Source organism: Dipodomys spectabilis, unplaced genomic scaffold, assembly GCF_019054845.1.
Source record: "Dipodomys spectabilis isolate Male_0828 unplaced genomic scaffold, ASM1905484v1 ptg000069l, whole genome shotgun sequence".
In the NCBI taxonomy this organism is placed as follows: Eukaryota; Metazoa; Chordata; class Mammalia; order Rodentia; family Heteromyidae; genus Dipodomys; species Dipodomys spectabilis.
This window is the reverse complement of record NW_024870746.1, coordinates 18,901,030-19,044,748: the sequence shown is the minus strand read 5'-3', so window position 1 is coordinate 19,044,748 and position 143,719 is coordinate 18,901,030. Positions and strand designations below refer to the sequence as shown.

General features: G+C 42.2%; 5 protein-coding genes and 1 pseudogene across 8 annotated transcripts in view; 3 read left to right on the top strand and 3 right to left on the bottom strand.

The window, feature by feature from the left end:
* Batf3 (basic leucine zipper ATF-like transcription factor 3) overlaps window positions 1-11,573 on the bottom strand; it is a 12,942-nt gene extending 1,369 nt beyond the window's left edge. The window contains exons 1-2 of one of the 2 annotated variants that reach the window (XM_042681995.1): window positions 11,473-11,573; window positions 8,438-8,548 (exon numbers count right to left, since the gene is read on the bottom strand). In XM_042681995.1, coding sequence (XP_042537929.1) covers window positions 8,438-8,548; window positions 11,473-11,550 — 189 coding nt within the window. In that variant the 5' untranslated portion in view covers window positions 11,551-11,573. The remainder of the gene's footprint in view (window positions 1-8,437; window positions 8,549-11,472) is intronic. The other variant, XM_042681996.1, reaches the window with a different exon arrangement.
* A 22,013-nt stretch (window positions 11,574-33,586) lies between these two features.
* Window positions 33,587-63,181, bottom strand: Nsl1 (NSL1 component of MIS12 kinetochore complex). The gene is made up of 6 exons (XM_042681857.1): window positions 62,912-63,181; window positions 51,341-51,419; window positions 49,281-49,411; window positions 46,905-46,959; window positions 36,638-36,705; window positions 33,587-34,960 (listed from the first exon to the last, which is right to left on the bottom strand). The coding sequence occupies exons 1-6, from the start codon at window positions 63,143-63,145 to the stop codon at window positions 34,682-34,684; spliced, it is 846 nt and encodes a 281-aa protein (XP_042537791.1). The 5' UTR covers window positions 63,146-63,181; the 3' UTR covers window positions 33,587-34,681.
* Window positions 53,072-53,381, top strand: LOC122109451 (annotated as a pseudogene).
* Window positions 63,182-63,285: 104 nt separating the features above from the next.
* Window positions 63,286-77,590, top strand: Tatdn3 (TatD DNase domain containing 3). Of its 3 annotated transcripts, none has more exons than XM_042681861.1 (10): window positions 63,286-63,398; window positions 65,258-65,290; window positions 66,318-66,391; window positions 67,271-67,355; window positions 68,568-68,630; window positions 69,697-69,806; window positions 70,392-70,447; window positions 72,190-72,302; window positions 74,394-74,471; window positions 76,802-77,590. In XM_042681861.1, exons 1-10 carry the CDS (start codon window positions 63,333-63,335, stop codon window positions 76,943-76,945), a joined length of 822 nt encoding a protein of 273 aa, XP_042537795.1. In that variant the 5' UTR covers window positions 63,286-63,332; the 3' UTR covers window positions 76,946-77,590. The 3 variants fall into 3 exon arrangements, with proteins under 3 accessions (XP_042537795.1, XP_042537794.1, XP_042537796.1); XM_042681860.1 differs by having other exon boundaries at window positions 74,391-74,471; XM_042681862.1 differs by lacking the exon at window positions 72,190-72,302 and having other exon boundaries at window positions 74,391-74,471; window positions 76,802-76,894.
* Window positions 77,591-81,650: 4,060 nt separating this feature from the next.
* On the bottom strand, window positions 81,651-86,557 carry Spata45 (spermatogenesis associated 45). Its single transcript, XM_042681536.1, has 2 exons — window positions 86,281-86,557; window positions 81,651-81,697 (listed from the first exon to the last, which is right to left on the bottom strand). The coding sequence occupies exons 1-2, from the start codon at window positions 86,555-86,557 to the stop codon at window positions 81,651-81,653; spliced, it is 324 nt and encodes a 107-aa protein (XP_042537470.1).
* A 13,288-nt stretch (window positions 86,558-99,845) lies between these two features.
* Window positions 99,846-125,326, top strand: Flvcr1 (FLVCR heme transporter 1). Its single transcript, XM_042682276.1, has 10 exons — window positions 99,846-100,598; window positions 105,682-105,826; window positions 112,900-113,040; window positions 117,600-117,667; window positions 118,076-118,176; window positions 119,814-119,921; window positions 120,383-120,488; window positions 120,716-120,827; window positions 124,761-124,828; window positions 125,244-125,326. The coding sequence occupies exons 1-10, from the start codon at window positions 99,846-99,848 to the stop codon at window positions 125,316-125,318; spliced, it is 1,677 nt and encodes a 558-aa protein (XP_042538210.1). The 3' UTR covers window positions 125,319-125,326.
* Window positions 125,327-143,719: the final 18,393 nt, after the last annotated feature.

Below are 143,719 nucleotides of genomic sequence, written 5' to 3'. Positions count from 1 at the left end.
CTACCAAATAAGCTGGAAGGAGAGTTTTGGTTTAAGTGGTAGAGAACTAACTTTGAGCACAAAAGCTCAGGGGCAGGACCCAGGTCCTGACTTCATGCCCCAAGACTGGCAGAAAAACAAATAAAAATGTCATACACTCTCATCAATTCCACCTATCTGGCTTGGTTCAACCTAAGGGAACTACATAGAAACTCCAATGCTTTTTCACTATTGTTCTCCACACCCCCCCACACACCCCCCCCCCCACACCCAGCTCTCAAGATTTGTATCCTTTACATTCAACTGTCTTAGGGCCTCTGAGTTCCTTGGTTAGGTCTTTCAGCCCCTCTAGCCTCCCGTTCACTGTCCCCAACATACATTTCAATGTGCCAGAGTTCTAAGAAAATGTCACTGCCAGAACACAGTGCATCGTTCTGGAGAGCACACAGAGGCCAATGTATGGCGCTGGCCTCTCTTGTGCTGGCCCTAAGGGTTTGTCCCTCCGCTTGCAGAATGCAAACTCCATCTACAGGTGCTGCTTTACCATCTCCATGTGGGTAATGATTCAAAGTTTAAGGGGAGGGCTTTAACTGAGTCCACCGAGTCTCACTCTGTTTACTATTTGAGTGTCAACCGTGTCACCTCATAGAGCAAGGCACCGATTCTGTGGCAGGATACTGAGCTTTGGCTCCAGAGCCATGAGGATCCCTGAGGCCTCCCACCTTCCCAAGGCATCACTATTTCCCCAGGCTCTGCTCGGAAAGTCTATGGCGCTATCCAGGCCCCTCATTTGCCTTCTCCACGGGGACTTTCTTTTCTGGGATTTATGTTTTACACATAACTGTGGGACTTTTACTGAGGTAATGGAATACAAGGGAATAAGAAGTGGGAAAAAGGGCTGGGAAGGTGGCTCAGTGGTAGAGCGCTTGCCTTGCATGCATGAGGCCCTGGGTTCGATTCCTCAGCACCACATAAGCAAAAAGAAAAAAGCCAGAAGTGGCGCTGTGGCTCTAGTGAGAGAGTGCTTGCCTTGAGCTGAAGAGCTGAAGGACAGCGTCCAGGCCCAGAGTTCAGGCCCCATGACCGGACCCCCAAAAAAAAAAAAAAAGTGGGAAAAAAAATCCCCAGGTGAAATGAATCCTACCAAAAGAAAAAGAGGAGCTGGGAGAAGAAGAGTCCAGAGATCACAGAATAGAACCAAGAGGGAGAGAAGGAAGTTCACCTCACACTGAGAAGGAACAGCTACATTTCGCCCAAACAGCAAAGTTAGCAGAGAACATTTAACTCAAGTGCTTTCTAAAGAGTTGATCCAACTCGTTCAAAACCTGTAGAGCTGAGGGAGGGTTTGAGGGTGCTGTGCTGTCACCCCAGAACTTTGCTAAACTGGCACAAAGTTCATAAAAATTCCTAATTTCAAATCTATAGAAATCAGAGGTGATGGAATTACTGCAAATCCCAATTGGAAATGAAGCTGCGTGGCTCTTACCTGAGGCAATTTTGGTAGTCCCTAGGTGAGAACTTGAGGCATTTGGTGGCCCCTGGACAGTTTGGGTAGTGGGGGAAGAGGGTAAGATTGCAGCCAGTGGGTGGAAGTGAGGGATCCTGTTCAAAGTCCTATAGTACATGGGACAGCCGCTGCCCCAACAAGGAATTAGCCAGCCCCTGTCAACAGTGCTGAAGTTGAGAAGCCTTGTTCTGGGCCTCTCTGAGAGGTTGCCTGGAGGAACACACAGCTGTCTGGGTCTTCCAGGGTCTAGGGTCCTCTAAGGAAGATGACAGGATTAGGGATGAGTGGAGGTGATGTGGGTATTAGAGAAAAGAAGTAAAAGCTTGGGTGCAAAGGAAAGGAGGGTTCAGAAAAAGTAGTCATGAGGCTGGGCTGGTGGCTCACACCTGTAATCCTAGCTACTCAGGACACTGGGATCTGGGGATTGCAGTTTCAAGCCAAATCAGGCAGACAAACCCTGAAGAGTCTCTTATCTTCAATAAAGCAGCAAGAAACCAGAAGTGGAGGTGTGGCTCAAGTGGTACAATACCAGTCTTGAGCAAAAAGCCAAGTGAGAGCTCAGTGCCCTGAGTTCAAAACCCAGTACTGGTTGGTGCTCTCTCTCTCTCTCTCTCTCTCTCTCTCTCACACACACACACACACACACACACACACACACACACACACGCACACACACAAGCCATGAGGACATAGCCATACACTGCCCCCATTTCATGTCATCTGGTGGAAACTCTGAGAGGTAGTGACACATCCAAGGTCACAAAGTACCAGCAATTTTGCTTTAGTTGGCAATATCTGGGCCCAAATTCCCCCACAGTGATTACCAGGAGAAACTAGAGGCCTTACCAAGCCCTAAAACATACTTAGCAGCAGAAAAATTATGTCACTAATAAGAGCTGTGCCAATTAGTGTCATACTCAGTTTCTAACCCCAGTGGGGAGAGCCTGAAGCATCTCATTAAACAGGCAGTATCTGATAAAAAAAAAAAAAACCTGACAACACATACCATAACCCTATTGCCCAAGTAATTCATCAGTTTGTGAAATTGGGGCTCTTGAAGCTGGCATTGCTGCTTTCCTTTTCTGACTCAAATTTCTTTCTCAGTCTGACATCTTTGGGTGTCTCATTGAACCAGCCTGACCCACTTCTTTTTTGCCACTTCTAGGTCTTGAATTCAGCCTTATGTTCTTGGTTGGCCTTTTGGCTCAAGGATGGCACTCTACCACTTGAGTCGTATCTCCACTCTCACCATTTTTTTGCTGGCTAATTGGAGGTAAGAGTGTATGGAAATTCCTGCCTGTGCCAGCTTCAAACCAACATCCTTACATCTCAGCCTCCTGAATAGCTAACATTATAGGTGTGAGCCACTGGTGCCTGGCTTTTGATCCACTTTGGAGCCACCTTTCTGTTTGCTTAGAGTTCCTGCTGTTCCCCTTTGGTTCCCATTTGTGAATAGAGTCCAGCATGCACCTGATGTTCCGAAGCAAATGGAGGTAGAAATCCCCATAATAGGTGTAAGTGTGTAGAAGAAATGAATTGGAAATCAAACACAAAGGGTTGCATATTACAGCTGTGCCAGCAACCATACCCCAGGGAAATTCTAACTTCCTTTGTTTGGCCCATCCCTTCTTGATAGGTAGATGGCTTGTATGATGGAGAACTGGGCCAAGAAACTCAGAAGAGATGGAGCTATCAGGGTGCTAGCAGTGACTGGAACCCAAGGACAAATGTATGTAAATGAAGGGAGCGGAAGAGAACAGTTGTGTTCCATACCCTCTGTGGCATTCAATAAATATAAGTAAAGAATCAGAGCTACTTTGATGTTAAGGACTTCTGCCTTATCAGTGTGGAATAGTCCTGGGGCTTGAACTCAGGGCCTGGGCACTGTCCCTGAGCTTCTTTTGCTCGAGGCTAGTGCTCTACTACTTGAGCTACCATGCCACCTGTGGCTTTTCCTGCTTACGTGGTATTGATGAATCGACCCCAGGGCTTCGTGCATGCTAGGCAAGCACTCTACCACTAAGCCACATTCCCAGCCCCTATGCAGGCTCTTTCAATAGGTCACTATCTCCAGTGAGTAGCAGGCAGCTGTGGCTACTAGGTGACTATCTTCCTGGTCCCTGGATTCCTCAGGCTGTAAAGTTTCCACACATGGTGTCATGTTCTCTCTTTCTCTATCCTAGATGTGATCCAGGAGCCCTCCAGGTCCCACCAGTTTTCGGTGAGAACCCACAGTGGTGTGCTAAATGCTCTACACTCAAGTCACAGAAGCAGAGTGAAAGTATTCTTTACCCCATTTCTTTGACCAGTCACTCCACTTCCAGTACAGAGTGTTAGTCATTCTGTGTCTTTCCACCACACCACTGCCCATGCAGAATAGAGATTTGCCCTAACTATAATGTCCTCCTGAACAAGGCCAGGAAGTAACAGAGAGGGGTTATTCTTGTGGTGCTTTCCGGTTCACAGATGACATTCATCCTCTTCTGCAGAAAGTATGGGATGTGAGTCCATCTTCCAAAGCCAGTTGCTCCCTCCCATCTTCCTCCACCCTTTCTAACCGGTGATGCTTGTATGCAGTGAGTGAGAGAATGGTGAGGGCTACAGCTCTGGGGTCTGGAAAGAGATGTAGCCAGGGTCCTGACTTCCTTAGAACTGTGTTTTTCAACAACGCTAGCTTTGCTGAGGTGATCTTCCAGTGGTGCATATCCTGACCCCGCTCACCAGCCCCACAGAGCAGGAGGAAGGCTTGGACTTCATATTTATCTGCCCCAGCTCTGGAATGGGCAACTGGTATAATTGTCTAGCAACCCAGCCACTGAACAGGATAGCCCAGGGGCTCTATGGTTCTAGGAGAGACTAAGCAGAAAGAGACACAACAACACTCCTCAATTCTATTGGTTATGCAATCTGCTCTACACCTGTATGTCCTTTGGGGACTCAGTAGTAAAGTTACATGGATACTTACATTATCACCTCTGAAAGGTAGAATCACAACCACTCAAAGATGCCTACACCCTGGAACCTGGGAAGGTGATGCCTATTTAGCAAGAGGGACTCTGCAGATAATATTAAGAGGCATAAAATGGGGGAGATTATCCTGGATTGCCCAGGCACAATGTCATCATGACAGTGCTTGTAAGTGAGAGAAGAATCTGGTGATGATGCAACCACTGCTAGAGTAACACAGCACGAGAAAGACTCAACTGCCCCTTGCTTCTTTAGAAGATGGAAGGGGCCACAAGCCAAGGAATATGGAGGCCTCCAGAAATGGAAAAACAACAACAAACAAACAAGGAAACAGATCTTTTACAGAGCATCCAAAAGGAATACAGCCCTGCTGGCACTTTGATTATTGCTTAGTGAGAAACATTTCAGATATCTGAATCCCCAAACCGTAAGATGGTAAATTTGTTAGTTTAAAGCATCAGATTTGTAGGAATTTGTTACAGCAGCAGTAGGAAGCTAGTATACTTTCTGTGAGAAATCCTATGCCTCCCAAGGACATGAATGAGGGTGTCTCTTCCATTTGTGACCCAACAGCAAAACTCTGCCCTTAAGCAGTCTTAATGCTCATGGAACATATCTATCATATCTTATTCTAGAAATGATCTTGTCCAACACAGTCACCTCTGTACATATAATCACTCAGCATTTATAACTCTTAATGCACCTGACCTGGACTGGAAACTCCTGAGAGGAAGAATCTGAGCAGCTAGCTACACCTGAAAACAGGGCCATGCACAAACCCCTCTGGGGGTTGCTGGGTGACATGAAGCTAGAATCGTAATTGCTTCAAGAGCAAGAGGGAAAGAACCAAAGAGGCAAAGGGCACAGCCAGAGACTTCTGTGGAAATTTTACAGAACTCATGAGGAAATTGGAAGGTTTTCCCTGACTCTAGAGACCCATCTCTTTCTAAGCCCCAGCCCTTCTACTTTCAGGAAAGAATCTGACATATAAATTAAGCCATGTTGTGAATTTATACCAGAGGTTCATCTCTTCCTGGACTATGTGAATTCTAATTTTTTTGTGTGTGTTTTTGTCGGTCATGGGGCTTGAACTCTGGGCTTAGGCACTATCCCTGCGCTCTTCAGCTCAAGGTGAGCGCTCTACCGCTTGAGCCACAGCTCCACTTCCAGTTTTCTGGTGGTTAGTTGGAGATAAGAGTCTCACCGACTTTTCTGCCCGGGCTGGCTTTGAACCGTGATCCTCAGATCTCAGCCTCCTCAGTAGCTAGGATTACAGGTGTGAGCCACCGGCGCTCAGCTTCTAAATGTGTTTTATGTTTGTTGTTAAAAGTTTTCAGAGGTGAGCTTCTTGCTTTCCAAATAACAACTATGACCTGCATCAAACTGCTGGCTAATTTTGCTGAGATCATTTATGGCAAGAAAGCATGGCAGAGTCAGGTGCCATACGCCTATAATCATAGGTGTTCAGGAGAATGAGATTTGAGGATCACAGTTCAAATCCAGCCCAGACAGGAAGGTTGGTAAGACTCTTTCTCTACAATTAACCAGCAAAAAGCCAGAAGTGGCTTTAGTAGTAGAGTGCTAGCCTTGAGCACAAAAGCCTAGGAACAGTGCCTAGGCCCTGAGTTCAAGCCCTAGGATTGTATCAAAAAAGAAAAGAAAGGAAAAGAAAGGGAAGGGAAGGGAAGGGAAGGGAAGGGAAGGGAAGGGAAGGGAAGGGAAGGGAAGGGAAGGGAAGGGAAGGGAAGGGAAGGGAAGGGAAGGGAAGGGAAGGGAAGGGAAGGGAAGGGAAGGGAAGGGAAGGGAAGGGAAGGGAAGGGAAGGGAGAAAAAAAGGCAGGAAGGCAAGCAGACAGGAAGGGATAGAGGAAGGGAGGGAGGGAAAGAAAGTATGGCAGGAAGCTTGGCATGGTAATTTATACCTGAAATTCCAGTTTCCTGAGAGGTAAAGACAGGGGGATCATGGTCCAAGGCTGGGGAGGAAGGAAGGAAGGAAGGAAGGAAGGAAGGGAGGGAGGGAGGGAGGGAGGGAGGGAGGGAGGGTTGGTTATACAGAGATGGCAACATGGAGGTATGACTAGTACCTTAGATAGAACCTTCAATGCTTTCAATGCCAGCTGCTAACATGGAGCAGTTCCCATATCCTTGGAGATTATGTGGATTAAGGAAAAGGGAATCACTGAGGATAAATCCCAGTGTGGTTTGAATATGTCCTTTAAAGGTCGATATACTGTAGACTTGGTCCCTAATGCAGCAGTGTTGGGAAGAGGTTATTAGATGATGAGGGCTCTGCCCCTATGGTAGGTATATTAGTCTATTCATGGATTACTAATTTGTCATGGGAGTGGCTTTTCTTCTCTGCTACTGGGGTTTGAATTCAGGGCCTCTCACTTGCTCAGTGGGTACTCTGCCACTTGAACCATGCCTCCAGTTGTTTTTGCTGGTTAACTGGAGATGGAATCTAAAGAACTTTTCTGCCAAGGTTGACCTTAAACTGTGATCCTCCAGCATGCATTTCAGGCATGAGCCAGGTGCCCAGCTGCAAGTGACTTTTTGTCCAAGCAAGCTTTCTGTTTGCTTTCTGCCTGTATGATGTCTTCCACTACACTACGGTCCAGAGGTAGCCCTCCTCATGCTGAGCATATGGTAGCATCATGCTCTTGGATTTTCCAGCCTCTAGAAACGTGAGCCCAATTATTCTTCATAAATGGTCCATCCTATGGTATTCAGCAGTGGAAGCAACAAACAGATCTCATATCAAGCTCCTGATCCAGCTAGGTCCATCCACTACATTGTGAATATAGGGAGAAGAGAAATCTCAGAGCAAACAGACTTCATTCTCTTATGAGCCTGCAGTAGACTCATCCGGAGATATATAAGCAGTGGGTGAAGATATAGGCCTAGGACATAGGGCCTACCTAGTAATCAATGTGGAAAGATCATGTTAGAACAGATGAATAGAAAAATCAACAAGGGGGCTAGGAAGGTGGCTCGTGGTAGAGTGCTTGCCTCACATGCATGAGGCCCTGGGTTCGATTCCTCAGCACCACATAAGCAGAAAAAAGCCAGAAGTAGTGCTATGGCTCCAGTGGTAGAGCGCTAGCCTTGAGCTGAATTGCTGAGGGACAGCACCCAGGCCCAGAGTTCAGGCCCCATGACCAACAAAAAATAAATATAAAAAGTAAGAAGAAAAAGAAAAATCTTCAAGGATAAGATTTTAAAAAAATAAGCCTGGTGCTGGTGGCTCACATCTGTAATCCTAGCTACTCAGGAGGCCAAGATCTGAGAATCTCGGTTCAAAGCCAGCCCAGGCAGGAAAGACCGTGAGACTCTTATCTCCAATAAACCACTAGAAAACCGGAAGTAGTGGTAGAGCGCTCGCCTTGAGCTGAACAACTTAGGGACAGCACCCAGGCCCAGAGTTCAAGCCCCATGACCGACAAAATAATAATAATAATAAAACAACTTCATCTGAAACCCTAGTCAAAAAAACAGCATTTAAGAAAACAGGCAGGTGCACACCTGTAATCTCAGCAGGTAAGGATTTTTCTACTCAGCTACATTCTCAAATGTAAGAAGAAAGGAACAGAGTTAGATATGTATAGAACTGCTGGGCACTGGTGGCTCACACCTATAATCCTGGCTACTCAGAAGGCTGAGATCTGAGGATCTCCCATCAAAGCCAGCCAGGGCAGGAAAGTCCATGAGACTCTTATCACCACCAGAAAACCAGAAGTGGCACTGTGGCTCAAGTGATAGAGCACTGCCCTTGAGGTGAAGAGCTTGGGGACAGCTCCCAAGCCCAGAGTTCAAGCCCCATGACCGGGATGGGGGTGGGGTGGCAGTGGGAGATATGCATAGAACTGAGAATGATACAGTGAAGTCATCACCCAGCGCCCACCCTCCCCATTTCACCCTCCTGTAAGGACAGAAGATGGCTTCTCCCCAAGGTGCTCACATGACTCAGCCCCAACCAGACACTCACCTCATGGAGTTTGTCAGCCTTCTGGGTCTGTTTCTTTCGACTTCTTTGAGCAGCAACTCGGTTTTTTTCTCTCCTTCGAACCTTCCTGTCATCATCCTCGGGGCTCTGGGGGAATATTTGAAGGGTGTGATGCTGAGGCCCTTCACCCTACCCGGCTCTGATGCTCACTGTTGCTACTCCAGCTCCATTTCACTTCATTCAATAGCACCTCTTCCTTCTACACCAGCAGAATAGCACCAGCAGACAGCTACCTTTTTATTTGTTTTTGCCAGTCCTGGGTCTTGAACTCAGAACCTGGGCACTGTCCCTGAGCTTCTTTTGCTCAAAGCTAGCACTCTACCATTTGAGCCATAGTGCTACTTCCGGCTTTTTCTGTGTATGTGGTACTAAGGAATTGAAGCACTCTACTATTAAGCTACACTCCTAGCCTGCCAGCTACCTTTTAAGGGGTGCTCACTACCTGCTGAGGAGTTAATCTTCCACCATCCTGAGGAATGTGTACTGTGACTACCATTTTAAAAATGAGAAATAAGAGTCAGGTTTGGTAGCTCAGGCCTGTAATACTATCTACTCAGGAGGCTGAAATCTGAGGGTTGCAGTTCAAAGCCAACCTCAGCAGGAAAGTCCGTGAGACTCCTCTCCAATTAAGCACCAAAAAAAGCCAGAAGTGGAAGTGTGGCTCAAGTAGTAGAGCACTAGCCTTGAGTGGAAAAAGCAGAACTCAGGGACAGAGCCCAGGCCCTGAGTTCAAGCCCCAGGACAGGCATACATACAGAGAGGAGGGGGGAGAGAAAATAAGAGGGCTTGGGACTTGCTCAGTGGTGGGGCACTTGTGTTGAGACCTAAATTTGATGATGCCTAGCACCAAAAAATTAAAAATTAAATATAAATATGAGGAATAAGAAACTCAGACAGGTTAAGGAACTGACGGTAGGTATCAAATCTATAAGGGGGTGAGTGGGAAGTGGAACTCAGGTCTGTTGGCTTCCAAACCAGTGTTTTTAAACCTCCACCCCACAGGGTGTGTGCCTGGAAGAGTTGTGGTGGCAAAGTCAGGGGCATCTGCTACCTGGAACTTGTCATGTGCCAGCAGTAAACCACCATGCCCTAGGAGATGCTTCTGATACTATGTGGAATCATGATTCTACGTTTATAACTAATTTTAACCACATAACCCTACAAGCCCATGGAATGATCTGGGACACCACTGAAGATGTGCTCGTTTGGATGTGTAGAACAACATGTCACTGACATTTTGCTTCAGAGGTCAGCATGAATCCAAAAGCAAAGTTATGATGTGTCTGGAGAGTGCTTAGTCATATGTGAGATTTAACCAAATATGTCAAATTCTTCAACAGGTGTAACAGGCAGGCAGGAAAAAAAAAATGTGTCTACCATAGTAAAAATGACTCACTATAGAAAACATGGGAAAGAATAGTAGTATTTGCTTTCCTGAACTCCAGGAGAAGATCTGGTGAGTGGGTACTTCTTAAAAGACTTTAAAAGAAGAGGTTCAGGGCTGGCAATATAGCTCAGTGGTAAAGTGCTTATCTTACATGCACAAGGCCCTGGGTTTGATTAGCACCAAACAAACAAACAAAAAAAAAAACCCAGAGGTTTGTTCAAGTGTTAACTTTAATGGAAAGCAAATCTTGATACCAGAAAAAAAAAGTGACAATTTCATTAATCATTTTAGGTGGTCTTATATTCCAAATAAAAAAGACACATCATCTTCCCAAGCTACTGCTGGTAAGAATTTCCAGCATATGCAACAACAAAACGGCATAAAAAGAGAACAAATAACAGCATAGCACATAGAAATGGAGACAACATTTGAGAAAAGAGGTAAGCCAGACTTTAGATGTTTGTGTATCATCTGTATCTCATTTAGTCCTTACAAAAATCCAGAGAGATAGGTGCTGATGGCTCACGCCTGTAATCCTAGCTACTCCGGAGGCTGAGACCTGAAGATCGCAGTTCGAAGCCAGCCTAGGCAGAAAAAGTCTGAGAGACTCTTATCTCCAACAAACTACTCAGAAAAAGCCAGAAGTGGTGCTGTGGCTCAAGTGGTAGAATTCTATCACTTTGAACACAAAGAAGCTCAAAGACAGTACTTAGGCCCTGAGTTCAAGCCCCAGGACTGGCCAAAAAGAAAAGAAAAGAAAAATCCAGAGAGGGTAATGTGTGTTCATTTCACACATACGAAAACTGAGGGTCAGAGAGTTTGAACACATTGCCCAAGGTTATTCAACCTGTGTGGTCAAGCCAAGACTCAAACTCAGACCAGCGCTCCCATTTCTAGGGTCACCATATGACATTCTGTGCTGGACACCAAATTGGGGGTGGGGATGGGAAGAAGAAGAAGAACCTAAAGATCCCCTTCTTGGTCTTAAACCAACTGGGTGAGAAGTTTCCAACAGGCCTCGTCTCTCCAGACAACCCAGTCTCAGGCTGCTGAGTATAGTAAATGCTGTTGGGGGCGGCTCAGGGGGCTGACTCGGTGGGGGTGCATTGCGGATGACTCACCCCCCCCCCCCATCCCAGACAGACGCGTCCGACCTTCCCCACTCGGTTGGCAGCAAGGGGGGGGGGGGGGGATGAAAGGAGGGACAGAAAGCCCTTCGGGCTGAATTTCTCCTCTCCTTCCTCCGGGTGCTCCAGCCTCGCTCGGGGTGGGGGTGGGGGGCCGGTAGGAAGGGCCATGCACACACAGGGCGGCCTTCCACAGCCTAGGGATGGAGCGCCCCATCCCCGCAGCTCAGGCCCACGTGCCGGGGTGCACCGCGGCGCCTGGTCCGGGTCAGCTCTGCGCGCCCCGGAGTCGGCCCCGCGGGCGCAGGGCCCACGGCGTGCCGGGGCTGCGCTGGCACCGCACGCGCGCGCTCGCGGGGCGGACCTGCCGGGACGCACGTCCAGGCCTCCGCCCCCGCCCGGCGGGTCCCCGGATCCTCCACCCCCGCACCCACCTCCGAGCGCGCCGGGGCGCCCAGCGAGCCCGCACGTCCGCTCCCCTCCCTGCACTCGGGTCCCACTACCTGCGGCGGCGGCTGGCTCCGGGGCGCCGCGGCGCCCCTCAGCAGGACGCTGCTGGCGGCGGGGAGCCCTTGCGACATGCCGGGCGCTGGTCCAGCCGCCCCGCCCCGTCGCGCAGCCTCGGGAGGAGCGTCCGCCCGCCCGCTGCGGCGCCCTGCGCGCGGGGGGGACTCGGCCTACGGCACCCGCATCGCGGCGCCCGGCACCTGCGGGCCCCGCGGCCCTGCGCCCCGCCCCTCACGCTTCCCGCACGCTCTCCAGGCTCCCGGGGTGCGGCGTGACAGCCCCGTCTCTCACCCCGGTACTCCGCCCCCTTACACACGCACACACACACGCGCACACACGCACACGCACCCCGTCCCCAGCGCGCCCTGCCCGCCCCCGAGCTCGCCCCGCCTCGTTTCCTCCTCTTCCCCGCCCTCTTGCTGCACCTCGGGGTCGCGAATCCCACCCCCGGGGCGGCTTTCCGGGGCGCTGCGTGGAAGTCACGTGGTGGCGCTGAAACCCCGGCGGGAACGTGAAGCCCACCCCCAAGAGACGACGCTGCGGGGCGCGGGAGGCGCCGCCACGCTCGCCGAGAGCTCGGCCGCTCCGGGCCGCTCCCGTCCCCCGGCTCGGAGCCGCGTCACGGGCCGTGGGCGCTTCCTCCGCGCCCTCGGTCCCCTGGGTGCCCCTCGCCCTCCTTCCGCCGCCGGGGCAGCGCGCGCGGCCTGCGCCCCCGAGGACAGCCCCGGGACTTTCTGCCCCGTCCCGCTGGGCTGTGGGAGGGCGGAGGCCGCTCCGGCCCCAAGGGTGAATTCCCTGAGTTGGAGGTGGGCAGAGGTGGTTGTCCCGGGCCGGGGAGCCGAAAGCGTGGTGCCCAGGCCTCCTTGAGAGCGAATCTGCCGCGTGGAGCTTCCTTCGGGGCGGATTCGGGGATTAGGTCCGCCCGACTAGACCAGATCCTTTGCTTTTGCCCAAGAGGAAGGTGACGGGTGTGCGTGTGGGGACCACGCTCACGCCGCAGTGTGAGGTCAAGATGATGGTGCCCAGGAAAGGAAACTCAAACGAGCGGTTAGCGGTGCGCGGGGTGCGGGCTGCGCGGGCTGCGCGGGCTGCGGGCGTGGGGAGAGAGAACCGCACCTCGGCGGGAGCGCTGGGACCCGGGACGGAGGTGCTCCGGGAGTTCCCGGGCCGCCGTGGGGACGGGGGACTGGCTCTTCCGATTCCCCGTCCCGCACCGACGACTCTAAACCAGGATTTAGGACCAACCCTTAGAACCGTTTCCAGAGGCGCTTTCCTGAACTCGGTCACCCGGCTGCCAGCTGGAAAGAGAGGCGATCCGGCACTGCTGCAGCGGAGGGAAGGGGGCTGGAGACGGCCTTGGGGCAGGTTGGATGCCGGCGGGCGTGGTCACGATGCCTCGTACCTACACCCGCCAGGCTGTCAGCAGAGCCTTCTGCAGTGGGCTTTCTGCCTACATTTCTCTTCTCATCTCCCTTGATCTCATCAGTCAGTGTAGCGCACGCTGCCCCACAGCTGCCCCACGGGCTCGAACTTTTCTAATCTCACTCAGTCAACAAAATACTCATTCTAAGTTGGGCGCCGGTGGCTCACGCCTGTAATCCTAGCTACTCAGGAGGCTGAGATCTGAGGATCGCGGTTCAAAGCCAGCCCAGGCAGGAAAGTCCATGAGATCCTTATCTTCAATTAATCACCAGAAAACCGTAAGTGGCGCTGTGGCTCTAGTGGTAGAGTTCTAGCCTTGAGCTGAAGGGCTGAGAGACAGTGCCCATGCCCAGAGTTCAAATCCCACGACGGACCAAAAAAAAAAAAGTAGATGAATGGATCAAGAAAATGTGGTATGTATATACAATGGAATTCTATGCCTCCATCAGAAAGAATGACATCGCCCCATTTGTTAGGAAATGGAAAGACAGGAAAAAATTAAGTGAAGCAAGCTAGGCCTAAAGAAACTTAGGTCCCATGGTTTCCCTTATTTGCAATAACTAGTACATGTGTAGGACAAGTAGAAAAGGTCAAAAGCTATGTACATATGAACAGATAAGATGATGTTAAGCGAAATGAACCCCAAGATAGGGACACAAATATTTTGTTCTTGCTTGCTATTGTTTCTAACGTGTATATATCATGTACCATGTGATTTTTTTTTGTTTCGTTTGTTCCTCCCCCACGGTATAACTACTGTTTTCACTGTATTTGATGTTGGTGCCCTGCATCTTGTCTATACACTTCTCTAATTTGGGGAGGGGGAGGGGAAGGGGAAAAGCAAAATGCTTAAATAGGGATAAAGGTTGACCCATTCTAACAATGAGATGTACAAAACACTATGTTGAAAACGAACTTTACAACTTTGTGGGGGGGTAGTTGTGGAGGTGGGAAGGAAGGGATGGTAGAGGGAAAACAAAGGAGGAGGCAACAATGCTGGATACCTTGCTCATGTAACTGTAACCCCTCTGTACAGTATTTTTACAATAAAAAACGTAGAAAAAAATTTAAAAAGAATAAAATCTGCATTTTTCACAAAAAATACTCAATACATTTATTGCAGGACATTAGCTGAGGATCTGCATTCTTGGAAATGTTAACAGGATTCAACAAAATAAGAAAACATCTGGAGCAAATGGTCATAATATTGAGAAGTTGTTTCCTTCCCACTGTTATTTATGAACAGAGAGGACAAGGTAAAACATCATGAGCCATTTCTCATGGGGACTCCCATGCCTCAGCCTGGGCATCACCACATTTCTGTTTTCCATGAGCCACTGGAGCTGTGCCTTCTGCGTCTTTCCCTTGCTTGCACAGAAGAACTTTTCGTTATTAGTTAAGTCTCGTTGCTATATAAGGGGTTCTTCCAATATATTTAAAGGAATCAGTTTACTAGTTAGTTCGCATTCAGGGAAGAGATCAGTTTCACAACAAAATGAATAGATGACTAAAGTCAGAAATAAAAATCAGGGAGACTGGTGGAATAAAAATCCTTATTACAGTCTTGGGGATATGACAAAAGGAGGATTGTCTAAGAATAGCTGTGATAAAATTTACTTTGGTAAGATCTGAAGTATAGGAAGGTGTTATGTTGTTTTAAATAGTAGTGTAACTAGAAATTTAAACAGATGGGGAAAACGCAGTGCATACAAGAAAGTGAATATTCCTATTATATAGATTCCACAGCAATAAATAAGAAAAATATCGAGACAGCCCTCTCTTACTACCTCCCCGGAAAGATAAATTGCATGTGACAATAAATTGTCATTTTCCAGTAGAAGAACGAATCAGGAAAAAAAGGATAGATAGGTAGATAGATAGATAGATAGAAACTTGAAAGAAAAATCCTTTTAAAATAATAGAAAAATACCTTCTGCAAATTGGTGCTCACTGGCCTGGTGTAAATTGGTACAAATCTATTGGAAAGCAATTTTATTGTGACTCTCAAAATTTGCCAGTTTTGACTCTGCTTTCCAATGCCTAGAAATTCATTCCACGAAGATAATCAAATAGATTCAGGAAGGAAAAAAAATACCATATTCACTAGAAGTGTTTAATGTTTGAAAATGAAAAAATTGAAAAAACAAACAACATAAGTATCCAATTATAGTTACTTGGCTTACCAAACTGTTATTGCTCTGGTGTAGAATATTGTATATCTTGTCACCTGGATGATTTACTTGATAAGAGGTAAAGTGAGAAAAAATGAAGATTAAAAGGTATAAATGCATATATAAAAATGTTCATATATTTTTAACAATTGGAAAAAGATACATCAAGCTGATAGGTTTTCTCTTGTATTGGAAAAATTATAGTTTCTTTGTCTTTTTAATTTTGGGAGAAGCTTTGTGTCTTCGAATGTTTCATACTTATAAGTAATACACTCACATTTATATTATCCCCTCCCTAATGGTAAGCTCCTTTGAAGCACAAGGACACAACTCCTCTGAGTAAGAGAAGCTCTCCTCCCAGCCTACTTTCTTGCCTATTGTAACATGTTTCAGCTCATTTTATCTGAAGGGAGGAAAGAAAATAATGGCACTTTAAATAAGAACAAATATTTCACATGTTTCCTTTTGCTCTGTGGCTTTTTTTAATTTGTATTTTTTCCCTTGAACTGACACGAAAAACGGCATGATTTGGCAATTTCCTATCAATACCACAATGACCCTGGATTACATGTTTGGGGACAGGAAGAGGAGGTAGAGGGGAGGTTTATGGCTCAGTCACCCAATATTCTGGTGATTTAGTTCACAAGAAGATAATGTTTTATCCAAACAAGTTGCTCTCATGCTGAAAAATATGCTGTGCCTCGTTCACTTTTGCTGTTCTCCCTTAGAGAACTTAGCCTTCCAGTAATTGCATTCTCAGGACTTTCCCAGAAGATGGTCCTGCAGGCTTCTGATTGGGTTGGGGAACAGAAAGCTGAAGGCAGAGATCACTGGGTTTACTGGAAGCTGCTACTGTTCTAGGCACTGGGATTCAACAGGACCCAGGAGCCACACCTCAGGGAGCTCACCTTCTAGAAGAGGGAGACAGCGTACAAGCAGAATGTACCATGTTAAGTGGTAGTAGGTCTTATGGGGAATATAAAGAAGGGAGGAGAAATAGGGACTAATGGGAGATAAAGCTTTAACTAGACCAAGGAAGTCCTCTCTGTGGGAGGTGAAGGAAGAGGGGCCATGTGAACAACTGGGAGAAGTGATCCAGGCTACACCAGCTGCAAATGCAAACGCTGTTGCACACTATGGAAGCAACCTGATCATTCCAGAAACTGAAGAAGGCTCATGTGACGGGAGCCAAGTGAGAAATCCAGTCCAATCGGAGTTTTCCCCTGCCAGCCATGAAATCAACAATACAGCATATACAATGACAAATATTCCGTAAGGAGATTTTTCTTGTTAGAAGAATGCCACATTTCATAAAATTTGAATATCATATATTAACTGCTACCTGGAAATTGCAGTATTTCAATGAGTAAGTCAGAAATTAAAGATTCCTAATTTGCATGTATGTAAAGGGCATCATCTTTTGTCTTCTCTAACTTTATTTATGTATTAAAGAACTGAAGGAAAAATACGTGAAATTGAGAAAATGTAGAAAGGAGTTAATAAGCAAGACAGCCATAGATCAATTATAGCAATGAAGTTGAGATGATGCTGCATGCAATAAAAGCTCATGCAGAGGAAGAAGGTAAATGTCCAATGGACAGGCTGCTAAATTGCTTGATGATTCAACAATAAGGCAGATAAACTGTAAAAGCCTAAGAAAAAGCATTTCCTACTGCTCTTACCTGCAATCCTGACATCAGGAAGGTTTATGCCAAATAAGACTCACCCATGACAAAGCCATTGATGACTTAGGTCAGTTCTGAGAATATTGAAGATGCATCACTAGGAAAGAAACCATGAAATGCCCTGAAAAGATACAACTCACATATTTTCTTTTTAAGTAAGAGAGTTTTATCTCACTTCTGAAAAGTTTTTCTTTTTTTGTCTCAGCAAGGCAAAATTTTCTTCTGTAGAAGGGTGCACCATCAGCCAAAAAAATCTGGCAAGCTGAAAACTCTTAAAAAATAACCAAAAACAGTGGCCTGCCATTCCCAATAAACATCTTGCGAGAGGAGAAATATTATCAGAATGTGTTTTAAATCAAATTCTCATCAATGACATGGGAAAGACAGTTGTTTTTAGTCTTTATAGAAAATAATGACAGTTCAGAATCATTGCGTTATAAAGAAGAGAACAAAGAGCAAATCACAAGTGCCTAGAAAGTTCCCTGGAAGCTGCCCCTTCGGGGGTTATGATGGGCAGTGAGATGGTGTCTGTCAACAGGGTCATGCAGTCAAGCCACACACTCCATTAATAAGATTTCCTACCAAAAGAGACAGTACACTGGAAGCTTTGAGGTTGGCCGGGCTCCCGCCTCACTCTTCTTTGCTTTCCCCCAGCATGCTAAGAGAAGTAAATCAACAGATCTGATGCATCAAGGCCCACCAGACACCGTAGCAATATTAAAACCACAGAAGGAAATTTAGATCTCAAGAAGATCCAACATGGAGGTCCAGAATAATCACTGAGGCTGCTGTTTATCATCAAAGAATTGTCCTTGCCGTAAAGCACTTCCACTTCCAAGATGACAAGTACAAAACTGTATATTAAACAACCTTAATCAGTATCCTGAGAAAATTAAATATAGAAAATGAAATATAGATGGATACTTGTATCTCCTAATTTACATATCTGTCAGCTTCTCCACAAGCTTACCAAATTTTTTGTGTTTTAAACTTATTAAAGTATATGTTTTTTAAATGTTAAAGAAAGTGCCTAGAAAGTATAAGGTGAAACATTTATAGAAGTATATCAGGAAGCTAAGAATAACAGTATTTTTCTTGATTTCTTCATGGTGGGGGATAGTCAGCTTTTAAGTGGATAATTTGTTGGTTTTGTTTCAAGAATAAAAAACATTACTTTTTAAATTCCAGCCTCATTCAGCTTTCAGTGATATTCTGAATCATAACTAGCAACTACCAGTCAGCTAATTTTATATCCCTTGGTGTATTTGATACTTAGTCATAGGTGAAATAACATCTACAGCCCATGGAAAAACATGCAGAAGAAAAAGATTTAACATTCAGCCACTCACACAGAGATAAGTACTGAAACTTTGGCAATTATTGACTTCCCACATTTTTTTTGATGGAAGTGTATGTGTGTTTATATTCATATAAATATACACTAACTTGCTCTTTCACTTAAGAATATTATAATTGCTGTGTGCTGGTGCCTCACACTTGTAATCCTGGTTACTCAGGAGGCTGAGATCTGAGGATCACAGTTCAAAATCAGCCTGTGCAGGAAAATCTGTGAGATTCTTTTCTCCCATTAACCATCATAAAACCAGAAGTGGTGCTGTGGCTCATAGTGGTATAGTGCTAGCTTGGAGCAAAAAGAGGTCAGGGGCAGCACCCAAGCCCTGAGTTCAAGCCCCACAGCTGAATAATAACAACAACAATAGAGGAGGAACAAGACAGTGGAGACAGTGGAGGAAAGGGACAATTGTGGGGAGTCTGGATTCATGCAGAGTTCTCCAAACGTACACACAAGGCTTGGCACGCTAGGCTCTCATCTCCTTATTTTGAACACTCTGCATTGCCAAATGACCTGAAAATGGACAGGAAATTGAATTGCATATGGAAATCTCATTAGCTAATTAGAACCAGAGTTCTAGGTCCAACTTCAAGGCCCTGCATCCCACTTCTGACCACTTTATACGCCAAATAAAGAGGTGAGTGGAGGTGATGGGCAGAGAAGGAAACTTGTCACTTAGCATGTGCACACTGTGGGCTGAGGCAGAGTAAGTACTTCATCACATTCAGGGAATCCTGAGGGCTTTAGATTGGAATAGAGGAAGAATTGAGGCAGCAAGCAAAACATCTGCATAACAAATTAACAATCCTGGTTAGCGTGATCTGGTTGATCATTGTTTTTGGGGGGTTTTTTGCTCTGTTTTTTTAAATTGTTATTATAAAGTTGATGTACAGAGGGGTAACCCTTATCTAAGTCAAATAAAGAATTTTTTTTGTCACCCTGGTTGGTTATTAATTACTTAAGAGGAGCAATTTGGAAAGGATGGAAAGGTAACACTGCGTGGCAGGTGGTATGTCCTTCAGACCGCTTCAGACTCTTCCTTTCCTTGGGACCTTTTTTTTTTTTCCTGTGTCAGTCATGAGACTTGATCTCTGGGCCTGGGCACTGTCCCTCAGCTCTTCAGCTCAAGGCTAGAGCTCTACCACTTGAGCTCCACTCCCAGTTTTCTGGTGATTTACTGGAGAGAAGAGTCTCATGGACTTTCCTGGCTGGGCTGGCTTTGAACCGTGATCCTCAGATCTCAGCCTCCTGGTAGCTAGGATTGCAGGCGTGAGCCACCAGCGCCTGCTACAATGCATCTTGATCAGTGTCACCCTTCCGTCATTCTCCTCATTCCCATTGATTCCATCTCACTCATCTCCAGCTACCTAGTTCCATTTTCATGTATGTGCACTGAGTATTGCGTTGTATTCTCCCCAATCATCTGCTCCCTCCCCTAGTTCTTCCTCAAACAAGACATGTTTCAGCTTTCTGGTAGTCACTTTGTTAAACTGTTCTAACACTCTGATTCCACCAGGAACACATGTGAGATATACAAATATTTCTCTCCCATGTCCCCTCTTTCTTTCCCTAGCAGACACCAATTTGTTCTCCACTTCAGTAATTTTGCCATCTCAGGAATAGTACATATAGACTGGATGCTAGTGGCTTACAGCTGTAATCCTAGTTGTTCAGGAGGCTGAGATCTGAGGCTCATGCTTCAAAGCTAGTCCTGGCAGACGTCTATGAGACTCCTCTTACCTCCAATTAGCCAGTCAAAAAAGCCATAACTGGAGGCATAGTTCAAGTGGTAAAGCACCAGCCTTCAACAACAAAAAAAAAAAGCCAAGGGAGAGCAGGAGTTCAAACCCCAGCATTTTCTCCCCCCAAGAATAATAAACAAAAAGGTACTCATACAGTATATATGACTGGATCATTTGCATTCGGTTAATTCAATGGAGACTCATCTAAATTGTTGCTTATATTGATAGTTTGTTCATTCGTGTCACTGAGTAGTATTTTGCAGAGTGTCTGCAGCAAAGTTTGTTTTTTGTTATGATTATTATTAGGAATATCCTGTTTGTTTTCCAATTCTCGGCTACTCCAAATAAAACTGTTACATTCTTTTTTTCTTGGTCTGATCGTGGGGCCTGAACTCTGGGCCTGGGCACTGTCCCTCAGCTCTTCAGCTCAAGGCGAGTGCTCTACCACTTGAGCAGTACCACTTCCGGCTATTTCTGCTTATGTGGTGCTGAGGAATCGAACCCAGGGCCTCATGCATACAAGGCAAGCACTCTACCACTAAGCCACCTTCTCAGCCCCCACTCTTTTTGTTTTTAACTTTGCTGCTCTAATGCACTTGAAGCGATATCTCACATAGTTTTAATTTTCCCTAATGGCTAATCGTGTTGACTAGTTTTTCATCGTTGCTATTGATACATACTCGTCTGTGATATTTCTTTTTTTTTTTTCTTTTTCTTGAAAACAAGATCTCATTATGTAGTTCAGACTGGCTTCAATGTTGAGATCTTCCTGCCTCAGCCTACCAAGTACTGAGATTATATCTATGTTCCACTTTGCCCAGCTCATAACATGTGTCTTTGTGTCTTGCACATTTTATACTGCTTTTCTTGGTTTGCTGATTTTTTAAGACTTCTCTGTATATTGTAGATACTTTGTCGTATATATGGTTTGCGATTGCTTTCTCATATCTTATAACTTGTCTTTTTACCCTTTAAATTATTTTACAAAGCAAGATTTTTAATTTTTATTAAGTCTAATTTACAATTTATCTTTTTATGAATCATAGTTTGGGCAATTTCAGCCCTTATTTATATTTAGATGTGTGACCCACGTTCAATTCACTTCACAGTAAGGTGTGATATGTGGCTTGATGTACATTTCTTTGACCTATAAATGAACAATTGCTCAAGCCACATTTTTTTGGTAGTACTTGGGTTTGAACTCAGGGCTTGGGACTTGCTGGAACTCTACCACTTGAGCCATTCTCCCAGACTGCAAGCAGTATTTTTAAAGGCTATATTTCTTTCACTGAACTGTTTTTTCTACCACTGTTAAAAATTAGGTGTTCATAGTTGTTTGTCTGTGTTTTTTGTTCCACTGATGAATGGCCTCTTAATAAGAGTCCATAAATCTAGTACTATAACCTTGATTACTGTAGCCATATCATGTATTCAAGTAAAATAGCCTGATTCCTTCCATTTTCCTGTCAAGATTGTTTTGTTTTTTTTTCTAGTTTATTCCCCATATAAATTTTAGAACAAAAAATGTGTTTACAAACAAAAACTTGCTGGGATTTTGATAGGAATTTCACTTAACATATATAATCCCAAACTGTTTAGTGATATTGTTGGTCAATAGTTGCATATGGTCTATTGGCCTATAGATAATAATGGAGCTGAAAACTTTATCACCTAGTGACACTGATCTCATAATGTAGCATATGGAAGATGAGGGATGGCGGTGCATGCCTGTAATCCTCGCATTTGAGAATGTAATGTTAGCTCTACATTTTTCTCTTTAATACATTGAGGAAGTTCTCTATCCTTACTTTTATGGGAACTTTTAATGATGAATCATTGTTAGATTTTTATGAAGTGTTTTTCCTACATCAGTTGGTATGACTGTGATTTTTTTTCTTCTTTAGTTTATTATGGTGGATTACATTGGCTGATTTTCAGATATTGAGCCAGCTTTAAATTCTTATGTTAGTCATGATGTATACTTTTAGATATATTCTGAATGCTCTTTATTGGTATTTCTTAAAGTTTTTTTTTTGTTTGTATTCGGAAAGGTTATTGGTGTATATTTCCTTTACTGTGCTAATCTGTTTTAGTTTTTTTTTTGTTGTTGTTGTTTTGTCAGTTGTGGGGCCTGGACTCTGGGTGCTGTCCCTCAGCTCTTCAGCTCAAGGCTAATGTTCTACCACTTGAGCCACAGCATCACTTCCAGCTTTTTCTGCTTATGTGGTGCTGAGGAATCAAACCCAGGGCCTTATGCATACAAGGCAAGCACTCTACCACTGAGCCACCTTCCCAGCCCCTGTTTCAGTTTCAATATTAGAATATTACTGGCTTCATAAAGTGAATTGAGAAGTGTTTCTTCTATTCTCTTGAAGAGATTAATTTTTATAGATATTTTAATTAGCTCACATTAATTAATTCTTCTTTAAGTATTTCGTAGACTTCTCCAGTGAAATGACATGGGATATTTAAAGGAATGGCTTATTTTACTTTTTTTAATTTTTTTTTTACAGTATTGAGCTTGAACCTAGGATCTCATACTTGTCAGGAGGCATTCTACCACTTGAGTCATACACCCAACATTATTCCTAGGTTCTTTTTTTGGGGGGGTCCAGTCGTGGGGCCTGAACTCTGGGCCTGGGCGCTGTCCCTCAGCTCTTCAGCTCAAGGCTAGCGCTCTACCACTTGAGCCACAGCGCCACTTCCGGCTTTTTTCTTTTTGCTTATGTGGTGCTGAGGAATCAAACCCAGGGCCTCAGGCATGCAAGGCAAGCGCTCTACCACTAAGCCACCTTCCCAGCCCCTATTCCTAGGTTCTTGAGGTGAGTGTTTAGAGACATCATAGAGCTATGAATTCTCTTGGCATTGCTTTAGCTAAATCAATCCTATTTCAATGTATTGTGTTTTCACTTCCATTCAGTACAAAATTTGCTTGACTTTTAAATTTCCCAAGGGACTTTCTCTTTGACTATAGTCTATCATGACTTCCATAGGAACTTCAAATGAGTTTGCATTCACCTATTGGGTAGAGTGTTCTATAAATACTTAATCTAGCTACTTGGGAAGTCGAGAATCTGAAGTATCACAGTTCAAAGCCAACCCAGGAAAGAAGTTAGTGAGACGTCCATCTCAACCAGTAAAAGCTGGACATGGCAGTACATGCATATCATTCCAGCTACAAGGAAAGCATATATAGGATTACCATCCCAGCCACCCAGGCATAAATAGGAGACCCTATTGGAAAAAATAACTAAAGAAGAAAAGGGCTAGTGACATGGCCAAGTGGTAGAATGCTGCCTAGCAAGTGCAAAGCCCTGAGTTCAAACCCCAGTAACACAGAAGAGAAAGGCAGTTATTATTGAAAATTAGAAGCTACAAAAATATTCATGAAAACTGTTCTTGATAATTAATAACAATCTTCAATTAATCTTCAATTAATAAATTGTTAAAGTATGCTGTTTACCATTCTTAATCTCTTTACCCAGAGACAACTATTGGTAATATGGAAAGATCTTGGAGAGATAGCTGGAGATACTGTGTTTACACAAGCCTGTCCTTTTTGTTTTGTTTTGTTTCTAAAGACTTTGAGCTGCCTTTTCCAGGACTTAATGCTGATGGTTGGCAGTTCTCCGTGTTTATTTTTGGTTCCACATGCTGTTCTTCAAACCCATTTCCTCTTATTCTCCCCTAAGAAGCAGAGGAGCAGCAGCTTCTCACCTCTGCCTAAGATCCTTCCACAGAACTGAATCACTAATCTTACCTGTTGCTTCCCTGGATGAATTAACCAAGTGTCTCTCCTTGGCATGTCAGCCTCATTATCATATTATTTTATCCCATGAGGAGAAATGACCAAGAGGGAAGCCTATGTTTTCTCTATGGTTATGGGACCCTCTGCTGCATGAAAACAGGGAGCTGGATCTGATGACTTACAGAGCTTCCTTTCTACTGGGATTCCACACATGGCAAAGACTTACTAAGCCTTACTGGTTGTGTGACTCAAGAATGTGGCTCTTAATAAAAGCCACCATCCAGACAGTTCCAGGAATTGGCTGGCTCCTCAGTGGTGGTGGATTGAATGTCTGGGGCTGTGTGGGGGTGGGAGGGAGAGAGATGCAACTTGTTTCATGGCCGTTTCTCACATTCATCTCAAATGGGTGCCAGGACTCTTGGCAAAGTGCTCCTTGGAAAAGGACGTACCCTGGGGACTTCAAAGCGCTTAAGTGCCTTAGGAGCTGCTTTAACAGAGCTTGGTAACTCTAGGGAGTTGGAGCTACTCCAGGTTGATACCTCCACATAGCCTTGATTCTTTCCAAGGAAGCCACTTTTAATGTGGTGGCAACCCAGTATCTGGGGACCTGAGATACAGCCACTTACAACCTATGTCTTCAATTCAACTCCTGTAGATGTGGAAAGCAGGGGTGGAGGGAGTTCTAGCAGTGTGACAGGGTCAGGGGCGGCCTTCTGAGCACTCAGACTCAACAGAGCCCTGGGAAACACCACAAACTTTGGCAGGAAGTGCTCAAGCCCCCATTCTTTGTAAAACAAGAGGTTTACTACCCACTCTTAGTCATTTAGATACTATATCTTTTTCTTTTTTCTTTTTACAGGATGCAAATTCTGTAATTTGTTTATTAGCTTCCTATGTGTTTGGAACAGATTCTTGAAAAGGAAACAATTACAGTTGGTAGTTGATGCCTTATAAGAAGTAGCATGATGGGCTGGGATGTAGCTCAGTGGCAAAGCACTTGCCTAGCAAGTGCAACGTCTTGGGTTCGATCCCCAGTACCAAAAAAGAAAAGACAAAAAAAATACATTTAAAAAAAATGTAGCATGATAGCTAACGAGGCGAAACCAACACATCAGAGTAGCAATTGGGGGGTTAGCAAATTGACATGAATTTGCAAGTAGTTGCTCTGATTTCTTCTTTAAAACCCGAACTTCTGCTGGGCACCAGTGGCTCAAGCCTGTAATCCTAGCTACTCAGGAGGCTAAGATCTGAGGATCACAGTTCAAAGCTAGCCCGGGCAGGAAGATCTGTGAAACTAGAAAACCAGAAGTAGCACTGTGGCTCAAATGGTAGAGCGCTTGTCTTGAGCTGAAGAGCACAGGGACAGCGCCCAAGCCCAGAGTTCAAGCCCCACTACCGAAAAAAAAAAAGGAAAGAAAAACCTGAACGTCTGCAATCCTTGTGGGGCTGTAGCTCGTAAGCACAGTCTTGGCCAGATGCTCCACCTGTATTCATTCAACAAACATTTACTGGGAGCCCAAAAGAAGCTATGCACTGTGCCAGGTGCTTTGGATGTAATCCCATCTAAAGTTTCTGGACTGAAGTGGTGCACCAAGAAGTTGGTGGCTGCAATGAACCAGTCCTCTAAGTGTTGGTGACCCACACAGCCCCCATCTTCTAACTCCTTCTTGTGTCAGAGGTGCCCGAGATCTGCCTTAATAAATAAGATAGTGGCAATGATATGCCCACCCTGATCTTAGACAGAAAGGGCTGGCAATTTTTGCTTTTGCGGTTCTGAGATCCCTGGGCTGTCATGTGTGGGTGGAATTCAGCTACTCTGCTGGAGAGGCTACATGGAAAGGGAGAGGCCGAGACTGTGGGGAAGGGAGAGATGTCCAGCCATCCCAGAACCCCACAGAACCCAGTGATTCCACACCCTTTGTTCCAGGCAGAGCCCAAGCTCTGTTTCTGAGTTACTGAAGGGCAGTACATCTTGGGTCACTCAAGGTCAAGGGGAACAAGGTTTGACGGGAAATGCGCAGAGGTTAGATTAATTTAAAATATTCTCCTAAAGAGATACTACATAAGATTGAAAATGGATACAATTTCTAGCAGTAGTCTACCAAAATATAATTTAATATCACCAAAGTGAAAGCACAGTGACTGAAACCTGTGACACATCTTTCTCCTAAGCAGTCTATGACTTGCTTGTCTGGAATTTGCTTTGACATCTTAATGGCTCCACAGGTGACTAATTCAGAATTTCTTGTAACCATTATCTTGAGCAGTGAAGGCTGCTAGTGGCTCTTAATAAAGCCCCAAGTGATAGATATTTCCTAAGCAGTAAACAACAACAACATACAACTAACATCATTAACATAAATGCCTCCAACAATTGTCAGTACTTTTATTAGGTGCAGCCATTATCCATGACTATTAGGCATGCATGCACTCCTGGGACATTCAGAAATGTTTGTCAACATATGTTGGTAAATGTCAAGAACCAACTAGGTGACCCTTATATAATGGTGAAAGGAGACCAGGCCTTTACACAAACCATGGAGACTAGCTGGAGCCCAAAGGCCTTGTTTGTCCAAGTCAATACAGTCTGCAGAATGCTAGGAAGGTGGCAAGATGCTTACTCTCTTCGTCTGCATTTCTTACTCAGAGAGATGATACTGGCCTACCTATTGGTAGTTTTGACCAGCCTGACCAATGAAATGAGACCCAATTTATAACTGCGTAAACAAATATACTAACACATGCGAAACATATATGTATGCATTTGCATGTTCTTTATATAAATATCTATTTATGTAATAAATGAATGTATGATGTATATATTGCTTTAAATAATTCTATGACTCACTCTATTAGTGGACTTTCATTCAGTTTTGCTATACTTAATAGCTATGGCTTTTAATTTCTTCCTTTCCTTTTCATAATCTCTTATCTTGAACTACATAAAATAGAATGCAGCTGGAACAAATCTAATATTGTGAGTTTATTTAAATAACCCAATCTATGAGATAGGAAATAGAGAGGGGTATTTGTTAGGGAAAACTGAGAAGTTGGGGGTGTATGAGAGAGTGAAGGGGTACCGCAGCCTCCTCTGAGTATCTATCACATATGCCATGGGCTCAGCTCTCTGGAGCTCCCTCACAGCCACATTCGGGTACCCTGGTCATGGTTCCTCTGCTGTAACTCAGCAGGTCTCTCTGGTTTACTGTCTCTAGTATAGTTAAGGGCCTGAGGGTAAAGCCTCCAGCAGGTAAAGCCCAGTGTTACACAGAGGGGTAGGGCGAGGTTAAGCCTGGTAGACAGGCTGGGTGGGTAACCGAGCACAGAGTCCATTAATCCGAGCAGAGCACTGTGTGTTGACGAGTCAGAATTTTTATTCCTTTAGAGTATGAAAGAAAAAATAAATGAGGAATATTGGGGGGGGGGGGGTCGTGAGGCTTGGAATCAGGGCCTAGGCATTGTCCCTGAGATTTCTCTCTCAGGATTAGTGCTCTACACTTGGAGCCACAGCACCATTTCTAGTTTTCTGGTGGTTTATTGGAGATGAGAGTCTCATGGGCTTTCCTGCACAGGCTGGCTTTGAACCCAGATCCTCAGATCTCAGCCTCTTGAGTAGCTAGGATTACAGGTGTAAGCTACCAGCTCCTGGCCTGGGAATAATCTTAATAGTGGGGACTGACTTGGACCTTACAGTGTAGTTCAGGCTGGCCTCACTCAGTGCTCCCTCAGATCAGCCTCCTCAGTGCTGGAATTACAGGTGTGCATCACCACACCCAAACTAATAAAGTTTAGTTCTTTAGAATCATTTGTCAGATCTGAAAGATTTACTTGTTCAAAGAATTATTGTTCTGGATTTAATCACAAAAAAAATGCAGCAAATACTAAAACTTGCCAGTAAATTACGGGAATTTCTTACTGCTCTGTCAGTTTCCAAAGCTGATAAAACTGTTTCTTGAAAGCAGTTCATTCCACAGAACTCTAAACCCCAAGTTTCATTCTCATGTTCTCTCTGGAACCAAAAGTGTAGGCTGCTCTGGCGCCTGTGTCTTCCCCAGCTCTCCAGCTCCCTGCCTGGTCCCCCCCTCCCCGCTGCTCAGGGGTCCCCAGCTGCCACTGAGGTCTCTGTGACTGAGCCAATTGCTCATGGGCAGGGTCTCTACCTCCATTTACACATGGAGAGTGTATGCATGTATTATTTGGAGTCAAATATTTGGAACAATGAGAAGTTTGGATTACAAAAAATGGCTTCTGGATATTGTTTGAATGTGGTTGGAACGATCATGACGTTCTGGGTTTGGGATAGGTGGGATCTGGAATAGAGGATGTGATGTCATTATGGTAGAAGATGCAGAGTAGGTAAGGAGTCCAATGGGTGGGTAACCGGGGAGGCCTTAAAATCTGCCCCTGGGCCTGCGCCCAGAACATGGGCGCTGTTCTGCGGCAATCTAGGTGCTAACCAGGTGCCCCATCCTTCCTGGCACAGGAATCAGCTGGAGCAGAGCACCAGTTGTTTCTTATTTGTTCTTCTTTGCCCCTTCTGTCTTCCCTTTTTCTTTCCTTACACTTTCTTCCCTCCCTCTTTTTTTTCTCTTCTTCTTTTTTAAATGAAATAGTGGCTTGCTGTAGCCCAATCTGATCTCAAAGGAGTTGGGTTTTCTACCCTAGTTGGGTTTTCATAAGGCAAGGGAAAGTAGCCACAGGAAAAGAGAACCAGAAAGATACGCCTGCGAGGAGCAGGGGATCAAGCTGAGGGTGTAAATGCAAACCCTCTGCCCTGATGTCCCACATGGACAGATATAAGGACTAGACTTAGTTCTAGCTAGGAGCCAGGAGAAATGTACGTTAGGCAATTTTCCCATATTCCTTGGTATATGTCCCTTTCCTCTAACCCTTGCAACAAACTCATCTTCTAAGTTCAATTAAAAATGAATATGAGCTGGGTGCTGGTGGCTCATGCCTATAATCCTAGCTACTCAGGAGGCTGAGATCTGAGGATCACAGTTCAATGTCAGCCCAGGCAAGAAAGTCCATGAGACTCATCTCCAATAAACCACCAGAAAAACGGGACATGGTGCTGTGACTCAGTGGTAGAGCACTAGCCTTGAGCTGAAGAGCTGAGGGACAGCACCCAGGCCCAGAGTTCAAGCCCCATGACAAAAAAAAAAAAAGAATATGAATGCCACAAGGCATAATTGCCAATATGAAATCATGCATGCATGCATTCAACATTCACTCAATATTAGTGAATACAACAGAGACAATAGTGACTAACAGCAGTTAGTCACTGAAGCTTCACATAGATATGACATTAATATCCCTAAACCCCTTCACATAATATCCCCAAGATTGCTTTAGTAGTTCTCTTGAATTTTCCCCTTCATTTTCGTACACAGAGGCTTGAAAATAAGAGTATTTGCAAAACAAATAGTCAGTAGGGAGAAATAAAAACCCTCACAGAAACTAAAACTAAAATTCTCCACAAAAATGCAGAATACAAAGCTTATCTGAAATACACTGTGACAATGTAATTGAAAGCCTGGTAGCTTCTGGAATTTATTTCTTAATGGTGAGGGGAAGACAGGCAGAAGATAATTCACATTCATTTTATGATAGTTTTAGAATCACTTAAAAGTCAAATGTAAGTGGCGCCTGCCTGTAATCCAAGCTACTCAGGAGGCTGAGATCTATCAATCACAGTTCAAAGACAGCCTGTGTAGGAAAACCTGTGAAAAACTTATCTCCAATTAACCATCAAAAAGCCAGAAGTGGAGCTGTGGAGCTATGGCTCAAGTGGTAGAGCAAAAGCTTAAACCCCGAATTCAAGCCCCAAGAGCAGCACTTAAAAAAAAAAAAGACAAATTTTAGTATAATTTTCACATAATTAAAAAATCCAATCTGTAAGACAATACCAAAAAACCCAATTAAATTCATGCAGTTAACACTTTTCACTTTTTACTTTTTTTTTTTGGCATCTGGTCATGGGGCCTGAACTCTGGGCCTGGGCGCTGTCCCTCAGCTCTTCAGCTCAAGGCTAGCACTGTACTACTTGAGCCACAGCACCACTTCCGGCTTTTTTCTTTTTTGCTTATGTGGTGCTGAGGAATTGAACCCAGGGCCTCATGCATGCAAGGCAAGCACTCTACCACTGAGCCACCTTCCCAGCCAACACTTTTCACTCTTTATTCTGGTATTTTCTGAATAATAAGCATACTTTGTGGTGTCTTGCTGGAACAATTTGAGAGTCTGTGCACTGACTCAAGCCCCATCCACAACGTTCCCATTCCAGGGCTGCTAGTTGGATGGTCACCCTGGAACAAGCATACGAACGGTTTAAATATTGAAATATTTCCATTATTCAATGAGATATTGAAATTGAAATGTACTCAGTGTCCCTATCCCTGTATTTCTCTCCCCCTCCCCCCACACCTCCTCTTTTTCCTACTGGCTGCTCCAATCTGTGTCCAGGTTAGCCCAGGACCCAGCAGCCACAGGGGGCTTCCAGTTTACTCCAGCCTGTCAACATCTGTCAGCTTGTTCCGTACCTGGGCTGTGCTATGTGCTCCTTCCTAGCCTCTCAGCCTGCCAGTCTAGCGCTCTCAATTCTCCAGTAAGACTCAGTTTTGTTCTTAGTATGTCAATATAAATATTATTCACCATGGAGCTAACTTGTAACTATGATTTATTTAAATATTCTGGTTTTGCTGAAGTGAATAATTGCCTGATTTTTTTCATTTCCTTAAGCGTGAGTAATATTCTAAAATAATTCCTTTATGCTACCTTCCTGATGGTTAGTACTATATCTCCTTATATCAGCAGCTGAATTTTTTTCCTTCTGAAAAATCTCATTTGGAATCTTACATGTTCTCCCTTTAACTTCGTCTTGCTAGGCTGCTGTCCAGCTCAGCTGAGCAGCATCCTTGTGACTTGATTGTGCTGCTCTCTCTTGGGGTGTTTCCCAGGTCTCACAGCTGGCATTTTGTTAATCCTTTGTGCCACAAAGTGGCTTTCCTCTTTTGAGACTTTGTATATCTGAAAATGGCTTTTGGCTAGCCTCACAGTTGATACATTTGATTATCAATTTGGCTAGATGAAGTAAGCTAGAATGTAACTTTTTCCTGCTGAGAATTTCAAGAACATATTGCATCTAGCTTCTAGAGTTTATTTCCATGCCATTTAAACTCTCCTCCTTTTATGAACTCTTCCCCTTGTGGAAGTTTTTGGAACTCCCCCCCCCCCCCCATTGTGGGGCTTGAACTCAGGATGCTGGCTGTCCCTGAGCTCTTTTGCTCAAGGCTAGCACTCTATCACTTTGAGCCACAGTGACACTTTTGGTTTTCTAGTAGTTAATTGGAGATAAGCATGGACTTCTCTGCCAGGGCTGACTTTGAACTGCAATCCTCACTCAGATCTCAGCCTCCTGAGTAGCTAGGACTGATCACAGGCATGAACATCAACACTTTGCCATTACATCAGTAAGCCTGGGTGGGAATTTGTTTTTCCGTTTTATGCAATCAATGTTTAGTGGGTCTTTTCTATCTGGAAACTTAAGTGCTACCATAAAATTCTGAGGCAGGGGACTTTATCATGAAGAGGCGTATTTAACTAGAGCATGGCACCGGTGTCTGCTCAACTTCTGCTAAGAACCATGTTTTAGCCATACATGGTGGAAAAGCAGAAGAGCAAATGGGTTTGTGCAAAGCGATGGCATGGCAAGAGGAAGCAAGAGTGCAAGCGTAGGAAGTTGACCTGCTCTGCTCTGCTCTGCCAAGAACTACCTTTACCCCTTTATGAAGGTGGAGCCCCATGACCCAATGACCCCTTTTTAGGTCTCACCACTTGTCAATGCTGTTATGTTAGGACCAGCACTTCCATAGGTGTTCTGGCAGGCACAGCACATTCAAACCATAGCACTGGCACCCCTCAGTTCTGGGGGTGTTTCTTGTATCATTTCTATTTCTTCATTCTCCATTTTGAGATATACTTCCTGTATCATATCACTTTTGTGTGTATGTGTGTGTACCCAATCCAGGAGCTTGAACTCAGGATCAGGACACTGTCTCTGGGTTTTCTGCTCAAAGTTAGCACTCTACCACTTCTGGCTTTTTGGTAGTTAACTGGAGGCAAGAGTCTCATTGCCGGGTGCCAGTGACTCACACCTGTAATCCTAGCTACTTAGGAGGCTGAGATCTGAGGATCAGTTTGAAGCCAGCCCAGGCAGGAAAGTCCATGAGACTTTTTTTTTTGGCGGTCGAGGGGCCTGAACTCTGGGCCTGGGCACTGTCCTTCAACTCTTCAGCTCAAGGCTAGCGCTCTACTGCTTGAGCCATATTGCCACTTCCGGCTTTAGTTCTGCTTATGTGGTGCTGAGGAATCGAACCAAGGGCCTCATGCATGCAAGGCAAACACTCTACCACTGAGCCACCTTTCCAGCCCCTATGAGACTCTTATCTCCAGTTAACTACTAGAAAAACAGAAGTGGCACTGTGGCTCAAATGATAGAGCACTTGCCTTGAGATCAGGACCAGCACCCAGGCCAAGTTCAAGACCCATTAACAACAGCAAAATAAGTCTCATGGACTTTACTGACTGGGCTGGCTTTGAATTGAATTCCAAGATCTCTTCCAAGATCTTCCAAGATCTCAAGTCTCAAGCTGGGAGTACAGGTGAAAATAGGTACCTAGCCTTGAAAGAGAATTTTTAGACTCTGTCTCATCTGGTCTTCCTTTTCCAACACAGAAATCAAGACTGTATTTTCAGTATTTCTTTCATAGTCTCAACATTTCCTAAAAATATTGTCCTTTTTGTAATCCTTAAATTTTAAACTTTTGGTCTATGAAGAAATGTAATTTCTCTTGCTGAAATGCATACGTACTGAATATTATGAATGATAGTTATGTCTCAGTTACTAATGCTAAAGTACTATCTTTCCAATAGCATTTCTACTTTAAAATCTGCTATAATTGTGGAATAAAATTTTGAGTTCTCAAGGAGTTTTCAAGATTTAGTTGTCTGTTTTAATTATAACACTTCTGGACACAAAAGTAGATATATTCATTACAGAGTCATTAAAATTCTACATTCTCTTAATCTATTCCTTTTCTTTGCTGAAATATTTTGAGGTAAATCCAAGGTATCACACTGTAAATCTCAATATCTCAATAACATCCCTTGAAAGGGGGAGAGAACATTTCTTTAGGTAATGATAATGTAATTACCTTATATAATCTAATAGCATTAGCAGTTTTGTTTTCTTTTCTTGGTCAGTGCTGGGCTTGAACTCTGGGCCTGGATGCTGTCCCTCAGCTCTTCAGCTCAAGGCTAGTGCTCTACCACTTGAGCCACAGTACCACTTCTGGTTTTCTGAGTGGTTCATTGGAGATAAGAGTCTCACGGACTTTCCTGCCCATGCTGGCTTTGAACTGTGCTCCTCAGCTGCTGGCCTCTTTAGTAGCTAGGATGACAGGTATGAGCCACCGGCGCCTGGCTAGCAGTTTTCTTGTTTGAAAACTTTCAAAGTAAAATAAGTCATACATAATTGTAAGATTATGAAAGAACACTGTAAGAATATCAACAATCTTTAACTCAAAACAACTTTAAAGCTAGGCACCAGTAGCTCATGCCTATAATCCTATCTACTCAGGAAGCTGAGATGTGAGGATCACAGTTCGAAGCCAGCCCAGGTAGAAAAGTCCCCATGAGACTCTTAGCTCAAGTTGACCACCAGAAAACCAGCAGTGGCGCTGTAGCTCAAAGTGGTAGAACATGAGCCTTGAGCACAAAAGCTCAGGAACAGCACCCAGGCCCTGATTTCAAGTCCCAGGACAAACCAAAACAAAAAAGAATGCCTACGATGATGAGGGAGAATGATGAAAAGAATGACACCAATCAAGATGCACTGTATTCAACACGCACTGTTGAATGTTAACTCCTTTATACAACTACTTAAAGGTAATAAAAGTATAATTTAAAAACATGCTTCAGACAACCATTAAAAATAGTATCATATTTCAGTCCTTACACATCATTTTAATGAAAAAAATCCACACTGATACATACAAATTTACAGATTTCAAACTGTAACATCAAACAGAATGCAAGAATGGAATAAAGTGGCTATATGATAGAATCTTGATGTGATTATGTGGATACAATGAGGAAGACATCATAGGTTTCCCAGCCATGATTAATTGAATTCCTCTAAAAATGGACGGAGGTATCAGTCACTTCAGGGGAAACAGCAAGTTAGATGCCCTGTCTACATTGTAGAATGTAAGACATAAGAAGCTTTAAGAAACTGAAATTAAATGTTAGAAGAACAGTACAAAATAACTTGCTATAATGATGGTTTATCTTTGACATACAAACCTCAAGTATGCAATACTTCAGTATAATTGAATTTGCTGAAAAATGACAATTTGCCAATGTATTGATACACACACACACACACACACACACACACACACACACACACACATTGAACTTAAAGGATCTATTTAGAAGTAAATGAGGAATTCTAAAAAGAAACCATTTGTTCCAAGTCATATTAAAATTTCCATGGACAAGTGTGGGCAAAACACATGACTACATACCAATTTTTAAAAAATAATTCTTGCACAAACAATAGTCTTCTTAACATAACAAAATTCTAAAATTAATTCCAGAAATCCAAATTAGGTGATTCTATAACAAAGAGAAAACCAATTAGGGAGTCAAACTGTACTTGTGTGGCACTGATGTTTGTTTAAAGCACTTAAGAGAACCCCCAGGCAGACCATAGCCTTAAAGAAAGATGTACATCAAGGAAGTCCACAGAACATGTAGCTCACGAAATTCCAGAATAGGGCAAGACAGCCCAGAGTGAGTGGCTGGCATTTGAGGATAGTAAGTGCATATTATATAAGTCCACTGGAGGCCTTATGGCAATACTACGAATGGAATGCTAAGATATGCATCGTGTCCAGAATAGCAGTTAATGTGACTATATAAATGAACTTGTTGTTCTTTTAAATGAATTTATTCTAGGTGAGAATGTGCGATTAAATGTCAGTAACACCTATTTTCAACTCCCACAACAAACGAATGGTCACGTATCAAGATTAATTCTCTTAGGCCTTAGGGGATACCATCTTCTCTGTGGGCAGTCTTGAGCTTGTTTTCTTTTAAGTACCACATTAGAGGTTCCCCTGGAGGCAGTCTCTGATGGTGTGGTTTCTACTTGTGAGATGAGGCTGTCAAGCTTGGCATCTGGCTTCCTGTGACAACTGGAGAAGACTTCCTGGTGGATCCTTTGGAGCTGAATAACAGGCTGCATCTTTAAGACTTGGGAAAACCCATCTGCTTGTTCAATTAATGCAGGCAAAGCCTTAAAAAAAAAAATCTAACATTTAATCTCAGGCTAACACATAAGTACAGAGATGGACATAATACTACAATTCTTAGGCCAAAGTTTTTCCTGAATCCTAGCTTTTGGAGGTCATGAATATTCAACTTTATCTTTGAAATATTAGTGCAAGCTGAGGAATTTTAACCAAAAGCTAAAACCAGAAAAACGTATTCTGTTCCCACAATAAATAGGAGTAATCTCAACTATTCAGGAGGCTAAGAACAGAAAGATCACAGTCCAAAGCCAGCCTAGACAGACAGTGAGACCCATCATAAGAAATAAGCTAGATGTGGTGGCTCATGCCTGTAATCTCAGCAATGAAGGAGGCTGAAGGTAGGAGAATCATAGTCTGAGCGTGAGTCCTCAAGTTCAAACCCTTAGCACAAAACCAACACATGCATGTCAGCTCTGCTACTTGAAAGGCTGAGGCAAGAGGACCACAAGTTTGAGGTCAGAGTGGGTAACATTGTGAGGCTTTGTCTTAAAAAACAAAAAAGGGTGGGGGGCTGGGAATGTGGCTTAGTGGTAGAGTGCTTACCTAGCATGCATGAAGCCCTGGGTTCGATTCCTCAGTACCACATAAACAGAAAAAGCTGGAAGTGGCACTGTAGCTCAAGTGGTAGAGTGCTAGCCTTGAGCAAAAGAAGCTCAAGGACAGTGCCCAGTCTCTGAGTTTAAGCCCCAGGACTGGCAGTAAATAAACAAGTAAAAAAAAAAAAAATAAGGAAGAAGAACTTAACTGTGCTGCTATAGTGTGACAGAAACAACAGATGCCAAGTGCATGAATGGACATGTTGCATTCCAGCGCAGCTTAATTTACAAAAATGGGGCTGAGAGCCTGGCTCACTGGCTTCCCAATTCTCAATCAAGAGCATGGTGAGTGGTATGACTGAGGATGATAATCAGAAAATAACCACGAAAGAATGTTACCAAAATTTAACACCAGTAGGAGTTTACAATAACTCTCATACACTAGAAACCCCCATGTTTTCCTGCTTCTGTAAACTAAATGTCAAAATATAAACAACTTGACTGCAATGATAGGAGTCTTCCCCAGCTGCAGAAATATGTCATCTAAGGGGAAGGAACATAGACGCCAGGGTCTGACACCCAGGCCTTCAAAGCTGGCTGTCACCAGCTGGACATCTAGCCTCTGGTCACCTCAGGGTCTTCATCTATAAAATGGGGCAACGGTCTCTCTCTCAGGGTTAGGGTAAGGAATAAGTTAGGTAATAAATGTGAAGTAGGGGCTGGGATGTAGCTCAGTGGCAAAGCGCTTGCCTAGCAAGTGCAACATCCTGTTCGATTCCCAGTACTAAAAAAGAAAAGACTAAATAATAAATAAATAAATAAATGTGAAGTAGTTAGATGGGGCCTGATTCACACCAAAGTTCAATATATGTCAGTGTGATTATCCAAAATTGATCAACTGCTAACACTAAGAATTCAAAATAACAACCAATCTTTTTAAGAATGCCTGGCACATAACAGGTATGTGGTAAATGGTACTCGGAATGTTGCTGTTGTTCAATAAACTCCCAAATGGTCTGCTTCAAAGACTCCTAACTTCCTATAATAGTTACAGAAACACTTGGCTATTGAAGGCAGGTACTTAACCCCAGTTTTTCATTTTATACTTTAGCACACAGCTTTTACCTTCATGACTCCACTGATGTCCTTGGCTATACTTTCTCCTCTGCATTTCAGATTTCCCATACAGGGAGCTGCAAAGAAACCAACGAACAGTATTTTAGGCTTTTTTAAAATCCAATAGCCAATTATAAAAGGCATTTGTTTACATGCTACCTAGACACAAGCAATTTTCCAGGATTATTCACTTTAGGTTTTGTTTTGTTTTGTCTTTTTGTTGGTCGTGGGGCTTGAACTCTAGGCCTGGGCACTGTCCCTCAGCACTTCAGCTCAAGGCTAGTGCTCTACCACTTGAGCCACAGCACCACTTCTGGCTTTTTCTGCTTATGTGGTGCTGAGGAATCAAACCCAGGGCCTCATGCACACACAGCAGGCACTCTACCACTGAGCCACCATCCCAGCCCTCACTTTAGTTTTATGGGGCTTGAGGTCTTGGGTTTTTTATTTTTATTTTTTTGGGGGGGGGGGTGGTTGGGTGATGGTAGGTTTGAACTTAGGCAGGTACTCTACTGATGAGCCATGCTCCTAACCCTTTTTTATTCCCTTTACATTTCCTCACCACTCCACTGAGTTTTGCTTTTTTATCCAGAGCCAGTCGCAGACTCTGATTCTTCCTATACCTCCCACATAGCTGGGTAGCCATACACCAACACATCTAGTTTCTTTACTGAGATAGTTTCACTAATGTTTTTCTTGGGTTGGTCTCAAATCATGATTCTCCTGATCTCTACCTCCCATTTACCTGGGATTACAGGCATGAGCCACCATGTCTGGCTTCATCATATTTTAAAATAAATACAAAGTACTACTTAATTTCTAAATTATTATGAATTTTATAAAAGAAAAGCATTTTTTTACTTAGAATGTACAATCACACTCTATGAAGACCGTAACTCAACATAACTTTTGAGGGAAAATTTGGACTAGGTTGCCAGTAATAATGGTAATCTATTTCTTTACTTCCTTGATGTTTTCCTTCTCTGTTGCTTCTCCAAGTTTTAGTGAACTTTATTTTCTCCTATTCTTTGTTATATATGTTCTGGGCTACTCTATAACAAAACTGTGTATTCAATGGATAATTTTCTAGAAAACTGTGGTTATGTATTTTCTAATAATTATAATTAAAATTATTTAAAACATCCCCCATCCTATCAAAAATTTTAACAATATATATTTGTATTCTGAAAACACACACACACACACACACACACACACACACACTCACACCTACACACACAGAGTCTAGGAGTATATCTCAGTGATAAAATACTTGCCATATGCACTAGGCTCAAAGTTCAATCCCCAGCATCCCAGACATAAATGAAAAGTCTAGTTTTCAATAAAGAACTATAAGTAATACAAAAACCTAAGAAAGTATGAGAGATTCACAAGGGAAAAAAGTGAAAGAAACAATCTTATCACTGAAGTCCACATTTGGGTCAAATATTGGGTTTGCCATACAAATTCAATCAACTCTTAAATGTCCTCAAATAACTAAAAGAAACCATGAACAAAAACCTAAAGGAAAATTGGGAGAATGCACTCTCACCAAATAGAGAATGTCAGTGAGATAGATATTACAGATAGGAGCCAAATAAAAATTCTAGAAGTGAAAAGTAAAGCAGCATAAGAAAATTCACTAGAGGGATTCAATAGTAGATTTGAGCAAAGAGAAGAAAAATAATCTATGAACATAAAAACAGGAAAAATGAATTATCTAATCTGAGGAACAGAAAGAAAAAGAAAGAAAAAATAAATACAGCCTATGAGAAGACACCATCAGACACACCAACTTACATATAATGGGTGTCTTAGAGGAGGAGAAGGGAACAGAATAATTTTAAAAATAGCCACTACTTCCCTAAATTTGATCAAACACATTAATCTATGCAAATTCTAGTACTGCCAAAAAAGAGAGAAATAGGTTACATCAAGACATAGTGCATAAAAATTAAGACAGTTCCAGACAGAATCTTTTTTTTTGGGGGGGGGGGGGTTTTGCCAGTCCTGGGGCTTGAACTCTGGACCTGGGTGCTGTCCCTGAGCTTCTTTTGCCGAAAACTAGCGCTCTATCATTTGAGTCACATTTCCAATTCTGACTTTTTAGTAATTTATTAGGGCTAAAAGTCTCATGAATGTTCCTGTCTGGGCTGGCTTCAAATTACAATCCTGAGTAGCTAGGATTATAGGTGTGGGCCACCAGCATTTGACCAGAATCTTGAAAGCAGTGAGAGGTGACTTTGAACATACAAGGGATTCTCAGTAAGATTAACAGCCAGCATCTGGCCAACATCTGCACAGAAGGCAGAGGGATGATAGCAGTTAAAAGTGATGAAAAATTAAAAAAAAAATGCCTACCAAGAACTGATGTCAAGCAAAAATATTCTTCAAAAAATGAAGTGGAAATTAAAACCTTCCCAGACACATAAAGTTGCGAGATTGTTAGTAGATGTTAGATCCAAAAAGGCACCAAAACTAGGTGTGGAGATGGCTAATGTTAGCACAAGTTTATTTGGGAGAAAAGCCTGCAAGGGAGGGGAGATCTCCAGCAAAGAGCTAGAGTTATAATACAAAGATACTAAAAGACTCTTCTAGAATGACATAAGATATGACATAGGTGAAGAGAATACCACGACCAGAAGTAATCACATAGAAAAATATAAAATCCAGCATACTGTAATTTCAGTTTGTAACTCCTCTTTATTATCTACATGATTTAAAAAAAAACTAATAGAGCAGTAATTATAAATCTACATTCATGTGTATGCAATGTCTCAAGACGACAACAACATTAAAGGGTAAGGAGCAGAGTGTTTCTATGCAGTATTGAAACTTAAATTGACTTCAAGCCACACTATTTTAGATTTAAGACAAAACTGCAATCTCCAGGGACCCTAACAAAACACTATAAAGAAAATGAAAACTGTGGGGCTGGGAAGGTGGCTCAGTGGTAGAGCGCTTGTCTTGCATGCTTGAGGCCCTGGGTTCGATTCCTCAGCACCACATAAGCAAAAAGAAAAAAGCCGGAAGTGGCGCTGTGGCTCAAGTGGTAGAGCGCTAGCCTTGAGCTGAAGAACTGAGGGACAGTGCCCAGGCCCAGAGTTCAGGCCCCATGACCAGACCCAAAAAAAAAAAAAGAAAGAAAAGAAAATGAAAACTGTGCTGGGTACTGGTGGCTTATGCCTATAATCCTAGCTACTCAGGAAGCTGAGATCTGAGGACTGTGGTTCGAAGCCATCCAGGGGGGCTGGGAAGGTGGCTCAGTGGTAGATCGATTGTCTTGCATGCATGAAGCCCTGGGTTCGATTCCTCAGCACCACAAAAGCAGGAAAAAAAAGTCCAGAAGTGGCGCTGTGGCTCAAGTGGCAGAACACTAGCCTTGAGGTGAAGAGTTGAGGGACAGCGCCCAGGCCCAGAGTTCAGGCACACGACTGGACCCCCCCCACACACACCAAAAAAAAAAAAAAAAAAAAGCCAGCCAGGGCAGGAAAAGTCTGTAGGACTCTTATCTCCAATGAACCACTAAAAAGCTAGACATGGAGTTGTGGTTCAAAGTGATACATGCTAGCCTTGAGTGAAAGAGATCTGGGACAGTGCCTAGGCCCTGAGTTCAAGCCCCATGACTGACCAAAAAAATTAACAAGTTAAGAAAATCAAAACTGCATATTACAAAAAGATCAATTAAAACAAGAGAGTACTGAAGGAACTGAGAAGTTTAATACAAAATGCAAAAAAGTTGTAATACATATAGAAAATTGATATCAAAATAGAACACAACCCCAAAATACATGACGCAAAAGTTGATAAGATGAAAGAAATTATTCAATAACAATTGGGAAGTGTGACAAAGGACATAAGACAACTAGATAGATCAATAAGGAAACAGAAGACATAAATAAAATCTACAAAACAACTAGTGAACATACATAGAACATTCAGCTGAAGAACAGCAGGATGTGTTAATATTAGGCAGGATGGTGCTACTGAGAAGTCGTCTCACGTTACTGGGGTGTACTCTTAAAAAGGATAGTGGAGCCCCACCCCCTTTTCCTCTCTTTTACTTCCTTTTAAGGAAAAGCCTTCTACGTGTAAGGAAAGGAGTCCAATAGTTAATCTAGAAAAAAAATTACAATAAAGATACTATTTTCCTTATGTTTCTAGATTTTTTTGGATATTCCGAATCATATTTATTGTATACACAAGAACATGTGGGCATATGCTTTGAAAATATACTTAAATAAACATACTCTAAAATATGCTTATTCTGTGCAGTTATTCCTTATCTAGAAACAGGTGGCAGTTACATACACATATATTTGTGGATAAGACCCAACAAGCTATGCTCTGTATGTTTTATAACCTAAACACAGAAACACACAAAACAATGAACAAAATCTTATATTTTCTATAGCTACTTGGGAGATTGAGATTGGGAGTATCATGTATTGAGGTCAATCCAAACCAAAAAATTCACAAGACTGCATCTCAATGAATAAAAAGCTGAGTAGAGTGATGTGCACCTGTCATTGCAGATAGCTGAGAACCATAAGTTGGAGGACTGCAGGCAGGCCTGGGGGGTGAGGGGGGGAACAAGACTATTTGATAAATAATGAAAGCAAAAAGAACTGAGGCTATGGCTTAAGTGGTAGACTGCCTGTACAGCAAATACAAAGACCTGGGATGAAACTGCAATGCCACTAACAAGAAAAAAATTACGAAAAGTTATCTTACTTTTATGTATGCAGTAAGCCATATTCTTGTTTCGTGATATACAAAATTATCTATCACCAATGGGATTTGCTTTAGTTTTATTTATTGATTTATTTTTGCAATACTGGGATTTGAACCGAGTCTCACACTTGGTAGGCTGACACTCTTCCACCTGAGACACAGCTCCATCTTTTCTGCCCAGGTTTTGAACCACGATTCTCTGGATTTCAGCCTCCTGAGTAGTTAGGGCTGCAGATGTGAGCCACGGGCATCCAGCTGTTTAATGTTTTTATTAATAGCACTGATAACTATAGTAACTGGTTTGTGAATCCTTTCACTAAGATATTAGACCAAATGCTATCAGTGACTAATATAAAATGCTTCATATTCCTTTTTTTCCTTAGGTATTTACACTCATACTGATGAATAACTGCTTCCCATCTGTTGTTCAAGTAATGATAATGTAAAAAGTGCCAAGAGTAATTTGGGCTTGATTGTAAAATGGAATCAGAGCCTAGAATTAGATAGTCAAAAAGAGATGTTTCACACCTGAATGTCTGGTGGGACATTCTAAAACTACACCAGGCATATAAGACAGGCATATAAGTTTCCCTGGCCTAAGTACCTTCCCCTACCCAAAAAATGTCCTTCAACTTTCTCAAAAGGGCCACTAGGGGGCACTACCAACTCCAGTGAGAAGCTTGGTTTGGGAACAAATACCTCATTCTCTCAGCACTGCATACAGTGTCTGACTCTAAAGGCAGGTGCTCTGAGTGTTATGATGGAACAAGGTATGATAGCGGTAACTATGAAGGCACACAAGTAAGGTGAGGGAAGTGAAGGAAAGGAAAATCATGGGCATAAGAGAATTGAAATAGGAGTCAGTGCCAAATGGGCTAGAGAAAGAGAAGGGGTTAGGAGGGTGGCAGAGGATGTGCTGTATCAAAACAAGGGAATAAATCAAGAAAACAGGAACCAGGAAACATGACCTAAACCAGGAGAGAAATAAAGGAAATTCCCAGGATAACGATGAAAGGAGCAGACAGGATGAAAGCTTTTCAGCCAGCCCAGGGAGCAGCCAGTACGGACTGAAATAGAAGACGGAAGGGTCCCCGAGGTTTATCTCCAAGAAAAAGAAAAGGGTCTAAAAATGGGTTTGATGGATAATGTGAAGTGTTTATACCACACCGAGTTCTGGTGAAGTGTTTGGGAAAGAACCAGTGACAGACTCAAAGACCACAAAGCAAACAGAAAAATAAAATAATCATCATTCCAGAAAGGGATAGGAAGCTGCTCAGGACAGAAAATAAAACCTGAGAAAAATGATGGAGAGGGTAACAAATTCAACAAGAAATTTACTCACTTCCTTACACATGTAACTGCAACCCCTTTGTACATCACCTTAACAATAAAACTAAATTAAAAAAGAAAACCTGGCTGATTGAAAAAGATTTACATGGCCATAATTATCTAAGTAGTGAACATTTGATTTTTTTTTTTACAAGAATGTCTGAGATATTAAAAGTGAGGCTGGTCGAGTATAGATGAAGTCCTTTGAAAAACTTGGCTATAAAAGGCAAGAGTCCAGCAAAGAAAAATAAGATAGCACGAGTGCTTCCTGTAGTTGTTCACTGATAACCATAACCCACTCTTACAGTACTTTGGATTATGACACCATTCCCAGTCAATCTCACACAACTTCTCAAATTATTTATTTATTTTTGCTGGTTGTGGGGCCTGAACTTTGGGCCTGGGCGCTGTCCTTGAGCTCTTCTGCTCAAGGCTAGTGCTCTACCACTTGAGCCTTAGCTCCACTTCCAGCTTTCTTTGGTCATTAATTGGAGATAAAGAGTCTCCTGAACTTTCCTGCTTAGGCTGACTTCAAACCATGATCCTTAGATCTCAGCCTCCTGAATAGCTATGATTACTGGTATGAGCCACTAGCACAAGTTCAGCTTCCTTTTATAAACAGAAGCTGAGCACTGAATCTTTAATTGACTAGAATTACAACTCATATCTGCTAGAATCCAGAGTGAACATGACATGTGATATGCTTCATATTTACATCATAAATACTGGTATCTCATTTATACTGCAGGTTAAATAGGCCTTCAGCGTAACCTGTAAGTGGGTGGCTGCCTGCAGATGATGGAGCAGTGGCTTGGACAACACAGACGTATTAGGAAAGAGGAACTGCCTGGAAGTCCTCGGCTTGTAGGTCAGCAAAGAACTAGAAATACCATTGTCTACTGCAGAAACAATACAGCGCCTTGCCATTACTACATGTTTAGTGGAGAACAAAGGGGAAAACGAATCTCCTCAGTTAATTTCAAGGACTTCTAAACAAAAGACAGTATGTAATTATTCAGCATACTAACAGGATTACAAAAGATTAAAGACAAATGAGAATTACATTTTATTGGCAGAAAGCTAATTAATAGACTGCTGTAAGGAGATTTTTAAAAAAATTGCCTATAAAAATGTGGAAGTTAGGTACTCTTGAGAACACTGCCTTCCCTAGTCACTTGCTTTCTAAAACACAGGGGAAGGAAAAAGTGGAAATGAAAACTTGAGTAATCAGCCTAGTTTTGCTTTCAGGTCATTGCAATGACTAAACCAGGCAACATGAACTTCCAAAGCCTGCACAAATTCAGAAATTCAGCAAAAATACATGAACGAAGTGCTTCCTTTCTACTTCCAATGTATTTTATGAGTGTGGACAAGCAAGCATGCACAACATGGGACATGTGGCTTCTACTGGTTCCCAAAGAGGTAACTGAAGTCATGAATAGAATCACCACTAGGAAAAAGCATTCCTGGTGAAAATGGAAACAATCCCTTTTTATTTTCCTTTTAAGGTCTACTGCAGCCACCTGCGCTGGGCCCATTCTCATAAGTGCTTCACCACCTCCTTCAGTGTCTTGTACAGGACTTTCTATCAAACTCCTTGCCTATCTCATCTTAACTGGCCTTGGCCAGAAAACTGATTTTGTCTCATAATGCTTTTTCCCTCCACTCTTTCCATCATATCTAAGTGGTCTTTGTTCCATGAACACTCAAACTCACTGCTGACTAATAGAACACTGTTCACATTCCCCCGCTGTGTAAGAGAGTTCTTCCTCTAGACTGCAGCTGGATAAATTCCTTTCTATTACTACCTCACAAAGCATTTCTAAGAGTGTTGTCCCAACACTGAAGTCACTGGTAATTTCTGTATCTATTATTTTTCTCTTCCCAGTAGAATGTAAGTTTTAGCCAAGCCTTCACTCTTCTAGCCTCCACTTTAAGATCAGTGCTAGAAGAGAGCAGACATTCATTGACATTTATTTCAGTAAATTCCCACAAAGGTTTTCTATGCAGCTTATGTAGACCTTTAAGGTCCTACAGAAATTTTTGCTATTTTAGGTCCTACAGAATTTTTTTCTGTAGGATATAAAAACTTGCATAGGCAATCTTACTACAAGTTCTTTCTTTCAGTTATTGAGAGATTAGTTAATAACAAATGTCTGTGAAAGCTGACAGTCTAGAGAGAGCTTTGGTTTTCAAAAATGCACTGCTTTCTGTAGCTCTTTATCATAATACCTGCAGATTTTTTAGTTGTACTTGTTATGATTTAATTTCAAGCATGTGCGTTTATTTCCTTGCTTATGGCCTCTTTATAGTAAAACTAACTAACTAAAATACTTGAGTATAGAGGCTGGGAAAGTGGCTCAGTGGTAGAGTACTTGCCTTGCATTAATGAGGTCCTGGGTTCGATTCCTCAGTACCACATAAGCAGAAAAAGCTGGAAGTGGTACTGTGGCTCAAGTGGTAGGGCACTAGCCTTGAACTGAAGAGCTAAGGGACAGCACCCAGGTTGAGTTCAGGCCCCATGACCAATTAAAAAAAAAACAAAAAACGGGGCTGGGATGGTGGCTCAGTGGTAGAGTGCTTGCCTTGAATCCATGAGGCCCTGGATTTGATTCCTCAGCATCACATAAGCAGGGAAAAAAAAGCCAGAAGTAGTGCTGAAGAGCTCAGGGACAGTGCCCAGGCCCAGAGTTCAGGCCCCACGACTGGCAAAAAACAAAAACTTGAACAAACTTCAATCACCATTTTTACATTGTTCAAAACCAAAACAAACATGTTAACTACTTCATTTTTGAAAACACCCTTTTTGATGGACCTTTGGTAACTGATTAATCATTAGGTCTGAGGTTAATTTTTAAAGTCAAACACAATGGAGAGTATGATTTCAACCAACTTCACTGTCAGGTGTACCTCCCTCCCCACCTCAGTTTATCCCACTGACTTAGGAGACCTGAGAGGCAAGAAGTATGTTAAAAAGCAGTTGAGGGGGGGAAAATGTCAGAATTCAACAAGGATGAGGTATTTTAAAGCCGTAAGTATAAATATTCCATGTGAATAAAAGATTTAACTGGGTACTTGCTCCACCCTCAATAGTTTAGAAATGGTATTTTTGAATGCCAAAGGCAAAAACCCAACAAGTGTTTCAATAACATTTTAGTGAGGATAGAATCATTTTAAAATATCCACAGCCAAGCCATACATTGGTGGTGGCTCATACCTGTAATCCTAGTTACTCAGGAGGCTGAGACCTAAGGATCATGGCTCAAAGTCAGCACAGGCTGGAAAGTCTGTGAGATTTTTACCTCCAATAAGTTACCAGAAAAGCCAGAAGTGGAGCTGTGGCTCTAGCAGTAGGGCATTAGCCTTAAGCAAAAGACGCTCAGTGACAGCACTGAGGCAGAAACAGAAAAGAAGAAAAACAAAAAAAGAAAAGAAAGAACCCACAGCCAGGTTCTGGTGGCACGTGCCTATAATCCTGACTACTCTGAAGGCTGTTACCTAAAAATCATGGTTTGCAGCCAGCCTGGGCTAGACAAACCTACAAAACTCCTCTCTCTAACTAACCAGCCAAGAGCCGTAAGTGAAGGTGTGACTTAAGTATAGAACACATGAATGAAAAAGCCAGCCCAGAGCTCAAGCCCCAGTATTAGCATAAAAGACAAAGAAGAAAAAAAATCCACATTTTTTGACTTTGCCAATTGTTGCGGGATTGACCTTTAAATCAGTTTTACTTGTTGAGTTTTAGAGAATGCATCTAAATGGAAACAGAACTGGATCCAAAAGTACAATTAGTATGTTTCTCTTAAGTTCAAGTTTACATTTTTTTTTAATTGTGTTTTACCTTGTGAACAGGAAAAACTGGTAAGGTAATTGATTGCATTGGGAAGAAATGTATGAGCAAATACTTTAATAGTATAACTTTTCCTGTAATGCACAGGACAGTAAAATGGCAGAGAATAAAGAAAGGAGTACTATAATAAAAGCTAGAGATGGGTGAAGTTCAGATTCCTAAGGCCAAACCCTAGAGATTCTGTCAGTAGATTTAGAACAAGTTCTCAGAATTCTAAACAAAGAGCTAACCATGAATCACCAGCAGGAAGCTGAAGCATGAAAGGAAAGATAACCCATGATGCTATTCCTTCAGAAGAATGTCAAGAACTCATAAATGTCACAAACTGGTACTTCATTTTTACTATACTAAATAATAACTTACCTGGATCAGGCTCATATTTCAGGTCCAAAGGTTGTACAACAGGTTGAAACTGCTTCTAAATATAATATAAATTAAAACAGATTTAATGTAATCATTTAGTGCTTCATAAGCTCTTCTTTTGGCTAGTGTTGGAAAACATACTCTATAACCAACAGTACTATTCTTTTTTTTTTTTTGGTCCGGTTGTGGGGCCTGAACTCTGGGCCTGGGCGCTGTCCCTCAGCTCTTCAGTTCAAGGCTAGCGCTCTACCACTTGAGCCACAGCGCCACTTCCGGCTTTTTTCTTTTTGCTTATGTGGTGCTAAGGAATCGAACCCAGGGCCTCAGGCATGCACGGCAAGCGCCCTACCACTGAGCCACCTTCCCAGCCCCTTCAACAGTACTATTCTTTGGGGAAAATTTGTTCTTAGATTCTGAAATCTGTGGGAAAGGAAAGAGGAGTTAAGACCAGAAAGTCTGAATTATAGCTTTAATAGTACTGCCACCTACTGAATACGCTAAGAAATAGCACCATAGAAATTATAGCCAGAAAAAACAGTCAAGCACATTAAAGGTAGGATGATGGAATTTTATGTTTAAAGTATAAGATAGTCCCCAAATTATGAGTGGACTGTCTCAAAAGTTCATTGAGGGCCAGGCACTATGGCCCCACCTGTAATCCTAGATACTCTGCAGCTAAAATTGTAGTTAACTGCAGGAAAGTTGCAGTTTAAGACTAGCCTATGCAAAAAGTTCATAAGATCCTCATTTCAACAAATAAAAAGTTAGAGTGGTGATGAGGGTCTGTCATCCCAAATATACAGGAAGCAAAATAGGGAGACTGTGGTCCAGTTCAGTTTAGGCATAAACATTAGATCACATTAAAAAATAACAAAGGTAAAATGGATTGGGGGCATGGTAGAGTCCCTGCCTGGCAAGAGCCAAGGCCTGAGTTCAAACCCTACTACTGCCCCACCCCACAAAAAGTTCATTTAGGACAAGTATTAGGAACTCAAAATTCATATTTCTACAGAAACTGTTCTAAAAAGTGTTGAGGCTATATATCAGCATATTAAACTCTACACATCATTTGACACATGGCAACTATGGTAGAATTGCTGGTATATTTCTCCCATTTAGGCAAAAAGAGGAAAATGTTCCTCCTTTCTCTTCCCCGAAACCAACAGGTGTCAAAAAGGTTACAGAAAGAAAAGAAAGTGCTTCAATATTCTCATTCTACCCATTTTCCCTCACTTCTTTAAACTAGCACAGTGGTAGTGTGGTTAACACAGCTAGGGCTATAGCTTTCTTTTATGTAATACTGATTTCTAGGTTTTAGAGTTTTGAGGGGATCTGGGAAGAGAGAAACAGTAGAAACAATTACACTTGGAATGTTTTCCCTGAAGAAAATTTAAGTGGTGGGAAGAGGAAGTTTTTCAAAGGATTAAATACTAATGAAAAAAAACAAACTATTCTGCTTATTAATTTTTTCATAGAATAGTAACTGTACTATCTTAGACAAAGTATAAAGTCTTGACTTTAATGTCTTAAGTTCCCAAAAAGGAAGTAACTGGAAGATTTATATGTCTGAGTATGCTAATTAAAAAACCTAAAGACAAGCAGTATAGCATAATTTAAAAGCTGCATGTAGTTCTTACTCTAGGGGCAATGCCAGTCCTAGGAAATCTTCTCCACATCATATCGAAGGAAGACTTAAGACTAATTTCCTTGTAAACTTGCTTATTTTGTGATCGACTCTAGTCCTAATAAGTCTAAAAAGACAAAAGTATGGCAGGGTTGGTTTCTGATTATCTACAATAATTGTAAGAAACAAGCCAATGACACTGTCAAAAAGCCTACCCAATGAGAAGGGGAAAAAAAGGAGGAGGTTACAATGCTTGATAAGAAATGTACTCATTATCTTGCCCATGTAATTGTAACCCCTCTGTACAGTATTTTCACAATAAAAAAAAGCCCACCCAAAGGAGCTGACTTCCTGTTGTAACTCACAGTTATGGTTTTTAAAGCCAAACAAATTATATACTATTTATAGGGCAAATTTCAGTATTATGAATGGGTAGGTAGATCAAACAAGTTTCTCCATCTATTTCACTAATGGGTCTGCCAAAACACATAAACATATACAAATAATATGTCAAACACAAATGGCAACTAGAAAGAAAGGCGTGAAAAATAAATTTCCTTTCTTTTCCTGGTTGTCATCAGCATTCCATCTTCAATTTTAATTTTACTAAAAGCTGTGTTCAGTAAAAACTATAGTTCAGAACAAGAAAAAGTCAGGAAAAGACAATATATTATCTAAATAGAAATGGCTCTTATTTTACTTCTTTACTGTGGTAAAGATAAACATAAAAACTTAAAGGTAGATTATCTTACCAAAATTTCATGCTGTGCTTTCAAGGTTTTGATGACACATTCAAGGATCTTTCTGGGATACTGCTTGCGTTTAGTTGCAATATCTACTATAATTTCATCAAATTGATCTTCAAGTATTTTGATGTCAGAATCTAGTTCAGAAAAAGAAATCTAAAATATTACTTAATATTCATTGTATTAGTATGAAATGTGACAGATATAAACTAAATATTAAAAATAAAGAAACATACATCAGATTAAGAAATGACTGAACTTTGGTTATTTACTCATTTATTCATTGATCAATCTATTCATCTATGGGAAGTCAGGCCTACATTAGACAAATATAAATGAGTATAATATGATCCTAAGAAACAGATAATGACAATTTGATTAATATAATAGAGGTATCACAACACAGAACCATGAAACATATTCCTAGGAGATTTAAGACTTTAAAAAGCAGTAAGCTAGGCACCAGTGACTCACAATTGTTAATCCTAGCTACTCCAGAAGATGAGATCTGAGGATCACAGTTCAGAGCCATCCTGGGCAGAAAAGTCCAATTAGCTATCAAAAAGCTAGAAGCTATCAAAAAGCTAGAAGTAGAGTTATGGCTTAAGTGATAGGCTGCTAGCCTTGAGCAAAACTTAGGACAGTGCACAGGCCCTGTGTTCAATAAGAAAGGAAGGGAGGGAGGGAGGAAGGGAGGGAGGGAGGGAGAAAGGAAGGAAGGAAGGAAGGAAGGGAAGGAGGGAGGGAGGGAGGGAGGAGGGAATAAAACAAGTTCCTAAGTGGTAAAAGATCTTTTCACCTATTTCCCAGCATTTGGCCTGGCATTTAACAGTTACCCATGGAAGAGGGTAAGAAATCTAGTATAGTATTCTTCATTATCTCTTCTCACAGTGGGGAAAGGACAGCCACTCCTTCCCTGGGTTACTGATCTATTAGATCTACAAAGTGATAAACCACATTCCAATAGGCAGTACAGGACCAAACAAAAAAGCAATTACAAAGTAATTACAAAGTAACTATGGAATAAGAACCAGATAATGACACAATGAAAAGCTATATAGTCTGAAAGTACTCCTAGCTGATTCTATAAACTTTTTCTCTCTTATTAATTGGCAATTATTTTGTTAATATTTAGCAATACTGACGTTATTTTTATCCTTTTAATATTTAAACCAAAAAGTCAATTTGTATGATTTGAAAAGACAAGTATCTTGATCCCAAAGACTGAACAGTAAAGTTTTCTGGGTAGAGTATTATCTTATTGTTGAGAAGGAAAAATCCTAACCACAGAGGGTTGGTTGGCAGGCTTGGAACTAATTCATGGGTAAGAAGGATAATAAAGCAGTGACAGCAAGCCATGCCAGTGCCCACTGACGCTCTTGTCAAGGTAGCCCTCTTCTGGACACTCTGGGAACTCTGCCTCTCCTCACAATGATTTACTAAACTGTCTTCTTCCTATATTGATTTACTTTCTATTCAAGCTTGATTTCTTTAGCTATGTTAACACTACTATTTAGGGTATAATCGAGTCTGCCTTAGACCAAGAATGTGTGTGTGTATATGTTGGTTCTAGGGTTTGAAATTGGGGCCTGGGTGCTATCCCTGAGCTTTTTTGGGTAAAATATTATCTTTTTAAGATGGTGTCTACAAATACATGACTTCATCCTTAGATGGTGCTTATGGTTTAATGTTACATTTCTAAAAATACTTCACTACCCATTCTAAGAATCAGTGATAGAAAATCTAACTGGCTTTATAAGGAATTACAGGAATTCTCTGGCCTGTTTCTTCATCAGGGGAGAATTCTAGAGTGTTTTCCAATAAAGTTTTAACAAAGGTAACTTTGAAGATTAATCAGATTAAAGTCTTGTTTAAAATATCAGGTATTATATTTGACAGAGCAAAATATTTACTGTGTCTTATTCACATTATAATTTCAAGTCTATTTTAGTTTCCTTTTTACTCCTCTAATATTTTCAGTCATACCAATAGATTTTAAAAGTGTATTCAAAATAAAACTAGCTGTAAGAAATAACTCAGAAGTTAATGATAGGTTAGCCACATACCTACAAGACAATGATCTGAAGCCTCCTGCCACGCTTGCCCATTAATGCTGACATTCTCTTGCACGGCTGATTCAAAAGTCTGCAATAAATTCGCAGCAGTTAAGTCACTGAAAAGAATTTTAAATATTGAACTAAGACATTTTGGCAAAATAATTTTAGTCAGACTATTGTTCTGTGTCTGAGTACTTGAGAAAACAACTTAAGGGAGGTAGAATTAATTTTGGCTCTGAGATTGCAGATCATGGGTGGCAGGTCCCATTGCTTTATTAATTTCCTCAGCATCTCTCAATCTAATTAAGCTGACAAGATAGTTGGGCAAGGTGATTTATACCTGTAAATCCCACTTACTCAGGAGGCAGACAATAAGATCAAGGTCAGCTCAGGGCAAAAAGTTAATGAAACCACCTTCATCTCAACTAATACCTGAGTGGTGTGTGTTTATCATCCCAGCCATGAGAGAAGCATATAGGAGGACAATGGTACAGAGTGATCCAGGCAAAAATGAAAGATCCTGTCTTCAAAAATACCTAAAGCAGGGGCTGGGAAGGTGGCTCAGTGGTAGAGCGCTTGCCTTGCTTGCGTGGGGCCCTCGTTCAATTCCTCAGCACCACATAAGCAGAATAAACCAGAAGTGGCGCTGTGGCTCAAGTGGTAGAGCGCTAGCCTTGAGCTGAAGAGCTGAGGGACAGCACCCAGGCCCAGAGTTCAGGCCCCACGACCAACAACAACAAAATACCTAAAGCAAAAAGGGTGGGAGGTGTGGTTGAAGTACTAAAGTGAAGTCAGTGCTTTTGACTAACAAGAGCAAGGCTTTGAGTTAACCCTCAGTACCACCAAGGGGGAAAAACAAAATTAAAAATCACAAATAATTTCAGGTATGTGACAGAGGATACAAAGTAACAGACTAGCCCAGTAGTATATTTATTCTTTTTTTGGGGGGGAGGGGGGGGGTCCGGTGGTGGGGCCTGAACTCTGGGCCTGGGCGCTGTCCCTCAGCTCTTCAGCTCAAGGCTACCGCTCTACCACTTGAGCCACAGTGCCACTTCCAGCTTTTTGCTTATGTGGCGCTAAGGAATCGAACCCAGGGCCTCAGGCATGCAAGGCAAGCGCTCTACCACTGAGCCACCTTCCCAGTCCCTAGTATATTTATTCTTTTAAGAGTCTTAAATGATTTTTCTTGTTAAGACTGCATCATTGATTTTACCTACATCTTAGCTAGGAGTTATTATACTAGCCACAACATTTATAACTTAATTTTAGAATATTCTTATGAACAATAAAAATGAACGTTAGCAAGGAAAAACTAAAAGCTAATAATGCCCAGTTCAGTTGAATCAGGGGTATAAGCAGTACAGTATATATACTGCTGAGAGTCAACAAGACATGCTTAAAAGAAAGTAAAATTATTAGCTGGGTGCCTGTGATCCCAGCACTCAAGAGACTGAGGGAGTAGGATCCTAAATTCAAAGCTAGACTGGGCCACACAGTATAGACTTTACTCAAGAAAAATATGCAGCACTGTGACTCAGTGGGAGAGTGTCAGCTGGGCAACCAAGCTGAGCAAGTTTAAAGTCCTAGGTTCAAACTCTAGTACTAGCCAAAAAACAAAACAGTAAAGCTAACTTCTTCCTTATAACTAACTTTATAAAGAACTACAGTTTTTAGAAAATGGAACGTCTGGCTTTGGGGCTATTATTCGTCTCGTGATAGTGACAAAAGAGTGGATTTAAAATGAGTGATATTGAGAAAGGCAAGAAGATTTTTGTTCAGAAGTGTGCCTAGTGCCACACCGCTGAAAAGGGAGGCAAGCAAAAGATGGCCTTATCTCCATGGTCTATTTGGTCGGAAGACAGACAGTTCAAGCAGCTGGATTCACTTACACAGATGCCAACAAGAACAAAGGCATCACCTGAGAGAGGATATACTGATGGAGTATTTGGAGAATCCCAAAAAGTACATCCCCTGGAACAAAAATGATCTTTAGGGCATTAAGAAGAAGGGAGAAAGGGCAGCTTATCTCAAAACAACAACAAATGAGTAATAGCCACTGCCTTATTTATTTATTGCAAATGTCTCATGGCTTTTTAATGTGTACTATAATTCAATTGATCTCTCATATCAGACTTCAGATCTCTCATATCAGAATGGCTGGCAGAATATTTTGGCAGTCGTGATTTAAGTAAAACTGGCTTGTGGTTGAGTATGATCATGAAAAAAATACTGTCTTTTTTTTCCCCTTTCTGTCATATGATTAGACTTACTATTTTCAATTTTTTAGCAAGATAGGGAATACCATCTCCAAATCTGTGAAAACACTGGTTTTATATTCAGATTTATATAGCTAATTATGAGAACATCTTTAAATACTGGGAAAATCTCTTCACTGTCTCAGATTCAAGCAAAATTAACCTGTTTGAATTTGTGATCATTAACCTGTTAAAGGCAATGGCTGAACTTGAGGAAGCAATGTCTACATTTTTGGTCTTGACTATGCCAATTTAATTAGAATTCACTGTCTCTGAAATCTGCCTTTTACTTATTGAAAGGCATTTTAGTGTGGTTTATGTATAAATGTCAAATAAAGAATGTTTAACACTTGTCACATTAAAAAAAAAGGGGGGGGCTGGGAAGGTGGCTCAGTGGTAGAGTGCTTGCCTTGCATGCATGAGGCCCTGGATTCGATTCCTCAGCACCACATAAGCAAAAAGAAAAAAGCCGGAAGTGGCGCTGTGGCTCAAGTGGTAGAGTGCTAGCCTTGAGCTGAAGAGCTGAGGGACAGCGCCCAGACCTAGAGTTCAGGCCCCACGACCGGACCCAAAAACAAAACAAAACAAAAAGAACTATAGTTTTTAGGGATGCATCTAAAAGTATGTAGGATATAATAAACCAACATCTGAGACTTGCTTTAAAATATCAAGAGCAGAACAACTGACGGACTGCAACAACAACTGACGACCTACAGGGTGAGTACCCATCAGGGGACAGGGAATCCATCAAGGGAGACCAGAGCTGGAGGGAATCCCCAGACCCTGACCTAGACTCCCTACCCCAACACCCGGACCACAGGACCCACTAAAACTGGGAACTGTTCGAGAGCCCCACCAGCCGGTGGAGCACACTCTGCTGGCCAGGCCAGAGCAAGAGCGCCCCGGGAAGGGAGCTTAAATGCTCAAGCCAGGAACAGTGCCCCTGGGTCAAGACTACCAACAGTAGAAGAAATTTGAACTGTGTCCTCCAGGCTGCATAACCAAGGTGGTATACACATTAGCACAGGCCTAACGAGCGCGCTCCAGGCTGGGGCCGGAACCAGGCCAGGGGACCGGCGCCTGAACAAAGCAAAAAGGGTCAGAAGTGGGGCTGTGGCTCAAATGGTAGGGTGCCAGCCCTGAGCTGAAGAGCTGAGGGACAGCACCCAAACCTAGAGTTCAAGCCCACAACCAGCCCAAAACAAACAAACAAAAACACATCAGGAGCCCATAGCAGACTCCAGTATTTGGGAGAGTGCATCCAGAGCATCTGATCTTCCCAAGAGCACCCGCAGGAGCAAACACAAGCAGTCTAGGCTGCTCAACCCTTCCAAAGGCGGGAATTGCTACAGCAGAGAGCTGAGAATCCTAAGTGAATAGCAGCTGGAAATAGGCTCCCAACAGAATCCAGATCAGACACAGACTCTCTCTACCAATACAGAATCAGCAACCAAGCAAAGACAGACACACCAAAACAAGATTGAAGAGCAGTCTCCTGAACCCCCATGCGAAAATCACAGAGAAAAATCACAAGGTTTACCACTACCCAGGACAGCAAGCTCACCTCAAAAGCCAGCAGCCACGCAGGGGAGAGCCCCAGTGGGAGCAAAGCAGGAATGGAAGACAAAAACTACATCCAAGGGTTGCTGGAGGCAATGACTCAAGAAATAAAGCGAGAAATGGATCAGAAATTGAAAGAGCACAAGGATGAACTATCAAAAGATATACAGGATATCAAACAAAAATTGGATGCAAAAATAGAAGCTGCACAAACCTCAGTAAGAAGTGAGATAAACGCCAAATTAGAGGTAATGCATACTGATATCACCTCATTGAGAGGTGAGATCAGTACTCTGAGAACCAACATTGAATCCATAAAGGGATCCATTTCCACCATGCAAACCACAATAGAAGCCACGGTCAACAGAGTGAATGAAATGGAAGGTAGAGTGTCAGATACAGAAGACAGAATACACCAACTGGACCAAAAAGTGACAGATATGGAAAAATCACTCAAATTAAACCAAAGGGAAATTCAAGAGCAAGCAGATAATGCTAAAAAATTTAACCTTCGCATAATCGGAGTGGACGAAGGTGAGGAATTCCAGAGCAAGGGAATGCAACACCTATTTAACAAGATAGTCAATGAAAATTTTCCCCACCTCAAAAACGACCATCTTAACTACATCACAAAAGCTTATCGAACACCCAACAAGCAAGATCCCAGGAGAAACACTTCTAGGCACATAATAGTAACAATGATGGATCTGAATAATAAGGAAACAATCCTGCATGCAGCAAAAATGAAGAAGGAGCTATACTACAACGGGAAAAAAATTAGAATCACTGCAGATCTCTCCACACAAACAATGAATGCAAGAAAAGCCTGGGAAAGCACCATACGAGCCCTGAGAGCCAATAACTGCCAACCCAGACTGATATACCCGGCAAAGCTAGCATTCACATTCGATGGAGAACTGAAAACTTTTAATAGCAAAGAAAAACTAAATGAATACATAAACATTAAGCCAGCATTACAAAGAATTCTAAGAGGGGGGACACAACCTGAAGAAAGCAACCAGGAACTGGGACCTGCCCCAAACAGGCATTACTCAAAGTCTAACTGAGCAAGCACAGGAGGAAAGGAAAGAAGAAAAACTTAGGAAAACGGAATGGCAGGGACAACAATGCATCTCTCTATACTTTCTCTTAATATAAATGGGCTGAATTCGCCAATTAAAAGAAAACGAACTGAGGACTGGATCAGAAAACAAGACTCATCCATCTGTTGCCTTCAGGAGACCCACCTCTCAGCCAAACATACAAACAAACTCAGAGTGAAGGGGTGGAAAAGGATCTACCAATCAAATTCCCCCAATAAGAAAGCAGGTGTAGCTATCCTGATATCTGACAAAATAAACTTTTCATTAAAATCAGTACAGAAAGACAAGGACGGACATTACATATTAATAAAGGGAACAATCCAAGAGGAGGATATAACCATCATCAACTTATATGCCCCAAATATCGGTGCACCCAGATATGTTAAACAAATGCTCTCAAACTTACAGAATAAAATAGATCCCAATACGATAATACTAGGAGACTTTAACACGCCACTCTCACCAAAGGACAGGTCTACCAACCAGAGGATTGGCAAAGAAGCTACCGAATTAAGTGAGGCCATACTTCAAGCGGAATTAACTGACATCTACCGAGTATTTCACCCTAAAACAACACAGTACACATTCTTCTCAGCAGCTCATGGAACTTTCTCCAAAATAGACCATATCATAGTTCATTCAAGGAACTTAAGCAAATACAAAGGGATCGACATAATCCCCTGTATCCTATCTGACCACAGTGGAATCAAGCTAGCTCTCAATAACAAAGCATACCGCAGAAATTTCTCTAATACATGGAAATTGAACAGCACACTCCTTAACAAGGCCTGGGTAACAGAAGAGATCAGAGAAGAAATAAAGCATTTCCTAGAACTCAATGAAAATGAAAACACCTCACAAAGAAACTTGTGGGACACAGCAAAAGCAGTCCTGAGGGGCAAATTTATTGCCCTCAGTGCCCACATCAAGAGAATGGAGACAGACCAAGTAAATAATCTCATGTTGCAACTAAAACAGCTAGAAAAACAAGAAAAAATGGGACCTAAAGCTACTAGACGAAGCCAGATAACCAAATTGAGAGCAGAGATTAATCAATTAGAAAATCAGAAAACCATAACCAAAATAAACCAAACAAAAAGCTGGTTCTTTGAAAAAATAAACAAAATTGATGGCCCGTTGGCAAGATTAATTAAAAAAAGAAGAGAGGAAACCCATATTAATAGGATTAGGGATGCCACGGGAAACATCACAACACGTACCCAAGATATCCAAACAATTCTAACAGACTACTTTCAAAAGCTATACTCTCTAAAGGAAGAAAATCTGGCGGAAATGGATGCATTTTTAGAGAAATACAAGTTACCCAAACTGAGCAAAGAAGAAGTTAACCAATTAAATAAGCCAATATCCTATAATGAGATACAGGAAGCTATCAAAAGTCTTCCAACAAAAAAAAGCCCAGGACCAGATGGATTCACAGCAGAATTCTATAAGACCTTTAAAGAAGAACTAATACCCATACTCCTCAAGCTCTTCAGAGAAACAGAGAAGGAGGGAGCTATCCCAAACTCATTCTACGAAGCCAATATCACACTCATCCCCAAACCAGGCAAAGACCCAACCAAAAAGGAGAATTACAGGCCAATCTCCTTGATGAACACAGATGCAAAGATCCTTAACAAGATTCTAGCTAACAGAATCCAGAAACACATAAAAAAAATAATACACTATGATCAGGTAGGCTTCATCCCAGAGACACAGGGATGGTTTAACATACGTAAGTCAATAAATGTAATCCAGCATATCAACAGAGCCAAGGTCAAGAATCACATGATTATCGCCACAGATGCAGAAAAGGCCTTTGATAAAATTCAACATTCATTCATGCTAAAAGCTCTGGAGAAAATAGGAATAGAAGGAACATTTCTAAAAACAATAAAAGCCATTTATGACAGACCAATAGCCAATATTATACTTAATGGGGAAAAGCTACAACCAATCCTCCTAAAAACAGGAACAAGGCAAGGATGTCCACTGTCTCCACTCCTCTTCAACATAGTCCTAGAACCCTTAGCCAGGGCAATAAGGCAAGAAAAAGACATTAAAGGGATCCGCATAGGGAAAGAAGAAGTGAAACTATCCCTTTTTGCAGACGACATGATACTATACCTCCACGATCCCAAAAACTCCATCCCCAAACTTTTAGAAATCATAAGTCACTTCGGCAAAATAGCAGGATACAAAATAAACCCACAAAAATCAGTTGCCTTCCTATACACTGATAACGCACAGGAAGAGAGGGAAATAAAGGGAGCAACCCCATTCACAATAACCTCCCAAAAAATAAAATATTTAGGAATTAACCTAACCAAAGATGTAAAAGAACTATTTAATGAGAACTATAAAAAGTTAAAGAAAGAAATTGCAGAAGACACTAGGAAATGGAAAGACCTCCCATGCTCCTGGATAGGCCGACTTAATATAGTAAAGATGGTGATACTTCCAAAATTAATATACAAATTCAATGCAATTCCTATTAAAATCCCAATGACGTACATCACTGAAATACAGAAAACAGTCCAAAAATTTATATGGAACAACAAAAGACCTAGAATAGCCAAAACAATTCTAGGGGATAAAGACAATATGGGAGGGCTATCCATGCCGAACTTCAAACTCTACTACAGAGCTATAATCACAAAGACAGCATGGTACTGGCACAAAAACAGACCCGAAGACCAATGGAACAGAATAGAAGATCCAGATATAAATCCACAGGCCTACAGCCAGCTGATATTCGACAAAGGAGCCAAAGACATACAATGGAAGAAACACAGCCTCTTCAACCGCTGGTGCTGGGAAAACTGGGCAGCCACATGCAGAAAACTAAAAGTGGACCCCAGCCTATCACCATGCACCAACATCAACTCAAAATGGATTAAAGACCTTAACATTAAACCTGAATCTCTGAAACTACTGCAGGACAGAGTAGGAGAGACACTTGAACTAATAGGCACAGGAAGGAACTTCCTGAACAGAGTCCCAGGGTCACAACAAGTTGGAGAGAGACTCGACAAATGGGACTACCTTAAAATAAAAAGCTTCTGCACAGCTAAATCTATCGCAACTAAGCTAGAAAGACAACCAACTAATTGGGAAAAAATATTTACCAGCAATATATCAGACAAGGGGTTAACATCCTGTATATACAGGGAACTCAAGAAACTAATCCCTCCCAAACCTAACAAACCAATTACTAAATGGGCAAGGGAACTAAAGAGGGACTTCTCAAATGAAGAAATAAAAATGGCAAAGAAACACATGAGGAAATGTTCATCATCCCTGGTGGTGAAGGAAATGCAAATAAAGACAACCCTGAGATACCACCTTACCCCAGTCAGAATGTCCCACATCCACAAATCAGCCAACGACAAATGCTGGAGGGGATGTGGAGAAAGAGGAACCCTATTACACTGCTGGTGGGAATGTACACTTATACAACCACTTTGGAAAGCAGTCTGGAGGGTCCTTAGAAAGCTAAAGATTGACCTCCCTTACGACCCAGTCATACCACTTCTAGGCATCTACCCTGAACAACAGGAACCAATATACAAGGACACGTGCACCTCCATGTTTATTGCAGCACTGTTCGCAATAGCTAGGATATGGAAACAACCTAGGTGCCCCACCACAGATGAATGGATCCAAAAATTGTGGTATCTATACACAATGGAATATTATGCAGCCATTAGAAATGACAAAATAATGGCATTTGCAGGGAAATGGATGGAGCTAGAAGGAATCATGTTGAGCGAGGTAAGCCAAGAACGAAGAGACAAACGGTACATGGTCTCCCTCATAAGTGGATGCTAAATCCAAAAGGTTAGTGATACGACAAAACTAACAGGACTTAAGAAACAAAGAACTCCCGCTCATCTGGTTGAACCACTACTAAATATCCTCATGCTGCTGATCACAAATATGGTATATAACATGTGAACACTGTTATATATTACAGACTGTGGTAGACAATTTGCTCCAGGGAAGTTAGAATGAACTTGTGACTTTGAAATTATGTAATCATTTAATCACAATCAAAAAAAAAAAAAAAAAAAGAACCTCGGGGAAGGGAGGGAGGGAGGGGATGGTAGGGGGAAAACAATGGAGGGGGTAACAATGTTCAAGAGGAAGTGTACTCATAACCTCACTCATGTAACTGTGACCCTCTGTATAGTAGCTTTACAATAAAAAAATAAAATAAAAAAAAAATAAAAAAATAAAAAAAAAAAAAAAAAAAAAAAAATATCAAGAGCAACAATTTTGATAATGGATGTATTTGGTAATGGACATACAGGCATTCACTACTCTATTTTATAGAGTTAAATTTTTTTCAACAAAATAACTTGAGGGATTTGGCAGTATCATTACTTTTTGTTGTTGTATTTTTTTGCTGGTGGTGGAGCTGGTGCTTTACTGCTTAAGCCATGCCTCCAGCCTTGTTAGGGTAGTTGTTTTAGAGATAAGAGTTTCAAGGATTTTTCTGCCTGGATTGGCTTTGAGCTACAATACTCAAAATTTCAGCCTTCTGAATAGTTAGGATTACAGGCTTGAACCATCACTGCCTGGCTTTGTTACATTTTTTTTTAGTGCAGTTCTCTATTTCACTTGCAGCAATGTGTGTGTGTGTGTGTGTGTGTGTGTGTGTGTGTGTGTGTGTGTGTGTGTGTGTGTGTGTGTGTGTGTGTGTGTGTGTGTGGCTTTGTTACATTTTTTTTTAGTGCAGTTCTCTATTTCACTTGCAGCAATGTGTGTGTGTGTGTGTGTGTGTGTGTGTGTGTGTGTGTGTGTGTGTGTGTGTGTGTGTGTGTGGCTTTGTTACATTTTTTTTTAGTGCAGTTCTCTATTTCACTTGCAGCAATGTGGTGTGTGTGTGTGTGTGTGTGTGTGTGTGTGTGTTCCTGAGGCTTGAACTTAGAGCTTTTTTCCTGTTGGGTTTTGTTTGTTGTGCTCAAGGCTACCATTCTACCACTTGAGGTGTGTGTGTGTGTGTGTGTGTGTGTGTGTGTGTGTGTGTGTGTGTGTGTGTGTGTGTGTGTGTGTGTGTGTGTGTGTGTCACTCAATATAAACAAGTAAGCAAACAAAAACAGGGGTAAAAGCATAAACGTCAGGTAGGCTAATTCACACCAAAGAGACCGTACTTTCCAAAGTTTCTAGGAAGGATCTACCAGTTTAGTTCTTTTAATGAGCAAGCATTTTGTACCATGTATAATTTTAAAAAACAATAAATCAAGTAAAAATTATGAGGCAGATATTCTAATTCTTTTTGGGGGGAGTTCTGATACGAAGCTTGAAATCAGGGCTTTGTCTTGCTCAGCTTTTTCACTTGTGTCTACCACTTGAGTCACCTCTCAGTCCTGCATTTTGCTGGTTAACAGGAGATAAGCATTTCACAGATTGTTCTGCCAGGGCTAGCTAGGAACCTCAATCCTCATATCTCAGCATCTTGATAACTAAGAACACAAGTATGAGCCACCAGCACCTGGCTTACAAAGTAAAATTCTTAATGTTAAGAATTCTTACAACAGTGGCTGGGAAGATGGCTCAGTGGTAGAGCGTTTGCCTTTCATGCAGGAGGCCCTGGGTTCGATTCCTCAGCACCACATAAGCAAAAAGAAAAAAAAAAAGCCCAAAGTGGTGCGGTGGCTCAAGTGGTAGAGCGCTAGCCTTGAGCTGAAGAGCTGAGAGACAATGCCCAGGCCCAGAGTTCAGGCCCCACGACTGGACCCAAAAAAAAAAAAAAAAAAAGAATTCTTACAACAATACAATGGTCTTTGTAATATTTGTTGCACAGTCCTATCAATACTATCTTTTCAGCATGTATGCTACTATATTAAGCTTCTGCCTTTTAGGTACTTATACTGTGTACTTTCTGATGATCAGGAGCAAACCTTCAATTTCTTGTGTCTTTCCCCAAAACGATCATCCTGAGGGCTTCGGAAAATGTTTTAGAAGAGGAAATGCGTTATAAGAACCAAGCTGTGATCTTGGTGAAGTTTATAACCAAAGACAACTTCATTTATTTTAGACCTATTAAACTTTTTTTTTTTTTTTTGCTCTATTCAGATGTTCAAAATACGCAAAAGTCCGATCTCAGGCTGACTTCCAGGATTACCGTTTCCTGAAAACTTCCTCAGTCTATATGCCTGCGCTCTTCACCAGCGAAGCCACTAACCACTTCGTACTTATTGAGCACTTAGAACGACAGCCAGTCTGAAAGGAGATGCGCTGTAAATAAAAGTCACCAATTAGGAAACTTACTATCAAACGCACAAGGCACAACGCCTCATTCATGTGTCCATTATCACTGTGCATGCTGGAATGAAGAACAGACTGTATTTCTGTTAATTCCGCCCATTTCCTCTAACTTTTAACATTACACCCGTGTGGCTCGCATTGTATGTCTACTGCACAGCGCGGGCCTAAGTAATTAATAACACCGGGCGACACGGCCATCCATGTCCTCCTCCCCATTCGCGATTCTCGGGCTCCAGTTTACAAGGCAGGGGGACCCCTGTAACTACCCCGACGTAGGGGTTCCCTGGCGCAGGGTCCTTCCTGGGGCCTGGGGTAGAGAGGTCAAACGAGGGTCCCGGGGTGTGGGGTGGGGAGAGATCGAGCGAGGGGCGGCCGCGGCCCGTACCCACTGCATGTCCCGCAGCGCCAGCTCCCGGATCTCCTCCGGCAGCGCGTCCCCGAGCTGCTGCACAAAGCGGCCGCACAGCTCTAGCACTTCCTCCACGGCCCGCTTCGAGGTGCAGAGCACCCGGAAGTCTTCTCGGGGACGGGCCGAGGCCGAGGCCTGACGGGCCGTCCCGGCCACGGTCTCTTCGTCCTGCGGAGTAGCGGTATCCACAACCCCGGGAAAAGCCGCCATCTTCCCCGTTTGAACTATGGGCGGGGACTCCGAAAGCGGAAGGAAGAGTTCCTGGTGGTGCCAGGAGCGTGCGTCCGGCCGGAAACACCAGCCGCTACCGCCACCACGTTCCGGTGCCGTTTCCGGTTCCAGTGCTGGGTCCAGCCGGCTCTCCGGCCCGACTCGCAGGCGTGTCTCAGGAGCTGTCATGAGGGCGGTAGGCTTGGGCCTGGTGGACTGCCACTGCCATCTCTCTGCCCCGGACTTTGACAGCGTACGTGAGAGCGGGGCGAGACTCGGGGGAGTGGGGAGGTCCCGGCCCTTAACCCAGATTATCTTCTCAGAGGCCCTGCTCTCTGCCCCTGCGACCTGACGGATTTCTTGTTGCGCTTCAATCCTAACTGATTCTTCTTTCTGAGCTCCACAGAGCTTGTGCTTGTGGTTTCTGGAGCCCTTTCCCCTGTCTCCCCTGTTTATTCCAGCCCTCCGTTTACCGGACTCCTCATCTGAGACACGTGAACTCCAGGTCTACTGGGGGAGAGAAGCAAACCAAAGAATAAAACACAGAAACACACCGTTATACACACTGAGTTAGCGAACAAAAGATAATTGAGAAGTGGGTATTTCAGGGGGGAAGTTTAGGAGGTGATATTTAAGGCTAGGGAGCCAGTTAGCCAAGCAAGGGGGTGACTACTGGGTGAGGAAAGCAGGCAGGTGGTAGCCCCCCCCAACCCCTCGCTCCCCACCCTCTGCTAGACAGGATAGAATTTGGCCTAGTTACCATAAAGCTGGATGACCCTGAAGAAGTAGAAAAATAATGGAATGAAACGACACTGGAGAACTTTGTAGGGGATGTATGACATAAATCTATAATAAATTTGGATCACATGAGAAGCACAATTCAAATCCATTAAGGTTTCTGTTGTTAACAAAAGCTGGTGGTAAAAGGTGGGGGGGGAGCTGACAAGATCTAATATCCATTTGAAGACCATTTTGCTGCCGTGTGGGAAATGGATGATAGACAATTAAGAAGTTTTGGCACCATAATGGTTAAGTACCAGGATGACAGCAGGGGAATTGGAGGGAAATAAATGTATTCAAGATACATATTCTTTTTTATTTTATTTTATTTTATTGTCCATTGTGAGGTTTGTACTCAGGGCCTGGGTGCTGTCTCTTGAGCTTTTCTGCTCAAGGCTAGCACTGTATCACTTTGAGCCAAAGCACTATTTCCAGTTTCTGATGGTTAATTGGAGGTTAGAGCCTTATGGACTTTCCTGCTGGAGCTGGTTTTGAACCGTAATCCTCATATCTTAGTCTCCTGAGTAGCTAGTATTACAGACATGAGCCATCAGCATCTGGCTTCAAGGTCTATTTTAGAAATGAAATCTGCAGTACCTGCTGAGAAATTAGATATGGAAGCAAAGATAAAGGCGGGATCTAAGATGACTCAGATGTTTAGCTTGTGCTTTTAGGGAGGACCTTGGAGCTGTTTACAGAAATGAAGACCAAGAATGAATGGAAATGGGAAGGTGGGCAAAAAGGATAGTGTGTAGGGAGAGAAGATTTATATCAGGACATATTGGAAAGCCTGATCCCACCACAGTGGAGAGATTACATAACCGTTTTTAAATGTGAATCATGATTTCGGGGGAGAATTACAAGTTACAGATAGAAGTTGGGCATTCTACATAATGATATTTAAAACCACGAGAATAGATGAAATCACTTCAGGCAAATGTAGAGAGAAGAGCAGAGGGTCCCCAAATCAGAAAGACAGAGGAGAGCCAGTCAAGGAGACTGGAAAGTAACCACCAGGGAGAGATGAAGTTGTAGAAGCCAAGAATGGGAAATAGGACAAGTAGCAAAGAGTAGATAATTGAGGGATCCAAAAGCTGCTGAAGAGTGGAGTGGAGTAAGAGAGAGACAGAGGAGTGTCCTTTATTATTAGAGGCATCTATTTAATGCATTAGGAGCAAGGGCCAGACTACTGAAAGAGTAAAGAGGAGCTAGGTCAGTGTAGTCTCTTCACTTTGATCCACTTTTATGATGTCTCAACTACATTTATATACACAGACAAAGACAGGTTGCTTATTCGCCTAAAATAATTGTGATTACTTATGATTATTTTAGGATCTGGATCATGTGTTGGAGAAAGCCAAGAAAGTAAGTCAGTATCTATAAAATTGCCCTCCTTTTTTTTTTGTTTTTGCTCTCTGCTACTTTCAAGTTATTTTAGCTTGATATTATGTGGTTACATCCCTACCATATGATAAGCAAGTAGCATTTATAAGTGGTTACTATCTGTTAGGCACTAATCTAAGACTTCTGAGAAAGCTACTATTTTACAGCTCTGTTTGATAGATGAAACTAAGGCCTAGAAATTTGTAACTAGTCTCAAGACACAAAGTAGTGAAGGGATAGAGGACAGGTTAGTATGAGTTCAAAACAAGTTCCTGGGGCTGGGGGTTTAGCCCAGCGGAAGTGCGCCCAACCGGGCAAGGCCCTGGGTTCCGTCCTCAGCCCTGGGGGGGCGGGGGGGGGGGGGGGGGGGGGGGGGGGGGGGGGGGGGCGGGGAACAAAACACATTCCTGTGGCTACCTTGCTTACATTAAAGAATGGATTGGTGCATCCATCTGTTATTTCTTAAATCCACAGCATTAGGAGATCTGGGATATATTGTAAAAACTATCTCAAACATTTTGATTTGTTAGAAAAAATGAAGCTTATTTTAGTTGTGTTCATGAAGTTAACTGCAGCTAGCAATTTGACTTTTCTCAGAAAATGACAGATCCTTGAAGGGGTTGCCAGTTTTTACATATAGCCAGGTTTTACTGTGGCGGTTCATTCATTAGGTACATGGGCTTTGTGCCCTAATTAATCACATAGGCCTAATGACTCTATCCAGAACTCTGACTTTTGATTCAATTACTTGTGACTTCTGAATTCAACTCAGATTCAATGAGATAGCATTATATTCAGGGCCTAGACATAGTAAGTACTCAGTGGTTGCCATTTTTATATTATTACTAGAGCTCTTGGGTGAACAAGAATAATAAAATATACAGAAATTCTAAATGTTTATTTAATTTATATGAAACATAAGTATTATTTGGCTCTCTTCCCCCCCGCCCCGACCCCTCTCTGTGTGTGTATGTGTGTATGTGTGTGTGTCTCCATTTCTCTTTTTCAGGCCAACATTATGGCCCTTGTGGCAGTTGCTGAACATTCAGGAGAATTTGAAAAGATTATACAACTTTCAGAAAGGTGCTACTTTTAATTAAGAATTTTGTTTTGTTTGCTGTATTGCCCAAGGTGGTCTTGAATTCACAGATTCAGGCAATTTTCACCCATTAGTCTTTCAAACACTGAAACTCTATAGATGGCTGCCATCACAAGATTTTATGATTATAAAGAGCTCCTGGGGGCCTGGGAAGGTGGCTCAGTGGTAGAGTGCTTGCCTTGCATGCATGAGGCCCTGGGTTCGATTCCTCAGCACCACATAAACAAAAAGAAAAAAAGCCGAAAGTGGTGCTGTGGCTCAAGTGGTAGAGCGCTAGCCTTGAGCTGAAGAGCTGAGGGACAGCGCCCAGGCCCAGAGTTCAGGCCCCACGACTGGACCCCCCCCCCCAAAAAAAAAAGCTCCTGATAGGTCAGGAGGCATGGCTCAAGTGATAGCACCAGGTCCTGAGTTCAAGTCCCAGTACTGCCAAAAGAGAAAGAAAAAGAACTTCTAATAAATCTACTGTTTGATTTACAATGTCAAAGATCCATTTTATTTTTGTGTCTATACTGGGGCTTGGACTCGGGGCCTTTTGTCCTCACTTGGCTTTTTTTGCTCAGAACTGGCACTCTTACCACTTGAGCCATACCCCTACTTCCTGCTTCTTTGTGGTTAATTGAAGTCTCAGAGTCTCAGAGACTTTTCCTACCTGGGCTGACTTTGAATTGCAGTAATTATATCTCAACCTTCTGAGTAGCTATGATTACAGATATGAGCTACCCAGATACGTTTTGAAAGAGAATGAGGATGGGAGAAGGGCACAACATCATAGCCCTAACAAGAGAGTTTTTTGTATTTGTTCAAGTGACATTATAGTCTCCTAGAAAACTGTTCCTGCTTCTTAATTTGTTGTACATTTTTAGGTACAAAGGGTTCATCCTGCCATGTTTGGGTGTTCACCCAGTTCAAGGACTTTCACCAGAAGACCAAAGAAGTGTCACATTAAAGGTAACCAGTCATACAAAACAAAAACCATTAAAAATAATAACTTTTGCCCTAGTAACCTTTCTATTTCTAATTTATATTCTTTTTTTGTTATTGTTGTTGGTTGTGGGGCTTGAACTCTGGGCTTGGGTGCTGTCCCTGCACTCTTCAGCTCAAGGGGAGTACTCTACCGCTTAAGCCACCGCGCCACTTCTGGCTTTCTAGTGGTTTATTGGAGATAAGAGTCTCGCTGACTTTCCTGCTTGAGCTGGTTTTGAACCATGATCCTCAGATCTCAGCCTCCTGAGTAGCTAGGATTACAGGGGTAAGCCACTGGCGCCCGGCTTTCTAATTTATATTCTAAGAAAAATAATCCAAGAGAAAAAAAACTCCACCATCTTTCATAAAGATGTTTGTTTTGATATTGTTGGTAGTAGAGAAAAACTGAAATAATCTAGAGGCTCAGGATTATATAAATTATTAGCTTATTTGTAGCCTTAAAATATAATAAACATAAGAAATGAGGGCTATCTACTATATTTTTACCTCCTTCTTAACTCTCTTTTGTTCTGATGATCCTCAGTAGAAGTACTTTGCAGTGCACATATTACAGAAATAAAAAGTTTTTTCCTTTTTGGAAAACAATTATAACCTTTTTTTTCCCCCACAAAGTAGTTTAAAAGTTACCCACAAGCCATTTTCCATATGACTGGTTTTTCCCTGCATTAGAAGTGAACTGTGACTGGGTTGATACTCTTACATGGGAGAAAGGTGGAATGAATAAAGTCCAGTGTACAAGGTTCCTTCAGTAGACCATAAAGACAAGAGAGATCAGTGAAATAAAGAACAGAGGAAGTATGAGATTATTGCTACTATAAATTCATTACCAGTAGTACTCTAAGAGAGCAGAGCACAGGGCATTCCCCAGAGCTCAAGTGCAGTGATCACCTGGTGGCTCACTTTTCTTAGCTGTTCCAAGAAATCCAAATCATACCTCCTGTCAGAGAAGCCTCCTACACAGGAGGCAATGTGTAGTGGAAATCTTCATAAAAAGTCATAGTTTTATAACCTGGATAAATGTGTGATGTGTTTTTACTTAGATTTATAAGTAGAGCTAGTCACAATGTATTAAATGTATGTGAAGCACTAGTGTAGCATAGGCACATAATAGATGCTTATTGACTATTACATCTTTTCTCTATGCATATTAACAAATACAATTTTTTTCTCTCCTAGGATTTGGATGTAGCTTTACCTATTATTGAGAATTATAAGGATCGGTTGTTGGCAATTGGAGAGGTAAAGACCCATCAGCTGACAAAATAACTTCTAATCTAGATCTGCATACGACATATGAGAGTAGCCCTTAGTTCAGTTTTAGTGACTGTCACTGACTTGGATAATTATGTTCACCTGGCTTCAGCTAACTAGTAACTTACTGGTATTTTGTCAGTAAGCAAGAATGTTTGGGGTTGAGGGCTGGGAAGGTGGCTCAGTGGTAGAGTGCTTGCCTTGCATGCATGAGGCCCTGGGTTCGATTCCTCAGCACCACATAAACAGAAAAAGCCAGAAGTCGCGCCAGAAGTGGCTCAAGTGGTAGAGTGCTAGCCTTGAGCTGAAGAGCTGAGGGACAGCGCCCAGGCCCAGAGCTCAGGCCCCATAACTGGCAAAAACAAAACAAAAAACAAGAATGTTTGGGGATGAAACTATACAAAGCCTAACATTGGCTTATCTTAGAAGGAAAAATCCAAGCTAAGAGTATTTCTTTTGTTTAAATTAAATATGGGTTATTGCTCTGGTGAGTTGAAATTTTATATATATATATCCGTTCACAAGTAATTTTAAAGCAAGTTTAAGTAGACTAGCATTTTCAACTAAGGACCATTTTGTTTAAATTATAATGGTAATTTTAATCATTTAGTAAAAATACCATTTCTTATTGAAGATAAAAGATAAGAATAATGATTAAATTTAGAACGTAGGTTATAGAATGCATCGAAAATTGTATCAAAGAAAGTAGATATCTGAACTCTACTGTCCAGTGCAGTGAACACTTGAAATATGAGTGCTCTAAATTCAGATGTGCTAAAATTAGATTTCAAACTTTTAGTTCTCCCTCCCCAAAAAGATGTAAAATAACTCAAATGTTTACATTGATTACAAATTAAGTAGTATTTTAGATCTAGTGGGTTAAAGGATATTATTTAATTTCATTTTTGTTATTTTTAATGTGACTACTAGAAAGTGTAAAGCCACATGTGGCTCCCATTTGTGGCTCATGTTATATCTTTAGTAGGTGTTAGTACCTCTTTGAGGGGTGGTCATTAAATCATAAATGTCTAATTCTCTTCTTTTTCTGTTATAGGTTGGACTAGATTTCTCCCCCAGATTTGCTGGCACTCAAGAACAGAAAGAAGAGCAAAGACAAGTCTTAATCAGACAGGTCCAGTTAGCCAAAAGACTAAACTTGCCTTTGTAGGTTAATTAATCATCTTTCTGTGCTAATAGCAAAAAAACATGGTTTTTAATTCAGAGTGAGTAACTATCCTTTAGAAACTGGAGTTAGGAGGAATGAGTTTATAGCCTAGTGGTAAAGAGCTTACCTATCATGGGCAGGTTTGTTTATGTGGTATTGAGGAGCTTGAATTGGTTTTTTGAGACCATGCTGGTAGTTCATGTCTGTATTCCTAGCTACTCAGGAGGCGGAGATCTGAGAATTGCAGTTTGAAGCCAGCCTGGGCAGGAAGGTCTCTGAAACTTTTATCTCTAATACACTACTCAGAAAAAGCCGGAAGTGGCACTGTGGCTCAAGTAGTAGAGTGCTAGCCTTGAGCACAAAGAGAGTCAGGGACAGTGCCCAAGCCCCAAAAAGTTCAGCAAAAAGTTCAAGCCCCAAGTTCAGCAAAAAATAGCAAATTAAATAATAATCACAGAGTCCTCCTGAAATGGAGCCCTATCCCTTTTTCTCTGCATTATTTTAATACATTAAAATAATATTTTTGTGATACTTCAGGTTTAAGCAGTATTTTCAAAATTAAAAAGAATGTTGTTGTTAAACAGAAATGTCCACTCACGCTCAGCTGGAAGACCTACTATCAGCCTCTTACATGAACAAGGTATTTAGAGAAAATTGTGCCTAATGTTCAAGTTTCACAATTTTAGTTCAGTGTTCCATAGAGAAAACTATATTTTAATCTTAATGGGGCAAGAGTAGAGGTAGAAATCAGCTAAGGTGATCTTGCCCATCAGACTAGTGTTTACAAAGATTTTATACATTTATCAGGCCAGGAAAGAGCAAATGAAAACTTCAATCAAGTAATTAAAAATTTTTGTGTGTGTATGTCTGCCAGTACCTGGGCTTGAACTCAGGACCTTGCATTCTCATTTGGTTTTTATACTCAAGGCTAGTGCTCTTCTACTTGAGCCATACCTCCACTTCTAGCTTTTTTACTGATTCATTGACGAATAGAATCTCATAGATTTGTCTGCCTGGGCTGGCTTCAAACCTTGACCCTCAGATCTCTATCTCTTGAGTAGGTAGACTTACAGGCATGAGTCACCTGTTCCTAGGTTAAATTCCTTAATTTAAAAATTAGCTTCTCTGATGTTTAAATCACCTTATTAATGAGAAAGCAAAAATAGGCAAGGAAGGGCACCCACCGCAGTCACCTTGGGTCACTGTTATTATATGTGTGTGTTTTCTGGCTATTGCTACAGATAACAGGTGGTACAGAATGTGGCTCTTACATATACAAGTGCAGTGGACCATCCCAAGCTGCTCCCAGTGCAAGCATACATCTCATACATCATTATTCAGACTTCAAAACAATGCCACCCATGGCATTTTAAGACTCATCTATACATGGACAAAAATTCACAGGAGTACATGTCAGTGTATAGGTTTGTGCTTACAAGAGCACACATTGGTTGCTTGTGTCCTAAACTGATTACATGACTCACTGTGGTTTCAGCTCACCATTGGAAAAACGTAATCAAATAATAATGTAATTGGCTGAGAAAGTGTTGTATTCTCAGTGATGAATACTAAACTCTTCAGAAATTACTGAAAGCATGGTTTTTAATTTAGAGTGAGTAACTATCCTTTAGAAACAAGTTGGTAGGGCTAAGAGTATAGCCCAGTGGTACAGAGCTTACTTAGGACAGGCCAGGTTTGTTGATCCCCAACATCACATAAGCAAAGGAGCTTGAATTGTTTGTTTGCTTTTTGTCGGTCATGGGGCTTGAACTCTGGGCTTGGGAGCTGTCCCTGCACTCTTCAGCTCAACGTGAGTACTCTCCCGTTTGAGCCACAGTGTCACTTCCAGTTTCCTAGTGGTTTTTTGGAGATAGGAGTGTCAAGGACTTTCTTGCCCAGGCTGGCTTTGACCCTGATCCTCAGATCTCAGCCTCCTGAGTAGCTAGGATTACAGGTGTGAGCCACTGGCACCCGCTTGAATTGGTTTTTTTGAGGCCAACTCTTGACTATTTAATTTGTGAGTCATTTGACTCTTTCTTCTACCATTTTTTTTATCGGAAAAATCAGCTTGACTGCCTAAAATTCTGTTAAAAACAATAATTTGACAATTCACAAACACAGAAAAAAATCTGATGGTATAGGAAGCTTAAATAAGAATTTAAATTTTATGATTCAATTTCAATAGTTATATTCCAAAGGTTGAGTGTATTTTTTTACTCTTTGTGCACTATATACTTACCCTTTAGAAGGCATAGAATCTCATCGTTAGTTCCTAGGGAAAAATATCCACTTAAGGTTTCAGATCTCCTTTGGGGTTTGATTAGAGACAGACCTCTTGTTAAGGAAATGAACTAGAACTCTGGTATGTCTTTCATTTGGGAGGTGCTGACAAGGTACTGCTGCATGCGTTTGATGGTCGGCCATCCATAGCCATGGAAGGAATGAGAGCTGGGTTCTTCTTCTCAATCCCGCCTTCCATCATAAGAAGCGGACAGGTAAATTCTTCCATTAAAACCTACCCAACACTTTGTAAAATGCAATTAAAAATACAAATGTTGAGCCAGGTGCCATTTTTATTATTGTCTCCAAAGACTTTACTGTAAAAAAATTTCATAGAAAGGATATGGTAAGCCAGGGCTGGTGTTGATGCCTATAATACTAGCTACTCAGGAGGCTGAGATCCTGCCAGCCCAGGCAGGAAGGTCTCTGAGACTCTTATCTCTAGTTAACCACCAGAAAACTAGAAATGGAGCTGTGGCTCCAAGTGGTAGAATGCTAGCCTTTAGTGAAAGAGCTCCAGGACAGAGCCCAAGCCCTGAATTCAAGCCCCACAACCAACCCCCAAAAAGGATATAATGTCAGGTGCTGGTGGCTCCCATCTGTAATCCTAGCTACTCAGGAGGCTGAGATTTGAGGATCATAGTTCAAAACCAGCCTGGTAAGGAAAGTCTGTGAGACCGTATTTCTAATTAGTCACCAAAAAGGCCAGAAGTGGAGCTGTGACTCAAGTGGTAGAGCCCTAGCCTTGATAAAACCAGAAAATTGTTGACAAAATTCTTGCTATACTATTCCAGTTACATTTAAAAAGTTATTCTCAAGTCTCTACCACATATGTGCATATATAAAAATTAGCTCAATGCCAGGTACTGTTATTCACGCTTGTAATCCTAGCTGCTCAGGAGGCTGAGATCTGAGGATTGTGATTTGAAGCCAGCTGTTAGAAAAGTTTGTGACACTCTTACCTCCAGTTAATCACCAGGAAGCCAGAAGTAGTGCTGTGGCTCAACATGGTAGAGTATTAGCCTTGAGCACAAGAGCTCAGGGAGAGCGCCCAGGCCCCAAGTTCAAGCCCCATGACCACCACCAACAAAAAAATCCTCAACATTGGATCAAAGACCTAAATGCTCAGAGAGCTAAATTTTAAAACTCTGAGGACAATAAAATTTTTCTGACACAAAACTTAGTTCTGAGGTCATTACAATCTTTAAAAATTCTTTTTTTTTTTTTTTGTTGGTTGTGGGGCTTGAACTCAAGGCTAGCACTCTATCACTCAAGCCACAGCGCCACTTCCAGCTTTTTCTGTTTATGTGGTGTTGAGGAATCGAACCCAGGGCCTCATGCATGCAAGGTAAGCACTCTACCACCTTCCCAGCACTCTTTAAAAATTCTTATAGGGTGGGTGCTGGTGACTGGCTCACTCTGTAATCCTAGCTGCTCAGGAAGCTGATATCTGATGATTGAGGTTCAAAGCCAGCCTAGGCAGGAAAGTCTATGAGACTCTTATCTCCAATCAACCACAGAAAATCGGAAGTAGTGCTGAGGCTCCAATGATAGAGCCTAGGTTATGAGTTTAAACACCATGACTGGAAGAAGAAAAAGAGAGAGGAGAGAAGAGAGAGGGGAGAGGGAGGGAGGGAGAGAGAGAGAGAGAGAGAGAGAGAGAGAGAGAGAAATGATAAGAAAGAAACATCAAAGCTGGGCGCACATGGCCAATAATCCTAGCTACTCAGGAGGCTGAGATCTGAGGATCACAGTCTAAGCCAGCCCTCGCAAGAAAGTCCATGAGATTCTTATTTCCAATAAACTACTCAGAAAAAGCCAGTAGTCGTGCTATGATTTAAGTGGTAAAGCACTAGCTTTTAGCAAAAGACGTTCAAGGACAGTACCCAGGTTCTGAGTTCAAGGCCCAAGACCCGCAAAAAAAGAAAAAAAAAAAACACTGAAAACAACTAGTCTTGTCCTTGGATCATGCAGTAGGCATATATGATATCAGAAGTTTGAATGTCTTGCCTGGATATGCCTTATTTATCATATGTTTATTGTCTTTAAGTAGTTGTACAGAGGAGTAACCATTTAACATGATAAATTCCTACTTTTTGTTTTGATTACTACACTTTGGTTCCCTGAAAGCTTTGGGCCATATTTTGCTATGAGTGTTTATATTAGCATAACTATTAATAGTGAAATATTGTGATCGTAGTAAGCATGTGGTAGCATTTACCAGTTGAATAATAAAACATGATTTTTAGATTCTTGCAGAAATAAGAGGCATTTCTCATGCTTTAAACTTTATTTTCTTTAAGAAGCAGAAGCTTGTGAAACAGTTGCCTTTAACTTCTATCTGCTTAGAGACAGATTCTCCTGCACTAGGACCAGAAAAACAGGTATTTTTCTAATTTCTACATTATTTAGATTGAAGCTTTCATGTGTGCTGTTTTTAGTTTGTATTTTTCATTATAGTATGAATACAATGGAATCTTACTGCTTGGTTTGAGTTCTTTTCTAAATAATTGTTGCACTCCAGAGAATAGGATTTGATAGGAGGCATAGCCTATTTATATAATAAAAATCGTAAGTGTAGTAAAAACAGTGTCTGAAATCAGAAAGATTTCAGTCCTGTTACCCACCAGCTGACTTTATACATATGACTTAATCTCTCTGAAATTTATTCATTTATAAAATAATGTCACACCATAAAGACTGTGGTATCACATGAAGTAATCTATGTAAAAGTGTCTAGCAGTAGCTGGTCTATAGTAGGTGATCAATCAGTCTTAATTTTCCTTCTTTCAATTAGCATATTGTAGTGAGGTCGTATTTCTTCCAGTACAAGTATGGTTAAAACATACATTTGTGATCTTTAATGTAGTATAACATTTTGTTATTATAGACCACAAAAAGTCAATTTTTAAGTTTGTTACTTTTTCATATCACTGTCTTAGATTATAATTTTCTAAACTGGAGCCATAGTCTCTGCTTTATTTGCTTTAGATAGTGCCTATTACACTTAATGTGCAATTTAACAAGACCTGGGACTGCCCACCAGATCTTTTCCTCCCTGTCTTCCAGAGAACTGTCACTTGAAATTCAGATTGTTTTTAGAAGCAGTAGAGATTAGATATGATTAGTAATAAATGATAATTATTTGTGATTGAAATGGATATTTGATTAAGGCCAACTAATTATACATTTTATAAGAAAGAAAAAGATACATGAATGGGAGTATATGTATAATGCCAGTTATTTCTATTTGAGTGTATGACAGGTAGTATAGAATTGCCTTCCTGTTTAATATAAAATGGAAAGAAAAGGACCTAACAGTTTTTTTACTAAACAGGAATAATATTTTTACTGTGTGTGAGCCCATCCTGGGGCTTGACCTCAGGGCCTGGGACTTGTCCCTGAGCTTTTGTGCTCAGGGCAAGGGCTTTACCACTTGAGCCACAATTCCACTCCCAGCTTTTTGGTAATCAATTGAAGAGTCTCACAGACTTTCCTGCCCAGGCTAGCGTTTCAAACTGCGATCTTCAGATCTCAGTCTCCTGAATAGCTAGGATTACAAGCATGAGTCACCGATGCCCTTCTCAGGAATAAACCTTGAATGCAATTGCAGCTCAGTTTTTTTGGGGTGCCAGTTCTTGGGCTTGAACTCAGGGCCTGGACACTTATCCACAGCTCTACTTCTGGCTTTTTAGTAGCTAATTGGAGAAAGGATTGTCATGGACTTTCCTGCCTATGCTGAGATCTGATCCTCAGATCTCAACTTCCTGAGTAGCTAAGGTTATAGGCATGACTCACTGGCACCAGGAACAAGTGAATTTTATGTTTGTATTTAGTCACTTTGATAAAAAAAAAAACCAAGTTTGTAGCAAGGTATTCAGTAAACTTTTATCATGAAACTTGTTCTGAGTGTGACAACTCATGGTTACAATTCCAGCACTTGAGGGCCTTGCTATGCTACATAGCATGAGCCTTTCTCAAAACAAAAGAAAAAGCTACATATACAAAGTTAGAAATCACAGAATAATCATAAGCATGGATATAAACTGTCACCGAAAGGTTTCCACCATAGTATAGTAGGTAGGAGCATAAACTGAAGTCTGATTGCTTGGGTCTTAACTCAGATGGACTACTTTCTAGCTGATTAGGACTCCTTCTTGCCTGTTAAAAGGAGATATTAATGCTAATGGTACTTATCTTAGAGTTATTTTTGAGGATTAAATGAAATATTCCATGAGAAACTTAGAACAAATCTTCATCAACAAAAAAAGCTACTAAATATAAGGAGCAACATAATCTTAGAATCTATAATCAACATAACAGCCATACTTGTCTCTCTCTCTCTACCTGCCCCAAGTTAAAACTGCTAATAAATATAAAAAGTAAAAGCCAGGCACTAGTAGCTCATGTCTTTAATCCTATCACGATTTGAAGCCAGCCTGGGCAGGAAAGTCTGTGAGACTCCAAAGTGCTAGCCTTGAGCAAAAAACAAAACATAAAAAAACTCAGATACAACTGCCCAGACTCCAAGTTCAAGCCCCAGGACCAACACAAAATAAAACAAAATAAAATATATATGTGTGTGTGTAAAAAAATAAAAAGGGGCTCATCAGTTGTTCTTATCAACCCATTTTTTTCTGTGTAGCCTGTCTGTAAGGATTTGCTTCCTTGAGTATGGTATTGTGATTGCAGTCTAAACTTTGCTCTGTTTCAGACAAGGAATGAGCCCTCCAACATTTCTGTTTCTGCGGAGTATATTGCCCAAGTGAAAGGGATCTCAGTGGAAGAAGTTATAGAAGTGACAACACAGAATGCATTGAAACTGTTCCCCAAACTTCGACATCTGCTCCAGAAATAGCATCAAAACCACCCATTGCAGGACAGCAATAGGGGGCAGCATTTGCATAAAAGAAACGTAGATTATGAATCTGTATTGAAGAAGCCTAAAGGGATACCAGTTATAGTTTCAGATAAATTATCTTAGAAACAGGACAACTGAAACCTTAGGTTCTGACTCTAACTTCAGCTACTTTTCACTTAGCCAAATCCTGGCAAGAGACTGGAAAAGCATTGCTTACTCTTTCTTACCCAGCCCACTAAATGGAGCCACTGTGCCCTATCTGAATCAGACAGTCAGTTCTGGAATGGGGCTTTGCCAGGTAAAACTTGGCCCTCCTGTGATAAAGGGGAGCAGGCCACACTCAGATCCTTCACTCTTGCTTGCTTTCATAGGATTTAATCAGTAAAGGAAGTGTCAGTTTCTACCAGAAATCTCTTTCCTGAGTATAAAATTGAGCCTTTAGTACTGACTTACTTCTCTTTAAAAACAAAATGTAAAAGATTTTCACATTGACCTTAGAGTTTTACTCCTGAGGCCAATGTTTTGTATAGTCATTATTAAGTAACGAAGCCTAAAAGTTTGCTTAATAAACTGATTTTATGTTCTAAATTCTGTCAAAAATGTAAAATATAAATGACACTATTAAAAATGAGTGTGACTTTCTTCGTATGTAGCAATATTTTATGTTTACATTTAAAACATCTTATGTGAAAATAGAGTTCTACAACTAGGTGCTGGTGGCTCATGCCTTAATCTTAGCTACTGAAGAAGCATAGATTTGAGGATCAAGATAGAAAACTCCATCAGATTTTTATATCCGATTAACCATCAAAAAGCTGGAAGTGGAACTGTGACTCAAGTTGTAAGAACACTAGCTTTGCTTGAAAATGCCAAGCAAGAGAAAGAAGACCTGAGTTCAAGCCCCAGTACTGGGGGAAAAAAAAATCTATCTACAGATAGATGATGATAATGGTTGCCCAACAATGTGAATGTACTTAATGCCATGCCTCCATACTAATGACTTTGGGCAGTCTAGAGAATCTAGTTTGGGAAGGCTACAATGTTGCCTGCATGGTCTATCCCCAGTGGTTAGGCTGATGGAATTTTCATGGATCTAGTTTAGTGTCAGGAATGTGTATTTTCAACCCTCCTGCAGAGGGTTCCATTTTTCCAAAAATGGAAAGTGAAACTGTCAATCTTGTTCCCTAGATTTTCTTATAACGATGACAGATTTTCAGTTAGAAGCCAGAAATGTAAAGAAAACAGCTGGGTTTTGAGCTGGTGTGTGCAGATACAGCAGCCCCCATTTCCCAAGGCAGTGAATCTCAGGGACTAGCCTTGTAGCTGAAATTATTGTTTATTGTTTATTTTTAACATTATTAGTAGTTGTACAAAGTGTTTCCAATTCCATAACTCGGGATTTATTAGTACAATGTATCTTGATCAGTGTCATCCCTTCTAACATTCTCCCTCATTTTCCCTCTCCTTACCCTCGTTACATAGTTCAAATTTCACCATGTCCAAATCTAACACACTCTCTTTCATTCCTGCTTTTCATATTTCTTTTGTGACTTCTTTCCATTTTGTGGAGTTTTTTGTCACTTAGTTTCTTGATTTTAAATGTCAGGAAGTGGGAGAAGCACATTGAATTTGTATGAATTGCTTAGCTTCAACCCTAGAGATGGTCTTCAGCCATTAGCCCTGAGGGTGATTATGTCTTACAATTCATCAGTAGCCACAATTCATTATCTACTTTATAGTCTTTTCATCTAAAAAGGTTTTTTATGGAGACTCGGGACAAAATATACCCCCTTGGAATCAGATAAATGATCAAGTATCTCCAAAAGTATTATATAAGCCGGGCGCCGGTGGCTCACGCCTGTAATCCTAACTATTCAGGAGGCTGAAAGATTGAGGTTCAAAGCCAGCCCAGGAAGGAAAGTGAGACTCTTATCTACAATTAACCACCAGAAAAATAGAAGTGGTGCTGGGGCTCAAGTGGTAGAGCATTGACCTTGCGCTGAAGAGCTCAGGGAAAGTGCCTGGGCCCAGAGTTCAAGCCCCACAACAAACCAAAACCACCACAACAAAAAGCTATTATATAAAACAAATCTCAGGGCCAGTCATGGTGATGCATACCTATAATCCTGGCTACATAGGAAACAAAGTTATGAGGCGCACAGTCTGAGGTTAGTTTTGGCAAAAGCTCTGCAGAGAAGCTTTTAATCAACTCCAGTGCCTAAGGCCCCACAGAAATTAATTCAGAATCTCTGCAATCAGGAGATTGCATGGAGGGAGATATTTCTAAAAGCTCACCAAGTATTTCTAAGGGGTAGGAAGAGTTGAAAACCATAGAGTAGAAAATGTAGGAACTCATTCAGGAAAGGTGTTTCTAAATTGTAGTGCTTTCCAAACCTTACTGTATATAAGGTCACTATGATCTTGTTAAAGACAGATTCTACTCTACTAGGCCTTGGGTGAATGCTGTGCTCTGTGTTTCCAACAATGCCCAGATGCTGCTGATACTGTTGGTCCATGGACCACACTTGGAAGTAACAAGGCAAGAACTGGGACTTCAATGGGCATGGTTTGGTTTTTTTTTTCATGCTCACTAATAAGCATTTTCATGGCAGAATTCAATCTGCTTTAGCTGTGGACAGTGTAGATTCTAAGGAGGTAAATTTTGTAGAGGCTCAGAGGGAGGGAGGGAGTCAGATCTGAGATGAATGGGAAGAAGCCTCCCAGGCAGCACAGGACCCTCCTGTCAGGTATCCATCCATCCACCTATCCATCTCACATGCCCAATGCCTTTATAGAACTAACTAGTTGTGGTTCTGTGAATTTGCCTTATTCTCTTACCTTTCTTTCACCTAACTTCAACTTATGAAAGATTTCACTTAAATACCACCTCCTGGATTCCTTCCTTTATACTACCATTATTACCTATTTCTTCCTTACCTTCCTCTACACCTCTGTATACCCTACAGTATCCCTAAGATGAGGATCCTATGCCAGGAAAGACATAATTTTTTTAGAAACAGCATTTCATGGGGCTGGAAAGGTGGCTCAGTGGTAGAAAAAGCCAGAAGTGGCACTGTGGCTCAAGTGGTAGAGTGCTAGCCTTGAGCTAAAGAGCTGAGGGACAGTGCCCAGGCCCAGAGTTCAGGCCCCACGACTGGCAAAAAAAAAAAAAGGAAGAAAAAAAAAAGAAACAACATTTCATTATGTTGTTCCAGACTTGTTTGCTAGAGCACAGGGCAGGCTTGCTTAAGTTCCTAATAATAACCGTCTCCTTTGGGCAAAGGTTGGGTTGTTTATGATTAGGGACCCTCAGTTACGAGGTGTATCCTGTATGTGTGGCTTTACCCCTCAGCTCTGCATGGCCCAAAGGGTCTTGAAGCAGTGGGAAAGGTCCTAAGAGTCAGTCCAACCATGAGGCTTGTGCTATGGTGTATGGTGCAGTTGTTTGGCTCTCTGATAGTGCCCGTGAAACTATGGCAGGCCAACACTTCATAGTCCCTGAAACTAGATATTTGCCTATTTGCCATTTGGAAAGTGAAAACTTATTTAGGTCTGGGCTGGGTATTTTTTATTTCTCATAGTCTTTTTTTTAATGCAAGCTCACTATGTAGTTCACACTGGCCTTGATCTGGTTTTGGGATCCTGGGTGCTGCTGGGATTTATAGGTGCAGTGTCCATCTGACCCTTGGAGTCTTCTCCACACTGTGCTATCCTAGCTGAGGCAAGGGTGTAAGCCAATTGACTTCTCCTGATCTGTTTCTGAATCAGAATGCTTTGACTTTCTATGCATCTGAGCTTTCTATGGAGACAGAGTAACCATGTAAAAGGTGATTAATCTTTGATTAATGTGAAGACAAATGCCAAGACACAGCTGGGTTCCAGGCCCAGCAGTGCTCTGCTTGCCATATGGAATAGGCTTATTAATTACAAAAAGAACACAAGCTGAGTGGAAATTTGAAATGCTGCTCTCCAAGAAGCAATGAGACAAAGCCAAATAGGATGGTTCTAGCAGTGCTCATTTGGGGGATGAGCAATGAAATATAACAAAACCCTTTAGCTATCAGCACCTTATTAAATCTCTCCAAGATGTGCAGTAGTCCTCAAAAACATAGCTGACAAATTAATTTAAGTAATTAAGTGATACTTAATTACAAGTAAGTGTTAACTTTGAGCAAGTAAAAACCTTCTACCTGACCAGTGGGATGGATCAACATACTACTATAATCTATAGAAATAAATATAAACTAATATTTCAATATTTAAGTAAGCAGTACATCACTATACACTTTAAGTTATTTCATCTTTGAAAAGCTCTTTAATAATTCAGATGTTTTGAACAAACATCTAATTCTAAATACTACATTTGTGTGAGTTCATATGTAGTATGCTTTATGTGACTCAAATTTTTGTGGTGATTAGTTAATCATTTTGCTTGTTTTTTTTTTCCTGGTCCTGGGGCTTGAACTCAGGGCTTAAGCTTTTTTACTCAAGGTTAGTGCTCTACCACTTGAGCCACACCTCTACTTCTGGCTTTTTGGTGATTAATAATTGGAGGTAAGAGTCCCACGGACTTTCTTGCCCAGGAAGTTGTGGCTTTTCACTTCAAACCACAATCCTCAGTTCTTAGCATCTTGAGTGCTAGCTTCTTTTATAATTAGTATTTCTAAATAATTCAGACAGACCTTGATGACCCAAAGGGACTTTATTCATATATCTCTGAAGATGCTCTTTCTCCAAATATGGCATTATCTGAAAAACAGAAAGTATTTAGATAACATATTTCATAGTTTTCAAAATAACCTGGAGAGGGTGGATATATTTTTGTTTGTTTCTTTGTTTTATAGTCCTGGGGATCGAACCTGGGTTCTCACAGGTGCTCAGCAAGTACTGTGCCACTGAGTTGTACTGTACCTGCAGTCCCTGAATAGTGGTTTAGAGAGAGAAAAACTAAGGCTTAGAAAAACAAGATGGGCTAGGAATGTGACTTAGTGATAGAGTGCTTGTGATTCCTCAGTGCCACATACAGAGGTGGCACTGTGGCTCAAGTGGTAGCACATTAACCTTGAGCAAAAGAAGCTCAGGGACAACACCCAGGCCCTGAATTCAAGCCCCAAGGACTGGCAAAAAAATACTAGATGACTACATAAGATAACTTAATGGCAGAGACAGACTTGAACCTGTCTTCTGTTTTTAAGGCTTTACATTTAATCACACCGTTCTCCTTTCGGCCTCTGTATCTCCAAGTAGAAGACTAACAAGAGATCTTCCAGCTCTCTAGCTAAAAAAAATTCCTTCCCTAGTCTTCACGTCATTATTGACAGGAGGAACCTCAGATCCTCAAGTGCTTATAGGCAAAATCCTAACTCTCCTCTCCACTCCAAGACTTAACGGAGTTTGTAGCTGGAATGGTTCCATAGGCCATGCATTAAAGGTTTGATCCACATGGTGGCACTACTGGAGGTAGTAGAACCTATAAGAGGTGGAGCTTAGTAGGAGGCCTTTAGATCAGGGAGGCCTGCACTCCAAGGGGACTGTGGGGCCCCTGTCCCCTCGTTAATGTCTGTTGCTCCTTAGGCATAATTTCAACAGTTTTGCTCTGCCATGCATTCCCCCATTACTGTCATCTTGCAATTGAGCTGCCTGATCATGGAATCTGAACCTCTAAAACTGTGAGTCAAATAAACCATTTCTCTTTATATATGATGATTATCTCAGGTGTTTATTATTGTAATGGATGATCTCTATATTGATTATCTCAGATATTTGTTATAGTAATAGATCATCTAACCTACTGGGTTAGACCATCATAAGGCTAGACCATCAGTACTAATTTCATTCTATGCAAAGCACCCCCCACTAACCCCATTACTTATGTTTTTCCATAGCATGTAACAAGTTATCACTATCTGATTTGGGTATCTATTTTTTTTCTTTGTTTATCTGGCTCTACCCAATAAAACTATACATCTTGAGGCAGGAATTTTGTTCATTGTTATACTAAGCATACAGAATAATGCCTGACATAAAGTATGCACTCATAAGTAATGTTGCATACTGAATAAAGATTTCTGAGTTGGATGCTGGTGTCTCACACCTGTAATCCTACTCAGGAGGCTGATATCTGACGCTTGTTGTTCAAAGGCAGCCCGGGCAGGAAGGTCTGTAAGATACTTACCTCCAATTAACCACCAAAAACTGGAAGTGGTGCTGTGGCTCAAAGTGCTAGAGTGCTAGCCTTGAGTGAAAAAGCTTAGGGACAATGCCCAGGTCCTTAGTGCAAGCCCTAGTACCAGCACACACACACACACACACACACACACACACACACACACACATACACACACACACACACACACACACACACACACACGAATATTAAAGCTTTCTGTCTCACACCAGTATCCAAAGAAAGAAAAGACTGTGTCTAATTTTTAGTTTATATATTCAGAAAAAAATACCTCTCTGCTTCTAAAGATTATTCCATAGCAACTATCTAAGATTGTGGGAAGTTCTAAGTTTGTGAGCCATTGCCCAATGTCATGACTACTCAAAAAAGATCCATCAGTACTTCCATAAAAACTATCCTATGGCCTGATATTTATCCATTCAGCCAACATTTTCTGAGTACCTAATGTGCCCGTGCTTTTAGGGTCTGAGGATTAAGCAATCAGTACAATCCCTGCTTTCAGGGAACTTAACCTTTGTAAGGGAATGAAAAAAAAGTGGAGTGGAGCACAGCATGTTACAACGTGATATGGTTAGGATGGTTTCTGATACATTGGCTTTGAGCAAAGGGGGGGGGGGGGGAGAGGCAGAGACAGAGTGGAGACCTAGTGGACAGTGTGTGCCTACTTTTGGATGTGGGAACCAGCTTGGCGTGTTTAGAGGAGGAAGAACGCAAAGCCATAGTGGCTGTCTGGAGTGAGGTCATGGTGAGCAGAGGAGATAAGGGGGATGTGATAAGCTGGGGCTTTATTTGGAAGGCCCTGAAGCACAGTGTGTAGAGTGTGGTTCTGAGTAAGTGCCCTAATGTGCATCTGTTAAAGGACACTTGGGCAGTTGTATGAAGAGGTACACAAGAGAGGCTGCAAGAGTGGAAGCTGGGCAGTCAGGAGGCCCTGCTGACCTTGGGGAGAACCATTATTATGGGCTGGACCAGGGTGGTGGCAGTGACTGTAGACAGGGCTGATGTTGGAGGATAGGTTGATGGGACTTGCCGACAGATTGGATGTGGATGTGAGGGAGGAGGGTCTGAGGGGTCTCCCAGGTCTTTGGCCATTTCTGAGTTGGTGGTAGTGATGGTGGTGGTGGTTGTGTGTGTGTGTGTGTGTGTGTGTGTGTGTGTGTGTGTGTGTGTGTGTGTATGCCAGTGGAGGGGAGGGATTATGTGCTAGCACTGGTGAATTGGAGTAGTCCTCCACGAAAAATAGCAGTCTGGTACATGTAATCTGTTATGCATGGCTGGAAGTCAGAAGAGAGATCAGGGCTAAAATTAGCCATGTGGGTGTCATCAGAACAGAGAAGGTATTTTAAGTCCTCCAACAGGTTAAGTCCTGTAAGCTGTCTACATAAGACTCACCTAGAGGAGAGTAAATGTTATTCAATGTTAAAAAAACAAAAGAGGGCCATCTTCTATAAAGATGACTTTATTTTATAGTGGATGATGTTTATCATATGAAATCATACATATTTGTCAAAGCTTACCAACTAAGTTTATGAAATTTTAAAGGCAATAAACTGTCTTCTTGTTTTACAAATACATAGTATCTCTATAGATCAGCTGCGATCCTAGAGCGCCCACTCATCTATTCTCTGTCAGTCCATAGGAATGGGCTTCAGGTTTGGGTTTGAGATGGGGTAAGTTCTCTTTGTGGGTAAGTTGCCCACTTGACTGCTGTTTAGTAAATTTTTCTACTACAGATTTTTTAAAACAATTAAGCTAATATTTTTACCTTTATCAATGATCAGATAAGTAACAAAGGTATTATTTTTGGCCTTACCGTCTATTCAGAATAAAGTAGGCACTCAACAACAACAACAAAAATCCAGGTACTGATGGCTCAGACTGTAATCCTAGCTACTCAGGAGGCTAAGATCTGAGGCTCCTGGTTCAAAGCCAGTCCAGGCAGGAAAGTCTGTGAGACTCTCTCGTCTCCAATAAACCACGAGAAAACTGGAAGTGGCTCTGTGGCTCAAAGTGATAGATGGTTAGGCTTGAGCAAAAGAGTTCAGGGACAGTACCCAGGCCGCCCTGAGGTTAAGCCCCAACCCCCTCCCCCCCACACACAAAAGCTAGGTATCTGTGGCTTATGCCTATAGTTCTAGCTTCTCAGGAGGCTGAGATCTGAGGATCAGGATGTGCAGGAAAGTCTATGAGACTCATCTCTGATTAACCAACACAAAGCTGAAGTAGAGTTTTGGTTCAGGTAGAACACTAGCCTTGAGCAAAAAAGCTCAAGTGGCCCTGAGTTGAAGCCCCAATACTGGGACATACTCTCTCTCTCTCTCTCTCACACACACACACACACACACACACACACACACACATAAGCTAAGTTGTATTTCTTTTCAAACAACACAAATGTGATTATTACATATTGAACTTAAAATACAATGGAGCATGTTGGCTTTCCATGTCAGATTGTATCACCTCCCTACACCATTTACTAAGGGCATTGGACAAATGCAAAGTCACACCACAAGAAAGAAGTCAAATCTCCAATGTAGGCTTTTCTTTTGCTTCTAAACTAAATCATGTATTGATTATAATGAATATAATTGCTTGCATTTATTGAATAAATGCAAAAATGTTATCAGTTGTCTGCCCTGGCTAAGAAAGTTTTTACTTTCTTAGCCAAGAAACAAGTTTTTACTTGTTTCTTAATATTTAAAATAGCTGGTCTTTATCTGTTCCTCTCCTCCTCTTGCAAAATAATATCACCACCCCATATCGTTCCCCTCTACCCAAATATATTTTGTCTATTACGTCTTAGGGCATTTTGTGATATAGGTCACTAAAGTTTTGTAATATATGATAATTATGTGTAACAACTTTTCTCAAAGTGTGAATTCACTTTAGTTGGCTGAGAATACAGAAATCCAGCAACCGGTCAGGCTCCTGTTGAATGAATCAGCTTGTAGCTGAGGCCTGGGATCCTGTAGGCACAAGAAAAAGAGACTGTTCTGTTTCAATAAATATAGGGTATATACTTGACAGTTCAGCCAAATGGCCTTTATCCTAGTCCAGTAATCTTCAGCTCCAAAAAGTCTCCCCACATTTTCTTGTAATTCTCTCCTACAGATTGGACAGGAATTCACACCTAACATCTTACTTTTTGGTGGAAAGTGCCTTCTCTCCTTGTGAAAAGGTAGCGTCTTGTTGATCCAGGAGCTCCTCCCACTCTCAGGAACAAATTCTTCCGTTTGGGTTTGGGTTTGACACTGGTAGGCATCGCAGAAATGCCTCTTTTGAACGTGCAGCAGGCTGACTTTATTGCTTCTTTCCACCTGACAGTTAGACTCACGCCTTTCATTTAGCTCTTCCAGGAGCTGTTTTCTGCTTATTTTAAGGTTTTTAATCCCCTGGCCGATTTTGTTCTCAGATGCCATTATGCTAACTATGAATGACCAAGTGATTCTTGCTACCTTGAAGAGAAAAAAAAATTTAAACTCATATCAGTTGCCTCCTTAAATGTTACTGCACTTACCAGATCTTCTTTCTCTTTCCACAAAGTAAACCTGTGCCACGATTGCCTCATCATCACACTTCACCCAGGTTTTGTTTTGTGTTGTTTTGGTTTTGGTTGTAGGGCTTGAACTCAGGCCTGGGCGCCATCCCTGAGCCTGTTTGTGCTCAAGGCTAGCTCTACCACTAGAGCCACAGTAAAAATCATTAAATTAACTATGATAGGACATAAATCTTAAGTGTGTGTTTTTTAAAAACTTAAGAGTCATGTTCTGGTGACTTATGACTGTACTCCTAGCTACTCAGGAGGTTGAGATCCTAGGATCGTGGTTTAAAGCCAGCTAGGAAGAAAAGTTGGTGAGACTCTTATATCCAATTAACCAGCAAAAACTCAGGTGTGGAACACTTAGCCTTGAGTGCAAAAGCTAAGAGACAGTGCATAGGCCCTGAGCTCAAGCCTCAATACCAGCAAAAAACAAAAACTAGAGCAAAAAGAACTGGGGTATGACCAAGTGGTAGAGTACTTGCCTGGCTAATATAGAGCCTCAAGTTCAAAATCCTAATCATCATCATCATCATCATCCAGATGGGCTCACTCCTATAATCCTAACTACTCAGGAGGCTGAGATCTGAGGATCACAGTTCGAAGCCAGCCCAGGCAGGAAAGTTTGTGAGACACTTATCTGCAATAAATTACTCAGAAAAAGTGGGATGTGGTGTTGTGGCTCAACTGGTAGAATGACAGCCTTGAGCAGAAAGAGGCTTGAGTACAGTGCTCAAGCCCCAAGTTCAAGCCCCAGGACTAGGGAAAAGAAGTTCACTGAGACTCACCCCTGTTATTTTAGCACTTAGAAGGCAGAGGCAGGAGAACTGTGAGGCTAGCCTAGAACTCCTTTTGGAACCTGGTCAAGGGATTGTGGGTTTGAGGCTAGCCTGAGCCACATAGCAAGTTCCAGCCCATCCTAGACTACATACATAGCCAGTTTTATCCAGTCTAAGCTCAAGAAACTAAAACCAAAGTGAAGCAAAACAAAACACAGTTGGGACTTTCAAAAGGGTGACAACAGAGCACTAAGCCAAGTGAGGCCCTTCTGAGCATGGAGCCCCGGTGTGGCTGCACAGGTCGCCAGCCTGTTCAGCTGGCCCTCTGTATGACTGCTATGGGAAGGGTCAATCTCCAGAGCTAATCTGCTAGTTTTACAGTCTCTTAGATGGAGATAAGTTAGCTGCCTACCTCAAGTTTTTGAAGAGTGATCTGAAAGACTAGGCCCATAGTTCAATTGATAGAGGATCTGCATAGCAAGTATGGGGAAAGAAAAGAAAGGGAGGAAGGAAAAAAGGACAGAGGGAGGGAGGAGAGAGGAGGGAAGGAAGGAAGAAGGAAGGAAGGAAGGAAGGAAGGAGGGAGGGAGGGAGGGAGGGAGTAAAGGAAGGAAGGAAGTGAAGGAAGGATAGAGGAAGAGAGAAAAGGAAAAAGGAGGAAGGAAGGGATTGAGACAGAGAAAGGAGGGAGGGAGGGAAGGAGAAGAAAGAAGAAGAAAAATAATTTGAAAATATTAAGCATGTACACCTTAATTATTAGTGGTTATCATGTTAGCAAGTTGCCTATTCACTAAAATTATTTGCTACCTACAGTTCACATTCATGACACTTTCATAAGCATTAGACGAAATATATACAGCACCAAAAACCTGGAGCCTCAAGATGCCCACATTCCTAGCTGAAGCCTACTCTGTTTTGTTTCAGCTCTCATACTTAAAACCAGCATCTCCTTGTGGTTCAGTCTATTTAGTACCCAATTACCCACATTTTTGTGTCTTTGTTACTTCTGTTCTTTAAGATGGCCCGAGTATACAACTGGAATGCTATCAAGTGTTCCTAAGTACAAGAAGGCTCTGTTGGACCCTGTGTAGGCGTGAGTTACAGAATAGTTGGCCATGTGTTTAATTACTCAATTGCCAATGAACCATATATATGTACACATATATATGACATATATAAGACTATGTGTGTATATATATGTGTGTGTGTGTGTGTGTGTGTGTGTGTGTGTGTGAGAGAGAGAGAGAGAGAGAGAGAGAGAGAGTCTTTAAACATAAGCTGGTCACAGTGGTGTGCACCTCCAGTCCCAGTCCTAGCTACCCAAGAGGCTGGGACAGGAGGATTGCTTGAGTTCAGGAGGAATTGGAGATCAACCTGGGCAACACAGCTAGATCTCATTAAAAAAAAAAAAAAAAAAAAAGAACAGCCGCTGGGTGCTGGTGGCTCATGCCTATAATCCTAGCTACTCAGGAGGCTGAGATCTGAGGATCACAGTTCAAAGCCAGCCCGGGCAGGAAAGGCCGTGAAATTCTTATCTCCAATAAACTACCAGAAAACCTGAAGTGGCACTGTGGCTCAAGTGATAGAGCACTTGCCTTGAGCTAAAGAGCTCAGGGACAGCAGGCCCAGAGTTCAAGCCCCATGACCACCAAAAAAAAAAAGAACACCCAAGTACTGGTGGCTCGCACCTGTAATTCTAGCTACTCAGGAGGCTGAGATCTAAGGATCTTGGTTCAAAACCAACCGAGGCAGGAAGGTCTATGAAACTCTTATCTGCAATGAACCACCAGAAAACCAGGAGTGAAGCCATAGCTCAAAATGGTAGAGCTCTGGCCTTGAGCAAAAGAAGCTCAGAGACAGCACCTTTGCCCTAAGTTCAAGCCCCATGATGTACAACAACAACAAAAACCCAAAGAACAAACACATCTCCTTCCATCACACACACACACACATACCATGAAAACAACAAAAATGAACATTGGAATTATACATAAAATAAGGTTATATAGGGCTGGGAAGATGGCTCAGTGGTAGAGCGCTTGCCTTGCATGCCTGAGGCCCTGGGTTCGATTCCTCAGCACCACATAAGCAAAAAAGAAAAAAGCTGGAAAGTGGCGCTATGGCTTAAGTGGTAGAGTGCTAGCCTTGAGCTGAAGAGCTGAGGGACAGCGCCCAGGCCCAGAGTTCAGGCCCCATGACTGGACCAAAAAAAAAAAAAAAGGTTGTATATTGATAGATTAAGAAAAATTTTTGTGGTCAGAGACAGGAGCTTAATCTCCCTAGATTAGCATTTGCCAATTCAATAATGAGAATTGACTAGAGAGAGAGAAAATGTACTATTTCTACCTACCGGCACAGTATTATAAATTACCTCCAATGTACAGTACTTCAAATCCACAGGTGTGAATAGCCCTCTGAAAGGTTACCCTAGAGATGGAATGTTCTGTTTGGGGCCATCCCAGCTCTGTTCTACCTATAGAATACTGAGTAAGAGAAGACTATTATTTACCAATCATGTGTCCTTGGAGTCAATCCTCCAGTATCAGCTTTAAGTATACAATGGAAATATTGGTCCTTACCTCACTGAGTGGTATGTTTGTTGTGGAGGAGGTAAAGGGGAAAGAGCTGGGTTAAAATGAAGTGTACATCATGCCTGTGCATCTGTGCATCATGCCACCATCAATTTCTCACATATATTCATATTTCTTGAGCACCTCTGAGTACCATGAAGGTCACTGGGAACAAACTTCCCCTCATGGAATGAAATCCTAATCTAAGAGTTTGCGTCAAGTTCTCAGTAAGTTGTAGCTTTTTTTGGCCAGTCCTGGGGCTTGAACTCAGGGCATGGGCACTGTCCCTGAGCCTCTTTTGCTCAAGGCTAGTGCTCTACCACTTGAGCCACAGCGCCACTTTCACTTTTTTTTCAGAGCAGTGTTCTGGAGATCACAGTTACAATGCCAGGAGCAGTCTTGAGAGAGCCAGAGGTCTCTTGGGCTCCAGTCATGGAAAAAGACCAGAGAGGTAGGAACTGAGTTGGCTTGGACCATAAAGAATAGGATTAGGTTAAGTTGAGAGAAGACAGGGGAGCATTTCCTCCCAGAGCATTCAAGGAAGATTACATGATAAGCATTGGCCTGGAGGAGTAAAGTGGGCCAAAGTAGTATAATTTCATCACCACTCTTTCTCTTCAGCAATGGTGCTATTATGTCTGGGCCACATCTAGCTCTTCACTCATTTCACCAAGGGATCAGGTGTATAGGCAACCTCATTCAACAGGTTGGGGGATCAAGCTAGCTAATAAATACTTGTTATTATACCAGAGATAGTCATTCATGCACTGAAAAGTTTGACTCATGGTTTCAGAGACTGTAGTCCATGATCACATGTCCCTGTGTTTGGAATTTGTGGTGAGGCAGAACCTTGTGGAGAGCACAAGGTAGAACAAAACTCACCTCATAGCAGCTGGGAAGCAAAGAAACAGAGGAAAGGGCTGGGGGTCCCCAATATCCCCTTCAGGTACGTACCAATGGCGTAACTTCCTTCCCCTAAGCCCCACCTCTTACAGATTTCACCACCTGCTAACACCACCATCAACTGGGGACCAGCTTTTAACACATGAACCTTTGGAGGACCTTTAAGATCCAAACCAGAGTCACACACTAGTGGTTCATGTCTATAATCCTAGCTATTCAGGAAGTTGAGATCTAAGGATCATGGTTTGAAGCCAACCTGGGCAGTAATGTGAGACTTATCTCCAATTAACCACCAAAAGGTCAGAGATAGAGGTGTGCCTCTTGAGCACAAAAAGCCCAGGGAGACTGGGAAGCCCCGGTTCAAGTCCCAATGACCGACTGAATCTCTGTCTTTCTGTCTCTCTGTCTGTCTGTCTGTCTGTCTCTCTCTCTCTCTCTCTCACACACACACACAAATTGTGGAAAGATGAGCTCTAGATTTAACATGCAACTCAATGCTCTAAAAACTAGTAGAATATTTACTCTCACCCATCCATTTAGTTTCATTGTGCTGATGAGTTCAATATCATGGACTGAGAGGAAGAAAAAAAACTTGCAAAAGGGAAAATTCTGGGACTTTTTTTTTCTAAGAATGCAATACAGCATGTAAATAAAATGTGTCAATGGTGGAAAAGATAGAAAAATGAGGATTCTGATATCCACTCCTCCATTTTCAACTTGTTCTATCTGCAAGGCATCTGCTGCTGCTCAGGAAGACAGGCATGCTGATATCAGTGCACAGGGAAGGCAAGCTGCCCAAATCCACCTACTTCCCTACAAAGGAGGGTGGACCGGATGTGCGGGAACACTTTTCTAGTTTACACCTTTCTCTCTGAAGCCCTTGGACTTGGACTTGAGGAGACCTTTGCTCAGGAGCTGCCACATCACTCCAAATGGTATCTTGAACCTTGGCTCCTTGATGCTGTTCAGATCTCCTATCATTGATCTGGTTGTGGAGGTGTAAGTCTATAATCCCAGCTACATAGGAGTGCAGAAGCAGGAGGATCAAGGGCAAAGTTAGGAGACCCTATATCAAAAAATACCATATAAATAAAAGGGATATGGGTGTGGCTCAAGTGGCAGAGTGCTTGCCTAGCTTGTGCAAGGCCTTGGGTGCAATCTCCCATATCACAACATGATTTTTTAAAAGTCTCATTTCAAGCTGGGTACTGGTGGCTTCATGCCTACAATCCTAGCTACTCAGGAGGTTGAGATCTGAGGATTGTGGTTCCAAGACAGCTGGGCAGGAAAATCTGTGAAACTCTTATCTCAAGTAACTACCAAAAAGCTAGAAATAGTGCTGTGGCTTGAAGTGGTAGAGTGTAGCCTTGAGCACAAAAATTCAGGGACAGCACCCAGGCTCTGAGTTCAAGCCCCAGAATTCACTTACACACACACACACACACACACACACACACACACACACACACACACACACACATCTTATTTCATGAGTTGTTACTATTCAAATCTCTCAAACTTGGCCTTCCACACTCATAATGTAATTCTGTGTCATCTTGAATCCTAGGCAAGTGATGCTTCCGGCAGTGTCCTTTCAGAGGGAGTAGAGCTCATGTTATACATCCCAACATATAAAGTATGACTCAGACCTACACTGGTTAACTATCACTAAAGTCTTGAGAGAGAGGATTCAAGGTTAAGGAATTAGAATGACACTCCAGAGATACTGCTGAGTTTACTCTCAGAATGTACTCTGCTCTTTGCTTTATGGATTATGGTACTTTGTCTAATTCTGTTTGGGTTTGAAATTACATTTCTATTATCTTTAAATGGTTGTGCAAAGGAGTTCCTATTCAACAAATCAATGAATCTTGATTGAAATCACCTTGTCATTGCTCTCTCCACCCCTCTAAACCCATCCTCTCTCCCCCATTTTCCTAGTTTGATAGGATATGCCTTGAATATTATGACTGCATTCTCTGCCCCTGATTTTTGTCTAGTTCTTTGATTAGAAACATCTTATTTTACTCTTCATAAATAATACCAATGAAGTCAGAAGAAATCTTAGATCTCACGTATCTCAATTTTCCATGGGTTTTAGAACTTCTATTTATAACATACCTTTCTGACAGGTTTTTTAAAAAATGTTTGTGGAGATGACATTTATGATCAGCTACCCAGATACATTAAATGGGGGTCCATTCGATCTTCAATCACCTTTCATGACAAGAAAAGTACTTCCGTAGACTCAAGGTAATCAGGATGACATTGCCCTTTAGAAGAGATTTCCCTGAGAGCACACTCTAGGAATGGGCCCTACAATCATAAATTGAGTTTGAACTCAATTGGACTAAACTACTGCAGGATAAGATGGGGTTGAACCTAAGTTCATATAAGTAGAATGAGATATGACTCTGACAAAGATGCAAATGGATAATAATAGTGATCAGTAAGATTTATTAAGTATTGGTATTGATAGGAGACCAAGCCCTCTTTGTTTTATGTTTACTAGTTATTATTTTCACAATAATCTCATGATTATTGACTTCATTTTATAGTTAAGCACGTGTGACCGCACATATGCATGCAGTAACTAGCCCAATGCCTACAGCTGGAAAGTAAAAGAGCTAAAATTTGAGCCCAGGCTATTTGGCTTCAGAACCTGCCAGACTTCACTAACTGTAATTGAGAATGTCTATCAGGTGCCTAGCCAATGTTGTTCAGTCTTTGTTTTTCTTTCTTTTTTTCTTCTTTTGGTAGTGTTAGGATCCTTCCTGGCCATCCCAGGGGATCACATGGAGGCAGGCACAGGAGAAAGATTATTACAAGGTTTGTTAGAGGGGCCATGTCTTCCCCCCTCTCTCCCCTACCCCCCTTGAAGAAGGAGCAATAATGGTGTCTGCCTCTACCCAGATGGGTAGGTCTGGGGCCAGTGGAAGTCTCCAGTTGACTGTACAAACAGGATGGCCTTCACTTGTTCCCAGGTGGTGTCCTGGCTGGGGGCTGTTATCCTGTTAAAAGAAACTTTTGGAAATGTCAGGCAAAAGGCTGACAAGGTGACAGGATGACATGACACAGGAGAACACACATTTGGTCACAAGTCAGAAGAGTTCTATTTGGAGCATAAGCCCAGTTGTGACCTATTACAGGGAAGGAGGAATGACTGGACTGGGGGCAGGAAAGGAGTGTCTAGAGTTTTTGGCAACTGGGTAGGGGAGAGCATAGTGGACTGGTTGAGGAGTAACCCGTCAGAGGCTACTACAAATACAAATAGTAGGTAACAAAGGCAAGAATGTTAGTTTCTATCCAGTTAGAAGGTAGACAGGTATAGACATTAGGTGGGCAAGCAACTATTTCTCTTGATCTCCCATGAAGGAGAAAAGACTACAATGTCCCTCAACTTTTTATATTCCTTCAGGGTTCCAAATGATGGGTATATGCTTTGTTTTCATAACTCCATGTTACTCCCTTCTCAACCCAATTCTTTTTTATGTATCCAAAGACCCTATATGAAAGACTTGTCTCTCTCCTCTTGGCCTGTATCTAAAGATGGACTATGAAGGATTGACCCTTACCCTATTGTCCCAGGCCCATACAGATGCCAGGCAAAATCCCAGGTATGTGCAGACTTGGTGGATGTGCCAGCAGGCCAATCCACCTAAAGCTAGCTGTAAACATTCTGTTGTGAGTCCCATCAAAAGGCCCTAACTCCCTACACATAATGGCTTTTTCATTAACCTCTGCCTCCTTGCTCAGACCGCATATAAGCCTGATCCCAAATTCACTCCCTTGCACAACTTCCAAACCTGCAAGAAGGTCTGTGTCCCTCGCTGTTCCTCAATAAACAGTCCTCGCCCATTGACGATCTAGTCTAGCCTATTCCTTTTCCATTCTCTTCCACTTTCCCAACATTCCGGCTCTGATTAACTTTGAAAGGGCAAGTGTAAAGTGATTCCATTTGGAATGTCATCTCCTCTTACTCCTCTCCATAGTTCCTCCTTGTCAGGACTGACCTTGTCCTGGGGGAATCTCAGTGCTTGTTGCTGGGCTAGCTCATCCCAGTTGGCATTCACAGGGTTTGAACTCAAGGCTTGGGCACTGTCTCTGCTCTGCTACTGAAGAGTCACAATGCCTTGTCCAGCTGTTTGCTGGTTATTTAGAGATGAGTCTCTTGAGCCATGTCTGCAACCTGGCTCCTTGCTGGTTAGTCGGGAGATGAAGTTTTAGAGGAATTTTCTCTGCCTGGGCTGGCTTTGAACTGTCAAAGCAGTCTTTGCCACAAAGCTCTTTTTATTTTCAATTAAAGCAATAAGGAGACCAATGGAGATAGAGCTTACCTGTTTTTGTCAGAGTTCTGTAATGACTGGCTACCTGGGGAATCTGATAAAACCTTGAGGCATTAGGTACCACCATTGTTCTGGGCAGCCTGTTTTAAAATGGCTTAATGCAAGAATTTCAAGCACCAGCACTGTGACAAGAATCCAAACTTGGCACCTTTTGCTATTGACCAAAATGTATCTAACTATAAAATGCCATAGAAATCAAATCACATCATTTCTTTACTCATACCTCCCTTGCGGTCTAACTTGTGGGGATTAACATTACTGACAGGTGGAAGAGAACATAAACAAATCAGGACAATGTAAAAGTCTGAGCTTCAGTGGATCTGAAACAACCTGATTTAGTAGGCTTTAGTCATGTGTGATGAAGCCAAGCAGAGACCCAGCCTACTTTTACCATGGTGGAGGTAGTCAGGATGGTCCAGGAAGTCTGGGCTAGGCTGTAGTAGTGTTTCCCAGTGTGTATGGATTGTCACACATCCTACTGTTCCCCCTCCACCCCCTGCAACTTTCTGCACAGACTGGTTAAAGACCTGGTTACTCTGAGTACACTGGCTTTTTCAGACTGGTGTCCACTGGTTTAGGCAGCGTGATGACATTTTTTGTTCCCTGGACATTTTTCCATGCACAAGGGCAAACTGCATCCTGAGTCACAGTTAGCATGGAAAAAGTGGGGATGGCCACAGTGCCCACAGTTGCACACTTATTCCACAATGGTTCTGATCCCTTGATCTTAAAGGGAGTTGATCAGAGCACAGGAGAAAAAAATGGAGAAACAAAACCTTAGCCTTATTTTACCAGCCATGATCAGATGTATAGCATTCAATTTTTAGCATAGATGGACATAAGGAATGACATAAATCCTAGCCAACTTAATTACCACCTGCATTCATATTTGGAACTTTTGGAGTTTTTACTTTCCAAAGGAAACTGTTCCTTATTTCCTCAACTCCTTTCCCAAGGCCCTTTTTAAAACCACCATTCCCCTGCCCCCCCCCCCCCCCCCCCCCCCCGTAAGCTTGTAGTCAGATGATCTCAGAATTTTCAAGGCAACTCAGATTCAATCACAGCTTCCATTGACAAAGATCTGTTAGCAAGCAGAATACATGGTAGTTATAAGGTTTACATTAGTTACAATTGTAGTTGAAAGCAAGTAACTTTGAAATCATGATGACAGTTGTACATATTTTACATATAGACAGCAACATAGACACAGACATAGGGTACACTTAGATTTATTTGTACACAATTTTTTAAAAAGTTTTTTGGAATTCCAGCAGCAAAATGACATTATTTTGCCCAATGGTGATGGAAACATGTGGTCAGTTAAAAAAACAAAACAAAACAAAACACCTTTTCCAACAAAAAAAAAAACTTCAGGAGACAGGACATGATCACAGAGACGTGTGGCATGCCATAATGCACCTGGGCTGGTTGGGGAGACAGTGTCAGGTCGGTGAGAGGGTCACAGAATTACAAATCAAGACTGTGCTAAACTAGTGGAGCAGGTATAAAATGGAAGCTGTGCAGCTCCAGAGTTCAGAGGGGCAGTGGCACAGGGAGCTGGAGATTTTACATCCCAGCCCCACCCGGTAAGGAATTCAATCCAGCCTACTACCTGAGGGGTGGATGTGATTCCACCTCCAAGAGCTTTTTTTGAGATTTACCTTGATGCCAAGATGGCACCTGTTAAACTTAATTCTTGTATCCAACACCTGGTCAAAGCTAAAGAGAACTCAAGATTTGGCCCACAACAAACAGAATCTTCAAGTAACAAGAACTAAAAGTTCCTCTTTCAAACAATGCAATACTCCTTTGAGACTTTTGGTAATGCCCAAACCTCGAGACTTTCCTTGGAGTTTAAACTTAAACTCATCAGTTTTTTGGCATCATGATGACAGTTTCTGTCTTAACAGACAGACAGACAGACAGATAGAGACAGAGACAGAGACAGACAGAGACAGACAGACAAACAGAGAGAGCGTGAGAGAGTGTTTTACTTGCCGAGTGTTCACAGAAGTGGCGTTCCAAATTTGGGGCCAAATTTGATTGCATGAGGCACTCAAATTGGAGCGGTTTTTACGAAGAATTTTATTGTCTCCTGCCCTTGGAGAGTAAACCAGCAGAGCTGACAAGCAGCCAAAGAGCATTGTCAGTGGCCCTATGATCAGCTAATAAGGAGGGGAAAAAAACACCAGAAGGAGTCCATCACACACATTTGCTGATTTCCTTGACCTTTGAGCCTTGTGGCTTAGGGTCCCTGGGTGGGGTTAGGAACTCAGCACGCTGAGATTTCTCTGTGTCCTTCAGAAAATCAGGTCTGAGCCCCTGACTAACTAGGCCTGGAACTCACCCTGCTTGGAGATGAAAAATTGGCCATTGTGGTGGGTGGAAGTAGAGGGACCGGTCAGGAGAATGTTATCTTGGTGGTCCTCTGGCAACAGCAATGAAGGCTAGGTTCTGGACATCTGGTTGGGGATGCCTCCCTCCCCCACCCCTACCCCCCACCGAAGTGGGGGGAACAAATCCTCTGGGGCACCTATCATCGGGTTCCGTGCCAATGTTAGGTGCCTTCCCGGCCGTCCCAGGGGACCACGGGGAGACAAGCAGGCACAGGAGAAAGATTATATTATAAGGTTTATTAGAGGGGTCATATCTCCCTGGGCACTACGGTGCCTGGCTGGAATAGCTTCTTTAGTGAGCTACATATATGTAGAAAGTTTCATGGCACTGGAAAGTATTAACAAACCATCTGTTAATATTGAGTATAAATTACACTAAACATTAATGCAATCAGCTCATTTTTCAGAAAACTAGAAAATATACTTAATTTAGGAGAAAGTCCTTTGGGTCCAATATTTAGTTATTTTTTTAGTTCAATAATCAAAATAATTTCTACATCAGTGTTTAGAAATGGTGTTGGGGATAATTTACAAGTTTTTTTGGGGGAAAGAAATGCATTTACAAAGCAATTAAAAATTTTTAATAAAAATTTAGTGTTCATTAACTGCATTTTCAATAAATCTTTATCAAACACTATGTGTGAGACATTTGCCCTTATGAAGCTTATATTCTAGGGTGGAGGGAGTAAAATGTAAAATATAGGACATTTTAGATGGGGGTAAGTGATAAGAAGAAAAGGCCGAGAACCGAGATGGGGAGGAGACAATGTGGGAATTTATATAGGGTGACCAAAGAAGACATTATATTACACATGTTCCTTAAGAATTTAAGACTAGGGGCTGGGAAGGTGGCTCAGTGGTAGAGCGCTTGCCTTGCATGCATTAGGCCCTGGGTTCGATTCCTCAGCACCACATAAGCAAAAAGGAAAAAGCCGGAAGTGGCGCTGTAGCTCAAGTGGTAGAGCGCTAGCCTTGAGCTGAAGAGCTGAGGGACAGCGCCCAGGCCCAGAGTTCAAGGCCCCACAACCGGACCCCCCCCCCCCAAGAAATTTAAGACTAAAAACTGGGCACTCATGCCTGTAATCCTAGCTACTCAAGATGTTGAGATCTGAGGATTTCCGTTCGAAGCCAGCCTAGGCAGGAAAGCCTGTAAGACTTAGATCTCCAATTAACCCACAAAATATTGGAAGTGGAGCTGTGGCTCAAGTGATTGGCGTTAGCCATGAGCAAAAAAAAAGCTCAGGGACAATGCCCAGGTCCTGAGTTCGAGCCCCGGTACTAACCAAAAAAATAAAAGAGTTTAAGACTTAAGAAGCATTTTGCCTAGACTGAGAGGTGATCTATTGCTATGTATGATCAAAATGGTCATGTAAGAGACAATAAACTAGAGGTTGTTGGTCCAAGGGCAAGACTGAATGACAGGATCTTTCCTGGCTCAATGACAGGATCTTTCCTGGCTCTCCAGCTTCGGTCTCCACATCCAAGTCAGCGTGGTGGAGAAGTTCCATGTGCCCAAGAGCAAGTTTCTGGTGAAATCTCACCGCCTCGGAATGCTCACTGACGTTTTTCCTCTGTAGAGACAGCAGGAACTGTGAGATGCAGTGTGAAAGGCAGAGTTCCACCTAACGCACCTCTGGGCTGGGGCCATGAGGCCGCATTCGTCCCCCGACCTCGTGGTAGTGAGATGGTGACAGCCTCCCGGCCTCCCCGGATCGGTTTCGCTTGACCCTCCCTTCCCAGTCCCGGAGGGCCCCATCTGTGGGCCGCCCCCCGACCCGAACTCCCAAGAAACCCTTCACCCCTCCCGGGAGGAAAGCACCCAGCCGGGTCTTCTTTCTTGGGGCCCCGGGACATGTGCGCCCGCCCCGTCCTCCCGGCAGCTCTGCGATTGGCTCTCGCGCCGAGCGAAGGCGCTTTCTGATTGGCTGATGGGGCATCACCGCAAGAGACGTAGCGCTCCCGGGGCGGGGCCTGACGTGGAGTGACGGGTTGGCCTGGCAGAGCGCACGGAGGACGCCCCCGAGGTGCCCGCGCCAGTCAGCGAGGAGAGCCCGGGTGGTAGGCCCCGGGGAACGTGGGAGTGGGGTGCCGGCCAGGGCCTCGGGGTCCAGGCCTGGGGGTCCAGCGTCGGGCAGGAGGGCCGGGGCACGAGGCGGCGGCGGGGAGCCCTGGGCCATGGCGCTGCCGGACGTGGAGGAGGGGGCGGCCGCGCCACCTGGACACCTGCTCTCCAATGGGTACCTGCGGGTCCCGCGGGGCGCCCGGGCCGCCGAGGCGAGCGCCGAGGTGCCGGGCGGGCCCCAGGCCGCCTGCCTGCTCCGGAACGGGGGTGCTCAGGACAGCTCGGTCGCGGAAGACCTGAGCGGGCCCCCGGTGCGGCTGGCCCCGGAGGAGGAGACCCGCGCCCGGCTGCTGCCCGTGGGCGCCGAGGAGGAGGAGGAGGAGGCGGAGGCGGCGGCCCCGGGGGTTGAGGAAGCGCGGCCGCCGCGGACGGCGCTCTCCGCGCGGCGCTTCGCGGTGCTGCTCATCTTCAGCTCGTACTCGCTGGTGAACGCCTTCCAGTGGATCCAGTACAGCATCATCAGCAACGTGTTCATGGACTTCTACGGCGTCTCCCAGCTGCACATCAACTGGCTGTCCATGGTGTACATGCTGGCCTACGTGCCCCTCATCTTCCCGGTCACCTGGCTGCTGGACACCAGGGGTCTACGGCTCACCGCCCTGCTGGGCTCTGGGCTCAACTCTCTGGGTGCCTGGGTTAAGTGCTGCAGTGTCCAACCCCATCTCTACTGGGTCACCATGTTGGGCCAGGGCCTGTGCTCGGTAGCGCAGGTGTTTATCCTGGGCTTGCCCTCCCGCATCGCCTCTGTGTGGTTTGGGCCCACGGAGGTGTCCACAGCTTGTGCCACCGCCGTGCTGGGCAATCAGGTAAGGACTGGTGTAAGAGTAAGGGGAGTGTCTGATTGTTAAAGAGCAGGAAAAACTATAGGCCACGTGAGCTAGACGCACCGACGGGCCTCAGGAGGCCGCTGTCTATTAAAGGACTAGAGATGATGGTAAGAGAAGAGCCAGTCTTAAAAACACTTTTAAATTTCTTTGTAAGGACAGAACTTTCAAACTTGCAAAACCATTTTAAAGTGGCCACCTTGGTGGTCTTCTTTTAAAAATTACCTATAAATTAATTGTCTTGGCCTACAGATGGGTGGCATCATTGAAAACTTCGCAATGCACTAACCAAACACACTTGCATGGTTATTAGTTTTGTCACCAATGTGACAAAGGAAGGTGTTGGAGTCTGGGAAATTTGTTTCTATGTTGCATGTCATTGCAAGCAACTTTTATTTAATTTTATCTATTAGTAGTCAGACACAAAATGGACATGTACCAAATGACTGCTAAATAAATTTTTTTTGGGGGGGGGTCCAGTCGTGGGGCCTGAACTCTGGGCCTGGGTGCTGTCCCTCAGCTCTTTAGCTCAAGGCTAGCGCTCTACCACTTGAGCCACAGCGCCATTTCTGGCTTATTTTCTTTTTGCTTATGTGGTGCTGAGGAATCAAACCCAGGACCTCATGCATGCAAGGCAAGTGCTCTACCACTGAGCCACCTTCCCAGCCCTGCTAAATAAATATTCTGGTGAGAGAGACTTCACAACATTGCTGAATCCACTTACTAATATTTTACAACAATAAAACAACGCAAGACAAATGACTGATTATGAAATACTCCGTGGCTTAATTTACCAAGCCTCCACTAAAAATGACCTTGCTTTTTGAAAATACCACCATAAATTCAAATGCCAGTAGTATGTGTATGCTTTTTAAAATTGTAGACCAGTTCTCTAATTGTACTTTAAGTTCTGCATGAAGTCCTAAGACATTTTATGTAAATGTACTGAGTGTTCATTCAGTTTGAGAAAAATCTAGTTAAAACTTGTATACACTTGTTTCACTGTGGTTGTGGAGCAAAAGAATGTTTCTTTCTTTCCTTTAAAAAATTTTTATTTATGTTTTTATAGTGCAGGGAGCGGGGGTTGAATTCAGGGTCTTGCCTTCCTGCCTGGCTTGCTGCTTGCTTTCATTCTTGCTTGCTTACTCCCCTTCACCCGACCAAGGTAGGCACTGTACCACTTGAGCCACACCTCCACTTCCAGGAATGTTACTTTCGTCAAGTCTCACTTGTGTCATTGTGTCGTGATCACAGTAAGATTTATCTAGAAAACTTGAAAGGAGTATTTCATATTTGTAAAATTATATTCAGGATTAACATTTCACTGACAATAATGTTATCAACTCCATATCTATGTACTGTCAATTTATGGATAGTAAAGGAAAATGATTACTTACGGGCAGACTTGCTTCTAACAGCAGACTTCTGAGCTGCCTTCTTATATTCTCCTTAGGTGTTCTCATCCCTTCCTTGCTTTCCTTAACTCTGCAGTTTGCTCATTACTTCCAGGCATGCATTTTCAGCCTAGTTTATGGAGAGATCATTCATAACACTCAAATATTGAGCACTCATGGACAGCCTGGCAACATGCCAAGTGCTATCTGTGCATTATGTCATTTAATTTAATGCCACAGGTAGGTACTAAGAGTCTCCTTATTTGGTAGATATGGAAATGGAGACTTGAAGGAAATTAGTTTCTAAAGGTCATGCAGTTAGTGAGTGGTGACTCATACTGAAGTTTGTCTAGTTTCTGATTGATAGCTTTCAACTTCAAATCTGTACTGCAGGTTCCTCACTAGAAAGAATCTTAAAACATAGAGTACATGTCATCATTGCTTTGCTTTGAACTTGGCAGTGAGTTCATGAAGTACTTAAAATGTAAACTCCTAACTGAATTAATTACAAAACTTTCCTACCATATCTTCTTTGTTTCCTAATGCACTTAGCTGGACTTGCTTACTGGCCCTGACAAACATTCTTTCTGCTTAGAATTTGGTTCTTCCTCTTAGGACCACATGATTATATCATCAGTGTTACTCAGCTTACTGTTTACATTTGTTTTGAATAGCTAGTGGCATTTCTCGCATCCATGAAGGGTTGATCACTCCCTTATTACATCATTAAAATTTATTTCTGGGGCTGGGAAGGTGGCTTAGTGGTAGAGCGCTTGCCTTGCATGCCTGAGGCCCTGGGTTCGATTCCTCAGCACCACATAAGCAAAAACGAAAAAAGCTGGAAAGTGGCGCTATGGCTTAAGTGGTAGAGTGCTAGCCTTGAGCTGAAGAGCTGAGGGACAGCACCCAGGCCCAGAGTTCAGGCCCCACGTCCGGACCCAAAAATAAAATTATTTCTGTGTATTTCTGTATTCATCATGGTCTCAAGTTTACTGTTTATGCATTTATATGTTCATTGTTGCCTTTACTCATTTCCTTTCATACTGTTAGATAAGTTTTATGACAATAGGCACCTGTTCTCAATATGCATAGTTGTCTCACCAGTACTTATTTACAATGCCTGATGTGTTGTAAGCCTCATTAGACTCATCTAGATACTGCAAAATCCACCACTCAAAATTAACCTTACCTTTTAGCTATTTTTTCTTCGTCTCTGTTGTTAGAGACTTAACTTGAGGCATTCCTAGCGCCCTAGCACCATCCTAGAGCTTGCTAATCGATCTCTCCATCTGCAGCCCTGGCTCTCTCCCCTCTGTCTGCCACAGTCATCTGGTTTGGTCTTTCTAACATGAAAATCTGTTCAGAGCATTACTTTGCCCCTTGCAGTGCCCTTAAGATAAAATTTAATGTGACTTGTGAGACCTTCCATACTGTCTCCTTGCCACTGTTTGACTTCTTCTAGACCCACCACTTGGCCTTACCTCTATGCGTGCGCTCACGCGCGTGGGCACACACACACATTCTCTCTTTTTTTTTTTCTGCTCACAGCTAGACTTCATACCGACAGTCTCTCACAAGGTCATGTTCTCCTCTGTGGTCTTTGTACATAATGCCCTGTGGTTTAGAACATTTCTTCTTCGCTTGGCTAACTCTGAGTTCCTTCTCAGATCTCTGCTCTCCAGAAAGCTTGCTTAAAACCCAACTTTATACAAGGTGCTACTACAAAATGCTCTCGTACCTAAAGTGACCGACCATGTGTCCTTACTGACCTGGGCTAGTCTGAATATACACCTGTTATTTGGCACGATTACTATTAGATTCCACTCAGAACAGTGCTCTGGCTTACATGATAAGGACATGATCTTTCCCATCTTAGAACGCTACATCTCCACTGTAGTACTGTGCTGCAGTGCTCTCTTGTAATTACCTATTTAGTTGTCTCTAGCTTTTTGAAAAGGAAAAATAAATAAATATTTGGCAAATATTATTTGCCTCTGGTTCCTTGATACTTTGTCTGGGACTTTTTTCTTTACCTTCATGTTCTCCCAATCCTATCTTACCATTGAACTTCCTTAATTTTTAACTTTCTCTTGTGATTATTCAGTCTTATATTCTGAGATGAAATTCATGTAACATAAATTTAACAGTTTTATACTGTTCAGTTCAGTGGTATTTCATTCATTTATAATATTGTGCAATTGCCATCTCTGGGTTCTAAAACATTTTTATCTACTCATGAAGAAGTCCCAATACCCACTAAGGGACCATTAAGTGATGGCAACCCCATTACCTCCCCCTTCCCCCCAAATCTGGTCCCTATTAATCTGCTTTCTCTCTACATGGTCTTACCTATGCTGAATGCTTTTGTAGAAATGGAGTTATACATTGACCTTTTGTTTCTGGCTTCTTTCACTGTCAGAGCTTACCCATGGCTGGCACTACATCAGTGCTTCATTCTTTTTTGTAGCTGAATGCTGTTTCACTGTATGAATGAGTATATCACATTTTGTTTGTTCGTTTACCCATTGATAAACATTTGAGCTCTTGACACATTTGAATATTATAACTAAGGATGCTACAGATATTCATATATGCGTTTTTGAATGTGTATTGTCAGTTTTTGGATAATTAGGAGCAGAATTGCTGGGTCATGTGGCAGTTTATGGTACTTTTTTTCAGGGCCTGGGCACTGTCCCAGAGCTTCCCCCCACCCTCCCCTGCTCAAAGGTAGTGCTCTACCATTTTGAGCCACAGTGCTACTTCCAGTCTTCTGGTGGTTACTTGGAAATAAGAGTTTCATGGACTTTCCTGTCTGAGCTGACTTTGAACCATGATCCTAGATCTCAGTAGCTAGAATTATAGGTGGGAGCTGCCCATGCCTGGCTTGTTTATTTTTTTTTTAATTTGTTTGTTTGTTTCAATTTTTTAAGCCTGGATCTGAAAAATGGAGTCTGTGGAACCCAGGCTGGCCTCAAACTCAATCCTCCAGTCTTATCTTGACAAGTACTGGAATTATGGGTGTGCACCCACACACCTGGCTCTATGTTAAACTTTTCAAGGAATTGCCAAACTTAGTCCACTTTTGTTCACAGTAGTATTACAACTTTACCACTAGCAGAGTACAGCACTTTTTCCGCATATAAACACTTGTTATATTCTCATGTTATTATTAGAGCCATCCTAGCAGGTGGAGTCTCATTATGGTTTTCATTTGCATTTTTCTAATAAGTTAGAATATTAAACATCTCATTTTTGGTTACTATTTGTGTATCTTCTCTGGAGAAATGCCTATTGAAATTATTTGCCCATTTTAAAACTGGGAAATCTTGGGCTGGGAAGGTGGCTCAGTGCTAGAGTGCTTGCCTCGCATGCATGAGGCCCTGTGTTCGATTCCTCAGCACCACATAAGCAGAAAAAGCCAGAAGTGGCACTGTGGCTCTAGTGGTAGAGCGCTAGCCTTGAGCTGAAGAGCTGAGGGACAGTGCCCAGGCCTAGAGTTCAGGCCCCACGATCGGCAAAAACAGACAAACAAAAAAACAAAACCAAAAAATTGAGACGTTTTTGTTGTTGAGTTGTAAGACTTATTTATTCTAGATGCCAGACCTTTATCAGGTATCTGATTTTCCTTCCCCTAATGATAATAGCTGTTAACAGGACTTTCTATCTTACAGCTTGGAACTGCAGTTGGCTTTTTGTTACCACCTGTTCTAGTGCCCAACACACAGAACAACACAGATCTCCTTGCTAGTAACATCAGCACCATGTTTTATGGGACATCAGCTGTTGCCACACTTTTATTTATTTTAACAGCAATTGGTAAGTGCATTATTTCCCCCTGGAAGTTAGATAAACGCATGACAAAAGATATGAGAATAACTAAGCCTGAACATTTGTTTCATTGATAAGATCTCTGTTGTTTGTTGCTAGTTTCATTCTTGCCATACACATCTTGCTCAGATAATAAACGCTATAACCCAGGGGATATGTTATAGTCCACTACATGTATTTAAATACTGGAAGGGGTTTGAAGACTAATCCATCTCATTTATTTCCTTACTAACTCTGCTTCCTGGTAAGTCTTGGTTTCAAACATATTCCCTATCTCTCTCCTCCTATTTGTCTCCACAATCTACATTGTACATGTACCAAGCCAGGAATAAGTCCTTATCATGCTCTGAAACAACACAAATAGAATCTCATCTTTTTTTTTAATGGTACATCCTCCTAAGGATCCCCAATTTAAAATTAACTTGCTCTGAAAAATGTTGACCAGTGAATTATTCTGGGCAGCAGCAAGCTGTTCAGCAGAATTTCAAACTGCTGCAACTATCTGCTTGTTAGGCCACTCTGGCAAGGCACGACTGCCACCATTCGCCACTGAGTCCTCTCATCCTGGGCCTGTCTCTTGAAGCAGTCAGTCAAAATCAGCTGCAAGCAGCCACCAGCAGTGTGGAAGAAGCTTTGGGAAGGTCTGCTTTTTAAAGTTTATTTTTGAATGGGAATCAGTTTTGATTTCAGAGGAAAGATAGGTAAGGCATCTCTCAGTAATATACCACTAACAAAACTCAGGCACTCAGTGTGTCACAAAGTGCATTTAAAGAGGAAAGCCTATAAAATTGAAAGGCCATTATGATCTTGTAATCAATGAACATTTATAAATAAGTGCATTCTAGTGGGAGGCTTTAGATTTATATATTAACTTTTATAATGGCTAAGATAGTAATGACAAATTCATATTTTATAATCTCCAGATGTGAAGTCCTCAGTTTTCAGAGAAATGTGTACTGAAGATTCTAGAGTGTTTCAGTAGAGACTGCCTGGGTAGATGAACTGCAGGATCCAGGTACAGGAAGCTCAGCCCACATACTTAGTTTCCCTTTAGAGGATGAACAAAATGTTCTGTTGGTAGCATATGAAGTATTCCACCATGTCCAGTCTGTGGGTTGGTTTTTATGTTTTAAATTAGTTAGGAGTGTACGTCTTTACAGGTTGCAGGCATTTGAAAAAGGACCATTTTCTTGTACTGTTTTAGCAATTTAACAAAGCTATAAAGAAATCTGTATGGTGGTGGTGGTATCGGGGATCTTCTTAAATCTACTTTTCTGGTAGCCATATTTGCTAGACGAAACAGGAAGTATTGTTTATGTATATTTTGCATAAATAGATCTGCCACTGACAATAGGGATGTTTCTTAAGTATAAAATAGTCTTTAATTGCTTATAGGTCATCACATAAATTCCAGATTTTTTAATATTGCCTCCAAAGAGACAACCAATTATTACATATGTTATCTATTTGTATGAAATTACATGCAATATGTGTGTGCATACAAGTTTAAACTGCTAAAATAGGCAATCTTTATTTGTTGAAGGATGGGAACAAAATAATAGGTGTGGCCATTAGCATATATTCCTGTGTTGTTGAAGTTCAAAGACTGAGCTATTTATATACTTAATTAGTTATGAATTCATGACTTATTGGTAGAAAGTTAAAATAGAAATAAGGGAAAGGACTAGAAATAGTGGAATAAGAGAAAGACTTAATTTCAAGTCTGCGATAGTGACCTATAATTTTTATCATATGATACCAAGCACAGTATACAGTTGTGCTATGAAACTCTTCATTGAAAATTATGAAACTTAAATGGAAAAATCTTTTTGTTTCCCTCATACCCAGATATTTGCTGTGGTGGAAAATTTCTATTATTTATAAAATTCTTTTTTTTTTGGCTGGTTGTAGGGCCTGAACTCTGGGCCTGGGAGCTGTCCCTCAGCTCTTCAGCTCAAGACTAGCACTCTACCACTTGAGCCACAGCACCACTTCTGCTTATGTGGTACTGAGGAATCTAACCAAGGGCCTCATGCATGCAAGGCAAGCACTCTACCACTGTCCCACATTCCCAGCCCTATTTATAAAATGCTTATAGCTTCTTAAATACTAAGAGATTATACTGCTTCGCTCGAAATTCTACCCATAATAACTGGGAAACCCAACCAAATTTTTGTAAGATAATTTAGTTAGGTTGAAGTTTTAAGTGGTATAACGTTCTGAATTGATATTCAGTAGGCTACTGTGTTGAAGGTTTATGTCATGTAACTCTATTCCTCTCTCTATTCATAAAGTTTGTATGTGTATACAGCCCATCGGACACTCCTAGGAATGAGTTTTCCAGCAGCATTTCCTAGAATGCCTCATTCTCCTTTGGAAATCTAGGGTGGCCTCTCACATCAAGGTTGTTATACGCGCTGACATGGCTAAAGACACATGATCTACTGGATCTCATTTAATCTTCAGGGCCCTTTGAGTAAGGCCCTGTTATTTTCCTATTTTGTAAGGAAACTGGGCCACAAACCTGAAACACATTTAATTTTCCAAGGTTACTGTTAGTAAGTACCCATGGTCAGATTTAAGCCTAAGCAACAGAACTCCATTTATAAAATGTTATATATTTAAATAGATCATTTAGCATTTACTTGCCCTTCTTTTCTTTTTAACCTTAGTTCTTCTTGTTTAAAGGATAATGCTTTTGAGCAGTAGAAAGTATATAATTTTTTTGGGGGGAAGGGGGAGATGGTCCTGGAGCTTGAACTCAGAGCCTGGGCACTGACGTTAAGTCTCTGTGTGCACAAGGCTAGCACTCTACCACTTGAGCCACAGCACCACTTCTGGCTTTTTCTGTTTATCTGGTACTGAGGAATTGAACCCAGGGATTCATGCATGCTAGGCACACACTCTTCCACTAAGCTACATTCCCAGCCCTGAAGTATATAGTTTTAACTGAAGTGTATCAGTTACAAAATTGTTTCTTTTTTCTTTTTTTTTTTTTTCTTTTTTCTTGATCATGGGGCCTGAACTCTGGGCCTGCGGACTGTCCCTCAGCTCTTCAGCTCAAGACTAGCGCTCTACCATTTGAGCCACAGCGCCACTTCTGGCTTTTCCTGCTTATGTGGTGCTGAGGAATTGAACCCAGGGCCTCATGCATGCAAGGCAAGCACTCTACCACTGAACAACCTTCCCAAGCCCCCAAAATTCTTTCTTTTTTTTTGGGGGGGGGTCCGGTCGTAGGTCCTCTGGGCCTGGGCACTGTCCCTCAGCTCTTCAGCTCAAGGCTAGCGCTCTACCACTTGAGCCACAGCGCCACTTCCGGCTTTTTTCTTTTTGCTTATGTGGTGCTGAGGAATTGAACCCAGGGTCTCAGGCATGCAAGGCAAGTGCTCTACCACTGAGCCATCTTCCCAGCCCCCAAAATTCTTTCTTGATGGGCACCCGTGGGTCATGCCTGTAATCCTAGCTATTCAAAAGGCTGAGATCTGAGGATCACAGTTTGAAGCCAGCCTAGACAGAGAATGTTTGAGACTCTTAGCTCCAATTAAGCACCCAAACAGCTGGAAATAGAGCTGTGGCTCAAGTGGTAGAGCACTAGCCTTGAACAAAAAAGCTCATTATCAGTGCCCAGGTCCTGAATTTAAGCCCCAGTATTGACACACACACACACACACACACACACACACACACACACACACACACACACACACACACACACACACACACACACACACACACACACACACACACACACACACACACACACACACACACACACACACACACACCCTTTCTTGAGTTAGTGAGTAGATAACAGAAACCAAAAGCAGTATTGTTAAAAACATTTAATACAAGTGTACTAAATGCAGGACATTATAACACATATACACAGGAGAGTTTTACATATTATACATACTATGTATATTATGTATAACTAATATTTTACTTGGTGTATAAGAATTTTAAGTCCTTGAGGCACAGTCACTGATTTCTTAAAAATAATTATTCCTCAAAAAAGGCAGTGTAGTACTTGACCATTACAAAATTCTACCTCTTTTACATCTTAAAATGGATGTCATAGCTTTATTTTTGTGCTGATCCTATTTTTGTGCATACGACCTATGCACTGTCCCTGAGCTTTTTTTACTCAAGGCTAGAACTTTACCACTTGAGACACAGCTCCAGTTCCTGGCTTTTTGGTAGTTTATTGGCTTCAAACCAGGATTCTCAGCACAAGAGAAACAGTTCTAATGTGGTGGCTAAGAATCTTTGGGTTACATTGTAGATATGCCTAATGCCAGAGTGGACAAAAGCAGTTTCAATAGTCAAAGTTTTGGTTCGGATGGGGAGTAGGAGACCATTGTTTTTCAGCTTCAAAGGAGAAAGGAAAAGCCGCCTTTCATCTTGTAAAAATAGCAACCATGAGTAAACAAGGTCATAGAACAGTGACTTTTTCCTTTTTTTCTTCATGTAGACTCAAGTCTGACTTCACTGCAGTATGTAGCTAGTGGATACAGACTTGATTTGGCCAAATTTGACCATCTGAAACTTGAAACTAGTACTTGTATTAAGACAGTAAAGCTACTGGAGTTTAAAGACTAGTACAGATTATTTTGCTTTTTGTATGAAATTAAAAAATAAATTTAAGATACACTGAGCTCCCTTGACCACCTTGAAATCATAGATTTTACAGTCAAGCTTTGTTTTACTACTGTGAGAATTCTGTATTACCCACATTGATAAAAAGAGATCCATCCTGTCTAACTAGGAGCATGCCAGGAGACTTTCAGGAAAAGACACCAGTCATCCTAACAGTGCAAGAAGCAAGGTAAAAGAAAGAAGAATTATAGCAATGTAAACCATTTATATTTTTTAGATCTCCAGTTTAAGGTTACTAGATATGAAATACTTAGGAGTTTTATCTCTGTAAAAATAGAAGTATGTTATAGTTATATTGTAATAAATATTTTGGCTAACAACTTCATTTTTGGCAGCAAGTAGGAGAGTTTGTGGAAATTATATGGATTATTCCTTTATTCTCAAACCTAGCTGCTATGTTGATGGTATTGGGGGGAGCTGTGTATTTGATACAGGTTCTCATGGAGGTTCTGATTATTGAACCTTGAGTAGAATTCAAAATCTTTATTATTTTTAAACTCCCAAATGATTCCAGCTGACAGCCAGATTTAGCTGTCCAACAACAACAAAAGAATATTAGCTTCTTTTCTTGGAAGAAGTAGTCTTGAAAGGAAGGAAAGGAAAGGGAGGAAGGGGAAAGCAGGAATTAGAAATTGCCATAAAAGAAAAGGAGGAACAGAAGAAAGGAGGGAAAATAAAGGAAGAGAGAAGCAGGAATTATTCTCAATTATTTTAGTATTAGCTTTCTAAAACTATTTACATCCTTTTTTTCTCTTTTTTTAATTTACCCTATTTAATCAAATATGACTATTTTGTGTTCATAAGGTCAGAAATCGACATGTCTTTAATAATTAGTGACATCTAAAATTATGATAATATGGACCTGGCTATGGGAAAACCTTCTATTGACACCTATCAAGATCACTGAGTACAAACCTCTTGGACTTGGTGATACAGTACCTTCCTTTTTATTGTAGTTAAAAGTTTTGAGTGAATTCATTTAAAGTTTTGAACTCCACAAAGACTAGACTTTGACTAGGTGTGATGCTACATGCCTATAATCCCAGCTCCCGAGATGAAAGGCTAAGGAATATGAGTTTGAAGCCAGTGATATTCAAACTCAAAAGCAAAATACAAATGAGCTGGGTGGGGTATGGCTTAAATGGAGGCTCTGGTTCAACTTCCCGATAGCACAAGAAAACCAAACATCTTAATTTCTGACATACAAAATTTTAGTGTTTCAGCTCTTCTATCAGACATAGCTAGCCATGTTATTCAGCATTCTGTCACTACAACAAAATACTTGCGATACATTAACTTATAAAGAGAAAAGGGTTTTGATTCACAGTTTTGGAGGTTAGTCCATGACTGGGTGAATCTCTTGCTTTTACCCCCTGGTGGGCATGCTGGCTGGCAGTAGAGAGGTGGATGTGGCAGAGCAAACTCCTGACTTTGTGAATCAAGTAGCAAAAGAGAGAGAGGAAGGCTTTGTCTCCCACCATCCCTTCATAACCTAAGAACCTCCAAGCTCTGAATCTCACCTCTGAAAGGTTCCACTCTGGGGAGCCTTTAACGCATAGACCTGTGCACACTTAGTTATACTTCCTACCCATGGAACACATGGACACTTACTCAAACCAGAGCACCAACCTCTCATAGAAATCTTGCCTGAGCTAACTGTTGTGGGAAGTTGGTCTACCCTTCCCTGTCTAGCAAAATGGGAGATTCTCTAGTCTGGCTGACATTGCTGTGACATCTCTTAGCCGGAAGCAGTGCTGCAGCTTAGGAAATGCTGTACCACACAGCACACTTTCAAGTTTAGCTCTGCCCCCTAGATTTTCCACATACAGCTCAAATGAGTCAGCAAGAAAGACCAAGAAAAGTAACTAGCTCAAGACAGTCCTGTGAACATTCAATAGTATACTAGCTTGCTTATCTCTGATGCTTAGGTCAGATTTCAAATTGAACTGAATTTAAAAACAGGATCCTGTGGTAGTAAGTTTTAATCCCTCCCTGAACCAGTATGTAGATTGAGCCAAGGGCCTTGCACATGCTAGGCAAACACTCTATAACTTCAGCCACATCTCCAGCTTTGTAAAGTTCAATCTTAATTGCTAAACATGCAATAAGTAATCAGTAGGGAAGGTGGCAGCACATTACTGATGGGTTTGAAGCCTACTAATTTGAACCTGCCAAACCTCTTCAGTTTTAGTGAGTTTCAGAGGCTGACATGATAATACCAAAGTGTTTTTCACTTAGAAAGCAATGGAAATGAAAAACCACAACATAAGCAACTTTCATTCTCTCTTTAAGCTTAAATTGAATTCTGTCTGCTCACTAAGAAAGAGCCATTTAATTAGTTATTATATGTGACAATATGTTTTACCTACATTAATCATATATAATCTTTTTCATCTGTGTTCCAGTATTCAAAGAAAAACCTCCATATCCACCAAGTCAGGCTCAAGCCGCTCTTCAGGACAGTCCTCCTGCAGAGTACTCCTACCTGAAGTCAATAAGAAACCTGTTCAAGAACATTCCTTTTGTCCTTCTGTTGATCACTTATGGTAAGTGGTTTGCTTGTGTTTTCTTTGATGTTTATATAAACCTTTGAGCAATGTGGATTCTTTACCCTAGTGGTTTGAACCTTAGGGAGTTTTTTGTTTATTTGTTTTTTTCCTTTTTGGAAGGCCAACAACTATTTATTTCACAAAGTGAAAAAAGCAGGGAGAAATAGAAGAAATAGAAAGGGAAAGAGGAGCCAGGTGCGGGTGGCTCACGCCTGTAATCCCAGCTACTCTGGAGGCTGAGATCTGAGGAGTGCAGTTCACAGTCAAGCCAGGCAGCAAAGTCCATGGGAGACTCTTATCTCCAATTAATCACATAAAACGTCAGAAGTGGTGCTGTGGTTCTAGTGGTAGAGTGCTAGCAAAAGGAGCCCAGGAACAGTGTCCAGGCCCAGAGTTCAAGCCCCATGATGGGCTTAATAAATAAATAAATAAAAAGGGAAAGAGGAGCCTCAGAAATTTACATTTTGAACTAAAAGCAAAAAAGCCAAGATGAATGTTTTTACACATTTTATTGATTATTATCATCATTATCATCATTATTATTTTTGTGTTACTGAAGTTATGTATTTGTAAAAAAAAAAAAAAAGAAAAGAAAAGAAAAAAATACATCTCAAATAGAGAAGTACTGTCTTCTTTAGTGAGTTCCCAGTGAGTGGACTGGCCACTTTCTCAATATAGTGATGAGCATGCAGGAAATTCTGTCAACAGTTTCTTTCTTTCACCCTGTGCAAACTGGCATTTATTTTAACTATAGCATTAAAAACTAGACATTTAGTTTGCTACTTGGGAGTTAGAGATTGGAGGATTGTGATTAGAGGCCATGTGTAATATATGAGATTAACCAAACATAGAATACAAGAGAAATTCCAAGCTGGGTGCCGTGGCTCACACCTGTAATCAGGAGGCTGAGATCTGAGGATCACAGTTGAAAGCCAGCCCAGGCAGGAATGTCCCTGAGACTCTTATCTCCTAGAAAACCAGAAGTGGTGCTGTGGCTCAAGCGGTAAAGTGCTCGCCTAAAGTGCTCACCTTGAGCTGAAGAGTGCAGGAACAGCGCCCAAGCCCAGAGTTCAAGCCCCACAACCGACCAAAAAAAAATTTTTTTAATAAAAAATTAAATTAAATTAAAAAAAAGAGAAATTCCATGGCCAGTGCTTTCTGAAGGACTTCAGGATGCATCCATAAAAGAGATAAACCAAGGCACAGGTTGCAAATGGCAAGGAAAGCACCCCCCAGAGAGTGGGGGCTAGGTGGATGGGGGTAGAGCAAAGGGAAGGGGGAAGTAACATTTTCAAGGGTCAGAGGCGGTGCTTTCTTATATACTGTAATTTCTTTTGTTGTTGTTGTTGTTGGTCATGGGACTTGAATCTGGGCCTGGGCGCTGTCCCTGCACTCTTCAGCTCAAGGCAAGCACTCTACCGCTTGAGCCACAGTACTACTTCCGGTTTCTAGTGGTTTATTGGAGATAAGACTCTTACAGATTTTCTTCCTTGGGCTTTTATACTTATTGTTTATTTCATTCTCAGAAAACTTTTGAGATAAAAAAATGATCTCTTTTTAAAAAAATTTTTTTTAATTTTTTTTTTTGTCAGGTGTGGGGCTTAAACTCAGGGCCTGGGAGCTTTTTCACTCAAGTCTATACTCTTACTTTGAGCTACAGTACCACTTCCTGTTTTCTGATGGTTATTTGGAGATAAGAATCTCACAGACTTTCCTGCACAGGCTGGCGTGTGTGTGTGTGTGTGTGTGTGTGTGTGTGTGTGTGTGTGTGTGTGTGTGTGTGTGTGTGTGTGTGTGTGTGCGTGCCAGTCCTGGGGCTTGAACTCAGGGCCTGGGCACTGTCCCTAAGCTTCTTTTGTTGAAGGCTAGCACTCTACCACTTGAGCCACAGTGCCACTTCCGGCTTTTTCTGTTTATGTGGCACTGAAGAATCAAACCCAGGGCTTCATGCATGCTAGCCAAGCACTCTAGCACTAAGCCACACTCCCAGCCCTCTACAGGCTGGCTTTGAACTGCGATCCTCAGATCTCAGTCTCCTGTGACGCTAAGGTTACAGGCATGAGCTACCAGTGCCCAGCTCTAGATTATCTCTATTTTATAAATGAAGAGATTTATATATATTAAGAGTTTTTAAAGTTTTGGATTCTTTTTATTTATACATGAAGGTAACAAAATTCAAAAGGCTACAAAGAATATACAATCCAAAGTTAGTCTTAGCTGGGTGCTGTTCTCTCACACCTATAATCCTAGCTATTCAAGAGGCTGAGATCTGAGGACTAAAGTTCAAAGTAGCCTGGGCAGGAAAGCCAGGAGACTCTTATCTCCAGTTAAGCCAAAACTGGAACTGTGGCTCAAATGCTAGAGTGTTAACCTTGATCAAAGAAGCTCCGGGACAGTACCCAAGTCCTGAGTCCAAGCCCCAAGACTGGCACCAAAAAAAGGTCTTAGTTCCACCTGTCACTAGTTCTCCTTGGAGCTAATTATAACTTCTGCAGCTTATTTTTATCAAGTTGTTTTGCCTTGATGAAGCATCAAAAATCTGACAGTAGGCTCAACTTGGTGATTCACACCTGTAATCTTAGGAGGCTAAGATCTAAAGATTGCAGTTCTAAGCCAGCCTAAACAGATAAATCTGAGGGAATCTTATCTCCACTTAACCTGCAGAAAACAGGAACTATAGGTATAGCTCAAATAGAGTGCTAGCCATAATCAGAAAAGGCCAGGCAAGAATGTAAGACCCTGAGTTCGAGCTCCAAACCAGTACTTAAAAAAAAAAGCTGAGGTCAGGTGCTGGTGGCTCACGCCTGTCATCCTAGCTACTCAGGAGGCAGAGATCCGAGGATCACAGTTCAGAGCCAGCTGGGCAGGAAAGACCGTGAGATTCTGTCTCCAGTAAACCACCAGAAAACTCTCAAGTGGTAGAGAGTTAGCCTTGAGCTGAAGAGCTGAGGGACAGCACCCAGGCCCAGAGTTCAAGCGCTATGACTGACCAAAAACAAAAACAAAAAAAAAAATCTGCTATGGTGGACGCAGACTTTTTAATCATATGACTGACTCTGTTTCAAACATCCATGCCCTCCAAAAAAAGATATATTTTTAAATAATAACAACTGAAATTACAAGAATTTTGTAATAATCTGGAACAATTCTATCAAAAGATAATGGTAGAAAAAATTATAAAATATTAAAAGGCATAAAAGGAGACCCAATTTATTTTTCTTTTGTTGGTGTGGGGCTTGAACTCAAGGCCTGGGCGCTGTCCCTGAACTCTTTTCTTCAAGGCTTGTTGAGCCACAGCTGCACTTCCATTTTTTGAGTGGTTAATTGGAGATTAACCTCTCATGGGAACTTTTCTGCCAGGCTGGCTTTGAACCTTAATCCTAAAATTTTAGCCTCCTGAGTAGCTAGGATTACAGTCATGAGCCACTGGCACCTAGTCAATTTAAATGGAGGGAATATACCACGTTGCTGGAAGACTTGGGATTGAAATGATGCCAGTTAATGCTACAGGACCACTACATTGACCACTACATTGCAGTGGGAGATTGGATTGTTGAAAAAGGCAGGCACAGAGGCTGGCTAGGAAGTTAAACCATTTGTTCTCTTGAAGGAATATAAGAAAACAGGAAACCCCACAGAGAGTCCAACTCTGTTCTCCATCCCAGGTAGAAAGTCTCTTGACCTTATGTCCTTTACCGGTGAGATGCAGAGTGAGGGTGATATCACTGAACCATTGGATGAGCCATGTATTTTATATACAAGATCAGAATAGTCTTGCACATAAGATAGTCTGGGATCAAGAATAGCACTCCTAGGTCAGGTGTTCAGACTGTATTGATAGTATCCAAAACTCAAGAACCAAATGGAAAGTATATTTTTTTCTGAGTTTGAACTATTTTGGGGGTGGGGGCAATGATTCTTCACTGTCTCAAGTATTAATCATGAGAGCATTATTAATCTTTTCCAATGGCAGTGCTTCATGATCTAATTACCTTGCTTTATATCCCACCTTGAGATTCTAGTGAATGAACCTTTAGGGGGATACACTCAAACCATTCCCAAACAGTATATAATTATGGTGTTAAATTCATTAGTGCACATTCTTTTTTTTTTGGTCAGTCCTGGAGCTTGAACTCAGAACCTGGGCACTGTCCCTGAGCTTCTTTTGCTCAAGACTAGTACTCTACCACTTGAGCCACAGCACTACTTCTAGCTTTTTCTGTGTATGTGGCACTGAGGAATCGAACCCAGGGCTTCATTCATGTTAGGCAAGCACTCTACCAGTAAACACATTCCCAGCCCTAGTCCATATTCTTTTTTTTTCTTTTTGGTTGAGAACAGGTATTCTGTAGCCAAGGCTGTCCACAACCTCAAGATCCTTCTGTGACCTGCCACGTATTGGAACTACAGGCATACATTGCTCTACCCATTCTAAAAAAGAAAGGAAATAGTTTTTGTTGTTAACTGTCAACTTACATTTTCACAAATGTCATGTAGTATTCCATATTACTTTATGAACTGGCAAATGATATATTTGTAATTTCTTATTATTATAGGTATCATGACTGGAGCATTTTATTCAGTTTCAACATTGTTAAATCAAATTATATTGACCTGCTGTAAGGTAAGCTTCTGCTTTTATCATTGCATGGTTGGCCAAGATTGTTTCTTGTTCTTTAGTAATGTAATTCCTGTTGGTATGATTGTAAGCCTGCCACTTAGCTAGAGGGCGGGCATGTTTCACTGTGCCAGCGATGAAGAAAGGGTCTTGAGAACTTTTCTTTTCCAGCTGTCCTTGAGCCATGAGTCTTCAATTCTCAGTTTCTCACATAGCTAGGATTATAGGCATGAGCCTCTGGGGCCTGGCTTTTTAATGTATCTTTATTCCTGCCCCCTCAACTTATTCCCATGTACTGAGTCTTTCTATTGTATGCTTAATTTTATCTGATTATTTCCCTTTAGAGATGTGGGAATATAAAAAATCTACTTGAATTAGAAATAGTGATTAATTTCCTCTGTAAATTGCCTTCAGGAAGAAGTGTATGCTGGCAGGATTGGGTTAACACTGGTAATAGCTGGCATGGTGGGCTCTATTCTGTGTGGCTTATGGCTGGATTACACTAAAACATACAAGTAAGTGAGAATATATATGTTATATATCATGTCTGACCAAATGTATTTCCATTAAAAATTTCACTTTATATTTTAAAGGATTTTAAAAGTGTTAATTACTTTATGACTTAGATTCTTTGTTTATGGCAGGCTTAGAGTTTGAACTCAGAGTCTCACCTTACACCATATGTCTTACCCTAAGACTTACATTCTTAAAGCCTGTAGGTTCTCTTCACTTAGCAAATATTTCAGTAGTCTATGTATTTTAGTTTGTGCTAGTCATGTTTATTTCCAGCTTAACTTCAATATCTTTTGAGGCTTCTTCGTATACATCTACACACACATACACACACACACACACACACACACACACACACACACACACACACGCATTTGTGTATGAATCTGGGTGATTGATTGTAGTTAGTAGTCAGTCCCTAAGGAAGAAAAGGAGGGAAAAAAGGAAGGGAAGAAGGAGGGAAGAAAGGAAGAAGGAAAGAAAGAAGGAAGGAGAGAAGGGGAAAGGGAAAGGGAAGAGAAGAAAGAAAGAAGAGAGGGAAGAAGAAAGAATGGAAAGAAAGAAAGCTGGGAGAAAGAAAGTAAAATGAAAAAAAGAAGGAAGAAAGGAAGAAGATACTTTTTTAGAACTGAATATTTATCTAAAAGAGAAGCATGTGACTTGATAAACTTGTCCTTTTTTTGTGTTGTGGACTTAAAAACAAACAAAACCTTGTTCTTTCCTCATCAAAACATTCTTGTTGAGCAGAAGGCTTTTTTTTTTTAAGTAAAACAATTTTGTCTAGAATGTCCCCAAAACACAGCACTACATATCTAAACAAACTGCAAAATGCAGTATGAGCAAATGATACCCACTGGGAGAACAGGTAGGGATTGAAAGGGGGTGTCTTTTGCTGGAGGTCTTAAAAATAATATGCGCATTTCTTCCTTTCTTGCTTGCTTGTTTGCTTTCCTTTATTTTTTTTTTTAGTCAGTCATGGGGCTTGAACTCAGGGCCTTGGCACTGTCCCTGAGCTCTTTTGCTCAAAGCTAACACTCTATCACTTTGAGCCAAGCTCAAGTGGTTAATTAGAGGTAAGAGTCTCATGGACTTTCCTGCCTGGGCTGGCTTTGACCCACAATCCTTAGATCTCAGCCTCCTGAGTAGCTAGGATTATAGGTGTGAGCCACTGGTGCCTGGCTAATTTAATTTGTTTTTAACATTTACTTGTTTATGCCACACTGGTGCTTAAACTCAGGGCCTTGCATTTGCTAGGCAGGTCCTCTAACCACTTGAGACATATCCGTAGCCCTTTTTTACTTTAGTTATTTTTCAGGAAGGGGCCTGTAGTTTTTGCTTGGGACCAACCTCAGATTGTGACTTAGCACATAGCTGGGCTGACAAATGTACACCGTCACACTCAGCTTGTTGATTGAAGTAGAGTCTTGCTAACATTTTTCCCAAACTGGCCTCAAACCAGGATCTTTGTCTTCTGAGAAGCTGGATTTGAAGTCCATTCTTTAATGGATCCATTTTACAACCAAAAAAAGTGAATTTTGAACAAGAATTATGAAATAGAGCAGTGGCTAACCACATTGTTATTGTTATATGTCTAAGAGAATCAGAATAAATGTTAACTATTTTATTGTTTTTATTTTAGACAGACTACTTTGATAGTTTACATTTTATCTTTTATTGGAATGGTTATATTTACTTTCACACTGAACCTTGGATACATTATCATTGTGTTTACTGGAGGAATACTCGGGTAAGTATTTTAGAGGAAACGATACCCTACCATGATATTTTTCAAGTATTGTTTTGTTGTTGTTTTTTTAATTAATGTTCATAACTTCATCCAAAAGTTGTTAAGATTTTAAACTCTAAAAGATCCATTCTATACATTTAAATGTATAATTTCTTAGAACTCTAATGTAATTATTTGGGTATACTCTTAGTGAAAAATAGGTAAGCCATATTTGGTCTAAGTAACTGTTTATAAAGACAGTTAACTTAGAAAACTAGAGCTAAACTTAGAAATTATTTTGCTTCCTGGTTCTTGTGATGTTGGGCTTGTTGGTCAGTAGCAATAGTTACGTAGTTTTACATGGCAACTTCAAAATATTTCCTTATTTACTCACTGGAACAAGCCTGACATCTGGAATAATTGTGTCCCAGTATAATATTGTCTTTCTGATAAGTCTCTCTGTAATTCTGGATGTGTTCTAGTTTCTTCATGACTGGCTATCTGCCCTTGGGTTTTGAATTTGCTGTTGAAATCACTTACCCTGAATCAGAGGGCACCTCATCTGGTCTCCTTAATGCTGCCGCACAGGTAAACCTCTGATTTCTCTAAAGCCAAGAGGACCATTCCATCAACATGTCTAATGAGTAATGAGTTTGACTGTAATTTTGGTTTATAACAATCCTACTTTTCAATGATTGTTTCTGGAAGCCAAATCACATGAAGAAAATTAGTTAAGAAAAGTTCTTGGGGTAAGGAGGGAATTTGTACTTGTTTTAAAGAAGCAAATTTAATAAAAACCATTTCTCTTATTGTAGGTTTTTGGAATTTTGTTCACATTGGCTCAAGGAGAACTCACAACAGCCTATGGTCCTATGGCAGGGAACATTTTCCTCTGTGTCTGGATGTTCTTAGGAATCATTCTAACAGGTCAGGACATGTGTCTGGCAAAAATATTTATGTCATATTGTCTTCATATTTAACTTTTCTGTGTATTGCTTCTTATTGGCTAGATAGTACTCAAGGGCTAAGGGTTAAAAGTGAAGTCAAAAACAGGGCAATGTTTGCTTCTCAGGATATAAATCTGTCAGTTCCTTTTGGAGGTTTCAAAATCAGTATAATTACTCTAACATACACACACACACACACACAACAACAACAACAACAACCACCTTGTAATGATCATTGAAAACCTAAAGTTGGGTGATCCTTGTCTTAAACTCTGATTCTGCTGTTCACTACCTATGTGAGCAGCAGGTAATATACAAGAACAGAGCTAACACAGGTGATTGCTGTGGCCCCCAGCAGCTCCCTGTTTCCACTTCAGGTGACTGGACAGGAAACCCCTGTAGACCTCACAGACCTTGCACAGAGTTTGGAGACTTGGGGAGCTCCCATGCCTGTAATATCACAGAGTAGGAGCCAGTGCTATACCCTCTCCAGCCCCACATCTAAACTGCTACAGCTTGGCACCATCTTGGAAATGGACCTACTGCTAGTGTCCCACCCTGGGATATGCCACCATCATTATTCCCCACTCTCATGGGATCTACATGTCCACCAGAAAGTCTGATACCCAAACTTACACCCAGCCAGTACTTCAGCTCCCAGAAAAGTCACATTAGCTCAGAAACAAGCTGGTGGTATCCTGCACCCGCATGTTCCTAAGTCGGGCCCACAAATGAAGGAGATGGCAACTCCAACAACTGGAAAGCCTGCCGTACAGCCACCAGTCTGCAGCACCTGCGGCTACCACACCCAGCTTGTCGGCCAGGCAAGACTCCTAATTTTAATAAAACAATGCCATGCCACAACACAGTGGAAAGCCACTAACACAACCATAGACTTGGCTGACAGGATTATCGCTGAAGAGATTGCACAGATACTCTATTGCTGAGCCCACTCAGAATCAAAGCTAACACACTGACCCAGCTGATACCCATAACAGGAAAAATGAAAAATAGGGAGAGAGGGAAGGCGGGGAAGGGAATCAGAGGGAAGGGAGAAGAAGGAAGGGAAGGGAAGAAGAGACAGAAGAAAGAACAAAAGAAGAAAGGCAAGAGGAGTGAAGGGAGGGAGAAAGAGAAAGGGAGGGAATAATGGTGGAATGATGATGGGAAGAGGAGCAGAGAGAGGAAGGGAGGAAGTTAGGAAGGGAAGAAAGGAAGGAAAAAAGGAAGGAAGGAAGGAAAGAAGGAAAGGCAGCAAAGCCGGCAGGAAAGCTGGCTTCCTAAATCTGGGAGTGAAAGGACAGTGATTACTACTATGAAAATACAAGACTCACTGGTAAAGACACAAAGAAGACAATAAAATCAGACCAAGTACCTATAGAAGTCCATCAAGATTATCAGTAAATGAGAAAGAGGAGCCAATTATATATAAAGCAGCCAGAAAACAATGAGCCACTAAAAAAGGTTTAAAATAGTATAATTGGTAGGCTAAAAAGAAGAGAAAAATCATAAAATATTTAATTAAAACCACAAAAGGTAGAAAAAGAATGGAAGACAAAAATTGGAATGAACAAGGGCAACAGGTGGAGAACAGCAGAAGTGGTAGACATCGATTCACCTTCGGCAGTAATCCTCCACGCACGTTAGAAGGCGGGCAGGGTGGGCCAAAACACTATGTTCCCTATCAGAAATACATCTTTGCAGAGGAAGAATAAATGGGTACAGAAAGATCTAAGGAGGCACTAAATTAAATTAGGACTTTCATTTCTACTTTGCTTTATGACTAATTCAGTTTCCTCCTCCTCCTCCTCCTCCTCCTCCTCCTCCTCCTCCTCCTCCTCCTCCTCCTCCTCCTCCTCCTCCTCCTCCTCCTCCTCCTCCTCCTCCTCCTCCTCCTCCTCCTCCTCCCCCTCCCCCTCCCCCTCCCCCTCCCCCTCCCCCTCCCCCTCCCCCTCCCCCTCCCCCTCCTCCCCTTCCCCCTCCCCCTCCCCCTCCCCCTCCTCCCCCCCCCCCCCCCTTGTGGTATTGTGGTTTGAACTCAGGGCTTCTTGCTTGCTGGACAGGCACTCTCCTCCTGAGCCCTACCTCCAATACTTTTGTATCACCTATTTTTAGATAGGATTTTGCTTTTTGTCCAGGGGGCATCCATGGACCTTGATCTTCATATTTAATATTTGCCTCCATAGTGGGATGAAAACATGTGTCACTGTGTCCCGCTCCTTCCACTGAGATGTTATCTTACACAGTTTTTTTAACCCAGGCTAGCTTGAATTGTGATCCTGTTAAATTGAACCTTCTGAGTAGCTGGGATGAGAGGGGTATGTCACCACACCTAGCAATAGGTTAAGAAGCGTATCTTGCAGACTTTTTAGCCAGGCAGGCCTTGAACTGAGTTCCTCCCAACCTCAGTCTCCTACAGTTTGGATGACAGGTATGTACCACTCTGACCAGCTCTGGGTTGAGAAGGGGTATCAAGATTTTTTTCCCAGGTTGGCCCCAAACCACTGTCCTCTGAATCTTACTCTCCCAGATAGCAGGTGTAAGCAACTGTGCTCTCTATATCTTCTTGTATACTTTTTTTTTTCTTTTGGTTCCGGTCGTGGGCCTGAACTCTGGGCCTGGGCGTTGTACCTCAGCTCTTCAGCTCAAGGCTAGCGCTCTACCACTTGAGCCACAGCGCCACTTCCGGCTTTTTTTTTTTTTTGCTTATGTGGTGCTGAGGAATCGAACCCAGGGCCTCATGCATGCAAGGCAAGCGCTCTACCACTGAGCCACCTTCCCAGCCCCTGTTGTATACTTTTTTGGTCAATCTATAGCTTTACCACTTTAGCACTAATAACGTAAAAATCTCCACCTCCAGCCCTGGCCTGTATTGTGTGTTCAGCCATATCCTCTGACCTGATGTTCCACAGCATCTTATAACTCGGCCTGTCCAGAACTGAATTTATCATCTTTCTGTCATACCTATTCTTCGCATATTTTAGTTTCAATAACTAAGACTGCCATCCAATTGATTGCCCAAGCGAGAAAACTCCAAAGCTTCCCAGTTTTCCTTCTCCCCTGCCTTGCATACGCATTCCATATTTTACCAAAGCTCAGACCTTAGTGCTTCTATTCTAAAATAACCTCCAAAACCTGCTCCTGAGAGCACCTTGCTACTGCCATCGTTCACACATCCAAGCACCCCCCTTTCTCAGCAGGATTCCCTGTTGTCTGAACTTCCTGCTGACTTTCCTCTTCTTCCTTGCTGTCCGCCTGCTCTCCTTGGTGTGGAGGCCTGATGGCATTGCTCCTCTGCTCTGCTGCAGAGGCGTGTGTGACAGACATCATCTCCTGCCACCTCCCTCTCTTTCTTGGTTCTCCACTGTTCCCAAACAATTGCTGTACACTTTCTGCCCTGCCTTTCCTGAACTTTTTTTGCCAGGGTTGGCCTGGAACTGCAATCCTCCAGTCTCAGCCTCCCTCTCAGTAGGTATGACAGGGCTATGCCTCTGGGTCCAGATGTTGGTGAATGCTCAGGCTGTCCTCAAACCACAATCCTTCCCAATTCAGTCTCCCAGATAGTGTCACTTTGGTAGCCCTCCCCGGTTCCCTTTGGCTCACAGGCTTTTTTCCTCTCATGTTCTCTTGTACCTTGTTCATACCTGTAGTGCTGTGGTGGTCATCTGATGCTGTGATTGTTTACCTATCAAGAATCCTTTGGGAAAAGTGTGCTTTTCGTCTCTGTAATGTTAGTTCCTCGCATCTCGTATTTGTTAACTAATGAATGACTTAGCAGTTAAGTGAAAGGCCTAGAGAGGAATTTATTCGGGTTACAAGGGTGTTGTTGGACGTCACAACATTGGAGTGTGTTAGTTTGATTATGTGTTCACAAGCAGCCCATGGTGGCCCCACTGATTCTCCTCTGTTTCAGCATTGATCAGGTCCGATCTGAGAAGACACAATATAAATATAGGACTTACAAATGGTGAAATCAAAGCTGTAAGTACTATTTTTTTTAAACAGTTATACTGTAGAGAAAGATATGTAGGGCAAATGTGAAATCATTTTTATTTAGCTATTATTTTCTAAGTCAGTTGTTGATTTATTAAAATAGCATATGCAGCCAGGGGCCAGTGGCTCACACCTAGCTACTCAGGAGGTGGAGAGCTGAGGATCACTGTTCGAAACCAGCCTGGGCAGGGAAGTTCATGAGAGTCCTTTGGCCAGTTAACCATCAAAGAGCCAGAAATGGAGCTGCAGCTCAAGTGGTAGAGCACTAACCTGAGGTAAAAGGCTCAGGGACAGTGCCTAGACTCTGAGTTCATGCCCCAAGATTGGCACAAAAATAAATAAACGAATGAATAAACAAAAGAGCATGTGCTATACATGTTTTGTATTCTGATTCCTTGCACAGGTGCCAGTTGATAGTCCTACGGATCAGAAACCCAAAGCAGTTGTATTAACCAAGCAGTCAGAATCATCCATTTGAAGTGAGAGGAAAAATTGCTGTCACTCAGTAATTGGGATACCACCTGGCCGTCTTTGGAGGGAGCTACGAATCATATGGCTAACTTTACAGGTGGCATGGATGGACATGTACTGGGAAAGTATTTTATGAACACTATAGGAAGCATTATTGTTACTTTAAGAAATATTTTGCTTAGAATGCTATTTCTTAGATCATGTTAACACTACCATTTATCTGGTAGTGCTCCATTTTTTTTAATTGTGAAAATACCGTACAGAGGGGTTACAATTACATGGGCAAGGTAATGAGTACATTTCTTATCAAGCATTGTTGCTTTCTCCTTTGTTTCCCCTTCCCATCTCCTCCCCCCACCCCCACCCCAGTGCTCCATTTTAAGTTGTATTTTGTACTTGCAAATGAGGTTCTTAAAAACTATTTTTTCAGATTGTTTTTCCTTTTTCTTCTTTCTTTTTTTTTTCTTGCTTTCTTTTTTTTCTTTTCGTTTTCTTTTCTTTTTTTTGTAGAGAATGGAAGCTTAGGAGACTTTAAGATGATAATGTGGGAGTCAGTCTTCCTAAGATAGATTAAAGTACATGCCACTTATTTGTGAGACTATTCAGTGGGACCAAATGGAATCTACCTTTCCACTGTGCTGGCTCACTGTCCAGGCCAGCTGGTGTGAGCACTGTGGATAGCCGCAAGGACAGCACATCAACGGACAGGATTGGGATCAGATGAGCTTCCAGAGGAGCTCTGAGATTTTGTCCCTTCCCTTCCCTTTCTCTTTTCTTTTTCTTTTTTTTCTTTACCTTTCTTCTTCCTGCCTTCTCTCCTCTTTTCTTTTCCTTTCCTTTCTTTTCTTTGCATCACTAGGGTTTGACCTCGGGCTTGCGCTTGCTAGCAGGTGCTCTACTACTTGAGCCATACCCTTTTTCTTTTTCTGCTCTAGTTATTTCTTTAATAGAGTCTCAACTTCCTGAACCATAATCTATTTACTCTTCTCTTTTTCCTTGGGAATAAATACGTATGCCACTGCATTCAGTTTTTATTGGTTGAATGCGATCTCACCTACTTTTTGCCCAGACTGGCCTCTTAACTGTGATCCTCCTTATTTCTGCCTCCTGAGTAGCTAAGACACAGGTGTGAGCCACTGCACTGGGCTGATTTTTACTGTTTATAATACTGTTACAAAGGGTGTTGTAACAGGTACTATCTATGGCCACAGAAACTGATCTGGGAAGGTTCAGTCCATGATTCTGGCCTTAGAATTATGCCCTAATTAAGCTGAGAGACTCAGGCATAGGTACATGAAAAGAACTTGAATTCTTTTCTGTGCTACCCTCCTGTCACAGATAAATGATAATGCTATACTTTTCTAGTCTGATTTGAAATAGAGTAGCTTTATATCTATTGTACTTAAAAAAAAAAACAACTCTCTTCTTTTTCCCAATATGTAACTTTCTAGCAAGAAAATGACATGTGCTATTCTCTCTCTTCATGGTATCCTGTATCACATCATAGATTTGCCTTGACAATTCTGGAGATTGGGAAATGTATACAGTACTAACTCTGGACAGCCCAGGTGTCCCCATTTAAGTGCTGACCTGTTGCAATATCAATGGTTCTAATTCTGCAGTGTCATGGGATGACCATTGTCTCTTGAGGAATACTGTGCCCAGACATGTGTCCCTTTGTGTACGAATGGAGCCCTGGGTTCTTTCCTTCCCCACAGTGTACATGCTCACCACCCTCTGGGACAGTCACTATCTTACATGCTCAGGGTAGGGAGAACAGGACCAAATGTATTTCCACAGTGCCTATCACTGTGTTCTGTTTACAGTGAGACTTTAAATGTTGGTGATGTCCTGACTAAGCTTATAGGAAATAGCTGGTAGTAATCACATCTGATCAACCGTAATATTTACAAGATGTCCATGTGTGCAAAAAAACCCGACCAGGCAGTGAATACACTGAATAGCAGTTTTGCTATAGGCAGAATATATATGTTAACTTACCTGGAAATTGTAATATGCAGAGTAATCCAAGGACTATAAATTATGTGGAGTCTGACACTGGAGATGAGTGAGACTGAAATGACACAGAGGTGAGTCAGGAGCTCTGGCTGCTCTGGCTGTGTCCTGATGTGTTCGTCACTGGAACTCTGAACAGGTCGTTTCAACTCTGGGCAGTATTTTGCTGCCCATGTAAGGAATGTGTTCACGTTGATCTTAAAGATCTCCGCTCCCACCCCCATTTCCATGCTAGACGCAGCTCCTCAAAGTGCACAAATTATGTACAAGTTACCCAAGTGCTCACCACTGAGCTCTCTTCATTCCCAGCTCTTTAAATAAGAGAGTAGACCAAAGCATTGTATCACAGGCACTGAAATCTAGCTAGAGAAAAATCCTCTAGGCAGTTGGATCAACAATTAGTAAGGTCACTCACTTCATGGATAGAAGGGACTTGCAAATCCATGATTAGCCTTTTTTAAGAGAGTCTACAGTAGTTCAAGCAGACTATGCCCAATCTATAGCTTCTTTTGAATATTTTTTATCACAGGTGAAAGTGGCCAAAAAATATAGTATGGATTCACCTTCCCCCCAAAAAACCCTGATTTTATTTTTAAATTGTCAGTATTGTTTAAAATAATCATGTATTTACTGAGTCCCTGAGCTTTTGAACAAATTACAGGTAGGAGCTGGAATGTATGTTTGTAAAGAGTATATACCTTTGTGTTCTTTGTATGTTTCCTTGTCTACAAAAGGGGGAAATATGTGACAATGTAAAATGAACTGATAATTTTTCTGTGTTTTGAGCAAAAGTTGTCAATAATATATCAACAAGGATGTTATATAACTTTATGTCATAACTTTGGAATAATGGACTATGTAATGACCATCTGTGTATGATTTAAGGAAAGGAATTGGATGCTTTCAAAAGCTCTTGGCAGGGGCTGAGAATGTGGTTTAATGCTAGAGTGCTTGCCCAGCATGCGTGAAGCCCTGGGTTCAATTCCTTGGTATCACATAAACGAGAAATAAAATGAAAAGGACTAACAGAGTGGTTTTTTTTTAAGCTATTTTAAAATGTTGCAAATACAGCTTTTAACTTTTTGGGAACATTGGCAAAACATCTTGAAAATTATGGTTTGTATGTACAATATGTTCTGTGTTCAATAGATGAAAAAATGTCATTACATTCTATCTTTTGCCCTTTTTACAGTTTATGATTAAGGTTGTTCTTCATTATTTCATACTCGAAATAAATTTATTTTTTTTAATGTTAATGTTGTCTGCCTTTTCCAAAATGAGTTTTGGACTCATTTTTGAGTTTTGGGACTCATGGAGAGTGGAAAGCATTATAGTATTTCACAATGGGTGGAGGAGAGAAAGAGGTACTACATAAAACACAAGGAAACAAAACAAATAAAAATATTATATTCATTTAACAATAACCAGCCAGGCACAATGGCTCAAGCCTATTATTTCTAGCTACTTGGGAGGCAGAGATCCACAGGGGTTTTTGGTTGTTGTTGTCAGGCTTTTTTTTTTAAACATTATTTGCTTGTTTGTTTATTCTTGCTGGTTCTGGGGCTGTAACTTAAGGACTCACATTCTTGTTCCACTTTTTTCTCTCAAGACTGGCACTCTACCACTTTAGCCAAGCTTCCAGTTCTGGCTTTTTGCTAGTTAATTGGAGATAAGAGTCTAATTGGGCTTGCTCCAAACTGCGATTTCCAGATCACAGCCTAGGATTCCAGGCATGAGCCACCAGTGCCCAGGAGGACTGTATTTGAGGCCAGCCTAATTATAGGAGTTCAGGATACTCCATCTATCCAGCATCTGAGAGCAATAGTGCGCTATCATCCTGCTGAGGAAGTACAGTGGCTCATGCCTGTCACTTCATCTGTGCTGGAAAACACAAGTAAGAGGATCACAGCCCAGTCTTCCCCTGTCATAAAGCCAAACCTTACCTCAAAATAACCAAGGCTGCCAGGTGCCCATGGCTCACATTCGTAATCCTAGCTACTCAGGAGGCTGAGATCTGAGGATCACAGTTCAAAGCCAGCCTGAGCAGAAAAGTCCATGAGACTTTTATCTCCGATAAACCACCAGAAAACTGGAAGTGGTGCTGTGGCTCAAGTGGTAGAGCACTCACCTTGAGCTAAAGAGCTGAGGGACAGCGCTCAGGCCCAGAGTTCAAGCCCCATGACCAAAAAAATAAAAATAACCAAGGCAGAAAGGTCTGGAGGTGTCACTCAAAGGTAGAGTAGTGGGAGGGCCTGAGTTCAATCCCCCATACCATAAAAATGCAAACCCAGCTTGAGAGTAATGTCTGCAAGATGGCAGATAGTGTTTTACTAGTATCTTCTGAAGCAACTTGTTTCTGCCTGTAGACAGATGGACTTTTGGGAGGTCAAGAAATCCAGTGTAGTGGTTTCAACACCAATTGAGTGGAAAAACCTCATAGCAGATGCAATTGGAGAAAGCATGAATGGATTCATTGAACCACTCTCCCATCCCCGTAAGAGTGGCATAGCTCAGTGCCAAGAGAGACTCCATCATGTTGATTTCTGCCAGGAAAAGTGAAAGTAGAAGGTGTGAACATTTGCTCTCTCGAGAATTATTGGATGCTTCCCCCCAAAACAGCTGCTTCTCCCAACCAGAATATCATCTAGTTAGATTATGTGATTTGTGTGCAACATCTCACTGCCTCAAAGACACCATGAGCCTTTTGAAGGTATAAGCATGGTGTAAGCTGCAAACAAGGACTTTGGAGCTGGGCACTGGTGGCTCATACCTGTCATCCTGTCTGCTGAGGAGACTGAGATCTGGGGATCATGGTTCAAAGCCAGTCCACAGAAGAAAAGTCCTTGTCTCCTATTAACCAGAAAAAGAAAGCTAGACTAGAGGCATTGCTCAAGTGGTTATGTGAAAAACAAAACAAAAACCCTAACTATCCTCAATTGTCCAGTGAGATCCTGGGTGTGGCCAGTGGTTTCAGTGTTCCTGAAATCAGTGTTAGGCCAGTGCCTCGTTGATGGGCCAGTTCACCTGACTTTTCCTAAGCCCAAGTCCCCAGCGCTTGGAGACACCCATTTCCACTCAAAGATGAAGAAATAGCACCCTCTGTTGGTTATTTTAAAAACTTTCAGATTAGATGAAATTTCACTTGAGAGAGAGAGAGAGAGAGAGAGAGAGAGAGAGAGAGTGTGTGTGTGTGTGTGTGTGTGTGTGTGTGTGTGTGTATAAGGGGAAGAAAGGACGTGCATATTTCTACAGATTTGGGAATATTACTAAAACGAATTGGCATGTGTCCTCCATCCTTACACACACACACACACACACACACACACACACACACACAGGTAAACAAATGAGTAACCTCACATTGCCTGGACAATGTAGCATGTGTTAAATACTGGCAGTCAACCTTGCAGGTTTCTAGTTTCATATCTGAGCCTAGACTGAACTAAGCTTCAGGCAGCAAGGTTGCGCAGGATGTTAACTCTGTAGAATGTTTTTCACTGGAGGCTGCTCCCCCATGGAACCCTCTGTTCCCTCTGGTCACACTGGGGTGCTCATCCTTACTCATCCTTCCTGCCAGCTTTCTCCATTCTCCATTCCTTCCTGCTACCCAAGATCAAGAAGCGACTCTGCAGGTTACTAACCTCTGAGTGGAATTTTACGATCTGCACGTTGGGAGTCAGGCGGGAGTCTGCCTCAAATGAGAGGGTAACTCAGGATGCCTTCCAGTCAGTGCCTCTGTCCCTCCCCTGCCCTCCCCACTGTCACATGGTTAAAACTACAGATGTCAGGACCAGACAGCTGTTCCAGCACGTGGGACACTTGCCTTGGAAATCCTACGGTCACTTAGATCCTTTCATTAAAAAATAAATGCAGACAGAGCTGGATGCTAAAAGTGCTTAGCCTACTGCTGTGTCTGAGAGAAGAGGGCCTAAGATAAGGCAAGTGGCCTTTGTCCCTGGACACTTCCCCTTGCTTGCACTGTCTGCGTGGTGCCTGATTAGGCTGAACCCTAAGGGATCAGTGCATTTGTCCCTTCTTCCCTTCCCCCTTCCCTTCCCCAGGCTCCCCATACTCCTAACATTAGCTCAGAGTGAGTCCTGGGGCCCCATCGGTCCCTTGGTGGGTACGATCCCCCTGGAGTTTTATGCTCTCCTGGTGTATCTTGGAGCCTGACACCACTACCATCACCACCATCACCATCACCACCACTACTCTTCATCAGTCCCATCCTAGAGGATTCTTCAGCTAGCTATGCCTGGTCTCCATGAAGTGTATGTAAGGTCCGCTCCTGGATGGCTAGCAGACTCCGCCCTCCTCGCAGCCAAGTCTCCACCCAGTACCTGCGTTACCTAGGCAACTGGGACACCTGGAAGAGGTCACATTTGCATCCGCTGAGGTCACATCTGAATTTGATGTGGCCACACCTTTCCCCGCCCATACCCTAGATAAGGCCTAGCCCAGTCCCAGACGCCCTCTCTCTGCTCTTTTCTAGCTCTTTCTCAACTCTTTCCTTCTCTTCTCTTTCCTAGCTCTCTTCTCTTTCCTAGCTTGCTCTTTCCCACCTCTTTCCCAGATGCTCTCTTTTCTAGCTCTTTTCTCTCTTTTCTCTCTCTTTCCCAGCTTTCTCTCTTTCCCAGGCCTTTCCCCATCCCATGGAGGACCAAGATGGCCTGGTGCCAGCCGGAACGATGAATAAACCTACTCCTTACCTGAATACCACGTGCGGGTGCTGTTCTTACTCGGTTACCTCTTTAAAAAACCTAACAGTGTATTCAAGTATGGTTTAAGTCTTAAAAATGATTCACTGGGGGCTGGGATGTAGCTCAGTGGCAAAGCGCTTGCCTAGCAAGTGCAACATCCTGGATTCGATCCCCAGTACCAAAAAAGAAAAGACAAAAAAATACAGTTAAAAAAAACCCCAAACAACAAAAAAAAAACAACAACTGGGCTGGGAAGGTGGCTCAGCGGTAGAGCGCTTGCCTTGCATGCCTGAGGCCCTGGGTTCGATTCCTCAGCACCACATAAGCAAAAAGAAAAAAAGCCGGAAGTGACGCTGTGGCTCAGGTGGTAGAGCGCTAGCCTTGAGCTGAAGAGCTGAGGGACAGCGCCCAGGCCCAGAGTTCAGGCTCCACGACCGGACCCCCACCTCAAAAAAAAAAAAAAAAAAAAAGATTCACTGGGTAGATTCTTTGGGTCCTATTCTAGAACTTGTAGATTTTCTTCCTTTCTTTTTTTTTTTTTTGGTCCGGTCGTGGGGCCTGAACTCTGGGCCTGGGCGCTGTCCCTCAGCTCTTCAGCTCAAGGCTAGCGCTCTACCACTTGAGCCACAGCGCCACTTCCGGCTTTTTTCTTATGTGGTGCTGAGGAATCGAACCCAGGGCCTCAGGCATGCAAGGCAAGCGCTCTACCACTGAGCCACCTTCCCAGCCCTAGAACTTGTAGATTTTCTAGTGACTTCCAAAAATGGTTCCCTAATCTGCTGGGTACCTGCTGCCTCTTCAGTTCCTATTCCCTACTCCTCCTCCCAGCCCCCAGGCCCCAGCCCCTGACTCCTCCAGAATCAGGGAATGTGGTTCACCCTGTGGCCACTGGGTGGCAGGGAGAAGCCCTTTCTTACTGCCCCGGTTCTGGGGCTCTCCTCCCCTCCAGTGAGGGTGTTCAGATTGTGTGCACTGAACACTTTGGGTGCATCTCTTGTTACATGTGTGGCTTTGGACAGCTTCTTTGAAGAGCTGAGTTTCTGATTCAGATGGTCTGGACAAAGGGCTGAACGGTTGCATTCCTGACAAGTTGTAGGTAATAGGGCTGACGGTGGTCCGGGGACAGTGTCAGGAACGTGAAGCCCCTTTAGATTCCTGGCAGCCCAGGGCTTGTGCTTGCCTGGCCTCCCAAGGAGAGGTAACACAACCCTGCCTGGAATCCTCTAGGAGCAAAGTCTTTCCCTAACATGCCTTGTCACTGAGTCCCCAGAACCCCTGCCCACCAAAGGCCTCAACGGGCAAACAATCAGCCTTTCTCCAACAACAGGAACTCAATAGTGAGCAGGCACCCTGGAGAGAGAACAGGAAGAGGAGAAAAGAAACAGGAGAAGGTCAGAAAGCAAGAGAGCGGAAGGGATCCCAGTACCACCCCAGACCAGACAGCCACCTGGCCACTGGGAATGCAGTGTTCCAAATAAGGAGTTGACAGCCTAGGGTGTAGTGTGCAAGTTTGGGGAACTCTGCGTGAATCCAGACTCCCCCCAATCGTCCCTTCCTTCTACTGTCTTGTTCCTCCTTTTTCTGTTGTGTTGTTAGTATGGGACTTGAACTCGCCCTGGGCACTGTCCCTGAGCTTTTTTTGCTCTAGGCTAGCACTATACCACTTTGAGCCACAACACTACTTCTGGTTTTCTGGTGGTTAATTAGAGATAAGAGTCTCCCAGACTTTCTTGCCTGGGCTGGCTTTGAACCGTGATCCTCAGATCTCCGCCTCCTGAGTTGCTAGGATTCCAGGCGTGAGCCACTAGTACTTGTCTTTGCTTCTCCTCTAAAGAGGACAAACTCTTGTCCCAAGAGTTGAACCACAGGGGTTGGGGGAATCTATTGGGCCCTTGTACCTAGAGCAGTGCCAGGCATGTAGTGGGAAGAAGTAGCTGGTGGAACTTGGCAAAAATAGCTTGAGACCTCTACTTGAGGTCTCAAATCATTGAATTTTACAGCCACTGGAACTCTCCAGAGGCTTCTGGTTCCTGATACTGAAGTTCTGCCTCCCAGCCACCCCCTTCCTTTCCTTCAGAGTTAATGAAGTGAAAGCTGATTGAAACTATTGGAGTCTGTCTTGCCTTGTCTCAAACTTAACCGTATATATTATTTCAGTGTGTAGACCCCACTCCTGAAGAGTCTAGTTTAATTAGTCGGGGTTTACATCCTGGGCTCTGGAATTTTTAATGTCTCTTCTGGTGCTTTTAAGGTACAACAGAGGTTTAGAATTGTCATCATTGCATAACAGGAACCTTAGAGAGGGGAGGGGCATATGCAGCAGGTGAGTGGCAGGGCTAAGCCCCAATCAACTTCCAAAGCAGTACTGCATCTCTTTTGTTTGTTTGTTTGTTTCTAGGTTTTTTGTTTGTTTCTGTTCAGAAAATGCAGTTGAGGTGCACCTGACTTATTTTTTTTTTCTAGACCTAGGGCTTGAAACTCAGGGCTTGGGCACTCTACCCCTTGAACCACAGCACCACTTCCAGCTTTTTCTGTTCATACGGTACTGAGGAATCTCAGTACCAGGGCTTCATGCATGCTAGGCAAAGCATTCTATCACAAAGCTACATTTCCAGTCCAATACCTGACTTTTTAAACAAGAAGTTTTTGCAAAGATCATATCCTTTCAAAGTTTCCTTTATCTGCCCAGAGTGAATTTATTTTGATTTGTATTTTTGTACTGCTGACACTGGAGCTTGAACTCAGGACTTTGCCCTCTTGCTTGACTTTTTCCACCAAGGCTGGCACTCTACCACTTGAGCCACACCTCCACTTCTGGATTTGGGCTGGTTAGGTGGAGTTAAGAGTTTCTTAGATTTGTGTTCCCTGCTGACTGGCAACCTCACTATCATCCAATCTCAGCCTCCTGAGTAGTTAGGCTTACAGGCATGAGCCACCAGTGCCTGGCTATATTTAGTTCTAGTCTACTTGAGAATATACCCTCAGCTGGGGGCCGGCACCTGCCTGCTCTGTGTCGTCCTCCTTTTTCAGACATGACCCTGGATTTACTCAGTGTCTTGAAGAGATCCCATGGCCTCTTCCTTGACGCCCCTCCCTGTCCTGTCTCTGTGTCTCTGTCCCTAACAGGTTTGTTTCTGGTCTTCCTTCCTCCACCGTGATTGGCCACTCATTCTTTTCCTGGCTAAAGTCCTCTACAGATCACCTCTACCCCACCTGCTGCTCCCCAGGATGACCGAATGTCAGAGAATCTCCTTCTCCCCCCACCCATTTTCTGCACCAGTGACCCCTCTCCAGCTCAACAGAAGGAGGGAAGGAGAGAAGGAGAGAGGGAGGGAGGGAGGGAGGGCCCTAAAGATCCTCACTGTCCTCCCCCACAGCTGGCAAATAGCATACTTGAATCATGGCCTTGGAACACAAATAATCTGCTCTCATTTATTTAAAAAACCACCCACAGCCAAAACACACCACACTGATAAGGGCTCTGCAGAAAGATGATCCAGAGTAAATCAACGTACCTTCCTCAGCAGAACAGTAAAGAAATTCTAAAAGGAGCCTTGCTGAACTTATTTTGGGGGTATTTTGGGCCATCTGGAGAGTGCTAACCCTCATTAGCCCCTACTAAAAACAGACCGCTGGAATTTTTACATGCAGTTGTTAAATTAGGAGGGGAAACTTCTAGGGCATTATTATATACACTCCCACCCCTTGCGAGGCCAGCAGGCTGTTCTTATTTTCTATGGTTGAAATCACTGCTCCTCCCATTCAGTCCTGATTCTTACTCCACCTTCCAGCCATGGCCCTGGGCTCTAGAGAGCAGGAGACCCACAGCAAAGCTTCAGTCAGGTACACAGGAAGAGTTCAGACATTTCACATGAAGACACCTAATCATGTGTAGAAAGGATGAATACAGCCTCTGTGTGTGTGTGCGTGTGTACATGTGTGTGCATGTGTGTGTTCGCGTGCATGTACACTCATGCACGAGCTGTGTACAAAGTGGATTTATTGTTTACCTATTACTCCCTCATATAGCATCTTTTATTTTCAATACTGAGGTTGGAACTCAGTGCCTAGTGCTTGCTAGGTGAGTGCTCTACCAGTTAGGCTGTATACCATCATATTTAATTCTTATGGAATTAGGACAAGGTAGGTGTTTTGGAACTAATTTTCAAAAGAGGAAGCAGCCTCAAATGTTATTGGTTTGACTAAGTCTCTTCATCAATCTGTACCTTATACCAGCTCTAGATGATCGCGGGCTATTTGTTTTTGTGAAGGGAGAGGTTTAAAATCTTCAGGGAAGAGTGTGGTCACAAGTGATTATCTGAGAGGATGGTGGCCAGGGCAGGAGAAGTCGACAGAAAAATCCTAAACCCAAAGGCAGACCAGACACTACATGTATGCCAAAACCCAAAGAACACCAAGGGATAGAAGAATCCTGATCATTGATGGCACAGTTGGAAGTTCACTAAGGGAAACTTATATCAGCTGGGAACTAATGTCTTGTGCCTATAATCCTAGCTTCTCAGATGAATAAGCATTGAAGGATCAAGCTTTGAGACCAGCTGGGGCAGAAAACTGAGCTAGATTCATTTTTTTTAAGAAAAAAATAAACAAAACAAAAAACCTTGCAAACAACAGCACTAGTGGGCTAGCACAAGCCTATCTAGCATGAGGCCTTGGGTTCAAGCCCCATGATCACTAGAAGTGGTGGAGCTTCTTCTCTGCATTTCCTCCATGCATGAAATTCCCCCAAAAAGGGGCATGTGCCAGGGCCCTGAGGATGTACAGGGCAGTCTCTGCTTCCCATATGCACATTCAGCTCCTCGCTGGGCCTACAAGATTGCTCTTAGGAGTCTGGGCTCTCCATCACCTTGCTGAGCTCCTTAGGCCTCCAGGTGGTCACAACTCCTGAGTATTTACTAGCCTTGATGGTCCTTCTACCGAGAGTATTTTGCAATTTTCCCTTCACGAAACCTTTCTGAGAGTTCCACCTGCTCGGCCCCTGACTAATACAGGAAGGACCTTACTGTTCTGAAGGACACTGGAGAAGTCTGAACCCAGACAGCTCTGCTCAGTGGTTGGATATGATGGAGCAGGCATCTGTCCTGTTCAGGGAAGAGTACCCAGCTTTAATCCATGAATTTTCATAGGCCAGATACCTTGTCATTCTCCAAATACATAGAGGCTGCAACCTTCCTCTCCTGGGATGGTCCAGGCAGCGCTGAGACTTGCAGATGTTATTCTGTTCCCATCAAATGGGTTTGGACCCAGATCCCCACCAAGAGTCTCCATAGTAACCACTTTAGGTCCGTCGTTCTGATTGGATGGTCTTGTCAGTACTATTTTCTTAAACTCATTTCAGTTTGGAGGAGCTTCCCCACACATCCTTGGTCATCCCAAGATGGGCAGCTGCTTCTTTACGTGTGAATCAAGTCAGAAAAGCCCAGCAGAGATAACACTCAAATAAACAGTCTCCTGCTTATATGGTTTGGTGGAAAGTTCTTCAATTTTAAAAGGGTACAAAAGCTAGATAGAAAATGACAGAAACCAAATCTGAGATTTTCTAATGTTGATCTTTCTCCTTAGTTAGAGATGTGTGATGTACTACTCTCACATTACTATTACTGGGCAGTAGCAATGGGCTACTACTCCCAGTCAGCCCATCATCAGGGAAAACAACCAACACTCCATGGTGTAATAGCCAGTACATGACATAGATATTCAACACTCCGTTATACAATAGGGTTTGGGTCAGGTGACATTTGCTTAGATGTAGGCTAATATGTGTGCTAAGCATATTTTAAGGCTAAGCTATGGTATTGGGTAAGTGAGGTGCATTAGTGCATTTTAAAATATATTCATGCCAGGCACCAGTGGCTCATGTCTGTAATCCTAGCTACTCAGGAGGCTGAGTTGTAAGGATTGGGGTTCAAAGCTAGACCAGGCAGGAAAGTCTGTGCAACTCTTATCTCCTATTAATCATCAGAAAACCAGAGGTGGTGCTGTGGCTCAAAGTGGTAGAGCACTATTCTTGAAGGAAGAAACTCAGGGATAAAGCCCAGGCCTTGAGTTCAAACCTCATAACTGACTGTGTGTGTGTGTGTGTGTGTGTGTGTGTGTGTGTGTGTGTGTGTATACATATATATGTATATATAGTCAGTTATGTATATATAATTATTATGTAATTATTATAAAAAGGATTATTATAAAAGTACTTATACAAAGGAATTTCAGTTCAACCTATGAATTTATGAGTGCAAGGCATATCATGAATTGCATTTTCCATTTGTGATGACATTACTGGAGCAGATCTCCATCCTAAAGTGAGGAGCATCTGTGGTTTCAAGATGGCCACTTTCCAAGGAAGAAGAGAACAAAGAGCAGAGAGGGATAACAGGCCTCTCACAAGCTGCCATTGTAGACAGGGCAGTCATTTTACAGCCGGTGAGCCTCTTCTCCAGGCAAAAGGAAACTGTCATCCAAGAAAGTTTTGAATTTCTGCTCCCTCTCGCCAACTGTCCTCAAAGCACCTTAAACCCTGAACCTTCAGGAAGGACCTGAGGTGCTGCCAGTGGGCTCCTGGGAACTTACTTCTGTCCTTTCCCCAGTCTTAGCCGCTTGGTTTCTGATTCCCCTCCATGTTCTCCTGCACAAAGCATATGTAGAGAAATAAATGGTGGCTTTGTTTCGTTGTGTTGTGACTTTCGGTGCTGGGGATTGAATGCAGAGACTCATGCATGCTAGACAAATGCTATATTGTGAAGCCATTTCCCCAGTCTAGGTGAGGAAGAAATAATGAATCTGAATTTCTAGGCACTTCTCTGAGAGGCAAATGTTTGAAGTAACAGGGTAGAAAATGATGTGCTCACAAGGATGTCTAGGAATTGTCTATGATCACCATTGAACTTCTTGTTCTTCTTGCTTTCAAAAAAGGAAGAGAAAGCAGGCACTGGTGGCTCACACCTATAATCCTAGCTACTCAGGAGGCTGAGGATCACAGTTCAAAGCCAGACCTGGTAGGAAAGTCTGTGAGATTTTTATCTCCAATTAACTACCACCAGAAAACCAGAAGTGGCACTGTGGCTCAAGTGGTAGAGCACTCGCCTTGAGCTGAAGAGCTCAGGGACAGAGCCCAGACCCAGAGTTCAAGTCCCATGATGGACACACAAAAAAAAGGAAGAGAAGGCCAGCCACCAGTGGCTCATGCCTATAATCCTGCCTACTCAGGAGGCTGAGATCTGAGGATTGCAGTTCAAAGCTAGCCTGGGCAGGAAAGTCCATGAGACACTTATCTCCCACAATGTATTCAAAAAAGCTGGAAGTGGCATTGTGACTCAAGTGGTGGAGCCCTAGCTTTGAGCATAAAAGAAGCTTAAGGACAGTGCCCAGGCCCAGAGTTCAAGCCCCAGGACTGGAAAAAGAAAAGGAAGAGAAGAAGACAGGAGGAAGATTATTGCTGCGTTTATGTACCAAGCTCTGAGTTCAAATTCCAGCACTGAGAGAAAAAGAATTAACTTAAGTGAATTTAAATTTAATATTTCAAAACCTAGTATTTTGAAACTTCAGTTTCTTCTTTTGTAAAATGCCAATAATAATATCTACCTCACAGAGTTATTACCAGGGGCATTTGTGGTGCCTTCTGGCTATTCATTTCTTCCCTTTAGAAATATTCCATTTCAAGCCTACAAGAAAGTGGCATAGATACAATATTCCCATCTAATCAAACACCTATTCTTCAATTTTGTCCATTGGTCCAATAATATCATCACATTATTTTTCACCCCCCTAAGTCAAGATCCAATCTATTATCATCTGCCACATTCTTGTAGTCATGTCTCTTTAGCCCTCTATAATCCAGAACACTTCTAATAGCTTTTGTCCATTTCATTCACAGTTTAAGATCTAGACCATTTTGTTTTAAAAGAGAACTTGCTTGTTTTGGATTGGCCAGATAGTTTGCATCATATGACGGATTCTCTGTCAGAATATTGCCAAAGGGATGCTATGTCCTCCGGACATCCCTTCTGAAGTGATGAAGGCCTCCTGTCCACCTGCCCATCATCATCGTTGAGGATGTCATTTTTGATCACCTGGACAAGGTGTTGTAATATCACCACAAAATAAAACTATAATCCCCCTTGCAAATAATATCAGGAAAAGGGATGGTTCTGAGATGATACATATCCTACTCTATATCAAATTTCCCTCTAGCTTTGGGATCCTTTTATAATTCTTGTTGGAATTAATCTTTATTATGATGGTTTTCAAATGATTTTCTAGTCTCTGCATTGTGATGGACTATATGCCAGAGTTTTTCCTTCTTTCTCATTTATTCACTTAGAATCAATGCAGGCACACGGATTTTTATTTTTCCAATGGTTGTAATTCATGACTAAGGTAAGTTATTTTATACTGAAATTCTCCTAGATTTGATCACTGGGAGTCCTTTAAGCTAACTCCTGTCATTGTGTCTTTATGAGGTGCCCTCAGCACTTTGAAGCAGCCACTTTCTGACATAGTAAGATTGGGATGGTTAGTTTTATGTGCCAATTTGCCTAGACTAAGGCATGACCAGATCACATCCATTGTTTTCTGTGCAAGAAGCTATTGCTTCTTGGGCTTTTAGATTCAGACAGGAATTGCATTATTGCCTCTCCCAATTCTCAGGTTTTTGCACTCCCAATAAGTTACACAGCCAGCTCTACTAATTCTCTAGGTGACAGCTAGAAATGACACAAAATGGGACTTCTTGGCCCCCATAATCATGTGAGCCAATTCGAGAATAAGCATTCTTCCATATCCTCTCTCTCTCTCTCTCTCTCTCTCTCTCTCTATATATATATATATATATATATATAGATGCTTTTTCTCTGGAGAACCCTGACTATTGCTAAAAATAGTCTGGGCTAGAATTACTCTGCACAAGCCACGGAACTGGTCTTTTCATTGACAAACCTTGATTTTTTCTGGTAGAAAATAGTGTTTAAGGGCTGGAAAGGTAGCTCAGTGGTAGAGAGCTTGTCTTGAGCAGAAGAGCTGAGGGACAGCGCCCAGGCCCAGAGTTCAAGTCCATGACTAGCAAAAAAAAAAAAAGAAAAAAAGAAAAAGCCGGAAGTGGCGCTGTGGCTCAAGTGGTAGAGAGCTTGTCTGGAGCTGAAGAGCTGAGGGACAGCGCCCAGGCCCAGAGTTCAGGCCCCATGACTGGCAAAAAAAAAAAAAATGTATTTAAAATACTAAGATGTGGGTTTCATGTGTGCTCAGTTGCTACATATCTTTATCACTTGTTACTTGCAGCATCTGTCTATCTGTAAATTTGTGTACTCATAAATATACACTCAGGTACATGCACACACACACATACACACACAGACATGCATACATATACCCATGCTTTAAACGGGTGAAATCACATCAATGCCTATAACCCCAACCAACAGGGCTTTTTTTCCCTCCCTTTTCATATATGTGTGTCCCTTCTTCCACGGTGAGAACACTGTCCCAGCAATGAGATACATTCGCTCATTTGCTGTACTCTGTCAGACATCTAAAACAGTTTCCTTTTGAGTATGTCTTGAAATATGGGGGATTTCCCATTGTGTGCATCTTTCCCCCCTAAGGTAAGATCTAGCAATGTCCCTCCTTAGCCTTCTTTGTAAGTAGAACACAAACAAATTACCTGGGTTCCACCAGCCCCATCCACCCACGTGAGACATTGGTTCAGAATGAAATCAGTTCTGTACTAACTAAGCATCTAGCTTTCTGGTGATAGTGAGTCGATGCTGAATCGTCTGGATGTTATTGAGGATGTTAGGCTCTGCTCTGGGGTGGTGTTGAGAGCCACTCAAGCACAGTCAAGTTGGAGGCCATACAAGTTGTAAGATCTCACATTGAAGCAGGAATTCCTCCTGAGTCCACTTTTGCACATAGTTTTAGATAATAACCTTGATATTGAGCTTAGCCTCAAGCTTGGCTACACAGTCCTCCCTTAGTTCTGGAAGTTACTCAGTAGGCTTCCATAAATGCTTTTGTTCCCTACATGACAGTTTTATTATGTAGAATTTTGCCTCATAAACTTTCCCTATCATGGCTCATTTGGCTGTATTTGCCATAAATATAGTGCTATTATCTATTATCTATTAATATTATATATTATATTTCTCTAAAACTTTTACTTTTATAGTTCCCATTGAGATAATTAACTTACTTAAAATTATGTCAACCTGTTTTCCCCCCTAAGGCTGTGTTAGTGGCAGGAGGGTGAGGAGGTTGTTGATGGGAAATACATAAACTCAGGCCTCACTCTAGACCCGCTGAATCACAACCTGCATTTTAATAAGCCCCCTAGGTGAATTAAAACTTGAGGACCACTGCACTAAAACCCGAGCCTGAAGCATGGATTAAGTGCCGATGCTTTATTGGGGGCATGTTCACTCAAAATACCAAGAATAAGAAAAAGAGAAGCTGGGAAAGCCGAGCTGGATAGAAACACAAGGTAATGAGTTTCTGGTTTGGCCTCCGCATTCTAGGGAGTGTCAGGGGAGACACTGCAGGTTGCTTTAGCAGACATGCGCACTTGGCCATGTGGTGAGTCTTTGGACAGTGGTATGGAGAAACTGCACCCCAGAGAAATCCGACAATGAAGGCAAGTGAGGAAATTTATCCTCATAAACTTCTCATATCCTGCTTCCTATTGGCTGTTCCCCTGGAGGTTAACCTCCATGCCTCTGGGTCTTTCATCACTCAACCTAAATCCCAAATTCTGCATGAGAATTCACAATGTAATGAATCCTTGCTGCCTCCCTGCCCTGCCACACACAGCAGTGTCCGCAGTGTCCCCTCCCACACATTCCCACCCCTTAGTTAAGTTCTGAACTTGCATTGGCAGGTGTAGTCTTTTTGTTGTTGTTGCAGTAGAGTCTTTTCTTTCTAGTATAAAGATGGAGACCATAAGTGATCAGGCCAGGTCTTGAGGAAAACAAACCATGGAGAAAGGCTCTTCTCTGAGCTGGAGAGTTTAGGGGATCTGAAGGTACAAGATGGGCATGCGTGATCCATTTGTTCCTATCCAAGCTCTCAAGGTCCCATGTTTTTTCCTCCCAGAGCTCTGACTTTGACATGACATGACATGACAGCTTGTCAGGGCTATGCATGTAATCTCCTTGGCTGTTCTCCTACCCTGTGACCAAGTCTTGGGTTGGATTTAGACAGTTTATCCTGCGACCGGAGGATGTAAGTCTCTTCCTTCAAGTTGTGGAGAGGCTCTCTGGCCTTCAAAGCATTTCATGAGTTGATAATTATCTGCTCTGAGTCTGTCATTTGCAGTTTTCCAGGTCTCTAGTGTCTTATTTTTATTTATTTTTTATGTTTAAATTTTTTATTTCTTTTTGTCAGTTATGGGGCCTGAACTCTGGATCTGGGCGCTGTCCCTCAGCTCTTCAGCTCAAGGCTAGTGCTCTACCACTTGAACCACAGCGCCACTTCCGGCTTTTTCTGCTTATGTGGTGCTGAGGAATCGAACCCAAGGCCTCATGCATGCAAGGCAAGCGCTCTACCACTGAGCCACCTTCCCAGCCCGTGTCTTATTATTTTTAAATATGGTAATATATACACAACCATATTAAAATATGTACTAATACTAAATACATATATATATATAGTCTTAGCCAGTTTGTTTAATTTATTAATTAATTAATTT

Bases quoted from the DNA above. Each gene is read 5' to 3' on its own strand.
- Nsl1 (XM_042681857.1), bottom strand. From the start codon at position 63,145: ATGGCGGCTTTTCCCGGGGTTGTGGATACCGCTACTCCGCAGGACGAA. The intron at 51,420-62,911 runs GTACGGGCCGCG...AATTTATTGCAG, and splicing joins CGCTGCGGGACATGCAGTGG to ACTTTTGAATCAGCCGTGCA. The intron at 36,706-46,904 runs GTAAGTTATTAT...GTTTCTTTGCAG, and splicing joins GAAATATGAGCCTGATCCAG to CTCCCTGTATGGGAAATCTG.
- Tatdn3 (XM_042681860.1), top strand. From the start codon at position 63,333: ATGAGGGCGGTAGGCTTGGGCCTGGTGGACTGCCACTGCCATCTCTCT. The intron at 63,399-65,257 runs GTACGTGAGAGC...TGATTATTTTAG, and splicing joins CTGCCCCGGACTTTGACAGC to GATCTGGATCATGTGTTGGA. The intron at 66,392-67,270 runs GTGCTACTTTTA...GTACATTTTTAG, and splicing joins ATTATACAACTTTCAGAAAG to GTACAAAGGGTTCATCCTGC.
- Spata45 (XM_042681536.1), bottom strand. From the start codon at position 86,557: ATGGCATCTGAGAACAAAATCGGCCAGGGGATTAAAAACCTTAAAATA. The intron at 81,698-86,280 runs GTAAGATGTTAG...TCTGTTTTTCAG, and splicing joins AAGGCACTTTCCACCAAAAA to ATAATGCCATATTTGGAGAA.
- Flvcr1 (XM_042682276.1), top strand. From the start codon at position 99,846: ATGGCGCTGCCGGACGTGGAGGAGGGGGCGGCCGCGCCACCTGGACAC. The intron at 113,041-117,599 runs GTAAGTGGTTTG...TTATTATTATAG, and splicing joins CCTTCTGTTGATCACTTATG to GTATCATGACTGGAGCATTT. The intron at 120,489-120,715 runs GTAAACCTCTGA...CTCTTATTGTAG, and splicing joins TCCTTAATGCTGCCGCACAG to GTTTTTGGAATTTTGTTCAC.